Source organism: Leptosomus discolor, chromosome 3, assembly GCF_034619465.1.
Source record: "Leptosomus discolor isolate bLepDis1 chromosome 3, bLepDis1.hap2, whole genome shotgun sequence".
Classification (NCBI taxonomy): Eukaryota; Metazoa; Chordata; class Aves; order Leptosomiformes; family Leptosomidae; genus Leptosomus; species Leptosomus discolor.
The window spans coordinates 15,069,135-15,213,313 of NC_141393.1; the positions used below are offsets into that span (position 1 = coordinate 15,069,135).

The 144,179-nt window shown below is 43.2% G+C and overlaps 1 protein-coding gene across 4 annotated transcripts; it reads left to right on the forward strand.

Moving 5' to 3' along the window:
- The first annotated feature begins 19,025 nt into the window (after positions 1-19,025).
- Positions 19,026-110,719, forward strand: BCL11B (BCL11 transcription factor B). Of its 4 annotated transcripts, none has more exons than XM_086462269.1 (4): positions 19,026-19,083; positions 32,845-33,213; positions 61,083-61,298; positions 108,708-110,719. In XM_086462269.1, the coding sequence occupies exons 1-4, from the start codon at positions 19,026-19,028 to the stop codon at positions 110,717-110,719; spliced, it is 2,655 nt and encodes an 884-aa protein (XP_086318395.1). The 4 variants fall into 4 exon arrangements, with proteins under 4 accessions (XP_086318395.1, XP_086318396.1, XP_086318397.1 ...); XM_086462270.1 differs by having other exon boundaries at positions 32,848-33,213; XM_086462271.1 differs by lacking the exon at positions 61,083-61,298.
- The last annotated feature ends 33,460 nt before the right edge of the window (positions 110,720-144,179 follow it).

Consider the following 144,179-nt stretch of genomic DNA (forward strand, 5'->3'; position numbering starts at 1 on the left):
CTCCAGTTCTCAGGGCAAACAGATAACATGAGCCAAAAGATAATTTTCTCTAATTCTTAGCACTTCCAGGCAACACAACTTGCCAGTTCAGGTTCTGTTCAGCAGATGGCTGAATGCACACACCTGTGAGAGTGCATGTATATAGACCACTGCTCCATCAGTTATTATTGGACTGTATGAGGGTTATTTGGTTCTTTTACCCTCATCAGAGATACCACCTTTTCATCACTGTTATGGAAGACAGATACTTTGTCTCAGCAATGAGTAAAACCTCATTTTCCAAACTGAGTTCATTTTCTTGAAGGAGATTCAGCTTCCAAAAGGGAAAGCTCAGGAAATTCCTTAGCTAGTAAGTCCTGGAGGAGATCAGGGTGAAGGACTGAATGTCCTATAAAGGCTATTCCGAATGGGAGGGAGAAGGCTCTTACAGAAAGGCAAAAGAGATGGAAAATGTTCCCATAATTGCTGGCAAGGAAGATGCAGATTTTGCTTGGGCACATTTCTCTTTGAAAGCTGATCCTGTTTTGTAAGGGTAGACAAGGAAGAGTTGCCAAATTCACAGGACAACGAAGTTTGGAAAGCGCTGGCAAAATATGTGGAATTGGATTAAATTTGACAAAATGTCATATTGCTTTACGGCTCCTCAGGGTGTCCTGAACCATTTTTGCTCCACGTAGTGCAGATTTCCTGTAAAGCTTTGGCACCGCCGCCTCCGTCCCGAGCTGCTCGAAAATGTTGCTGTGGCCATGCTGAAGCAGTAGAGACCCCATCTCATGGGAATTTTCCCAAAGAATCAGTGCTGATCTCCCTCTGGTCTATGTGTAGAACCCCCCAAGGGAAAGTCCTGGTGTTGTAGGGAGCATGTGGGCACATGCATGGGCTCTGTGTTGTCTAGTGATACTTTGGCAAATCTCACTGGTTCCAGCCAGAGGACGGAGGGGGCAGTTCTAAGTGGATGTGAGAGTTTGGATCTGGAAGCGATCTAAAGCATAAATGTGCTTTCCAGGCCCTGACTAGCTGCTTCTGAGGTTGGCTGTGTGGGATGACGCTTGTGCACTTGCGTTGTAAGCCTACCCTGCGTCACTGCCTTGTCTTCCATTACTTTGATAATTTATAATCACAAAATGAAAAATCAGGACTGGAGAAAGATGTCCTGGTTCTGGCAGAGTGCTTCAGTCAGTGGGATAGTTTATAATTTTAAGCACATGCTTAATTACTTTGCTGGATCGGGGTGCAACTTTCTTGGTAGACACTGCAAGACTTTCACTTTCTGGGAAAGCTCTTGGAAGGTGGAAACAAAAACATTTCCTCTATAAATGTTTGTGGAAAATTAATAAAAATGTATGAGGATGCAACGAAAATTAATTTCCACTTCTTTTATGATGTTCGCCAAACAACTCAACACAGCAATAAGGACCTAAGCTTACATGAACAGTGGAATGAGCTCTGCAGCCTGTTAACCTGAGTGAGGAAACCTTGGAGTACAGACAAGTCCTGCCATTTGCACTTGTGTAAGTGTCTTTGTCAGACTGACCCATTGCCCAGAGGGCATCAGACTGAGCTAGCTGGGGGGGTATCTCCTGGAAACACCCCAGGGAAAGGCTAGTGCCACACCTGAGGCTGCTGTGCTGCTACCCAGATTACTTCAGTTTCCAGAGATCTTATGATGAGAGCTTTCATCAGCATTAGATTCATTGAGAGGAAATTACAGAAGAAAAAAAATAATCATAAAAGTACTGGAAAATCAGGTGCATACATGTAACCAGCCCCAGCATTGATCTAACGTAAATGGTAGCACTTATGAGGCAGATAATCCAGCTTCTCATTGATCTTGGCAATACTAGTAGGGGGCAATATTTACATTTGGCTGAATTGCTCTTGGGCAAATTTTCTCCACAGTATTAAATACAAAGAAGCCTTCCATTAACACCAGGAAAGCAGGGCTTTTCATTCATCTATTTTTTTCATCTATTTTTTAAAAAAATTACATGGCCTGGCTCTCTATTCTGTTGCTGATCTTATACTGGGATAGTTGCACTGAGTAAAGGAAAGCAGCAACTACATCAAAGGCTGCAGCAGAGAAGAGTTGGACCTTGAATATTTGCAGCAAACAGCAGAAAGAGTTTTCTCCTTTTTTAAGTACAAAAGAACAAGGAGTTATTTTCCTTCTTCTCCCAGCAAAACAGAGTAAAATCAATATTCTTCCCTGGGTCATTTCTCAAAGCTCCCTTCTTTCCCAAATACTCTCACCTTATACTATCTCCATTCTGGAGATATTCTGCTCCTTTGATGAAGGAAGGAGGGAAACAAGCTTTTTTTGGGGAGTAATTATTTGGATGTGTTTTAGAGTAAGACGAATGGCACTATGAAGTGCCTGTCTCTCTTCAAGTATGACAGAGTTCAAACCCTGCAAATGTGCGTGTGTACAAGTCCTGCTCATTGCATCTGGGCGGTCCCATCATGTCTGGCCAGTTTTATCCTGCTGTCTGGTAAAGATCTTTACCCCTTACTGTGTTCAAGCAGAGAATGCAAGAGCAAAGGAGGCGCAGTACCTGCATGTCCAACACCACCACTCTGGCAGAAGCTCAGGGTACTGTGATGGACGTTGCCTTGCTGGACACTTCCAGCTGCCTCCTGGGAACAGGACAGGGAGACAGAGTTGCAAGCCAGAAGAGTTTGTTGGCACCAGGAAGCCAGTGTCTGTGGCCTATCAGCACAAACAAAGAAATTGTCTTAATAGAGAGCCACACCTAGAAGTATTACAGTCCTCTCAGGGGATCCCACAGCATGCGGTACACGAACCCAGGTAGTGAACCCATAACAAGCAAGGAAGAGCAAGTTTATAGAGCAGCAGCTAGAAAGAGAACAAATAAGTAGCATGAAGGGAGAAAAAAAAAAAACAACATGTAGTAACAGAGTCTGTATGCAGAGCTGACCATGAGAGATAAAGATGAGAAAATGAAGGTAAAGATTTTTACTGTCTCACTGGGATTTAAAGGACAAGAAGCAAGTGAGATGCTGTTGCCAGGAATAATGCCTGAAACACTGGTATAGCTGATAAAGGTGTTTGATTAGAATCATGACCCTGTAGACAGAATGAGACTCTGGAGAAATATTGTATCTTCTACCTCACCCCAAGAAGCAGGAGCTGAGATAGACACCGCCTTGCAGAGCTGCAAAAACTATAGCTCTGGAGATGTTAAACACTCCCTAAATAGAGCCAAGATCATCTGTAGGACACTTGAGTCCCTCTTACAGAAAAGTATAAAAAGAGGAGATCTAGCCCTAGAGAAACACCTCCAGATAGCAAGGGAACAGCTAGCTACCCCAGTAAAAGGTCAAACCAATACAGCAAAGGAAGGCAGCGAGTGGGAGGGAACAGCCTACCAATAACACAGGCAGCAGAGGCCAGTGCAGGAGCTCTGTAGTGAAACAACATTAAAGGCTGAAAGAAAAATGCATGGCAAGGGCAAAGATGCAAGGGAGGTGAAGAAACAAAACATTTGCCTCAATCCTGCAACTCCCTAAGGAATTAAAAAGTGGAATGCCTTTCGGATACCCACAGCGTGGCTTCAGCAGAAGAAAGGACTTTGGAGGTCCACACACCCAGCAGCGCGTGGCCGCCAGCCTTCAGGACCCACATCTGCCCTTACATCAACAGCCAGATCAGAGCCAGCTCAGCCAGGAAGCTGCAGTGTCGTTGAAAGAAGCGATAAGCAGCAATTCTAACCCAGAGAAATGTGGCCACATCATGGTGATGTACAATAAAACCACCTTGAGGTCAATGGGCAATGCAGGCTGTTGATAATAAATACATGAAACAAGAGATGTTATTGCTCAGTTTATAACAGTTGACATTCAAGATCACCACCCAGGGCAGAGCACCGGGGCAGTGCATAGCCTTTTGCCGGTCACAGTACAAACCCTCGGTACCCTCTGCTTGTACAAAGAGACAGACAGTCTCTGTGGGCCACGTCCAGGATTCAAACAGGACTAAAGGGCATAGCTCTGTTCCCTGTGCCACGACAGAAAAGATAACATCGCCCAGAGACTCTGGCCCAGACACTGTCTGCATTGTGATCAGAGACCTGACTGTACATCCCTGTGCATCATGTATAAAGGGCAAAAGAGGAATGAAATATTCTACCCTGACCTGGTAGCATTGGGTATTCATTTTTGGACATGTCTGAATGCCTACACAAGGTACCAGACAGAGACAGATCAGGTCCAGAGCTTATATGTTCCTGTTTCTGAAGTGCATTATGTACTTTACAATAGATTTTAGGTTGCTAATTTATATAATCATCAAAAATTATTTCTTCAGCTTGTATTTTTAAGAGATGGCTAAATTTGTGGTTTGCCTACTGTGCCAAGAGCCTGGCACGTGGCCACGTGCTTTCACACATCTCCTTGCAGACTATGGGGTTGAATTCTAAAACCAGTGGTGCCATCCTACAGCTGAAGCAATTCCATCTACACGAGCGCAAGTGCAATCACAGTGGGACCAACTGCCTCTTTGTTTGGCATCAGGATGTATAAATATCTGACACTTCCTATGCAGTTATCTATATATTTAAAGTAACTGACATGCTAGAATTATCAATAAAAGAAAGGTAACTTACACAATAATCATTGCTTCCTGACAGCTGAAATTTCAGAGGAATCAGCTCAGCCCTTCTTTTAATGAAAATGAATAACAAAACCTTACCTATGTGAAGAACAGCTCAGATGACCTGTGTTAAAGACTGTGTAAGAATCACCGAGAAATAACAGGAGAGGAATAGGCAGAGATTTTAAGCTGGACATTCTCTCTAATAGATATAAGAGCACAGATGACCTAGCTTTAAACCACGGCCTTGTTGAACATCTGATTTTTTATTCCAATACATACCAGGTAAAGCATAAAGCATATATTTAAATGAGTATTTATTTTGTAAATACCATTTTTGAAGCACAACTTGAGATAAGACATCTGTGCAACAACGGTAGATAAAAATGCAGTATTTAATTATCTTTGAAAAGTTATGCTTCACAACATTCTTTGATGGGGAATTGCGGATTTTTTGTGCTGGCAAGGTACGAGCAAGATCCAAGAAGACAATCCTTTGCAGAAAGTGCTTACACAGCACAAATCAGTTTCTTGCACTGAGGACAGTCACTTCATTCTGCTCTAAGTAATATTTAAGCTAGAATCTAAGGGGGAAAAAAAAAGAAGTTTGTTAAGCTGAATGCTGGTGCTGATAGTGGCTGTTCCTAAGTGCACCTGCCTTTCATGAGTCCCAGTCTCATGCTCTGGCCAGCAGGATTTTGAAAGGTATATGTGTCCCTTAAAAATGTAATTAATACTTCAGTGGAGCCTTCAAAGGGCAGAAGTACCTGGTTGATATCTGTTTCAGTAGAAACAGAAAATTACTGGGCATCCTCTGTTTGAAGCAAAGTGGAGAAAATAGCTAAAGGAGAGCGAGGACAAAGGTAAATACAGTGAAACCACCAGGATGCAGGACAGCAGTGATAACTATACTAGAGCTCCGCAGTGATGTGGCAATTCCCTTAGCCTGTGGCAGGAATATCTCTCACTGATTAGAGCTAATTAGGGAGAACGAGGGTTGAGCCCTTTTATCCTCCTCAGTAAATCTGCCTTTGATGCAGACTGGTTATAGCAAAGATCTGATTCTAAACTGGGTTTTGAATGTCCTTCCTTCACTGGTCCATTTAAATAAATACAACAAGCTCTTGAGGTCTGTTATGCACAATAAATCTATTTTGGTTCCTGGTGACTGATTTCTTTGGCTCTGCAAACGAGGTGAGAACACCAGTTTTGTTTCTTTTCAGCACTGTAAAGGAAGTCTTGTGTAATTTCGTGAGTGCTGGAAAAAGTTTAGAAAAGAGGTAAGGAGGTGATTCGGATTCTGGATTTTGCATCTTTTATCCAGGGACCACAACTGATTTATTGGTGAGAAAGTTCAGAGATTTTGTGACCAGAAATTGGAAACAACCAGTATTGGGAAAAGGATTCAGTTTTCCCTCTTTGCACAGATCAGTTAGTGAAATCAGTCAGTTGGAAGCTGAAGCTGAACAAATTCAGGTTGGCAATAAGGCATGTTGGCTTTTTAATAGGGGAAGCAATACGTTATTAAAACAATTTATTTACTTAGGGTTGCTGCAGACTTGTCCTTAACTCAAGACAGTGTGGCTTTCTACAATTTAAAGGGGAGCTGTGGGTTTGGTTGCTCGAAAGCCTGTGTGAGGTTCTGTTGCCTGCATTCTGCAAGCAGCCTCTAGCCTTCAAACTGACTCGTACAAGTACTCAAGAGCAATGGGCAGATCTCTGAAAGTTCAAAGCTTTGAATTGCACAGGCCCCGGAGACATGCAATTTGAACACCAAATGTCCCAAATGGCCAAAAAATGAGCCTCCATGGGGAATACAAACATTTCACCATATTCATCAGAAAAATGGAGACCTCGAGCACAGAGGAATATGGCTATGGTGACATACTGTTACATCCAACAGGTACCCAGCAGGTATATGCTGCGTCAGGGAGGAGGAGACACTTCTGCACAGCACCGTGCAATGCAAGCAGCTGGAGAAGCCAAAGCCAGGTCAACGCTGGGATGCACTAAGCCATCCTTGGGCCTCCCATCTGCTTTCCTGCACCGAAGCTCACCCCCTGAACTCCACTAGGTGAGAGGAGCATAGATGAAGTTTGACCCCTCACATGATACATCAGGCTTTTACAGCAGCTTCGTTAGTGTGCTCTTAATTGCTGTGCCGCAGAAGATGGTTTCTGGTCAGCCAAAGCTCCCCAAATCTGCAGGTTTCTGCCTTGGTGGATGCTGGCCAGCTGGGGAATGCTTTCAGGGTTCACAGTCTCAAAAGCACACGAAGCCTGAGCTGATACAAAAGAGCAAGATGGTAACCACAGGCTCTCAGGATTCATGAGGTAAGCCTCAGCACTGTGCATGTGACTGAACAAGCATTTGCTGTTTTAGTTCCTTTTATTGTGTTTAGTAAAGTGTCCTTTTTTTCTCTGGAATACTGAGCCTTTTGGTTGGCACAGTTTAGGCTTTTTGGCACATTTAATTTATATTTTTTTCCCCTCTGCAGTTAGGAAAAGCTCTTTTTTTAACTGTGAACTTTTTTCACAAAAAAAAAAAAAGCCCAAATTTTAATAAAATCTGAAGGTGGCAGCAACGAAACAGTAGCAAGGCTATGGCTACAGCTTCTAGGGCAGATTTGTGTCATACAAGGAAGAGATCCCCAAGCCACTGCTAAGCTGAGTTTGTAAGGTCTCCTGGCTCTGCCATTTGGGTCTGGAAGGGTCTATGGCTGAGTTGGTAAGCCCTGCATCTCCAGCAGGACTGTCCAGCTCTGCGTTGGGAAGAGCAGTGCTTGCCCACCACTGGTGCCTGCAGGCAGACCTGCCTGCACAGAGCCCACAGGCATGCCCAGCCCTCCTCAGGGTGTTTGAATGCCCTTCTGCAAACATGAAGAGGGTGTGTATACAGAGGTGGGAGTATTTGCAGGTTTTGTCTGTGGACAGTTGATGCACACACAGGCTTTTAGGCACGATGGTTTTACTGTGTTCATATTTTAGATCCTTTACAATACCAGCAGAATGTATCATGCTGAAACTGTAAATCGATTTGCATGAGTTGGTCATCGCAGAACAATGTCCAGCCTGCAGCAAACAGGTATGTTGTACTTGGGTTCAGAGATAAGGTGTCTCTTGATTTGTCAGTGATAAGTATTATCACCAGTGCTGCTGGCCCGCAGCTGTGGTCCAGAGCACCCGACCTCCCCTCCTGCTAGTCCCATGGCTTCTCCTCTGACTTTCCCCACAGCCGAAGGGGAGTGTGGAGAAGTTCAGCAAAGTTCATCCACCACCACCAGGAACTGCCCAAGCGGTGTGGCAGTGATAGGGAGTGATAAAGTAACAGCTATCGCCGTGAGTGACCGGCATGGGGTTAACCACAGTGAAATCTATCCTGAAGACTGTGTCTGTGAGGTTTCACCCTGAAAAAGAGCACAAAACAGTTCAATATCCCAGCGAGCTGCAGCAGAGGACAGTAGGTCCAAATGCCTCATCAAGGCTGTTTGAGATTCCTTTCCAGTTTGCCTGATAAATCGCAGGCGTGGCACGAACAACAGCTTTGGTGGGGTCTTTGAGGGGGGAGAATATCCGTCAGCTGCCTACCTCTTGCGTCCTCAACCACAGCGAGACCAGAAGGCGCCCGGGTGTCCTGGCTGTGGTGCTGGCGCCTGACTTCCCCCAATTAGTTGTGTGATGGCCAGTGGGACAGGAGGCTGAGGGGGTGAGCGGGTCTTCCTGGACGGCACAGTAAGGGATGATTAGGCAGGGACTGGCAGTGTGCTCCTGCTGCTGCTACTGCTAACGTACGGTGCTTCACGGAGGGGATGCAGAGGCGTAGCAGGCAAGCAGCAGGAGAGTAGGATGCCACATGGCGAGGAGGAGGAAAAGAAAGAGGTGGAGGAGTAGGCAGAAGGGAGATTCAGTTTAACATGGCATGCCAGGCCTCCACTGCTGCTTCCCTCCCTCAGGCCTGCTCATCATGAATTTAATTTGCGCATGGGGTGAGGGGGATTTTGTTGGCATTGTTTTATTCTTATTTGATGTGCTCCTTTGCATGGCAAACGCCGGTAATGTGCTCATCGCTGTGCATATAGGCAAACGTGGCCTTAGGTGTACTTTAGTCCAAGGCCCTGATTCTACAAACTCATGAATAATCTAAAAAGTAAGAGGACTTAGTAATATACTTAAAATGACACCTGCTTTTGTCTTCATCTCTCTTTCCTTCCCCCTCCCAGTATACTTTTGCTTCTGTATAGCTAATTTCAGCTCAGTATCTCAGTTAAAATGTGAATACAGAAAGATAGAGATTTAAAAAAAAAATTCCCAATTTAGAGGCTGACCTCATCTACATATACTCAGTCAAATAAATAAAATCCACTTGTGCCCTGTCCCAGCTAAGATTCAATAGAAGACACCTTCTCTAGCAGGAAAGGCTTGGGAAGGGTCAGGCTTCGGATGGCAGTTGATACGCAACGGCATTGCCATTTGGAAAGATCTGTCTTAACCTGACTTAGAAGAATTTAGGTATGTACTTTGGTAGGTGATCGTTTGCTTTGGTTATAGGCATTAACTTGCTCTCTTAAAAAAATTATATTCAGGAACACATTACTGAATTTTTGAGTTATTTAGTGGAAGGCAGTGCAGTTACCCGTAATTCTGAAGGGGCATCAGAAAATTCACAAAAGGTAGAATGAGCATATATATATATATATATATATATATATATATACACACACACATGCATATATATGTTTAAAAAATAGATTTCAAAAAACATTCCTGGGCTTTGGTGTGGAGGCTCCGAGCAGCAGCAGACAGCTCCCTCTTTTCAGTAGCTGCAACATCATTACACAAAGATACAGAGACACAGGAGCCAGTATTCAAATGTAGCCCCTCAACTTTGTGACCACAAGTGGGTTCTATTTTGGTCCTTGCTTTTGAGGCTGCTTTTGATGAAGGGATCAGAGTTTTTCAGCTCCCTGCCATTACATGTTGCTGTTGACCTCTACCTGCTTCGAGCTTTTAGAACTTTGTTTCCATTTCCATTTCTTTAGTGTGAAGGCTGGGGATGGGAATCTGTATTTTTAAAACCGTGGTGCCAACTGCTGAGTGCTGTTGTACTGTGGCTGACTTTCACCTCCCTTGCATTTCCTCTTGTGTTTCTAGACTGGAATTGTCCAAAGTATCTGCTGGAGAATGGCCTCTGGACCCACATATCCTGGTGAACTGGGACATAAGCTGTTGCACGGCAAACCCCAGCTTGATCAAATTGGCAACAGACCCTCAAGAATTATTTAGGCACCTAACAACCACTGATGTCAGTAAGCAGTTAATCTGTGCATTACTTTTTCTGTGGCTTGATGTATCCCCTTCAAAATCAGTCTTTTCTAGACTGCCTTTTTCTTTACTCCCCTCTGAGCAGACAGTGGGTTTGGTTGTTGCTGCACTGCTGTTGAGTGATCTCCGGACAACATTTCCAGTGGGCTGTGATAAATCTTCAGTCCTCTCGCATTTCATGTTATCTTCAGGCCCCCGGGTCACAGCATGGGCCATGGGGAAGTCAGCAGGGGGGGCGAGACCCTGCAGTCAATGGGCATCTGCAGATTCAAGGGTGGGCAGGCACAGGCGCAAACCTTGAGTACCACCCACATATGACATTGGGGGAACTTACTCAAACCGACCCTCTTCTTGTACAGCTCAGTAGCCTAATACTGAGTAGTAACATGACATTTTAATATTGCTGCTGTTGAAGAAGAGAGGCAGAGGTGCTAGTGAGAGATGGATTTTTAGCAGTTAAGAGAACTGGCTTTTAGCCTTTGTTATCTTGCATTTTTGCTTCTGTCCCACAGCTTGCCTGGGTAACCTTTCAAGGTTATAGGAACACCTTTTATGCTTCCTTTTGCTCATTACTAGGAGAAATATCCTAACCGCTACCCACCTTTATGAATCACCTGGAGATTCAAGTGAGACATAAATGCAAAAATAGTATTATTGGTATTGTATTATTAGTTTTCCCAAGGAAATAACTGTTTTCCACAAAGTAGAGCTCATGATTTCTTGTTTATTGTGTAATAATAGTCTTGTCTTGTGATGGTAAGTAGATCACAGATACAGCTTTTCAGTGATGTACAGTACTCTTTCTTATCTTTAATTAAATGCTATTCCCTTGTATTGAAACATATTCTGTGACTACACATGTTTACAGTCTCTAAGTAACTTACCACCAAATACACTAATGAAAATCAGTGCCCTAAAGCGACTTGTGCCTTTTGTTCTGTACTATCCCACACCTCTCTCATTTTTTTACTTTTTTATTATTACTTCCAGTTTCCATTTTAAAAATTAAAGGGTTGAATTAAACATTTTCGTATGAATTTCCTCCAACCATCTCTGCTTTTGATCTAGGGACATGTACCTATCTAGCTCTCTGCCCTTCCCCAGAACAGTAACCCCTGGGGATACCATAGAGCATAGAGATGATACAATTTAATAAAGTCACAATAAAACATCCAAGGCCTTTCATACTTTTTCACTTTCTTTAACTCAATTTATTTTTCATTTCATGGACAGAGATTTAGTCCTGGTATTAGTTTATGATTTTGCTGAAAGAATTACAGAACACATACAAAAAGGAAATACTATTTTTATTATTTATTTTGTGCCATGTATACCATAGGAAAAAAAAAAAAAGAGTTGAAATCACTTCAGTACCGCTGTGTTTTTCATTACAAAGTTATTACATATAGAAATTACTCCAAATTATCTGAAATGAATGGAAATTATGAGGTTTAAATTCCCCAGGTTACTGCAAGCACAGCACTGGAAATTTATTTTGTCATCTTGCTGAACATAATTGCTACAACAAAATTTCTTCCATTTTACAACCGCAGCATAACTTATTTATACCAGTGTTGTTGTAATTTTACATCAATAAGTTGCATGGGAAGGAGTACACAGGTGGTAATTGAAAACAATAATTTGTAGTGGGGTCCAGGTGGAACAGTTGGCTCAGAAAAGACTTCATTTGCCGCTCCGTAAATGCCCAGCATCTCTGTGGTCTTTGACTAGGGTGCTACCAAACCTCTGGTCCACCCAGGGCCGAGGTGGCCTGATCATCCTCAATTACATTTCAAAGTGTCAGCGGAGGGGAGAGGAAAAACTGATCTGTCATCGTGGCACTGACCTGCAGCTCACGCGCAGAAGCAAAAGCGAGGTACCTGGGGAGAAGGCAAAATCAAAACTGGGAAAGTGGCAAGCACGATCCTGGAGTCGGGAGCAGCATCCTCAAAGGAACTGAGGCGGAAGGAAACACAGTCCAGGTCTGGGGCATGCACGTGTGTGTGCACACACGTGTGCTCTTGGTGTGTTACAGCCGACGCCAGCTGCTGCCCCTGGCTTTTCAGCTCAACCGTCTTCAGTGAGCGTGGCATCACATTGTCATTTGTTTGTCGAAGGGAATGCTGTTATTTGATCATTTTCAATTAAGATGTGAGTAGTTGCCTGAGACACGAGCAATGATGTTCACATTCATACTTTGCCCCACTCTTTATGAACAGGAATGTGTAATTTGGGTGCAATACACAAGCACTCCCAGGCCAGGCATCCGCACTTCTCCAATCCGTAATTGTCAACAGGAATAATGAAACTGCAGAGGCTGGTACTGAACCTAGAAACTGATGAATTTCCCTGTTTGAGTTCTGTTGCCCAAGTTAAAATAATAAAATTAAAAACAATAACAATGCTAATACGTTACTATGGATATACCCTATTCAAATAAAATAAAGTCGGAAGAACATAGAGGGATAAAGAGCAAGAATGACTGAGGTGCCGTGCTCTTCCGATGTTCAGATTTGGATTTTCGTGATTCACAAGAGACAGGCTGGCACGTTTCTGTCACGAGTTCAAGCTGAAGATTTCATTGCCTCATTCAGAGCTTAGAGGCCTTTATTATTTTAAACAATCCAAAGATTTAAAATCCTCTTAAAATCATTTGAGAAATGAAAGCGTACAAATTGTTTGGAACTTGCACTTGGAAGCAGAGGAGAGCTGAACGGATCCCAGATTTCAAGTTGTGTAAGTTCTGAGGAGCAGCTATGGAGGGAGGAGGGGTTCTTTGTCCCCTACACATGCAAACGGAGTTGCACATGAAATCTCCCACTCTCTCTGTTTCTCCAATAGTATGCATTTCCATAACAGAGCAACTTTTAAAAGTACCTCTTTAGACAAAAATACCCCTCAATTTCTAGGAGTTTTTAATGAATTTCTCTTTTTTTACAGCGAAACTAGTGCTGGTTCACAAAATTCGGCTTATTGCACCAAGCAATGGTGGCATTTGTTTTCCAAAGGCACAAACAATCCTTGGAGTGAAGTCATTAGGGAAGATGTGCCAGCTTTTTTTAAAAAAGCCTCCCCAGCAACAGCAGATTTTGCCCATCTTCCTTCAATTATTTATTTATTTTTTTTATTTTTTTAATAACAGTCCTAACCCAGGTGTTATGTGGATGCCCAAATGGCATTTGTAGTGGGACGGAGCATATATAGCAGATGGGATGCTTGACCATCATCTACTTTGGGTGCTTTATAAAGCAGGTTCCCCTCTGCCTTTGCCTGTTGGCGTGTGCGCACAGATGCAGGCGGTCCTTTGCGGGATGAGAGAATTATTATCTGACTTTTTGAGAGATCCTCAAGTTACAAATGTAGAGGCAGCTCTTGCTCTCACTGCAGTCTTTGAGGGTTCTGTGAGTGATTTCAATGAGAACACAACTGAATCTCTACTGTCAGAAAATCTGAAGCTTAAACAGACTGAATTCTGGCTTTAGGAATGCACCTTTTAAACTGAAGAAGGAAGACACGGATTAATCCTGTACTTTATCTGATTCAAAAAATAATAATCAGTGTTTTTCTTCTGCTCTGGCTTGCTGGTTCTGTGATTATTTTTTGGGGGGGAGGGGGTGAGGGAAAGGTATTGTTTTGAGTTTGTTTATTTTAATTGAAAAAAGGTGCGGAAGAAATATGGGTCCCAGCTTTTGAACTGGTATCTAATATGTTTAACGCTTGGAAAGAGTTGGGAAAATGAAGGACTCTGCAGGAAAAATACCCAAATGAACACACAATCCCCAAGCCCAAACCCCCTCCACAGAGCATTGACTGAGCAGGGGACTCCAGGGAAGGTTTAGAACATAAATGTTGAGAAAATCTCATTTTCTAAATTCACTCCTGGAAACAGCAGCAACTGGCAGCCACCAAAAATAAGGGGACACCAAATGTCTTGAAAACACAGCAAAATCTGTATCACTTTTGCCTCTTTCCAAAAAGTCTTGGGAATGGGTCAAGGGATAATATATTATCCTCTCAAGCCTTCATTTCACTGTACCCTCAAATATAGCAGTGCCATGGAAAAGAAAATCAAGTGAATAAATGTTGCGATTTATATATATTTGAATAGATAACAAGAACAATTTTAGTGTTTGCCATAAATGAAAAAACCCACCAAATCATTCCTGATTGAGGTTCTGAAGCTCTTTTTTATGGCTGCAAAGTGATTTGATACAAAAAAAATACACATTTTGAGTTATTATATCACCCAGAAATTTGATGCCACTTAACTATGTAATTTTCAGAAATGATATAAAACCACTGCAGAAAAATATTCAGGGAAGCCCAAAAGACCTCTTTTTATCTTTTTTTATGGGTCTAAAATGAGAACTCGCAGAGATCCTTGCACTGTATGCGAAGGCTGAACTGCCACCTCGGGAGCTTTATTAATATGTATGTAAATATGATCTGGTTAGATCCTGTGTTTCTGTGTCTTTTCACAAGGTGGAGCGGCTAAGCCGATCAGATCAACGCCCTGTGTTTATTTTTTTTTTTCTTCTCAAGCAGCAACATATAAAGATTCAAAGAGAATGAGGACAGCAGCCTCATTTATGTCAAGATTGTCTCAAACCTCCTTCCTTCCTTCCTTCCCTCTCTTCTCCCCCCCTCCCCCCAACTCCCAGATCCGTATCAAAAACAATTTACTTCTAACTTAGCATAAGCTTTCTCAGTAAAGACCAGGAAGAAACTAAAATCACATCACAGAGAATCTGCAGCTCCAATTTGTCTTCCACTGAAAAGTTATTTGAGCAAATGGGGAGAAAGTGGAAATGCATTCAAAATGTGTCCAAGTGGCACATCAAGCTTATCCTCTATGAGGATATTGGGACTTCCTCTTTACACTGAAGCCACTGTTATTTATGTATCTATATCCAAGCCAAATTCTAGCTAAAGACATTATATGATTTAAAAAAAAAAAAAAAAAAAAAAAAAAAAAGTAAGAGAAACCCAGAAGCTGAACATGTGTGTGCAGAGAGTTCTTGACTCAGCATGCCTTGTTGTATATAGGATAAAATGGAATATTTAACACCATATTAACTTGTTTTCCCCTATGATAAGGGCAGAGTTTCTAGGTGAGAACTCCCCCAAACCCTGGTATATTATGAAGACAGAAAATATTACTACCTTAATACAAGTTATTTTATGCAAGAGAGTGCTTTTTTCCCTCTAATTGAAAACAACGGAGTATAGCACCTTCAAAGCTGGTGAAAAGCTCGTTCTCTTCTTGCAGGTTACGCTCCTGCCTTGTCTGTTTTTTCCTTTTCTTTTGGGGATCTTTGGTGGTGGTGGTGTTTTGGGGGGCTTTCTTGCCGTGGTTGCTGCGGGGAGGACTGCAGGAGGATGGCGGGAGGCCGGCGCTGCGCCGCAGCCCCCAGGACGGCGGAGCGGGGTGGGGGGCACAGGCCCCGTTCCCGGCTGCGGCCGCGCAGCCCGGGACAAAGCGGGGCGATGCCGGGGGCCGCTGCCACCGGCCGGGGCAGCCCCCGGCGACCCCGGCCCCTCTTGCGGGGCTGCCGCCACCGGCTGCGGGGCGGGGGGGCCGGCGGAGAGAAGCAAGCGCGGGGCCAGCTGGAGATGGAGGCGGGTCGAGGGATAGGTCAAGGTTAGAAAGAGCCCGCTATTGATCTGGCTTTGAACGCGAGACAGGGAGAGCGGAGAGACTAAAGGGGGAGCTGTGAGACAAGGCATTAACAGCTTTCAGTGCTAATGATCACAAGTGCCAGACAGGGGAGGAAAGAGGAGACTGAGAAATCACTTTGGATTTTTTTTTTTTTTTTTTTTTTTTTTCCCTATTGGGATGTATTTTCGGAGGAGGAGGAGGAGGCAGGGCGGGGGCTCACCCCCCGCAGCCCTGCCCGCGGTCGGCGATGCGGTGCGGGCGGGAGGGGGCTCCGGCGGCCCCGCCGCCCCAGGGAGCCGGGGCGCCCGCCTGGTCAATCATTGCCGGCCCTTATCTCCTGCGCTCAGCGCCCACTGGAAGACACTGGTTAATCAACAGATGATGCCCAGTAACTTCCCGATAAGCTGCGCTCCGAAAGGGTGCAGCTTCCTGCAGCTCGCTGAGGAACGGCCGAGGCCGCAGCGAGCCGGACTTTGCACCCCTGAGGGTGGAAAGTGACACCCCCGCAGCCCCCCCCGGGACGGCGGCCGCAGCCCCGCGGAGCGGCCCCGGGGACGGGCCGCGCTTTGCAGGGCAGGACACAGCCTCCCAAAGCCGCCCGGCCTGGCCAGCCGGCAGGAGAGGAGGGATCACAGCGGGGTGAGGAGCGAGGGCAGCCCCCCTCCTTCCACGCTGACCCGCCCGGGCCCCCTTCCCCGCGGGTACGGAGGCCAGCGGAGGGGAGTCCCTCCCCTCCGCCACCCCGCGAGGGTGCCGCACCCCGACCCCCAGAGCCTCGGACGTCGCTGCAGCGCAGGGCCGGCCCCGGGGTCAGCCCCGGCGGCCGCGGCGCCCGCCCCTCCCTCCCCGGCCCGGCGGCGCGGAGTCCCTGCCATCACCACGCTCGTTTTTCTTTGCAGACCCCTGCAAAACAAACCCAAACACACACGGCGAAGAATCTAAACAGCTCAAGCGCCGTTAAATGTCTGTTACGTGTTTGCCGTGCGTTAATAGAGGCGGAAGGCTGAGCCGGGGCAGAGGAGGGCACTGCAAGGCTGGCCCGGCGCCCACCGCCCGGCCTGGGGGCTGGGGGGTGGGAGCCCAGCTGCCCCCGGCGTGCCGTCGGGCCGGGCTCCGGGGGGGCCGGGGGCTGGCAGCGCCGAAATGCGAGCTGTGAGCGGGCGGGCGGGTGTGGGGAAGAAGAGGCAGATTTGCTGGAGGAGGCGAGAGCGATGCTGTTTAGCCAAATTCTACTCAAAGCTGATTAAGGGCACCGAGATGAATTCTGGTCCCCCCCAAGGCTCTCAAGCGATTTAATACCAAACAATATTCATTTAACTTGGAAAGTAAATGACACGACTGCAGAGCGTGCTCCGGGTGGAGGCTGGGTTTCTTGGCTTTCTGCTCCATCTGCCTTCCCCAGCACACACCCCCCCACCCCCCCCCCCCCCCCCATTCCCCTCTCCCTGTCCAGACCCGGTGCTGAAAAGCTGTTTGCACCGAACAATTTCCTTGTCGGCGAGGAGGGGGGGGGGGGATAGAAAGAATGAAAATAATCGTGGGAGATGGGCTGGGAGAGCAGAAAAAGTTGGTTTCTAAGAATCTCCCAAGTTAGAAGCGCACGCAGTTGTGGGCATTTACCTGCGTGTGAAACAGTAGGACAAGTGCACTGAGATGCGGTCCCTGGGAACTCGGCGTCTCTCGATTCGCGTCTGAGACTTAATTCCTTCAAGGAAAAATCCTCTCTACCAGGATTTTAAGGGAAGGGGGGTAGGGGGGTGGGAGAAGAAGGTCTGAGCGTGTGTGCGTGTGCGGATCGGGTGTGCGCGCGTGTCCCGCTACCATCACACTTCGGGTAGGGAGAGAGGAGGGAGGGAGAAAAAAAAAATCCTCTCCCCAACCCACACAGATATTTGTGTTGTTGTAAAACTGTTCGAAAGAAATGCAGGGGGAACGTGCACGCCGCCGAGGAGCTGCGGCGGCGCCTGGAGGGAAGAGCAGCCCGAGCCCCCTCGGGAGCCGCCGCTCCCCGGCACGGACGGCGGGGAGCACGGCCCAGCGCCGAGCCCGGACGGCGGAGACCGGCCGCCGCAATGAGTAACGGCGAGGCGGCGGCACCGGCGGGCAGCGCGCCGCAGCCTCCCGAGCCCGCCGGCCGCGGAGCCCGGCGCGGCGCAGCGCGGCCCCCGGTAGCCGCCCCCGCTGTGGCCGGCGCCGGGCTCGGGGAAGTTTGGCCGTGCGGGAGGATGCGGATTTATTCCTCCCCCCCCCTCCGCCCCCTCCACCCCCACCACCAGCACCCCGGCTTTCCTTCGCTGCCGGCACCCGCGGACCCGCGCAAGCAGCGCTGCACAAAGCCCGGAGCGGCTCCCGAGCCCTGCATGTGCTTCAGTTTGTGTGTGTGAGCGTGTGTGTGCGTGTGTGTGTGTGTGTCTGCGCGGGGTGTGCGGTGTGTGCGAGTGGCGTTTCTTGTTCTCTTGCAGGGTACAATGTTAAAAAGCCACCGCTAGTCGCCCCCAGTGCTCCTACTCTCTGGGTCTTTTTGTCTCTAGTGCAGATTAAACGTCACGTCCGCACTTGAACTTGAATTTTATCCCATTGTACAGAGGCAGCCCCAGCCATAGAGAGACAGAGCGCTCCCAGAGAACCAGGACTCCGCCATCTTCACATTGCAATATATAATAGTAATAGCCAGCACCAGCCCAGCTGCACTGGGGGCTTCCTTCCTTCCAGTCCCAGTGCCAGGCGAGGGGGGAAGAGTGCAAAGTGGTGCAGGAGCACTGGCAATCCAAAAGCACCAGGGCAAAGCAGTGCCACTTGAACTGGGAAAGAGGAGACACAGTTTTGGCTACCCCTTTTCAAAAAAAATTCTATATATCTACCCAGCAAGGGTCAATCTCTGAGAAACATTTTTTTTTGGCAATTTTTGTGTGTGGGGGTAATCCCAATTCTAGTACTTTTTTTTTTTTGATATTCCTGCTTTTTTTTGCTTTTAAAAATTTTTTAATTTTTTTTTTTCTTTTTTACTCTCCTGGTGGAAAAGCGCACTTGCCAATTTGCCAAGCACTCTGGAAAGAGGGAAAGAGAAAAGTGTCACTGGCGGTGCATATCCTCCTAAGTTCAAGAAGAGATCTGGAAGTCCAAGTGGCAGAAGCAGTGGAGAAAAGACAGAGTGTATGAAAGAGAGAGAAAAAAAAGAGCGAGAAAGAGCTTTTCCTGATGATGATGATTTTTAATTGAGAGGGGATCCCATCCAGTGCAGCACAGCAGCAACAAAAAGGAGGCTTTTTCTTTTCCTTTTTAATTCTTTTTTTTTTTTTTTTTGAAAGAAGAAGAACTCGATAAAGAAGAAGAAGAAGAAAGAGGAAAAAAAAAAAAAAGAGGAGGATCGCCCCCCCAACACATCCCCCTAAACCAGTGCAGCTCTCCAGGCGATGCCAGTGTAAATGCCAGGGCAATGTCCCGTCGCAAGCAGGGAAACCCGCAGCACTTGTCACAAAGAGAGATTATCACACGTAAGTTTGAACTTGGAACCAGACCGAGCTGAAATCGAGGAGCAAAATTAGGGAAGGGGAGGAAGCGGTTGGGGGGGGGGGGGGGGGGGGGAGACTCCAGGAGCAACCAAAGCTGGTAAATGACTTCAGAGAGAGAGAGAGAGGAGAAGGGAATTAAAGAGGGGAGGGGGGTGTGTGGCTAGGGGGGATGGGCTGGGGGTGGAGGGGGGGAGAAGCCCGAAGTTTGCTGTGCGTTTTTGCAGCGGTGCGGAGGTGAGGCGGGCAGGCAGGCGGCGTGGAGCGGGGAAGGCGCTGGCGGCGGGGAGAGCGCGGCGCGGGGCGGCGCGGGGCTTCCCCGGGGAGCGGGTGCGGGGGGCGGCGGAGCGGGGCGCGCCGCTCCTGGCCGGGCCGGGCCGGGCCACCCCGCCGGGGCTCCGCCACTCGCCCTCGGCCCCGCTCCTCGTTCCTTGCTCCGGGGGCAGCGCGGAGCAGTGGGAAAAGTTGGCCGAGCTCCTCGCCTCGGCGTGACAGCCGGGCCAAGAGGGGGGGTGGGGGGGGGCGGATCAAGGTGGGCAGCGAGGGGGGGAGAAGCGGAGCGGACGGTGGTGGCGGGGGGCTTAACGGGAAGCACATGGAGGCGGTGGGCCGGACGGGGCAGCGACGGGCTGGCAGCGGCGGGCGCCGAGCCCCCCGGCGCGGGGACGCGGGGCAGGCAGATGGGCAGGCTGCGCCCTGCCCGCCCCAGGTGCATCGCCGGCGGGGGGAGAGAATTCTCCTCCAAAGCGGCGGGGGAAGCCGGGATCTGCTCGGTTGGGGCTAGAGGCAGGCCAGGGGCTGCAGAGGGGCCGGGGGCGGGCGGGGGTGTCTGTCGGTGGTGGGAGGCGCGGGGAGAGACGAGGCGGAGGACGAAGCTGGAGGGCACGAAATGCGGACCGGTCAGCGGGACCAGCTCGGGTGCCGGGCTGGAGCGGAGACTGCACTTTGCCGAAGCTCCCATTGTGAAATGAAAACACACACATACCCCCCGCCCCCCCCCACCCCCCCACCCCCCCAAAAAAGGAAGGGAAAGATAAAGCGGGGGGAGGGAAGGAGGTGCCCCCCCCCCGCATCCCCCCTCCTCCCCCTTCCCACCCCTAAAGCCCCGGGAGAGGGGCGAGCGCCTGCAGGCAGAGTGGGGGGCAGGTCCCCGCGCCGGGCGTCCCGCTCCGCCGCTCCCGTCCCCGCGGGGCTTGTGCCGCGGAGGGGGGCGGTTGAGCGGGGGGCGCCTCCGGGGGCGCGGGGTCCCCAGCGCTCCCCGCTGCTCCGCCGCCACCGGGGCACGGTGGGGGGTCAGGGGAGGTCCCCATTTTCCTTCTGTAGCATCGGACCCGTTTGGGCTGGCTGGTAGAAATGCTCGGCGCGCCGTGGCGAGGTTGTGAGGGGGGGGGCGGAGGCCGGGATGGGGCCCCGCACCCCGCCGAGAAGGCCGGCCGGACCCCCCCCCCCCCGCCCCCCACGAGTCCTCAAGTTGCTGTGCTGCGGGGGGCGGCGGCGCGGACGGAGCCAGCCTGGGGCTGAGCCTGAGCGGCGGCGGATCCGAATATTTATGTTGAGATTTTAAAGAATTTAAATAAATAAATAAAATATTCCCCCAGCTTCTCTCCCCTCCCCTGAAAGCCAAGAATAGGAGCCATCTGCCAGGAGCATTTGGTGCTTGCGAGCTCCTCTCTTTCTTTGTTACCGGTGATAAATTTCTATTTGTAAGATTTCCTTGGGAATCGAGATATAGATGTGTATATAATTCTTCCACCTACTGTGAGATTTTTTTCTTTTCGTAGCGGAGGATTGTGGGGGGACGGTTTGGGTCTCGAAATTTCAATTTCTTTCGCTCTTTTTTTTTTTTTTTTTTTTTTTTTTTTTTTTTTTTTGGTGTGCGCCTTTATTTTTTAACCCGTTCCTCCCCCCTCCGCCCCCCCCCCCCCCAGCCCATCAGCTGATGGAGCACAAATGAAGATGCATCTGGTATTCAGCTCTTTCTGGGGGGTTTGTTTTTAATTCACTGTTATTTTGGAGCCAGTTTTGCATCACCATAAAAGGTGGATTCCCCCCCTCCTCAACTCCCTCCCCTTCGTTAATTGCATTTTTGTTTTTAACCTTTCGGTTTGGAAAATGTGTTTCCCTTTCTGTTGATGCCTCTTAATCCCCCCCCCCCCCCCCCCTTTATTTTTTTAAGAAAAAGCATCAACAACTATCTAAATCGCCCTGTACAATTTCTCCCACTTCTTTTCTGTCTCACTTGCGAGAAGATGTGGGGTGTTGAAAAGGGGTGTGCGGAAAATCTGGTTTGTTGCGCACGTCTGAATTTGTTTAAAGGGGTGAAACATTTATTTTCTCGCTGCTGTTGCTGTTGGGGGGGGGGGGGGGGGAGGTGGGGTGGAGAAGAGCGCCAGGTAGGTTTGTTCTTCCAATTTGATCTCCTTTTCTGATCGCCTTACTTGAAAGTAAATAATGAGGCAGGAGAGCATTAAAAGGTGCCGAGGAGCTGCTTGTACAATGGGTTTAGCGGGGAGGCTGGGGAGGAATGGAGAGCAGAGCGGTACGCAGCTTCCCTCCCTCCCCTCTTGTATTTATCTATCTCTCCATCCTGAAGAAGCTGGCGGAGAAATCAAGCTGCGTACTGAACAGTGGCAGGAAAAAATGAAGGTATCGAGGGGAGGAGGGGGTGGAAGCCGGGGGGGGGGGGGGCTGGGACTGGGGTTGGGGCTGGGGGGAGCAGGAAGCTCAGACATTGCAGCGCACAGGCGCTGAGCCTCAGCTGCAGGCTTGCAGGAGGGAGGGTTCGCAATCCCCGCACTCCTAGGCAAGGTGTCATTCGTGGGGGAAAAGCAGGCAGGGAGACTGTCCTCTGTGAGGGGGAGTTCGGAAAGTAGCGGGCAACGGAATGAGAAACTAAAACACTTAGAACAAAATAAAACCAACCCTAAGCCAAGCCCCCAAAGCCGGGATGAATTGATACTGTTTGCAGAAATCTTGCATTTATGTAATGTTTAGCTTGGGCTTTTTTCCCCTCCTCTCTCTCCCTTTTTGGCATCTGTCAGGAGAGTTGCCTTTCAGGATGGATTGGAGGTCTGTGCCAGGCAAGGAAAGAGAGATTGGGAGAGAGATGGAGAGAGAGAGAAGGGGTTTCTGACACTGCTCAGCTGGAGTTTATTTGGTTTCATGCTCTTGGTGTTCAGAGAAACGTTTAGATCCCGAGTGTAAGACAAACAAACAAACACAAAAAGCAAAGAGGCTGCAACGTATCTGTGCTCCAGAGTTGCAGCGTCTCATTAGCACAGTGGTCTTTAAGACTGCAAAACGGAGTGGCCTGTTTGTCCTTGCCAGGCTCATCCAGGCAGGCTGGTAACCGATGCGTGTGCGGGACAAAAAGAAGGGAAACACATGTAGAGAAAAGAGCAGCTCTGGACCTGGCTTCAGTGGTGGTGGACAGAACAAACTTGGCAGCCGGGCTCACTTAAATGGGTGGACAAAGCAAAAGTGATTATGTAGAGAAGAGGAGGCTGAACTGCTGAGCAGCTCTGTGCAAAGAAACGTTATTTTGATTCAAATTGCTGATTTTCCAGTTTAAGTTGTTGGTGTTTGGTTTTTTTTTTTGTTTTTTTGTTTTTTTTTTTAGCTCGAGAAATCTGTTTTCAAACTAGCCCTGTGTTTTGCATTTGAAGGAAATGTGAAAGGCAAGAGCATGTGAAAAGCTCGCTGGTAGCATTTTGCAGAAGGCGGCAAAACAAGAACATTTCTGTAGAGCAGCAGCAAAGATTGGGAGGGGAAGACACTGTAAAATCATACAATTCCAGGTAGAGAACCAGGTTTTCCAAGGAGGGTCTTCAGTACCCGGTCAACAGGTTCCCTAGGAAGAGTAATAATTTCCTTTACCGCTTTGCATTTGTATGTAGTCATTAAAAATAGTAATAAAAAACCCCTACGATTTTTTGCATGTCAAAGTTTTGCAAATTGCTTCAAGGAGCTTCTCTTAAAATGCATTTAGATTTAGTGCAATTAATGTACTTTTCCTAACGAAAAAACCCACAGCAATGTAATCAACTCTAGTGCAAAGAAGATGTAAGCTGTGACTGAAGAATTAGAGAGGAAATTATTATTATTTTGGAGATGGCTGACTTTTTCATAATACCCGCATAGTTGTGCACAGAAAAGCTTAACGTGCTGGCCTTAAATAGGACAGGAAAAAAAAAAAAAAAAAAAAAAGGCTGTGTGCTGTCGACTTCTAGGTTGCCTTTCATTTGAATATATTTGTATTGGACTTACAAGGTAAAAAAAATACTGGCACATTTTCTTAGTTTCTGGTCTTTTACAGTATTTTTTTAAAAACTAGTGCAGAGGAACTAGATTGTGCATCTAGGTTGCTCCGTCCTTTTCGGTTGATGTGCTCAGTGGTTTAAATAGGTGTATACCGGGTGAGAAATCATTCTGCATGTTTTTGCTGGTCGGCAGATGCAGAGCATATTTTGTCAGGCTTATTTAAATACTGAGAAATAAAAGTCTTCAAGATTTTACAACCTGGCTGCCTTAATAGGAATGGTTGGAGCCCTTGTCTTGTGCAAAACGTGTGTTTCTCTGCCGAACAAAGGGTTGTCTTGTGTCATATTTGATAATAATTACGACTTAGAGGAGCATGCGCTCGTATAGAAGTAGTACAAATTATTGATAATCAGTTACCGACTTCAGTTGACACCTCTTCAGCGGCTTTTCCCGGAGCTGAGCTTGCTGCTAGCAAACCTCTTCGCTTAACAAACGCCTCGCACAAGATGTTCGCTTCTCTTCCACATTTCCTACCTGGATCGCTTTGCGCTCCGTGCTGTTTGTTGATGGAAAAGACTTTCCAAAATAAACTTCGTTGGCTTTTTTTCCTTGCCTCGGAAGCCTGACTGCTGCCCCCGGCTGCAAGTGCCGGGTACTGACGACTAGGGGGAGCTCGTAGCCCGTCTGATGGCGGGGCTGGCTGCGGCCCCGCCGGCGCTGCTGCGCGGGGTGCGCTGCCCCGGCCCCGCCGCCGCCGCCGTCGCCGCTCGGGCGGTTGGCGTTGCTGCGGAGCCTTGTCGGTGTAACGTTGTGGTATCGATTTCCGTGCGAGGGTCTCTGTTGCCCTAGTGGAGAAGGGGTGAGAGCGAGACACACAACTATTTTTAGCTGAATCGCGGCTGTTTAATTGACTCGGGAGGACAGGAGTTTCTAATTAACGTTAGTTTGTAACAGTGCCTTTTGTTGTCAATGTAAAACGTTTAAATTCTCGAATTGTTGTCAGATAGCGATCTGGGTAACGATACCTGTACATGATCAAATCTCTGCGCGTGGGGGGAAAAAAAACCCACGGAGATCCGTTTGTTTGTTCCAGGGGATGTAAAAACACGGAGAGAGGAAGCTAGAGTTCTAGGAGAAGGTGTGTACAGCAATAAAGCAGACATACATGTACATAATTTGGCATTAATTATATGTCAGAAAGTGACATGTACCCCTGCCGAGAGGATTTGATACGAGATAGTTTACCATACTTTGATCCTCAGGTCCTTATAGCAAAAAATCTGCAGTTTCTCCAAATGAAAAGAAACTTTTTTTTTTTTTTTTTTTTTTTTTTTTTAGAGAAATAAACACAAAATCATATCTGTCATGTAGAAGTTGCTGCTGAGCTCACAGGCTGCTCCTCTGGGCTTGTGCTGTTCTTTGCTGTAGCCAGCTTGCGTGTCGTGGTCGGACTTTAGTGGGACGCTTTCTTGCCCGAACATATAATTTCATGGCATACACACGGGAAGATTTGATCTGTGGACGTTTATTTCACCCAAGCTGAGAAATTCATCAGGTTATGGTATTGTTAACATAGCACAAACGTCTTCTTATTTTTAGGGTGCAATATGTGGATGGAGGTTATCCCATGACAGGAAAGCACGCTTTATTCTAACCTGAAAGAGAAGTAAATTAGGTCAGACAAAAGATCAGGGCTGTCATCAGCTGTACAAAAACCCTTCACTCTTGGGTAGAGAGGGCCAGCAATTTATCTGATGATTTCTCTACTTCATTTAATGTTTGAATTGAGCTAGTTGGAAGCATATAGACAGCAGCCAGCTCGTTTGACAGACCGGTAAGCTGAAGAGCACAGTGCCCAGGCCGCTGCTGATGCTAATGTTCCCCAGCCATGGGGAAAACCTTCCCTTCTTCCCTCCTGAAACCTCAGACTTTGCCAGCTGTGGCTTTCCTTCCATTCCACGACTGTTAACTTTTACCAAGAGAAACAACGATCCCCCTCTCCTCCTCCCCGTCGTCTCTGCCCACCCAGCGCACACACACTCACGCTCCCCTTCCTCCCGCTCCCCCTCTGCCTCACACCCGTCCCACTCCCCTAGGTCGAAGCCCAGTGGAAAAATCTCCCTATGGAGACCTGCTGCCCCAAAATAGCTCTCTGCCTCCTTACTGGAGTATTTCCTTTTTGGTTGCAGTTTGATTTCTCCAGGATTGCGTTGCAGTTGGGCGGTTGAATTTGGTCTCCCCTCGGTAGCCTCAGAGAAAGCATGCAGAAAAATAAACTGGGGCTGGGGGTTATGACTTGCTTTAAAGTTAGCGATACTGTGAAAGCGCTTGGTGAAGCATCAGCATTGGCTGTAGACAGATTTATATATATGTATCTTTTTAATGAGGGAGGGAAAAGGCAACAATAACTGTGTGCATTGATAAATGCATGATTCATTCAGATGCTCTTACTACAGCACCTTCCTCTTTTGTGTTTATTTACTTTCTTAAAATGTATCTGGGCAGGCTGCACACCGTTCCTCGGCACCCACGGTTGCAGCCTCAGAGGCAGTTGTGTGTTCAGCTCCTGAACATCAGTTACATTTGCTTGCTGTCTGCCCTCCCTCCCGAAAAGCTGTTGCTTGCTCGGTACTGTAGACCCTTGCTGGAGCTTTAAGTAGCAGCTGCTTTTTTTTTTTTTTTTTTTTTTTTTTTCCAAAGGATATATAAAAAATGCCTAAAGCAGGCTATTTGAAAACAAATTAAGGCAGAGGGATACACTTCATGCGTTGCAGGCACGCGCCAGTAGAAGGGGGTTAGAAGAATATCATCATTTTACTGGCAAAAGTGACACCAGATCGGGGATTTGATTAATGGTGCAGCATTCACAGGGACTTAGTGCTGTATTTTTGACATATGCAAGTCTTTTGTATAGTTGCCTCAGTGCAAGAATTTTTTTTTTTTTTTTTCCTGGAGCAGATGATAATTTGTATGTGTGCTGGATATGCCCAAGGTACTTTCCAAAGACTAAGCACTAGACAGCACAGTATAAAAAAGGAATCCAAAGTTAAGGGAAAGGAAAAAAACACACTGGTTTACTTAACTTTTTTATGACCCCTTTTACTAAGCCACTGGAAGAAGCCATAAATTCGCTGAATGTTATAATGAATATGCTTCAATGAAAGTAAAAAAAAGGCTTAAGAAGATTGTGTATGAGCAACAGTGTGCCATACACAAGTGAGAAACCCAGTCTCTTTTGAGCCTGATATTTAAGAACAGAACAGAGCTGTTGTGTGTTTAATACATGTGCAAAACTAATTACTTATTTTTGATCCTGTCTTTTAAATCCTTGGGTAAGAGTCTGTGCTTCCAATATCCTTTTCTACAGCAGCTAAAAGCCTGTACCCAAATACTGCTGTTTCTCCTTTTGTGGCACTGAGCGCTCCTTTCTCTCCTTGGTTGTTGTTTAGTTTTAAATAAAACAAATGTATTCACCGGGGAACAAAGAATGCTTTTATATCACATCATCACATCCCATTTTATCTGTGGAGATTTACAGCTTCTGCAGTCTATAGAGGAGCCTATGCATTTCTGCTCTTAAAAGCAGTAAATATTTTTTTATGAACATATAGTTTGCTTAAGAGGATACACGCCACTCCCTTCTTTAACACTGTACATAGTTTCTGATGAAATAACATCTGACAAGTGTTGGAGATTCGTGGGGATCCTTGGATATTCTTGGCTTTTGTTCTGTTTGGATCCAGTGTGGTTATTGTGTCGTTTTCCTTCCTCTTTTCCCTAAACCCTGACGCGATGCCCGGCTCTTTGTGGCGGTGCTTGGGCTGGCTCCCTCTCAGGTGTGTACAGAGGGTTAAACTGCTTGCCGAGAGATTCGAGCTACTTCTGCAGAAGGTGTCTGACAAACCCGCGTTGCAGAAGAGTCCTCTAACTCGCAACTGCTAAGGCGTTGGAGTGAAACTGGTGCTTTCCCCCCACCCTCCCTGCACCGCTGGGTCCTGATCCGCTCCGTCCTGGTCCCCTCGCTGTCGGTACCCAGCGGGGGCAGCTCGGTGGGCTGTGCCGGGGCAGTGGGCTCCATCCCGCCCGCTGCGGGCAGGTGTCGGCGCCCAGCCCGCCCCAGCCACCACCACTGCCCGTTGCGCCGTGCTGCCGTCCGGCACGCCGGGATGGTGGGCTGGCGGGCAGCGGCGGCTGACCGGACGGCGGCTGGCCAGGCAGCGGCTGACCGGACGGCGGCGGCTCGGCAGCCGCACCGGGGCCACGCACGGCGTTCGCCGCTGCTCCGGCCGCCTTTGTGCCCTTCGCACATGCCTGAGAGTCGCTCGGAAAGTGAGGCAGAGCTGCCCCAGCCTCTCTGTTTCTGGGGCTTCACCGTCAAGTTGCCTCTTTGGGCCAACTCAGCCTTGCACATTTATGTAAAAAAAAAAAACAGAAACCACTCTGAACAATTGTTTTTCAGTCCTCAAAAAAATTAAAAATTGATGGCAGATAAGCGGTGCCTGGTACCGCCGACTGTGATGCTGATGCAATATGTAGGCATAAGCTCAACTCTGCACCTTGCAGCTGCAGGGAGCTGCGGAGAGGCGCTGGAAACAGGTTATTGATAAACTTCGACGGTGAGGAGCCGCACTGCCTGCTTTGAGCAGCGTTAGTCTTTGTGCAGCAAGGATCCTGACACCGATCTCGGCGATAACCCAGCTAGAGAGCGTGTGATCTGAGCTATTTCCGTTAAGCATGTTGATGTTACAGTAAATGTGACATGTGGGTGTTGATTGAAGGGACATCATTTTCAGGCCTGCTTTGGGCCAACACCCTGAAGAGAGAGTCAGTTCTTTGTGCTTGCTCCCCAACTAGGCTGAGCTCTTTCTGGATCTGCCTTCTCGACGGCAGTGACCGTGTGTGGAGCATGGCGAGCTTGGCGCCCTGCGGCATGCTTCTGTGCGGCTTCCCGTGCCTGGGTGCTAGGAGCTGTGCCCCCATGGAGGACCCTGGGCAACCCTAGCTCATCTCAGAGACGGGTGGCCCCTGGGGTAGCCCATGCTTCGCCCCCCCCAGGTGGTCACAAGGGTGGGTGGTGGCTGTGGTGGAGTGCCAGAGTGGGCAGGGCACCCAGCAGCACCTCTGCGGTGAGGGCACTCGCAGCGCTCGCCTTAACCACCCCATTATCAATTTGTGCAGCAACCAGCTGTGGAGGGGAGGTTTTACAGGCAGTGCTTTGGCCTGGCACCAAACTGATCCCTCTTCCCCCTTTCTCTGCCTCCTTTTGATACTGCAGGATAGAAACAGAAGGAAGAGAATAGGTTGGCAACTTTTAGATCCCTCTTACCTTGGTTCTGCAGTGCAATAAAAAGTCAAGAAAGTAAATTGCTGCTGCCTGGACCCCAGCCTCACCCAAATTCTGTAAACAAGCATTCATGGTTCTGTCCTTCAAGGCCTTGGAAATGATTTTTAGTAACACAGTCTTTTTCACTATTAATGGGTATGATTTTGAGACATCTGACAGGCAGAAAGTAGTTAGCATGTGCATTCGCTTTAATACTGGGCATGAGTGTTGTTTGCATGGGGCACATATGCTTTCATGATGTCACCACGCTGAGGTAGGAGCGCTGGTGGTTTTGTGACAGTGCCTTTACGGAATTAAGGAGTTTGTCCACTGTATTTTGGTGTGGTAGGCAGCTGGCTTGGAGATGCTGCTTAGAGTCCAGCCAGCAAGTGTAATGCTTTTCAAAGTAAAGCAAATGATTTAGATTGTCCAGTTGCATTAATTTCATGAAGCCATCGGATAACAGCAGTGTCACTCATGTCCCCATAGATTGCCTGTCTGGAACTCGCTATGCTCCCTAGGCAGGCAATGCCAAGGTAGTTCTCTTCGGAGGAATCTCTGGGTGCAGGGAAAATGCTGGGCACACCTTAACACACCTGGAAGAACCAGGGCACGAGTCCTGGCTGGAAATAGCTCGTTTGCATTTTTTTCCTTTTCCCACGTAAGGGAGATGAAATGTTTTCCATTCTCCTTTTTTGAGTGGCTTGATTTCTCCTTCTTAAAAAAAATAAATTAATTTTAAATAAATACTTCTGAGGAAACACCCTCCTCCCCTCAAACCCAGCTACCAACAAACAGCAATAAAACCACAGAGTTAAATTCAAATAATTTGAAGCGACTCATTTGAAACCCACAGACACAAGTGGAGTCAGAACTTTAGATTGAGACTGGCCTAAATTGCCCCATTGGTATTAAAGGACTCCTTAAACAGCCTAAGATCTTGGCTGTTGTATTAACCAGGCATGACCTGATGCGTTATGGGCTGGACTTGCAAGCTTTTTTCCTCTTTTCCTTTGTGGGTTTTAAATCTCTCCTGTAATGTTACTTGAATGTAGGTTTTTAATGGCTTAATTGAGTTGTCAATAGGAAGCCTTTTCTTTTTTTTTTTTTATTCTGAGTAAAAAAAATAAAATGCAAATTGACATGGATAAAATGCATTTGAAGATCTATTTGGTATTTAGTTTTTCATTCTTTTATGTCTGTTTTCCACATCCTGAATAAGTGGATGTAACACAGCTTTTGCATTCTTGGGTGTACGACTGGTCTCATGCTTGACAATTTATTAAGCTCGAATCAGAAACAGAGTCAAGTAAAAAATCTTCTGATAATTTGAGACCAAATCACTGCTGGTCACAAGGGCTCGGCGTATCAGGAAAATGAAAAGCTGATTTTTGGTAATGTGACGAATGCCAAAATATGAAGGGATACCAGATGTTATTTTAAAAAAAGTGCCATTGCAGGGTCCTTGGAAAGAGAGAGTGAACGAGTGTAAGTGTACAGGCATATGTGGATTTTACTAATGTTCAAATGAAGTATAGAACTGAAAAGAAAGAATTCGCAACAGTTAGCTGTTCAAAACTCCCTCATGTTTCCACAGATGCCTGGTCAGGACCCTTATCAAATACAGCAGTTTTGCTACGTTTTCTGAAAAGCACAGATTAAACAGCAGGCAAAAAAAAAAAAAAAATCCTCACATCAAAAAGATAATAAAGTTGAGATCGGTGCTTTTTTTTTATTTGTTACATACATAAATGCCAAAATTCAGCCTCTGTAATTTAAGAGGCAGACTTTAATCTGAAGGCTTTACAGGAAGGTGAAACTAGTTAGGTGAAACTAGTAACAAGCATTTTCTCCCTCTCCCACCTTTTTTCCTTATGACCCTTCGTTCAGTTCCTGTTTTCATGTTGTCTTTTCCAGCTCTTTGTCCCATCTCCCACGTGTGTGTATCTGCGTGCATGTGTGTGCCTTTCTTTATGTTTTGGGTTTTTTTTTTAATATTTTGACACACTGTTCCTCCTTAATAGGAATTCTTCCTAGAAATAGAACGCACACCTCTAAAGGACCCTTTTCACAGTCCTTTTCTCTTGGCTCTAAAATGATGTATATGTAATTGGTAATTAAAGGTGCAAACTCTCTTCAAAATAAACAATATTGCTCAATGTTAGATCATTAAAGGGAACCACAGCACTAAATAATTACCTTTTGCATTGTGACACACTGTTTGCAGGCATCCGCTCCCTTCCCAGCAGTCCCTGTTCAGTGCGGGGTTACGGTTACATTTTCACTAAGGCAAGGAGGCATCTTTTCATGATATAAATTGGTGAATTAATTACGTAGTATTGTCTGTCTTCAGACTCCTTTTAAACTTAGATTAAGGGGAAAAAGATAATTAATGGTTTTCAGAACGAGTATTGTGCTGTGTATTTGGTAAGCTTGGGGTGAGTTAGGAAGCCGAAGCCTTCCTGTGCCCATCATCTGCACCAGCAGGATGGTCTGTGCTTGGGCAGTTCGCCGGGGTCTCTGTCCTTCTCCTGCTGCTGCTGCCACTGGTGCTGCTGCTGCTGCTCTCTCTCCGCTTTGCTGTTAGTGAGCTCTGGTGCAACTTGTAATACAGCGGGTAGATACACCAATCAATTGTTCTGGAAGGCAAAAATGGGGGTGATTCTTTTTCTAAATTGCCTTTTTCAAGGTTCAACCATTTTTGTTGCCAGGTAATACATTTCACCTTCTACCTCTTGTCCCTTTCCTATGTGGTGGGTTTTTTTTTTTTTTTCAATTTGCTAAAGAGTGGGACAAAACTCCTTTTGTTTTCGGCCCAGAGGAGAATCCAGATCTGGATTATAACATTTGCTTATCTCAGTCTTACTTCTTTGAGATATTTGTGTGAGTCGCTTTCCCCAGGAAATCCATAAGCAAACTGCTCGGGCTAATAGAGAACATTTTTTCTCCTATTCCTTTAATCCTGATTCGATTAGAGGTCTCACTCACTGATTTACATACTGTTAGTTCCTCTGTTTTGTTCAGCCCAAGTCCTGTAGTCCTTGCAGAGGCAAAACAGCCTTAGGCAAAGTCAGTGGAAATTTTGCCTGAGTAAAGACCAAAGTTTGTATGATTTGGCAGTTACACGGCAGAACAAGAGAAAACAAACCAAAAAACATTTTGCCCCAGAAATGGATCGTGATCCATAATTATTTTATGTATGTATTATTTTATGTAAAAATTATCTTCTAAATACCCATTAAAATGCACTGTGTTTTATTAATTGTGAAATGAGAAGTTACTTATTTCTTAGAAACTGATGCAGGTCACTCAGAAATGTTTTCTGAGTCTTTAGGGGTCATGGTATGAAATCCATTGGGTCTGTGGGTAAGATTTAACAAAAAAAGCTTTTATTAACTTGTATAGCAACTGCAGAGTTCTTTGACATCAGAAAAACAGAGTGGAAGATTTCAGGCTCAGCCAGTATTCCAACATGTTAAATAAATGCCTCATTCTCTTTCTCACTGTATACACTTTTGAAACCCCTTAACTTTTCATGAGACCGTATCCTGCTAACCTTATTACTCTTGCAAATAGTTTACTGTAATTTGTGCTAATGGGTGGTCATTTAACCTTGCCGGTATCTTTGCAATGAGACAAGGTGGTACTAATTTTGTATGCCACAGGGAGCCTGATCCTGCTTGTTTGGAGCACACGAGTTTCCCCCTCTGAAATAAGAGGAGAGGTTTGGGTGCATAAGCTTTGCTGGATGGGGCCTTGGCCAGATGGCTGGGAGACGCGGTGGGAATGAGAATGTGGGTTAAAAAGAGAGGAACTATTTCAGAAAGTGACTCGGGGCTCGAACGTTTGCAAAATGGCTCTTTGCTGATATCCTTGCGGCACTGGCAGCAGTGGGAAGGAGCTGTCAGGAAAGCTATGCCAGGTCAGCCTTTCCATTTTGTTTCAGGCAGCCTTGGTTGCAAAATATATTGAAATCATTCTGTGAGAGCGGAAAAGCTGAAAAATAAAAGAAAGATCTAATCAGGCTTGGCTTCTTGGGGGGGTATGTGGGGGGAGGCTGGGCCTCTCATAATGCATCCTTCAGAGTCTGTGAACATTCAAAGCAATCTCTTTCTCTTCTCCCCTCATCCCTTTCCTCCCTCTTTCTCCTTGTCCATGTAAAGCAGAGGCTGACCATGTGGAACCGGCACTCGCCGACGAGGATGAGAGCCTGGCAATAGCAGAGCCTGGCGGCATCAGCATCGCCGCAGGCGGGACAGACCCCGACTTGTTAACCTGTGGACAGTGTCAGATGAACTTCCCGCTGGGAGACATCTTGGTTTTTATAGAGCACAAGAGAAAACAGTGCAATGGCACTGGTGGTGCCTGCTATGAAAAGAGCATGGATAAGAGCAGCCCTCCCCCCTCCTCACGCGCCGAGCTCAGGAAAGTGTCAGAGCCAGTGGAAATCGGGATCCAAGTCACACCCGATGAAGAAGACCGTCTTCTCACGCCTACAAAAGGAATTTGCCCCAAGCAGGAGAACATTGCAGGTACAGCATGTTTTACACTCAATCAGCTGCCTAGGTAATCTTTTAACAAGAGCCCTCTAGAAAGTGCCATGAAACAGAGGCTTCAGTAACAGGTCTTTATAGGAGCCATCAGTCTGGAGGATCCTAACAGCTACACAGGGCTCAGCAGGGCTGTCCACCCCGTGTTTAATTCAGTGTAGCTATCTGTGCAGGGCCAGCTCCTCGAGAGAGGGGCTCTCAATCCCCTGGGAGAGCCAAGGGGCAGCCTGTACATGTAGGAAAAAGAAGAAAATTTGGGTCAGAAACCATTTCAGGAGTGCTCTTAAGCAGGTAGCAGTGGCAGAGGGATAGGGGACTTCAGTGAGATGCTCAGCTCAGCCCAGTTCAGATACCCTTTGTCACATGCAAAGCCATTGGTCATTAAGTCCTTGCTTGTTCCTTCTGCTGGGGTGTATGTCAGCTTCCTGGCCTGCATTACTGCCTGTGCTGCCTGTCTTGGTTCTGCAGATGGCTGGAGTTGGGTGGGTGACACCTCCATTCACATGCATGCCCCAAGCGGGGCTTTTCAATGAGGAGACAAGAGCACAGGCTGGCCTGGGTGAGCAAATTGCAGGCATTTCTTTTTCTAAAACTTTCATGCGTGGTGCAGTTAACATTTACTCAGCAGACCTCGCTGCTCAGAGGTGGGCAGGCAGGTGATGGTATCCACCTGGGCGAACTGCTGTGCAGTGGTTCCTGCAGAGCGCCTGGCATGGGGCCGCTTCCGTCGTACAGGGTGTTTCTCCTGTCTGCAGTGGTGTGTTCCTCTGCAGCAGTGAAAGGAAGGCTCTGCTCCCTGCTCGTGAGTGGGGGTTTTATGTTACACAGCAGGATCTCCCCTCAAATGGGCCTTTTTTGTTCAGATTGACTGTATCCCATACAGAAGACTAGTTGCAATTTGTCTTTGCTGCCACTACCCTGATTTCTGTAGGAATCGTCCTGTGGGATTAGATCTGACAGTCCAGGATCCTGCCTGTAGTAGAGATGTTCCCATGAGGGAATCCTCAGAAGACTTGTGGGAGGCTCTTGTCTTTACAATTGAAGCTTTTAGCATTAGAGGTCTCTGAGTCAGTCCTCAGCATCTCTGACAGGCTTGGTCATCATATAAATGAGGATGTGGGCTTTGAACTGCTGCAGTCTTCCGATCTCCAGGTGATCTGCCTCTTAGGAGAGGGCATATGCCACCCATTGACTACCTTGTTGTCTTCTAGGAATCTCTTTTGGGTGCAGTCACCATGTTAGCACGGGGCAGCTAGTATAGCTTTGGGGGCATTAGCAGTGGCAGCCTGTGCTGTAGCGTTGTAAGCAACCCTACTGTAAGACCTGACCCCGTCCTTTCCTCATCGTCTTTCAGCTTTCCCCATCCTTTTGCAGTTGGGAATGCATTTCTTGGCAAAGATGACTACCTCATGGTGTAGCAGCTTTGAGGGTGAGATTTCCTGCCCACTTAGTGGGAGCAGAAGAGAAATATTCAGGACCTTCTCCTCCAGTCTGCTGAAGGCCTCCTGAATGGTGCTGAGCACTCTCAACAGCTGTTGATCTCTGTGTGAGCTGATGGCACTCAGCCCCTTGCCGAGGGTGCCCAGTGCTTTGAAAGGTTGGTCTAGGAGACTATGCTGTAGTTGGAGTGCAGATCTCATCTCTTACTAATCTGTGCCCAAGTTCAGTCCATAGTGAAATACCTTGGTGGCTATACCCAGCACAGAGGGTGCTGTCTCATCCCAGCTTCTGGGGGTCAGCATCAATATAACTAACGCTTTTGCCATGCAGAAAACTTGCTGGGAGAGGAGGTGAAGGGGACGTTCGTATATGGAAAAGGCATAAAAAAAAATTTAAAAGCCAATCTGGAGCACCTAATCTCTTTCAGACTAAACTGAATATCAAATGAAAATATGTAGGAAAGATTTTGAATTGAGAAAAATAAAAGGGTTTATCATTTGATTGGCATTTTCTCAGTAGTGCACAGAGATAGGGACATCCACTAAACAGTGCAGTAATAATGCTTTCTCAATTAGGAGCCCAGCTCCGAGATAAAAAGGTGCAGTGTCCTTCCACATTTTTTTTAATAGCAGCGGATAGTTTTCAATAGTAGGATAAAAGCCTCACATTACAGCCATGGAGGGTAGCCATGAAAAACCCACAGAAGTCATTCACTGGAAAGGCTTTAGTGGGATATACCAAACCCCTTATTTATATTTCAATAGAAAGGCTTTCTGCATTAGCCAAGAAAATCAGAATCTGCATTTAACATTAAAGGTATTTCCCAGTGAGCGGCTGTAGAGCATTGTTGTTAGATTTGTTAAAAAAAGAGACTAAATACGATTTCATAAAAGGGAAACTTAATCTCTAAGGCAGCTTTCTCCCACCCCACCACCCCCTCCCTTTATTTTTTTTATTTTTTTGGTAATAATGCAACAGCCTACAGTATTTTTACTTTATATGTGACGAAAGATATTCTTAGCCTTTCTGTACTGCGACAGGAAGAATGAATTTCTTTATTCCACCAAGAAATATGTAAAATAATCCCTTAGAAGTATGGGGAGATATGTTTGTTCAAAGCATTTAAAATGTTATTTTAATCAAAGGCACAAAACACTCTACATGCTGTGTCAGCTAAAGGAGACCATTACATTTTAACAGCAAATCATGCTCTTTTTCCCCCTCCTAGCCAGGCCCCCCCCCACTTTGAAACTAACTTTTTTTTTATTAAATAAAAAGGCGAAAAAGATTAAAGAATAAAAAAACTTCAGTAGCTCAAATGTATAAAGTAATTTAATATGGTGGAAGCATTAATTATTTTAGCTTAATTGAATTCTGAGGACTGCAGTAGTTGCATTTTTGTAGACAAGCTCTGTTTATTATTTCTTTGTGTAGATTAACAGTAAAGGAAACATAGATAACTTTCAGTTATTTATTGTAAAATAAATGTGTCAATTCATGTGTAAAGCAAGCTGTTCAAAGATAATTGAGTCTTTATATTTGAAGAGGGAAACCAGAAATCACCCACTCGCCACTCCGGCTCCCTGAAATACGCTGCCACCACTGCTGCCCTCAAGTAGGTTTCAGCTCCTCTCCTTGATCTTGTGTAATTTTTGTAGACCTTCTTATTTGGTCAAAGTGATTTGTGCGGCCTTCTGCAGTGTGACTAAACTGCCAAATCTTACATCTTCCCATGGCCGAGTGTAGCGAGGGTACGTCAAGTGCTAGGCATGAGGATGTTGGGAGGCAGCACTGCGCTGAGCGTTTGCTCTGGAGCAAGGTGGTCCGGAGTCCTGAGGTCTTTCCTTCTTTCTTTTTGCCTTTCTTTCTTTCTTGATAACTCGGCTTGCTCTGGTCACTGAATGCCTCTTGACCACTTAACAGACCTTGTGCCACTTAGCAGGAGGCAGGTAGAGCTCAGGATTCTGCAAGAATTTGCATGCACACAATGCAGATCTCCAACTAAGATTTCTAGGTATCAGTAGAAACAAAGGCAACTTTATCTCAGCTCTTAAAGACCACCTGGTAATGAAGTCTGTCATCTTTCCCTGACTGGTAACTTGTAAATCCACGCTTTTCAAGGCTGTTTCACTTAGTTACCATTGTCTGTAAGGTCTTTGGTAGCATGTTAGCTGGCACTGGGAGGATGTGACTTGCTTAGGAGCAGTTTGTCCTGTAAAGTTCTTTTTTTTTTTTTTTTTTTTCCAAATTGGCTGACCTGTTTGAAAATCAGTTCTGCCTCTCATACAGAGGGTGTGATAGTATCGAACAGATGTACCAGATTGTCACACAGCATAACACGGCCAGGCCAATGAGTTGGCGAGGAGTTATCAGTCACTGCTTCTTTCACTTCACTGCTGGCAGGTATTTTGGAAAAAATTAGACCACTGTTGTATTTTATACCTCTTTTTATCTTTTATATTTATCAGATCTTGGGCATAACCGGGTGACCTGTCCTGTCTGAAGAAGGCCCTGGGGAGGTGGCTCATGCTGTCCTTTGACTGATGGTATCTCCTGTCCTCCTCAGGGCCCTGCTGGGCTCATGGGCCACCAGGCTGTTCTTCAGCATGACTCTCTGAAACGATTCAGATTAAAGAAAAAAAAACAGTCGGCTTGTTTTTAATGCTGGGTGGTTTCAGAGAACCCTGGCAGAGGAGGGAGCCTCAGTGGGGCAGGCACCACTTGGATGAGACCTTCTTCAGCTTCACTGGCTGGTGTGCATGCTCCAGACAGTGTACCCTTGTGGACAGAGAATCATACCAGCAGCAGAGGTTCATTAAGACAGCATAGTAAATTTCTGCAAAGACGGTGTTAGGAAAGGGGAGGAGGGTTGATTTGAATTCCTTGTTCATTCTGTCCTGGTCACCAATGCTGGGCTCTATACATTATGTAGTTGAACTAGATGTGCATTGTGAAAAAAGGCTCCCTGTCAGAGGCAGGATTTAACTGCAACCCCTGCTCCATGAATGTTCATTTCAGGCTTTTGAATGGTAAAACTGCCAGTGAGAGAAACTAAATAACTCGCATGTGCTGGAAGCCAGAGATAAACACCGCCGCAGGTTGCCATGAAATAGGCTATTTGATATATTTAGAATTGTTATTTTTCTCCAAATTAAGATTAGTTAAATCCATGTGTGTTGTGTGAGTGATTGTTAACTCAATGGCATGGATTATCCTTTTTTCAAATCATGACAGCTAATTATTATTGCTGTCTACCCTGAGACATTCACTTACAATGTACCATTATGGACCCGCGCACCCATATTAACTGTAGGACTCAGACAGCCATCATGATGCCTTCACACGTGAGGGGAGGAAAATGCGAGTGCCGGTGGTGGCAATGTCAGGCAGGTTGGGAAGATGTGTCCAGCACTGAGCTAGCAGGGGGCTTGGGGGCTATCCCCTTCCCGAGGCCACCGTGGCACCAGGTACTGCTGCCAGCACCTCCCTGGGGGCAGTGGGTCTTGGTCAAAGACAGGCCAGAAAAACACTATACAAAGAAGAAGAGGCTTCCAGAAGTGTGTGGTAACAGCACCTGAGAAACTTGGATTATACCTGCAATCCTTTTTGTGAGGCTTTTCCAGGCTTGTTTCTTCCCTTGTGTCTGCCAGGCTTTCCCTGAGTGCAGAGGAGTTACCTGGCCACCTCCTCCTCCTCCTCTGCTGCTTCACCAGGTATTTAGCAACGTGTTTTGCTAATTGGTGTTGCCGAGCAGTATGGGAGGGGACAGGACACATGGAAGGCATCAGCCTCCACTCTCCTGAGAGCTGGGTTAACGAGCAAGCCTCCTGTCCCCAGGGACCTCGGCTGAGGCCCTGACTTGGGTCAAGGGCAGAAAAACAAGCAAGGTGATCTCACCCGGCGCGGGGCATGGTGTGGGGAGCCTGGCTTTCCTCCGGGGACAGGGCACTCCCAGCCCCCGGGAGGGGCTAGTGGTGGCAGCTGCCCTTCTCTGGCTCGCTGGAGTTTCAGGCATGACGAAGGGCTGCTGAAACGTTGACGGCTTAAAGTTTTAAGGCTGCCAATAAGGCCAGATGGAGGCTCTCCAGCGGGTGTGATCCTCCCTTTAGGGGTTCCTTAGGGGGGGGCTGGTGTGGAGGGCACCCTGTGGTGGCTTGGCAGCCCCCCATCTTCACCGTGCAGTTGGAAGTGAGGGATGGTGCCAAGGCACAGGTAAACACTCCGCTAGTCCCAGCAAGAGTTAAAGGTGAGAAACCTGCCGATTATGAAACCCTTTCTTCCCCTTGCTTGAACTCCACCACACCCGTGTGGCTGGGCGCCAGCACCCTCTGCTCAGCCCCGGCCTGGCCCTCTCCCCACCACTGCCATCTCGGCTTGCCCCCAGCCGTGTCCTGACCGGGGTCCGGCCCTGCCAGGCACCGAGGCTTTCCCGGCGTCCCTGAGAGTCAAGTGTGAAATTAATTACACTGAGTTTAAAAAGCAGACTAAAAAAACCACTGAGGAATGTTATGCCCTCCATTCTCCCTGCCTGTTTTAGCTTTTTGGTTTTTTTCCCCTCACCATCCTGTTTTTCAAAGTTATTTTCTGCACCCTGTGTGCGGTGAGCTGGACTCCCACGAGGCCAGACTGCAGGTGCCAGTGCTGGAGGAGCGGCGGCGGGTCCGGCTCTCCCCACTCCACCCCAGTTTCACCTGGGGTAACTCCCCTGAAACCTGTGGTTCCATGCCAGATCGATCACGCCAGATCGATCGGGTGGCGCAAGCGGGGACCTGCCCCCAAATGCTTGGGGTGCCAAACTGCAAAACAGGAGCTTGCTGCTGTTATTTTCTCTCTCTCTAATCTCTCTTAGTTATCGTCATCTTCAGTTTTACATCTGACAATGCTAGGTAAAACCTTTTCGACAGAAGTGCCATTTTGCAGGCTGATGAGAGGGGATTTAAGAAGGTCATTCAGTACACGTGGCCAGAGTCTTCTTGCTTTGGGGCAGATCCGTATCGGGAGTCACTCTTTAAGAGCAAAACTTGCTTGTTTGCATTAGCTTGGCACTTCTGTTGCCCTCTTTTAATTCAGTGGAAGGGATCTGGACTTACTCAGAGGTAGAGTCCCATCAAAATGTCACACAACAAAGTGGGTGTTTGCCTTTATTTGGGCCCTCTTGTGAAATTACTTGGGCCATGTGTGGGTGACCAGAAACGATGTGTATATCTGTGATCATTATTAGCATGGAAAGACTGGTGGATTTTTTAGACAACACTAATGGTAAATGATGAAAAGGCACTGGTCAGCCAGTCGTTACTCATTTTTCTTCACAACTTTGCCAGCAGCTATTAGGAGCAAAGTAAAAGTGTAGTGCCCAACTGTCCTGTAGACTGCTTTCACATTTGTGTGGATGTGACTAATAGCAATAGCCTTGTGCTCAGTGGAGTATTGACTGCAAGAAGGGAGTTTGTGTGCATTCCCAGGTGAATTTTGCACTGGGATGTAGCTGAAGGAAAGCCGGTTGTGTGGAAGTACTATAAAACAGAAAAGCTCCCATATAGGTTGAAAAAGTTGCTGTTCCTCTCTGATTGTGAATAAACACATAAAGGCACAGAAATGGTTCCTTTGCTTCAGCAGGACTGAAGTGCTGCTGTAGCATGAGGCTGCCTCCCTTCATGTCTTTTCCATAGATTGTTTTTCTTTCTCAGCCCGTATTTGAACTGCGCTGCCTGTACACACAGTGACCAAATCGGCTGTGACATAAAGGTTGAACCTTTCTAGGGTTTTTTGGAGATTGGAACATTTTTCTATCATAACACTGAGAACAAAACCCCTGTGAAGTAATCATACTTTTTGTACAAGAAAGGCTTGGATTTCTATGTCATGTCACATAACTTCAAAGGGCATAGATTTGGGGCTGAGTTTCAGCGCTGGCTTCGGTGGCTGAGTGGGAAGATGGGAGCCCGGAGGGTGAGAAATAGAGGAGAGAGGCCAGGTATAGAAATAAAACCATGTTTCTCAGCGGACAACCCTGTAAGCCCCGAGAAACTGGGTAGCTTTTGGCTTGGGAGACGCGCGCGCTCAGTCCGATGAGAGCATCCTTTTCAGCATGGTTCCTTCTCCCTGTTCCCTCCCACCCACCAAATGATAATTGGTGGGCTGTGCATTAGAAATGTTATAAAAAAAAAAAAAAAAAAAGAAAAAGTGGGTGGGTGGGGTATCTAGGGATTTGGTGTCTAAGCTCAGGAGTTAAGCCGGAAATCCCAGAGATGTAGTGAAAACAAAACGGACTTTTCACTCGCGCTGTGGCATTCTGGCAGTGAGAACGCTTTCGTGAGCCAATGTTTTCATTGTAGGTTTTCTCGAGAGAAGTAGTGGAAACGAATCGTTAACCCCTTAACAGGAACGAATGTGGTTGCTGCAGTGGGGAGAGGAGAGCCGTCTTGGCTCCTAGTTGTCCTGTTGCAGAGCTTGGGGGTGTGTGCATGTTTGTGTGTAGTGGGGAAGGTGGGGTAGATACCGCTTGTAAGGAGTTTAATAATCTTAATGGCAGATGTGAAGTGGTTACTTAGCGGTTGTTGTTTTTTCCTCTTCACATGTATGCCTTTGCAGAAAGATTCGAGCGCGATCAGCACAAACCACTGTTAAGCCAACAGCTCTTAAACCCGTTCTTTCTTCTGGCATTAGGTAGCGTATTTCTTGAGAGAGAAAAAGGGGACACTGCTTACCGGTCCCTCGGCAGGGTCATAAAAGCTGCAGATGGAAAAGACCTACCAAGTAGCAGACCCCAGTTTTCTTGGAAAGTGGAAGTACAGGATGCATGTCTGTTGCAGGCATGTTACATATACAGCTCTAAATGTCCAGCAGCCTTGGACAGCGTTCAGCCTTACAGGAGTAAGCCCCTTCATTAAAAACAAGGGAGTTTAGGGAGGAAGGGAAGTGGGAGTGATTAATCTAATTTACCTTAATAGCCACTTTTGGTGAAGAGATTGTGTATCCCTGTCCTCCATGCTCTGATTAGGCTGAATTTCATTTCGATATTTTATTTCACCTTTTGATCGTGGCTGGCACTTACCATATTTCTCTCTCTACTCTCATTAGGGTATTTTATCTGCATGTATTCTTGCAAGCAGTATAGAGCATCAGCCCCCTTCTTTAGCTAAAGAGCATCTCATCTACCCTTTAGCACCTCGGAAGAGCAATTAAAATAATTATACACCTTCTTCTAGGTGCCCTAAATCTCTCTGGTCCAGCCCTTGCATGCAGGCTGTGGGACTCTCGGTGCTGTGCAGACTTTGGACGTAATTGCATAGCTGCTGCAAGGGGCTGTGTGTCTCTGCAGCTGACCTTGCTCAGCGCGTCTGGCCTCTGAATAGATGTTTGCCTTCTTTCTTCCCACTTTGACAGCTCCCCCCCTCCACACTCCAGCCCCTCACTCTGCCCCAGCCCACTCCTTGTCTGCTTACACAGACAAGCACCGCGGCTGCAAGGTATTTGTGGCAATGAGCAGAGGCTGGCTGAGGAGAGGGTCGATTCTCCCGCACACCCCTGTTTGAAAAGGAGGAAAATAAGAAAGAGATACTGCTGAACAAATGATGGTTCTACATGTTTTTTATACCACGCTGCTTTTGTAATGGTCATTTAAACAAGGTGGAGTGGTGGGGGAGGAGAGAACAAGAAGCGACTGCAGACAGGGATTAAACAGCCCTCTTCTTCTTTTAAGACTTTTATTATTTTCAGAGTCAAACCTGTAGCCAGCTAATATAACTGTAAAAGTCTCCTTTGAATTATTGGCGAGGTGCTGTGAAGTCTTCTATTATAGCTGATGTACTTGTGCGCAGGCAAAACCCAGATTTGAATTTAGCACCTACTTGTTTTATTTTCTTTATTAAACCAACTCCCGGTTCATTTTTTCCTTTCAATACCAGCTTTTCGTTTCCCGTTTTCTAGAGTGCCCTATTACTAGCTCATAAAAAGAGTTAGAAACTGAAGGGAAGTTTCCTGAGCAAGAAGGAATTTTTTTTTTTGGCTTTTTTTTTTTTCCCCTATGGCTTGGCCTGAAGCCAAGGTGTCTTTCAACAAGTAGAGAGCCATTCCAAGTTGAAATTTATAGAGCAGAGTCCAGGTTCAAGGGCTGAAGCCCGCCAACAGCTCCAGCCTCTTTGTTACTGATTAATTCTGCAAGCAGTTCAGCTGGTTTGCTCACTTCTGCCTGCTCTTCACAGCACTGCAGCGCTTCCGAGCCGGCTGCCGCTGCTTCCCCCTCCCCTGCTTTTCAGCAGCGCTTTCCCCCTTCACTATAGAGCAAGCCCCCGAAGTCATTTTAACCCCATGCAGTCCAAGCTGCACCACTTTGGCTGTACAGTAGAATTACAAAAAATCCTTTCCCTTCACTTCTTTTTTCCTTTTTTTCCTTCTTCTTTTTTTTTTTTTTTTTTTTTTTCCCTACAGCTAATTTTAAATGTCTGGAGCTTCCCATTTCACTTCATTGCTTCTTGGCATCGTTTGGAACCCAGGTTCCCAGGTTTTAATTAGTTTACTCAAACGCATGCAGCGGAGCAAAATAGTTTCTTTCAGCTTTACCTGCAAAGGATGTTTCCTGTCTCAGCGAGGGGGTTTCCCTTGCGGAGGGATTTGGAAGGCAGAAGTTTTCAAGTGGTCTCAATATGGGGCTCCACAAGAGTGAGTGTGGGAGGTGAGGGGGAGAAACAGCAGGGGGGGAAAAAAAGAAGGAGGAAAAAAATAAACAAAAAAAAAGATTTTGGGGAAGTACCTTGAAATGAGGATGGTCCCAATCCTGCACCAAACTGGATGTCAAATCATAACCTTATTGACGTCAATGGGGGTTTTGCCATTGGCGTTAGCGAAGGCAGGATTCCATCCTTAGCCTGCGCCGAGCTGTAGGTACGCCAACGGTCCTCTCGCAGTCAGCGGGATTACTGATGTGCAGAAAGTTAAGCATGTCTATAAGCGTTGGCAGGATTAAGATTGTGCTGGTATTTTCAGACCAAGTGAAATGCATGTGGGAGGTTTTTAAAGAAGAAAGTGCATGGGAGTTTTAAAAAAAGGAGAGTATAGCCGAGCCTGCCATTTTTAAGTGCCTTGGGGAAAAACCCGGGTTGCTATTAAAAATATCGAAGGACTAATGTGTTACTAATTGTGACACAATTAACTTCTTAGAAGTATTTGATTGTGAGTCCCAAGAAAATAAAAAGATGGGGATGAATAACTAGAAGTTCAGGCCTGTGTTTCAGTTTAAACGTTTCTTTTTTATTAACTAGAAATAAAAGCAAGCTGAGAGGTTCACTTTACCATACATCTTGGTTACTCTGCTCCTAGAAATCTACTTCTGAGTAGCTTATTTAAAGAATTAAAAAGGATGACAACAAAGAAAAGAAGCTCAAACTCAGTAGCTGTCCGAGAACCCTATATGTGGCTTTACCACAAATTCTTCTTTAAACATTTCTCCAGAGCTGTTACTCAGGAAATAAAAATGTGTGCTCTTTGTCTACAGCAGATTAAAAGTTTACCTTTAATGTGACAGCTTCTCAAATCTAGTGTCGGAAACATGCCTCTGTTTTATGGTATTATGAAACAGGTCTGGAGCAGAAACAATATATTTAACTAAGAGAGAACGAGATAGAATTTGTGGGTTTCTTTCTTTAATGGTTTATAACCAGAAAGCTTTTCTGTGTCTGCCTCTGAAACTTTTGTGCATACAAGTGGCCAGCACATGTAAACCACATTTTGAAATTTAACAGTTAACTTTAAAAAATCTTAAGTTCAGCAAAATGGAACTTTTTTTTTTAGTCTACGGACAGCTCTTTGTAATGATCTGGCAGAGGAATCTAAAGGGGTTTTTCTTCTCCAAGACATTCATAATTTCAGCAGCAGAAAACTGAAGCAAACCCGAGCTCTGAGAAGGCTCGCTCTCACATCTGCCTCTGCCTGTGTGCTGATTCCCTGGGGTCCCATTTATAACAATCTAACAAGATAGGATCTGCCTTTGAGTATCAGTAAATATGGCTAAAGATCACAAAACTGTACTCATAATTGTTCAAGACTAAAAGGCAGAATATAGTGTTTGATTAATGTTTATGGTACAGGGCCTTTTTTTTGGAAAGAAGTTAAAACAGTAACCCTCAAAACCCCTTAAAAAACCCCTGAGCCCCCACTCCAGCTCCCTCAGGCTCCACTGAAGGATGCTATCCTCATTGTGCAAAGTTCATCATTTAAGGTAACGCACTTTATTTTTGATTTTGAAGCTGATCGAGGATACCCGATCGGAGATGTTTCTTGAAAGGGATGCACAAGGTAGCTTTCTGTTAGCAGTGCTAGTACACAGGAGCAAAGCTGGCCACCAGAAGCACCCTTTCCTCAGGTCAGGGGGCTTTTAACGGTGCACTGTCTTGGACTGGCCTCATGCTTACTGTGTCTGCTCTGTGCGTGAGGAAAAACGCTCAATCCTTAATGCTCCCTATCTGACAATTAACATTCACTAGAAATATTTAAGCAGGGGGAGGTTATGGATGCAGCGGTGTCTGTCAGAGACCCCTAGCAAAGGCACCTGCTTGTTTTGGAAGGGCTGACGAGCTGGATTGATGAGGTCTCTTGGCACTGGAGCCTTGGGGCTGCTCAGGCTGGGGTTTGTACAGGGCGACTGACAGCTTGCAGCAGGCATTACCTAGGTGGGGTGGTGCACCGGCGACTGGGTTGTCCTCACGCCCTGGAAGCTTGGGAATTCCTGTTGTCTTTGCTGTTGGGAGGCTTCACTGCTGTCTGGAAAGGTTTATTCTTTTGAGTGATAGTGAGTGGACAGTATGATACAGATGGATCTGTTTCTCTTTCATTAGCTCTTCTAAGATGCTTCTTTAAATGTGTTCGCTTTGCTTTTCAGTTGGTGAATGTCAGTGTTTCAAATATCACTTTCAAATTAAAAGATTGTAAAAAATCAGATATTTGGAAAAGCCCAGGCCATGACTTTGTTAAAATGCTGATCTAGAAATGGCGAAGGTGAGTCTGGATGTGCACAAAGAGGAGAAGATGCGGGGAAGAGTCGGTGCTAGTTTACATTCAGGGCTGGTCCCTCTCGGAGGCTCCTGCCCGGGCAGAGCCCGGAGCAGTCCTGCGTGGAGAGCCAGCGGCAGGGGGAGAGCTGCGGCCGGCAAGTGCTGCTGGGTGCTGGCGAGGGTGTCCGGGGGATGTGCTGAGCAGGTGGCTGTGACTTTTGCAGTGAAAAACCCACGTTTTGGGGAGCAGGGTAAGGGTACAGAGAGAAAACATGGAAGGGCAGATGTGCATACGCTCAGCAGAGTTTGTTTCTTACCGAGGAAACTGTGGCCTTCGGGGCAGGACACTAACTGAGGTGTGCAGAGCACTCTGCTAGCAGAAACACCACCTTGGTGTGCCAGCATGGGAGAACCCTGGCACTTCTCAAATCATACTTGAATACTTCTGTTTCCCACCCTGCTGTTCCTACACTTCTCCCAGCCCTGGCTGTGTGATGGCAGTGCTGAGCAAATCCTAAACCCTGTCCCCTGTGACCCTTCTTTAGGGCAGGTCTGTGTGGTTTGATGGGTAAAGCACTGGAGACCATCAGCCCTGTCTTCAACCCTGCAATCCCACCTTTGTTCTCGGGAGTGGAGCAAGTCCAGGAATTTTTAGTGCTCGTTGCTGTCAGTTTTAACCCTCCCATCTCTTTGCCAGCGCCAGCTTTAACCGCCCACAGGAGATACGCAGATAGGCACTCTGATTTCTCAGATGAGGCAGAAAAGATGTGAATGGCTTGATTTTCCAAAGTGCCCGCTGTGTCCGGTGGGGGCTTGGGGCAGCCTGCCATGCTCAGCACCCCTCTGGATGAGGCCACAAGCGGTACCATCCAAAATGATGGCAGGGAGCAGGTGACAGCAGTGGGGCTACGGCTGGGGGAGACTGCCCTCTGATTCACTGCTCACAGCCCTATCCTTTTGTGTGTGCACAGATATTTTTGACCAAGCCCAAATCCCTCTGGATGTCCGTGCTGTTAGCATGTTTCCTACCTCCCCAAACTCCTTGGAAAAAAGGTTGGGTTAAACAAATGTGAAGTCATAGGCAGGGCACTGTGGAGGGCGGCACTCTCGATCGTCTCCTCTCGCAGCCCGTGCGCTGCCGGTGAGGATGGATGGAGGATGGGAGGCTTCGTGCCACTTCCCAGAGCCTCGGCAGCGTTGCCGCCGTGGGCACAGCGCCAGAAGATGGCTTCTGCCTCATAATTGAATAAGGATCTAAGGAAATTTCACTTGCGAGTGTGCAATAGGGCCCTTCCCCGCTTGGGGAGATGGGAGCCTGGGAGTCGGGTGACTCTGGTGAGATCATGTCCAAGTTTGGCTGGATCGGGACAAGGCTGGGTGTCCTTATCTCCACTGTGGGTGCCAGTCCCAAGAGGAACCAGGACTTCTCTGCACTGCATCCCTGCAACTGGGTGTTGAGGAAGAGGAGGAGGCAGGGGGAAAGGGGGGGGGGAGAAAAGATCTGTAACAAAATCATGCGACACCCACGTAAATATTGTTTGTATGAATTGGGTCCTTCATCTTTTGTTAGCAGCAGCTTGTTAATTAACAGCAGATTAGTGCTGCTTTCTTCTGACACATGAATATATTTTGGGCTAGAAAATACTTGTACTCAATAAAACTGTGTGACTGAACAATTCAGAAAGTACCAGCGGAGCGCCGTAATGGATTCCCTTTTCATCCCCTCCCCCCCACCTCCTCCTCCTCCTGCTCTAAATGCAAGCAGATTTCTGCAGTCTAGTGCAGAAGAGACATGTTAAACACAGCTAAATAAATCATGTTTACTCTTGGCGTTCTTGGTAGTGAAAAATCTGTTGGCTGTTTTTACTTCCTTATTTCTCAGCATTTGCTTCCTACCTGTTTTTGAGCCTGTGCCCAGAAATAGTAGTTTTGTCAAACGCGTAGATTATGCCAACCAGCAGTTCCCTCTGCCAAGGAAGCTGCTGGATCGCAAAACCCGGTGACTTCTTTCTTACAGTGACACTGAGATTCTCCCCCTTCCTCCCCCCCCATATTGGGATATAAAATATAAAATCTGGAGAAGGAGAAAATGTAACCAGATCCTGGCAGTTTAAGAGCCCAGATTAAGGAAAGTTGAACTTCTGTTCCAGAAGCCCTCCTTTAAGCTGTTTGTGGAGGTGAAAGCACTGGAGATAGTAATAATAGGAACCAGACATTTTCCCTTTCTCGTTAGCATTCCTTGTCCTCCCCCCGCCCCCCAAATGGGTGTGGGTTTTGTTTCAGCAGTTGGTTTTTTTTTTTTTTTTCTTTTTTTTTTTTTTTTTCCCCCCTGTGCTACAGTGAGCTTTACAGCTGGAAGAGAGAGGTAACCAAGCCTTTATTTTAACCAAGTCAGTGCACGAGCTCTGCTGTTGCAGGCAGTGGGTGAACTCTGGTTTTGGGACCAAATTCTGCTCCTGACCCTGTGCTCCTGGGTGGCCACGTAAATCTCCTGCTTGAGTGAGGGCTGCCGAAGGGGCTGAGCTCCCTTTGCAAGGCAGGGTGAGCACAGGCGTGACAAAGCTGTGCACAGCTATATGTGCGTATACATGTGTATCTGTGTATATATATATGTGGTACATCTGCTGTTGAGTGGACGGCAGCGTAGCCCAAAAGGTAACTACCTCTATTTTGATGCAATCCTAGGTATTAAGCAGCCCTCTTTGACCTCAGGTGACAACTTTTTAGCCTGGACCCATCCTCCTTGCTGCTGTTATCCTGCATGTCAGCGATCCCAGATGTGACTGTAACATGGATTATGAGCCTGCTGGACTCTCCCTGTTTGGTTTTAAAATTAGAAAAAAGATCCCTTTTCCCATCAGAGCTTTGCATGTATTTACTCTTTGATCACATTGGAAGGGCCTTATCCTGTCTCCAGAGGAGCTTTAGTTCTGCTTTCAGTGGTAACAGGGATCTGGCCCGTGCTGAATATTAGCATTTTAATGGCTTACTTAAAACCCCATTGCTGGTACACTCACAGGGCTCCCAGCTGGAGGAGAGTCCAGCTCTGGGGTTTTGCAAAGCGATGCTGCAGGCTGCAGTGCGTGCTGAAAGCGTGGAGCGGGGATGGCCCATTTGTCATAGATTATTAGTATTGTCAATAATAACATGTCTACAGAAGCCAAATTAATTCTTTATTTTACTAAGTCCAAGAAGTGCCAGATCAGTTTCAGAACAGGGGAAAAAATAAACAGAATCAAAGTTTGTATGTTATGATTCCTCAGAATTTCTGGTGGGAATACTCTGCGATAGAAATGATATTTCCATAGAGGCGAAGGCTGCCAGTTTGCTTAATTACATTAAATAGTGGTATAAACCTCGGCAGAACATAAACCTCTGTTACAGCCAGTCATTAGAATATTGAATCATAAGGAATAATGATACCAGTGCTAACGTGTTACAACAGTCTTTATTATATTAGTGATTGAAGTGTTGTTTAAAAAATAAGGTTTGTTGTAGCAGTTTAGGTGTGCATGCGTATTTTCTCTGATCACCTATTAAGAGACTGAAGACTGCATTTGAATTTATTACAGGGAAATAAAAGGCTTGCTTAGAGGAAGAACTACTAGATCGCTGTTTATGATTTTAGAATTTGAGTCTGCTTGTCCTTAAGGAAGGTTCATAATGCTTACTTCGGAAATGCCATCTACATCTAGAAAATTAGGGTTAAAAGGACTACTTTGTTGAAACTAATTACAGGCTAGTTCAATTTTTTAGTTGGTGACATTTTAGAGATTTTGCTTGTAATGCAAGAGGTTATAGAAAGATTTGGTTAGACTGTTGTGTACAGCAATAAGCTGCCGTTTGAGTATATTGACATTTTCATCAGAAACAAAACAAAAACCGACTAGCCTTTATTTTACTGGGGTGATAGGTATGAATTTAATATTGCTTCCTCATCCATGGATATTTGAAGGAGTTCTTTTACTTTGCCTTGGTTTATAGACTGTCTCTGTTCTCTTTTTTTTTTTTTTTTTTAATACGCTTTCCTGTGTAATCAACTTCAGCTTCTGTTTCAAGCAGAGCTGATAATAAAAAGCCTTTTTCTGACTTACATTATTACCTTATGTGGAAGGCTGCTATTCTGTACAAATAAATGGGTGAACTGGAGGGATTTGGTCCAGAAAAAATATACCTCAATGTTGTGTACGCAGAATGGTTCTTGCTTTCTTGTAGTTGGCTTTGCACTTAGTTTTGTGTCATACTGAAAAGACTAAGGGGTTGGTTTTGTGCTGTACTTGTGTTTTACTTCTCCTGCTGTAGGGTTCAGTTATCCTGTCTTAATCAACGCATGTGACTGGCCAAATTCTGCTTGGATTCAAGTCTTTTGGTGAAACTTTTCATTGTGCTATTTAGCAGCAGGATTGGGCGCAGATTTGCAACATGCTTCCTTGCGCAAATCAAATGTCGGTTTATTATTTCCCTTTTTTAACTTCCATTATAGTCCGAACTAGTTTCCTGGTTTATTTGTCTGCTTTCTTTCATTATTTAAGAGCTAGTTAATTTTCTAGCCTCTTTTCCATTCACAGAGCATTATTTACTGATGTCCAGTAAATTGAGGACTGAAGCCTTAGATCCTCAGTGTTCCCTGTGTTTGGTGGATTGTTTTACCATCTCCAGTTGATTGCTCTGCTCATTTAATTTGACAGATTCAGTTATCAAACTTGGGCCTGCTTCTACACACATAGCTGGATTTGTTTTCCCCTGAGAAACCCAAAATTCAAAGAGAATCTTTATTTTAAAAATCTCTGTTCCCCGACGATCGCTTGCCCTGCTGTTCCCCCCTGATCACTTGCCCTGCTTTGCTTAAGTTTGCTTGGTGTTAGTGAAACGCTCTGCTGAGTGTGAATGTGCACCACGCACAAGGGAAAAATTTGCAAATTATAAACGTGCACGTTAATGGGACCCCCCTGAACACTGATACTTTAAGTGTAATGTAGGCATTCACACTAGGCAGGTAGACTATTTTTCACATTGAAATTCAGCACTTATAAAGTGCCGACACTTGCATTGCTTTTGGCAAGGGGGGAGCCAAAAAACAGGAGCTGTGATTCTCTCCCAAAGCTAATTCTGTCTGTATATTAAGTTTGTCCGTCCGTGCTTTGCAGGGACATAGGCATTTCCATAGGCATTTTCTTCACATTTCCAGCCATGAAGGAGTTAATAGCTGCTGCTTAATATATTGCTGTTACAGTCTTTCTAGTTTCCAGGACATTTAACTAAATCAGGTGGATGTCATTAGCTGATTTTCACAGATGGGGAGACTGAGGCACAGAGGGGCAGAGTGACTTCATCTGCCTCTCTTTCCCCAAGTTCCCTCCTCTTCCAGGAATTGTTTTTGCTACCAAACAGCTGAAGAGCTGCTAAAGCCTCATCCTGCCTAATTTCACTAGTGATTTTTTTTTTTTTTTTTTTTTTTTTTTTAGTGTGGGATAGGGACAAGATTCAAAAATACTAGTGGAACACAAACTTTAGAGCAAGGAAGAGATACTTACCCAAGCAGCAAATACTGCCGTTCTCTTTTCCGGAGGTCGTATTCTGCCCGAAGAGATGTGTGCAGTGCAGCATCTGCTGGTGTGAGCAGGGCTCAGTCCTGAATGGCCAAGGCAGAGAAGTCCACAAGTTACTGCCTCCTGCCCATCTGAGGCTCTTCACTGGCCACTTCACTTCCTTCATTTTAGCCTCTTGACCATGTTCTTGTGGTCAAGCCCTCTGATTGTGTAGTGGTATTTCTCTCTGTTGCTGCCTGTATATATTATTTTGCCTTTTGGAAACAGCTTTTTCCGTCCACGAAGTTCCTTTATTAATTCCAGGGCCTTTTAAATTGCTGCGATCATCTGTTTGGGTGGTTATATGTTTCAATTGCATCAGGAATATTTGCTGGTGTGTAGAAATATTCACGATATAATCGGGACTAAAAAAAATTTAATCCCCACAAGGATTTTTACAGCCATTGAAACTCTCCAGGACTTAATTACAAGAGTTGGGGAACAAACTTAGGAAAATTGATGAACTGTTTATTGTCTACCCTTTATGCCTTTTGGAAAACAAACTCCACAAATCAGGGTGATTATTGTTTTTTGTTAGTTTATTGCTGTAGCTTCTGGACATTGCAGCTCAGATCAGGGCACCATTGTGTTAGGCACTCTGCACTCCCAGAGTAAGAGCTGGGCTCTGCTTGGAAGTGTTTCGGGGCTGAAAGACCAGACAGGCAGAGGGTGGGAAGGGGAAAGCTGAGCTCCGTGCTATAGCCCAGGTGGCTTGTGCCCTGGAGTGTGCGCCCCTGCCCCCTTCGCAGCCTAGAGCCCTGTCTGAAAGACCACCCTTCTGTGATGAGAAAACATCCTGGTTTCCTGTTATATATATATCTATCTATATATCTATATATATCTCACATCTGTTGATATGCTGTATTTACTTAAACCTTGTGATGTTTTAGGCCCATTCCTGCCCTTGTTTCCCCTGCTATTGCTCCTGGTTGCTCTCATAGCAGAGGGATACAGTCCTCCTGGGACAAAGCCTTGTGTTGGTGGGGTAGGCAGAGGGCATAGCAGAAGTAAGCGATGAATGCAGCCTTGGGGTAGGCAAGAGTCCTTTCTCTCATGTGTTTATTTGGGGTGAGCCAAGAAGTTTCAGTTTTTTCCTTAGCTTCATGTTCAAAGCACAGACGAGGGGCCAGGAGCAGGTTTGGATGAGCATCAGGTGGGAGGGGGAATGGGTGGTCCTGGAGGAGCCCCCTGGGGACCGGGCTCATAGGGATGCTGCTGATATGGCCGTGCAGCATCTGGATACCTGTGTGTGCCTCCCACCCTGTCCCCCGAGCGGGTCCAGCAAGAACCCAAACACACTTTTCCTAAAAGGCAGGTTTTGGCACTGTGTAAGCAATCTTGCAGGCATAGTGTGGGCTACTTCTGGGAATCCACATGGTCTTTTAGGTAAGTAAAAATCTCCACAGGTTGCCCTTGATGTCTGAGCCTCCAAAATGGCATACACAAATATGTGGACAACCTGAAATGTGGATTTTTACGCAGTGAGACGAGTTGCATGCTCAAAACAGGGTATTTAGATGTATTAGGATATTTATTAACCACACGGGGTGTTCCAAGCTCAGTTTATTTATCTTTGTAAAGTGCTTCCAGATCTTTGCGTGGAAGGCACTAGAGAAATGAAAGGCATATTATTATTATTATTGTTATTATTGTTGTTGTTGTTATTATTATTATTATTACAGCATCTAACTACTGACAGGCAACCCCAGCTGCATGCTCAATTCAAGCCACTTAAATTTAGGGGCTGATTTTTACAATATTGACTCTTTAACACTTTTTCCCATTGACTCCATATGCTGAAATGTGTGTTCACCTGCCCTGCTGAAGTATCATTATTCTCCAGAAATATGTAAATGGGGTGCTTTTAAAGAAAGGAGGAAAATGTGGCATAAATATTAAGTATTCACATTCATATGGTAGAACTCAACTGCCATTTAAGAAGGGCTTCAAAGCAACCAACTGTATGAGCTGGTGGTTGCTTCTCTGTCATTAAAAAAGAAAATGCATTGATTAAAATAAAGCCAAGGACAATCTCATAGACAAAGGATAACATTTACAGCGTTCAGGGGTCTGACACAAGCTACGAACAGCCCAGGAAATGGAAAGCTGAGTTTCACAGTCAAGCGTTTTCGTCAGTACGGTTGTGCACAGCCGCTGCCGCATGTGTGTTATGTAATATCACACTTCACCCGCCCACACACACCTAGAGACAACAGGCGTCTTCGAAAGGTCTTGGCATTATTCAGAGGAAAGACTCCCAGCAATACCCCTGCATGGTGTTTAACCTTATCTTTACTTACTTCTTAGGCGTTATTTTTTTGTTTGTTTGTTTGTTTTTTCCTTCCCTTCCCTTCCTTTCTCGTTTTTTTTTCCCCCCATTTCTTTCCTGTGGTACATCAATAGTGAGTATTTTTGTATTTCCAAAAATGGAGCAGATATAGGGGGAAAAAATCCCATTAACTCCATGATGTGTTTTCACGGCAGCTCTGAAGGTTCCAGTTGTAGCTGTTTTGTGCATTTTATAGCATTGTCCTTGTGCTGATCTTGTTATTGTAATTATATATTTTTTTAAAATAGAATTGAAATGTTACATTCCAAAGACAGCAGATAATTATTAAATGGTATCTAGCCTATGCTTTCTTTAGATTTTAAAATAGGAAATAATTAACCAGAGGTTTTAAAGATCTGCAGAAAAACCAAACAGGCCTGTGAAACCCCGGGATCTAATAGCAAAGAAGGTGAGTCGGTTTTCCAGCACCCTAAGAGTTTGAAGACATCCTTACTCTGGATTTTGAGTAACAGAAAGAGCTCAACCATATTTCATTCTGGTATAAGTAGCCTTAAAGTTAACTGTTTTTCCAAAAAAGACAAAAAAAAAAAAAAAAAGAAAAAAAAAGGATGTCGCTGGCTGCTAATTAGGTGAATTTTAACCACAAAGTCATTTTAGCAGCTAATATTGTTGTTATGTGCTTCAGTGTGAATCCATAGTAAAGCTATTAAACTGTGAGAGCCTGAACTTATCAGACATTTTGTAACGTGGCTGGATTTTTGTATCCTTTCTCAGAAACCTGTGGGGAGTGGAGGACCTTTCTGGCTCAGACACGGAAAATATATTTCTTACCAACTGATTACTAGGGTGGGCGGCTCAGACCTCCTTGCACCCTCCTTTTGCACTTTTTTTTTTTTTGCCTTTTTTTTCCCCTGGCAATAATATTTCTTCTTTCTGTTGCACTCCCTCCCTCCTCTCCCAGACAGCGGTCAAGCCCCACAGTGTACTCTTTAGCCAAGGAAGGGATTTAACAGCAGGGACTGGTCTCAGTTTTTTGGGATACTTTTGACTCCTGCCTGTTGTATATAATAAGTTGGAGGTTCTCAGCAGCCGGTAGGCTCTCAGCATCAGGCAGGCTCCTGCTTTTGAAAAGCAATAGCCCACAGCAGACAGTGGACTTCGCCATCGTTTTTCTATCGGTTTCTCACCCAGGATTCTTACTTTGTAATTGCTGGGTTGGGTTTCTCAGGGTTTGGATTCCCCCCGCCCCCCGTCTTACTGCATCGGTTGCTTTTATTCTCCTTTGCACTCTAAAACAAAGTGACTGATACAATATCCAAACTGATGAAAAAGAACGGGATTTTTTCCCCTTTATTTGCTCAGATTTGAATTGGGTTATCTGCCTATCTTGTTTATGAAATTTTGTGCTGTCTTTTCTGCACAGACTGTGACTCCCAAATCTTCCACAGCTCCATTTCCATATTCCTGCGTGCTTGTTCTTTGTTAATCACTTGGCAAGCGCTTATTTGAATATTAAAAATTTCTTTAATCATCAAAGGCAGGAGCACAGCTTCATGAATATTCATATTTTTTTCCTCCTCAGACTGGATTCTAGTTCATTACCCTGCAGTAAAGCCAAACAGTCATCAATCGCGCTCATTACAGCCGCTGGCGTTTTGATTGGCTGCCTGCTGCTGGTAGCCCGCGTCCCCCATCCTCCCGCTCTCCTCCATGAGCTGTCGTGTACCTGCCAACAACAACAATAAAAAAAATATCAACAATGCAAGACTAAATTTCTCCGGTTGAAAAACAACTTTGCAAACTTGTCAAACAGTCCTCGCCACTTTTTTTTTTTTTTTTTTTTTTTGGTTTTACACCAAAAAATTAAAAAAAAAATTAGAAGGGAGAAACTTGAGCTTTAGAGATGAATATTTGTCAAGAGAGTTGACGTAAGTTTCATTTGCATAATGACTTTGTACTTCTGCATTAATAAAATTTGCATATGAAGCCATGTTAATTACTCCTGATCATGCTTTTTGCATTCATGCATAGTAATTTTCTCCGACTTGTGAGAATTAATGTCTTGGCATGGGGGGAGGAAGGGGGGGGAGTTGGGGTACTGTCAAATTTCTGTGCCAGTGCCCCTCACTCACACTCTTTCTCCTTCTTGCTCACCACGTTGCTGATCTATGACTCATTTATGCATTATCATTCGAAATTCTTGGGAGAAAGAAATGTATCAATTCAAAGGGAATCCTTGTCTGACAAAAAAAAAAAATCCCTGAATAAAATATAACACAAAATCCCTTCCCTGCCCTCCTTCTTCTCTCCCCAGTGCAGCATTTCCATTCCCAGCTCAAGCAAAGTTTTAGTCTTAGCATTGTAAGTCGGTGTGGGGGAACTGCTCCAAAACCACTGTGTGTGTGCTGGGGGAAGAAGTAAAGGCTGGTGTGCAGGTGTGTCTGGCTGAGCACCGGACTCTGTGTGTGAGTGTGTATAATAGAGTGTCTGCCTATACCACCGAATCCTTTAGCCTTTCCTGGGGGATGTTGTGTATGTCCACCACTCACAGGGTGTGCATGCGTTGCTCTGCTAGTTACAGTTGGGAATGTTTGTGCCTCTGTGTCTCTGTACACATGTGTGCTTGTGTATGTTTGCTTCGTCAACCCTGTCAGTGCCTGTGTAAAGAGACATGGTGGAAAGATAATAATATCAGGTGGGAACGGTCTGTATGAGAGGGTGTAATACAGATGAGATAGTTTTGTTTTAGGAAAAGCTTGGAAAGATTAGTGGATAGATCTGTCTTTCACTTTTGGATGTGTCTGTTCAAGGCTGCTGCAATGGTACATGTAAAACCCATCTCAAAACATCTGCAGTACTCTCCCTGAACATGACGGGCACAGGGCAGGGAAGAGGCTGCAGCCTGCACTCTGAATTTGTAGCCGTATACTGTACGAACAGATGTCTTTCTTTTTATTGAAAGAGAGTTTTTTAATAATGGAACTGAGCTTTAACCAGCTATTGATTGATTTTCCGTCACCAGACAGGCACAGAGACACACACAGCAAAACTTTGTTCATACCCTGTCAAATGGCTTGCATGTCTGCCTGTGCACCTGCCTGTGCACAGACACACACGCAGGCACCCACCCAGGCAAGCACACAACACCCCCAGGGACACACCAGCTACACAGTTATGTGTGGCTCCATTTACACGTGACATGAGACATAAAGCAAGATCTGTTAAATTAATATCGGGTCCCCTGGTCTGAACCAAGCTGGGGTGGGACGTTGTGAAAGCTGCTTGTGGCTTCATCTTTGTGCTTTGCTCAGGGACTTTTCTGCAGATGTGCCAGAGGAGTGTGATGTTTTACATATACCATATCGTACAGCCAGTCATGCCTAGGCTCAGGGAGAGGGACAACAAAAGGATGCAATTTACGCCTTGATTGTGGCTTTTGTCATGTTCATCTAGGCTCTTATGCTCATTTCCATCTTCTGGGGTCATGTCCAATTTACCTGATTTTCTTCTTTGCAAGTTTAAAAATAGCAGAGAGCAAAAAAATTACTCTTAGTGGTGCCTGGGAGTCAACATAACCTGTGAGCTACTGCCGTGTACAGGCACTGAGTATATGGTGAGCCTGTTTAAAGCACGAGGACAAAATCCTCCTTTGCCATCAGCAATGCAGATCTTTTATTTACACGGTGACAGCCCCTGTGCATGTTTCACAGTCATGCTACGTGCAAAACTCCCCTTCACATCCATGCAGAATGAATGCAGAATATATAATTGAGATCTGCAGTGCAGGTGAGTGACTTCCCAGTGCTGACCCAAGAGGAAAATCGAGATTCACACATCGTGTCAGAGATGTCCAAGTAAACACAGAGCTGCATGCGTGTCCCTGCTAACCCGTAGGATCAGATTTTTGCCTCTAAGATTGCAGCGCAGTTCTTATGGTCTGCTTTCCCTTAGTGTCAGTTGTGGCTGTGCCCTTTGTGGCAGTCAGGGGTTTGCAGGAATGTTTTCTTTTTGAAACCTGTGTGCAACATGATGTAGTTGATCGGCTGTAGAATTCAAGAGGTTGGCTCCTCTCTCTCGCCTAATGCTGCGTGTGTTGAACAGAAAACTCTCAGCGCCACCTTAGGATACTTTCTATCTGTCTACCTGTATCTGTCCGTTCATTTTGTGTTTGTCCATCACCTGTAGCAGTTAAGTTGAAGAACAGTAGAGCCCCCATCTTCATTTTCAGCTTTAAATAGAATCATAGAATCATTAGGTTGGAAAAGTCCTCTAAGACCATCAAGTCCAACCATCAACCCAGTACCACCATGCCCACTAAACCATGTCCTGAAGTGCCACATCTACACATAGAGCCTTTATGGGGAAAAATCACACAGAAGAGGAGCTGGAGAGGTAAAGCATGGGCATGTTCCTAGCAAACACAAGCTGAGCAGTTCTGAGCACTACTGTTATTCCTTCTACAGCTATGAAAAGGTATCACGTACCTAGTGGTGGAGCTCTCCATTTCTCCATGCCTTTCCTCGAGGCTAATGGATACAATTTCCCTCTTTGTGATTTGCTGCTTGTTCTGATTCTATAAGACTGTCCTGATTTGTGACAAAGAAGAAAACCCTAGAGTGGTAGTGAAGAGGAGGAGGAATTGTAGGGGCAAACTCAGCTTCCTGTTCTGATAGCCCCACGATCTTTGTCTCTTAGTGCTGGACTCAGCGTTGGTGGTGAGACTCCCTAAGCATCTGCCAAAGTCTCTTGTTGTCCATTCCTTTTCTCCCTTACCACATCTTTCCTTTCTGACACTAGGTTAGCACTTTTTTAGGTTTCCTCATGTATACATGTGTATATACTCCTTCTGAGTGCACATTCAGTTCCATCCATTCACTGGCAACTGGTTCATATAGTCCTTCCCATAAATTTGTTAGGCACCTTGTTAAAGCAGATTGCTAGCGTGCCCCCAGTACCTCTGTTGGAAGGCTCTTACAGAATCTCTTTGCCCAGATGGTTAGAAACCTCCTATTTGAAACCTAATTTCCCTTTTCATGCTAGAGGAGATGTATTGGTTAAGAGCAGGGAGGGCCTCCCTCTACTCACTTGGTGAACTCATACATCTTGGATGCCTCAGGGCTGTGTAGATTGTGTCAAATTAATTGCCAATGGACAGGTGGGACCCACCAGGACTAGAGGAGAGGCTGTTGCTCTCAGGGGAGTGTTGCGTGCTAGGACCCATGCACCTCCACACTAAAACCCCATGCAGTTGTTGTTGATGGTGCACTTGGCAGACTTCATATAGTTCCTCTGTGTGATGGAGTCCTTCAAAGCCGTAGTATGGCACCACAATGTGCAGAGGGGAGGGTGACTGCAGGAACCTGTGCCCTTAGTCGTGGTGGGGCCACAGACAGGTCTAGGTGTAGCTAAGATGTAGCTGCCCTGTAGTCCTACTCTAAATCCCAATTTCAAGCTCACAACTTTCCCAGCAAGGACGAGTGCCCAGGCATCTCAACATAGCCTATGCTAGCCTAGTTATTTTTATAATACTAGGCATAAAAATTAAAATTGTTAAATCATTGGAGGGAATTGTTACTTTTTGCTTGTTCCATGAAAATCCAAACTTATTATTCATGTATGTTACAGTGACAGCAGACTGGTTCATACGCACATCCATGTCTGACATCAGTTTCCACATGCCTAGTGGAAACCTAGTCCTGCCCAAAATGCGATGTAGGTGTGATCTGGATAGTCGTTATCTTTACCTGCTTGTGTAGTACTTCCAGGGAGATCAAACAGTTATAAAAGCCAAGCAACTGAGCCCCCAAAATAAAAAATCTTTCCTCATCCCACAAGCCACAGAGATGGCTTCTATTTAAAACCAGTCCTCACAAAAGAGCACAAATTTTATCCTTGATGCTTGAAGCTCAAGTATTTACACAGGGAATTTAGACTCTTCACTTGTGGTTTTGGCAAAAGCTTCACACAAATGTTTTGCACTGGTGGTCTCTTAGCCATTTAAGATAAACGACAAAATCAAATGCAGTCCTTGCAGACTGGAGCGCTGGATGCTCTGCCAAGGATGAAGTATCCCAGTTTGCCTCATGTGTAGCTGTCAGATCAACATGCAGGCCTAGTTTCTGAATCAGGACTCTAGAGGTGGAGAGGCTTCCCTGGAAAACTTGCTTTTTTAGGGTTGGAGGGAGTGTGGATAAGTATTTCTCCTTGCTGCCACAGTGTAGGCTCCTTCAGAAAATGTTTTTTGTAGGTTTGGAGGGAACACAGACAAATATTTCTCCTTGCTGCCGTGGTGTTTGCATGTATCTGCAAGGCACACAGGCATACAAAGCCAGACTCGCCGCCATTAAAAAAAGAGAGCATTTGCCAGAAGATACCCCACAATTAACACACGTATTTCCTGATCTAAATACAGGGGGAAACTGTGGTTTCTGATCTACCACTGTGCGGTATCTGTTGGCAAATGCCAGCTTTTTAATGGCGACCACTCCACCGCATACCTTCATTTAGAACCTGCCCTTGATTAGTAGCTACCCTTTATTTAATAATTAAGTGGTAGGCATAGTTTTAAATGAGGGGGGTGGGATTATTGGTGGATGTAAAGTGGCGCCGTTTGCTTAACTTCCCTTTAAACTCTGCTAATTTGTGCCAGCCAAAAATACGACTCCTACCTGATTCTGCATGTGTGTGTATGTGTATGTTTGTGCATATCTGTATTTGTGCAGGTGTATATCGATATTTAAGACTAGTATCTTAGTTTTTCAAAGCCGCAGAGCTCAGTTTGGACTAGTGCCAGGAGGAGTGAGTGTTTCCAGTGGAGCAGGAGAAAACTCTTAAATACAGCTTTTAAATGGCAGGTGATTCCTAGAGGGGTTAAAAATAAATAATATGGTTGGAGGTTACAGTATCATCATTTAGCTACCAGGAAAAAGGTTGCTCCCTTCTTTGCAGACTCGATAGGGAAGCAGCCTGCATAATCGGGGCATACAAAATGCACAACTGGCTGCAGCTCAAGTGGGAAGGCAGTACAGTGGCTGCCAATGCTTCCTTCTGGGAGCGCGGCTCCTGGCACCTCGCTGAAGCCATTTGAGCTCTAAGTCACTGCACTTTGTCCACGCTGGTGTGTGGAGCCCGCTTCGGCAGCGGCTCGGTGGAAAGCCTGCCCAGTTTTGTGTCGGCTCAATGCATTAACACAGCCGTAAAACAATAATCCCCCTTTTGATTCGGTCCCTGAGCAAGTGCTGGTGGCAATGTCCGCTGCCTCCAGCTCTGCTCCATGCCAGGGCTGGCCGTCCCCCCTGACTTCGCCCCTCTCTGTGCCACTCACAGGCCCCCAGCCTGGGTTTGCGGGGCCCCCAGGTCTCTTCTTGCTCTTCCCCCGCCCAGTATGAGCCCACCAGCCTCAGCCGGGCCTAGAGAGGGGTTCAGACCAAGCGTGTCGTGCGTTAGGCAGCCAGCCCCCGCCTCGCCTGTTTCCCCTGATGATGCCTCCTCTGTCCCTTCAAACTTAGATCCGACTGACAGTTTTTTCTATTGTTTTTTCTCCAGGGCCGTCCAGGCCTGCAAACCTGCCGGGGGCTCCCATAGCTGCCTCCTCCCACCCTCACACATCCGTGATCACGTCACCTCTCCGCGCACTGGCCTCCCTCCCGCCCTGCCTTAGCCTGCCCTGCTGTGGTGCACGTGCAGTCTCAGTTGGCGGGACTCAGACTGAGATTCAGACTGAGACGTCAGGCACATTTGGATGTCATTGTCAGTTGTCAGGTAATAGAAACATTTTTTTTTGTCGCTATCTGAAGGTCAGTAGTGCTGCCAAGTGATGTCGTCTTTGCTGTGGGAGAGCTGCCTTCGCTGGGTCGTGTGGGGAAGGCAGAGAAAATGCCCTAAACTACCCTCCTCCCCTTCCTCCTTCCCCTTCCACTCTGGCGGAGGATGGGGAGCGGGAAAGGGTGTGTAACTCCCTCCATCTCCCCATCCCTACCCTCTTGCCTGCCCACCTTCAGCTGTCGCCAGTGGCCGCTGCCAGGCCGTTTATGCCACGTTGTGAACAAATGTCTGAGACTCCTCACAGAATGTGATACCCCAGTATCAAGATTTCATCTCTCTGGGCTGTTTATTTTAAGCTTAATTGGATAACATTTAACATCTGAGTTGTTTTTTTTTCCCTCCTTTTTTTTCCCTCCCTCCCCAATTATTCATATTAAAGGCTCTCTTCCACGTCCATGTGCACGCAGGATGTATGTGCTCCATGCTGTTTTCTCCCTTGCTTTGAGAAAATGCTGCTTGGTAACTTGCCACACATCCCTTGTCTCTGCCCCGTCAGCTTTTCTTTTCCTTTATTCCTTTTTGGATGCCTGACTTTTGTCACCATGAGGAGGGGAAAGTGATGGGGAAATGAGGGCGTACTGAGCTAGCCAAAGAGGACACGGACATATTGTTGCCAGACCCCATCATTTCAGACCTAGTGATCTCTTTGAAATCAGTGGGTGTTTCTCAGTGTGGCTCAGTTGCAAGATTGGGTCTATGGTGAACTGCGGGCTGGAGAGGTGAAGATGGGGAGGGCTTAAAAGAAAATACAGCTGTGGCAAAATCCACAAGTGTTTATGGAGTCTCACTGCGGTGGGCCAAACCCTGCAGCCCTCGTTCATGCTAATGTGTGTGGAGTTTCAATGGGGAGTTCCAAGAACGATGCTGGATAAGTAATGTGTGAGGACCAGAGGATTTAGAGAGACAGCAATGGCTGTTAGGAGTAAAGCCTCTGGGAAATGGCTCCTCATGTACCCCTGAAGCTGGCAAAACTTTGCTGTGCTCAACTTTTTCCTTCCACAAGCAGTGGTGCGCTGTATCTCATGAGAATGTCCCTGTACATCTCTCATTGTATGTCCCTGTATATCTCTCATTGTTGTAATAAAGCGAGACAAAAAGTTTTGCAAGAAATTTAAATTTACATCTTGGAAACCCTTGGTCTTGAAAGATAAGATATTCTCGGGATGATCCTGAGAGCCCTCTGCAGGGTCCTGTTTCAACCCTCAGTGAAGCTCGGTGTGCACGAGGAAGGCTCTTGTGCTGCTTGGGAGAGGCTCAGCCTGCACCCAGTTGCTTGCACCAGGGCACAGGCACTGGTCTTGCAGCGACGTGCTGCGTGGTGCGGTGCACTGTCAGATTTCCTACCTGAGCTGCCGTATGCATTGGGGGAGGGATGCTGTTTTAGTCAGGCTCTGCTTCATCAGCCTTAGCAGATTGACCAGCTCACCTGAGATGGGTGTAGAGGTGGGCTCTTCCGAATGGTGAGTGCTGGATCAGAAAGTTGGATAGCTCCCCTGCCTCCCCCCTTCTCTCCTCCCTGTAACCAGTAAACCAAACTGGAGCTGATCTATTTTACTGTTCTCTGTCTTCACTGGTGCAGTATGCATGCAGGTGCCTTTGGGAAGCAGGTAATTGTAACAGTGAACTGGATGCCCTGCTTCCCTGTGGCTTCTGATGCCAGCAGCTAGTGGGGAGGGAAGTAAGTGCAACTAAAAATAGAAAAAGAAGGAAGGAATAACTTATTAAAGAACGTGGGAAGGTGAGGCTTTTGTAGTTTGCGTACTTTGAGTTCTCACTTTGGAGTTGTGCGCTGAGTTTTAAGAATTGCCTGTTTGCTGGGAGAGCCGTGCCAGCTCTGTGGAGAGAAAGACCTGTTATCATGGCTTCCTGTAATTACTGCTGCAGTCTGCAGCACTTAGAGAATAGGTTATATCAAAGTGCATGCTACATGTTTATGACAGTAGTTGGTCAAGTTCTGCTTGAAAGAAACATTTTCTTCCCTTGAAAAAAGAGATTATGTCTACTTAACCCTTTCTTAGCTCTTGTAGTATTCACTGTGTAGGAGCCTGGACATGATTTAAACCCTGTGGCAAGGGTTACAGGATCTTTCTAGCCCCCAAAATGTTTTGTGGAAATGAAAGAAAAGTGAATTCTTTGTGTTGACTAATAATCTAGTGATGATCCTTGCATTGTGCCCTCTTTTTTAATATAGGTATTTGCAACAGTCGCTTCCTCCAGCTTTAGAGCTCTGCTTGTCTCTCCGACTTGATTAGCCTTTTATTCTGTCAGCCCTGTTCTTGCTTCTGACGAATTGTTTCCTTCTTTGAACAAAAGCCATCAACAGTTCCCGCCTCTCCTCCTCCTTCATCATTTCTTACCTTTCCTGTTTTTCAGCATTCATTTAATTCAGGACTTGGAGTTTTTCCATGTAGCTCTCAAGCAGCCTGTGACTCTGAAGGCTTGAAGTTGCAGGTACTCCCAAATCTCTGCTGGGCACTCACAAATTGGGCCCTCAAGAGTTCCTGCAGTTTTGTGCTGGAGAATCTAAACTTCTGGCTGCCAGTGGGATTTGGGGTATGTGCATGTAAAAGCTGCATTTGGAAGTCTCCGACCTAGATAAGACCGATCTTTGGGAACGCTGAGTGGCATTCAGTCATGCACAGGGGAAATCGTGCTGCCTCATCCAGGGCTGTTTGCGATCTGTAGAAAATGTGCTGCTGATGGTAGTTTCAATCACAGTAAATGGCGCTGGGAAGGCTGCTTGGGTGTCCACTGTGTCACTCGGCCAATGCTGGTCATGGTCCCCTCTGTCTTTGTTCAGTTCTTTGTGTTCAGGGCACCACAGGATGAGGAATTTGCAAGTAAAGGTCTGTTTTCCATGTGACTTTAAAAAGTATCTACCACTGGAACAATCTCTCTCTCAGTCTCTTTATTTATTTATTTTTTTTGCCTCAGAGGCTTCTGTCTGTTGCATTGGCTTCTCCCGTTTAAATGTTTTTAGTGCCTATTTAATTAGAAGTTGGAATAGAGTCATGAAATTCACAGGGTTGTGTAGCTTGGATCTGAAATATACATGGGCAAAGCATTCATTTTGCTTTACCCCTTGCCAGATTAGGGTGCTTTTTTGAGCCTGCTTTTTATTTCATTTCAATGAATTGCAACTGCTCAGAGTAACTGTAAAACACACACAGGTTTTTTTGCATAACAGAGACATGCAAATGATTGTTGAGAGACGTAATTATGTAAAGAAAAGTATATGCCCGTATGCAGGCACACATACACTGCATTGCTTTTTGTGGGGCTATTTTTTCACAATACATCTTCATAAGGCTCTTTTTATGGTGCTGATTTATTAATATTGTACATTAAGGCTTAAATTGTCAAAGCTGCCTAAGAGATTTGGATGCCCATTTCCCATTAAAGTTAACGAGAAATGAGCTTTGAAAATCTCAGTGCAGAAGTGCATGGCACTTTACAGTGTGCTCTCCAAAGAAGAAAGTCCCTGCCCTGAAGATCCTACAGTGCAAAAGCCCCAGAAATGGAATTATAATCGGCATAAGACAAAGGGAATTGTAACAGCACAGATAATTTATCCCCCTATGCCTGCATTCAGATAAATACTTGATCCAAAATCTTTGGACCTGGGCCCATGAGTGAGGGTTTTATATACCTCTGTAGAGATAATTAAGTCTGTCCAATACACATGTATTCAGCTGACCAGTGAAACTGCTTCCTTCCCACATGTAGGCTGATGGAAGGAGGTGGAAAGCAATTACAATACTTCGTTGCATATATAAAAATAGCAAGTGGGCAAGGACAGCAGTGATTAATGGACAGGCTGTGAAGTTTAAGGTCTAAAACAGAGGAAGGCATGGGGCCATAGCTCAGAAGAGAGGAACAAGCTCCTATTATTTCAAGGAATCAGCTGTATTAGTCATTAGGACATTCTGAAAATCACACAGTCATCTTGTAAAGCTAATATCAGTTTATTTGGCTACTGAAATTATATTTATTGTGTCATTTAACCAGTCTGGTGTTTTTTTGGCAAAGGTTAAGGTAACAGTAAAGATAAAAGTACCTGTAAGTAAATAATAGGTTTTAAAAGAATACTTTTCCCTCCTGCAATTATATCACCGTATTTGTTTTGTGTTGGTTTTATAACTGGAGTTAGCCAATAAGATGAGATAGATTAGACCACCCTGCAGTAAAAAGCTCGATGCAATTCATACAGTCTGTTTAGAAAGCAGTATTATTTGAAAAACTTTTATGTTAATGATATGGTATGCACTCGGCACATTTCTTACTAGAACAAGAAGGAAGCTTTTGATCACTCCAGATCGGGTTTTATTAACACAGGAGGATCAATGGAAAACAAAATAGTAATCAGAGTGGAGAATGCAAACTCATCCAGCAAAAACCTCCTAACTCATCAAGTCCCAGGACAATGGCTACTCTTCATTTTTTGTTGAGTGGAATCCGAAAAAAAAAAAAAAAAAAGGCCACTAAATCTTGATTTCTGATCAGCACTGGGTCCTTTTTTGAGAGGAGGAAGAGAAATTGGTTATATGTGTCTGAGGGCAGACAAAGACCTGTAGTTTCCCCAAGAGGCTTTGTAAATGTATCTTTTCCTTTTGCTGCATAAAGAAGAGGTTTGCATAAGTACTGGCTAACATTCAGGAGAGATGTCCCTATTAGTCATGGTTACATGTATTTATTTTAGTGAAATATTTAATGCATGCTATAGTAGAATTGACTTTGTGGACAGTACTTACAGAGTGCAGGGATGTGTGAGAGATGTATATACTAAAAACGGTAATGCATCAGTCTGAGTGTATGCATCCATCTTTTCATCTATCTATCAATCTATGTGTTCATCCGTCTATCCAAGTATTAAAATCATATGTGACCTGTCTGTCTATGCAGCTCTCTGTCTCACCAGATATTAAAATCAGATCCAAACTCAAAATAGATGGATCTAATCACAAACTGATTTTTTGATTGAATGGCATGTTTGTCAAGAGGCAGCGAAGAGACCTTAAGACTGCAAAGAGGCGACTAAAATTAGGGTGCTGCATGGGGCAGTGGCGCTGGCAATTTTAACATGGTTGAGGCTTTGTTCTAGACAGACGCTCGATCACTATAACTTTGTAAGTCCTAATTATGTCAAGTTAAGAACCAGCAGGAGCAATAGTGATATTTAAAGGTGCTTTAAAGGGGATGCCTACCATTTCCAGACATCCCAGGAAAAAAGAAAAGCCCTTAATTGCAATATTAACATGTGGAACTGAATCTGGTAGTCTTGGGACAAAAGGTTTCGAGGCAACATTGCCTGCAGTAAAGACAATGGCTCCAACATTGAGAGAATTAACTCAATCGCATACCACTATGCTGAGCCCGAGAGTCTGAACTCTTCAAACGCTCCAAATGGAGAGCTAAATCAAAGAATCCTGTTTCAAATCCATCCAAGATGTTGCTGTTTTTCTCCTCTGACAGGAGAAGCATTTGGAAGTGCAGTTTCTTTCTTTTTTTATAGCTGTCTTAAAAAGGAGTTTGGATGTTTAGCACAGCTGGTGCTCATTACATTATGCACTATCAATAAAATAGCATGTGTAATTAATTTTTAATGCAGTGCTGTATGCAGCGCTTTAAAGCAGTTACTGTATGGGGAGAGCCGACACCGGTCACTGACATCAGAAATATTGAAATAGAGGGCTAGATTTTGCATTTTTAAAGGATGTATGTGCTGGTGGGGGAAGGGTAATTCCTAGCCAGCAATTCTCTGGCCACAATCAAATTTAAAATATAGGAACAAGATGGATGAAGGTGATTTTATAGTTTGCTTATTGGAATGAACGAATTTATTTCCTTTTAAAGTTTGCTGAGCGATGGCTGGGTTAGGAGTAGGTGACTTCAGAGTATGGGTAAGTACCAGGGGACCGCACAGCAACTGATCCGTCTTTGTTAAAACATGAACAGGCTTTGGTGGTATCAGGTGAGATGAGGCAAAAGGGGAGGTTATGGGAAAGCAAGGGAAGGACATTTCTGTTCTATCTCATTGAGCAGGTTTTTTTTTTTTTTTACAGGGCTACTTTCTTGTGCCTTGTTGTTCCCATTTGTAATAACCCCCATTTTTTCCCCTTGATTCATTAAATATTTGGGAGTATCAGTAATTTAGAATGGAAGAGGGTAGCTTGGTTACAAAGAGGCATCACTGATGGCAAGGTGCCTGCTGCCCTGACAGAAGACCCAAACAAATCACGGAGTCTTCTTTTTTCTTGGCGTTTGTGCAGTACTTTCCAGAAGACACCAGCATAAATAAAGACTGCTTTAATGGGGCGCAACAGGCAAGGTTTGGTCACCACTGTAGCTTTTGGCAGCCTTTATGTCCAGAAACACCTCGGTTGTCTGAAGGAGGAACAGACATATTTTTGAAGTTGTAGCATGGTGTGTGTTTGTATTCAGGAAAGGGACAGGAATGGCTTTCGTGTTTCTGCAGCAGGGTGACCACCAGTGATGGTTTGTAGGATAGGACCAGCCGCTCCCTGCTGCCACCTCTTTTCCATCCTTTTCAGGGAGTTAAATGCCTCTTGGTGAACACTTTCTAAAAAGAGAAGAAATGAACTGCAGGAAGGGAAGGAAGGAAGCAATCACCTACAAAGCAACAAAATTAGGGGTAGTGTTTGTCAGGTGCCTTGCCTTTTGGTTGGGCAATGCACCAGCTTCTGAGAGCTGATTTTTTGTTTTTATATACACATGCACGAAGCATAAATGTTTGTAATTATTTTTTTCTTTCTCTCAGTAGATTGCCATTCATTTGTACATAGCATATGCTAAAGAGTTCACTTGTAGAGCCTCACCTGGCATATTCAGGATGGAGTTTTCTCCTGCCCCTTCAGCAGTAGCTTTTTGTCATCACTTTTCTTCTCGCTTTCTGTCAGATATGTGCGGGTGTGTTTGTGTGTCTGAGCCAGAAAGTGAATTGGGCTGTTCAGTTTTGAGAAGAGAGATAAATCTCTTGTGCGCAAATATAACGCTCAGCCTCAAAGGAAGTAGGGCGAGCCGTGGTATATGGTGTAGGTAGTTGTGATGAGAACTGCTTTTTAATTCACAAGCCAGACTGTGAAAGGTGAAGGCAACAGTGAGGCGCTGTACATTTTGTAGTGATTTTTTTTTTTTTTTTTTGTGTGGGGAGGAATTCGATCATGTATTCCTGGTGTGGTTCAGGTTTAGGCCAGAGAACTGCAAAAAAATTGCCCCATGTCCCTCCAGAGCTGCCTAATTCAGAGGACCTGTGTTCTTTTTCCTTTTCTGAGTGCTTCATAAAAATGGATGAAATGAAGAGTTGGGTGCTCGGATGGGACGCTTTATGTTCAGAAAGGGATTTGAGTCAGAGAAGCCATGCTGACACACCTTGCGTGTGCCCCACTGGGCTCCTGTGTGCTGCATGTTGGTCCTTCTTTCTGCTGAGCGGTAAACAGCTGAGCAACTGTTAGCAACATACGTTTTTATGCTGTTTGCTTTCTTTTGGACAGGCTTTTCCAAGCACTTTTGCCGTACGTACAGAAATCTGGTAGGCTAGAGGATGGTATGTGTCTTTGCTATCTTTATTTCCCTCTTGTTTTTGTCTCAATCAAACCATTTCTATGGGTCACTGTTCTAGCTAACACAACCTGCCATAGCACAAGCTGGGAAAGCCAGGTTCAATGAGTCAGTAAAACGTGCATTTGGAAGGAAACAGGCAAACATCCCACATAGCGACAGCTTACATTTTTTATGAATTCAGCTGTAAGAGTCAGAGGTCCTGGGACTTCTGGAATGAGGTTAATGCAGGCACTGAGCAAGGCAGTGGGGAGACACAGGCGCTGGAATCACGCCATGAAACGGTGCTTTCTAAATTATTGTTTTTGCTATTAACATAAAAAATCTCTTGTTAGAGAGAGGCCAGTTTGCACAACATACCTGCAGCTTTTATGCTTGTTTAAACATCATTTGGCTATCTGGAGCCAACCGTAAATGTATTATTTTCAGTACTTCCCCTGGCAATGTGAAGGGAGCATCCTATCCCTTCTGTGTGTTACGACTGTCTCCTTACATGTCCTGTATTGACCTAGATTACTCTGTGTGAGACCCAGATCTAAACCTGATCCTTACGTCTCTTCCACGGATGCGTGACAAGCGTGGTGCTTCCAGGGTGTGCAGTACCATGCCAGGAGTCCCCTGAGAGATGGGTTAGAGACTGCCTAGGGATGCTTAGCTGAGCATCTTTCTATGAGGTGTTTTCTGACTTCAGTGGCGTTGTACTGTTATGCCAGCTGTGAACACAGTCTGTGGAATTCAGGGATGTACAGAGATTCAAGTAAGAATCAGAGTATAGTTGGGAAATACATACCATTTAAAACTGCCCATGGTGATCAGGGTGAAACCCAACAATTCATGGAACCTTGTAAGACCTCAGCATAGCACCAGAGCCCTTTGCCTGCAGGGAAACTATTTTTTTTTATTTGTATCTTCCAGTAGAGATTTGAGTTATTTTCTCCACTCCTCTGGTTGAACAGGGAGAGAGTAAGTTCATTTATTATGGCACAGACAGGCTTATAATGTGAAATCTGTGCAAAAATTGTCTGAGTTTTTATGGATTGATAATCCAAATCCTTTATAAAAATGTGTGAACTGTTGATTAAATTTCGAGTAGGATCATTGTGGTTTTGCCTACAGTGAGAACAAGATTACTGAGTAACTTTACCTTTCTGCAAAACTTTATAAAATATAAAAATGATTAAAAAAGGCATTCTCTATTATTTCTCGTTTCTCCTTGAACTGAACAACACCGCTGCTGTAAATTTGAGGTAGAATCTTTAAAACTCTGTTGCCTATTGAAGCTAAACACTTTACTATAATTATCAATAGATACATGGAGTAGTTGTAAAATAATCCTGTGAAATTGCTGTAAACTCCCTCCTAATTTCCTTCGTGCTTTCTCTGCACGTTTTCCACGAGGAGCGGTGTGAAAGCTGCAGTGGTGCTAGCCTCTGCCTCCCACCACCACTGTCAACGTTCATTAGTGCAGTTGAGCACACTCATAAACGTCTGAGCTCTTCTAGCCAGGAAATCTTCCCTTCTGCTCTCCTCTTTTTGAGGAAAAAAACAATGGTCAGGGTTTGAGGTGGGCACTTGAGGTGTAATTTTAGTTCGGTGGCTTAGTATCATCCAGAGCTGTCAGGGAGAGTAAGAGTGTGTGGGAGACAGTACCGTCACTGCCTTAGATAATTTGCTCCTTGCCCTTGCCTGCTAAGTTTGCCAGGCCGTGTCTTGTGATTATAAGATGAGATTTCTTAAATTTGTTTTCTTCTTAATAGGTAAAGATGAGTGAATGCTGTTTCTCACTTACTCCTCACTCTTTCTTCACGGATGTCTATGCTCTCAGAGGCTGGCTGGGACTGCCAGGGAGGTATTACCTAGGGGATTTCATTGCCCCAGGGTTACATTTGCCCCTCGCCATGGCAGCATGGGGCTGTATGGCATACAGCTTCCTCCCAGCAAGTCCCAGTGGGTCACCATCACGCTTGCTGGGCTGTCTGACGGGAGCAGTCTTCTCTGTCTGTGGCCACTCCGGCTATGGAGCTTCTCTTCATCCACACCTTTCCCTTCCTCTGCTCTGCCCCAAACATTCATACTATTTTTTCTTTATAATATATTATTTCAACTTTGCCATCAGGTAGGTCCTTCATTGCTGTCACTGCTAGTGGTCCCTGCAGTAATAATTACAGCATTTTTTTTCTAAAAATCAAGTTCCAAAGTGAAATTGCTGGGTTTTAACTTCGCATTTTTTTCAAATGGAAATGACTGCTGAAAGTAAACACAGCTTGCAACGTACAGACTTATTGGGCCAGCATGAATTTCCTTAATAAGCAGGGGTATGCGTGTGTGCACGCGGGCGCGTGTGGTTTTTTCCCCCCTTAAACCTTGGAATAAGAGTGCTGTCTCTTTAAATCCTAACTCAAACTTTACTGGCGATTTTACAGAGCCTGGTTTCATTTATAGTGGAGCCAGACTTGCTGTGTGAGAGCCGTCCGCATGCTGGAATTAGTCTTAAGCTCGCTTCTGTGGCGTTGCCAAATTCCATGTTTGTGTTTTATTTAGAATTCTTTTCACGGCCAGTCGAATCTGTTCAGGCACACATAGGCAGTGTTGCGCCCCATGGAGAAAATAAGCAAGTTTGCGTTTTCTTTGGCATAGGCCATGGCCACAAAAGACTGCGGTCTAAAAAAACATTTTTTAAAAGCTATTTTAACCCATAACAGATGTATAAAGTAGGCACACGCATGCCAGCTTCCTTAGTTTTAATTAAAAAATAATTACAGCTTTAATGGGATGCTAGTGACAAATTTGGATGAATGGTGGGTGACATTATCTCAAGGCTTGCTTCAACTTATAAATTAGTGCATTTCTCTTGGCCGGTGGTACAGATGAAATTAAACGAAGGAGCAGATTAATATTTCTTAAAGTTACATTGAACCAAATGAAAAATGAAATAAAATGAAAAATCAAGGCCCCTTCCTCCCTCTCTTGCTCAGATTCCTGTTTGCATGAGATCACAGAAGATGGAGGAAAGGTTATTTTCCTTGGCTGATAAATGATCTGGCCAACAATAAACTGGGTTTAGGTTTGCAAGGTACCTGTCCCTTTTGTAATTTCACATCGGTAGCCACATCGCCAAATTGTGGTGATTGATGTCAGCAGGCGCTTCTATTTATAACCACATCTAACTAGCTAACAGAGTACCTCCGAGCCAGGAAATCTTAAATATAAAACCGTCCCTACATGCTGCATGTTGCAATGGCTCTCTCCGTACCTCGGCTAACTGGCTGCCTTTTGGGCTGCCATGCCAGCCGTGATTCTTCACATCTTTAGGCTATTTTAAATTTGGGGCTTTTAAGGCTCACCAGAATGGGGCTAGATGCACAGGCCTGCACAAGTAACAACAGTTTATATTTATGAAGAAGTAAACAAAGGAGTAATAAACATGTAATGAGCTAACCCCAGATGGTATCTCTGCTGTTATTACAGTCAGGTGTATGTGGAGCTGGGGAAGGGAGAGGGAAGGATCAGCATGGGAGGCTCTGGAAGAGCAAAAGAGAAGGAGAGGTCTAATGGGTTCACTTCAAAAAGTGTCTTCCTGCTTCCCACACAAGCCTCCATCCCACCCGTGGACACCCTAAGTAGGTACTGAGAGAAGAGGCGATAAATCAGCACAGTTTTTCAGGGCGTGCAGCAGAACCACATTTCCTCTAGACCTGCTCGTCCCACCCTGGCACTTTCCAGCAGCAAAGGCAGCCCTGCATGGGCTGGGGCTTTCTGGATGGGTGCAGATAATTGGCTTCATGATCCGTGGCAAAGGCAGACGAAAATCTTTTTGTGTGTGGATGGACAAACCCCTCTTGCCGTTCCCAGACGTATTCTTTCATGAAACTTGTAATCTCCTTAACATTTAGCTCTCCTTATTAAAAAAACACTGAAATGCTGCTAATACATGTAATCTAGATGGTCAGAGCTCTTCTTCACTTAGGCATTGACAGTTTTCTGTCACAAATGTGTTACATTTTTTCCTCATTAAAAAACAAAAGCAATTTTTGGGAAAAGCAATTGAAGGAAATAGAGTATCAGGTGTTTGGTGGATAGCCGTGCACCTTCCCCTAGACCAGTTCAAGTTTGTCTTGTGATCTACAGATGTTCTGCTACTAATTTCCACACAAACGTGGCAGTGTCCCCCACCTTGCTTGCTGAAAGCTGTCTGCTATGTTAAGCTGAGGAAACCCAGCAAGAGGAAGCTGCTCTGCTTGGTTCGAGTAGCCTCAAGAATTTGAGCTCCTCAAGGTGATCTGCGTGATCCCTCGGTGAGAGCAGTGTGTCTCTCCTTGGTGTGCAGGTTGTTCGTTGCCTGAAGCTGAACCAAGCCAGATTCTCCAAAGATACGTGTCTTAGGCTTTGTTTAACTGCAGCAGGAGAGAGAGATATTTTCCTTTGTCGATTGAATGAGGATTTCTGTGGTAACATTTCCCTGAGCTTGAATTCCTCATGAGTGAAAATGAAGTTCTAGCATTGAAAACATGAGTCACGCAGTGCAGATGAGAGTCATTTTTGCATTCCTGGAATTTTTGGAAGGGAAACATTACATTCACGCTAATCCTTTCAATTATACCTTATTGCTAAAATAATCTATGAGGCATACTGCAGTCGAGCTCTCTGCTATTTGGTTACAGTTGAGGCTTTGAAAATAGCACCTGAAAGCTTTTAGACTCCTGTGTGTCAGTATCTTAATTTTCTTTTTATGTTGCTGTACAGAGGATGGTCTGGTATCTTTTTTATTTGCTCCTTAGGATTTTTTTTGTTTAATAAATAAGGCTAATTTGATTTGTTCTGATCTGTCTCAAGTATCTAATTGCTGCTGTAGAGAATGATTAATGTCCAGTTGAAAGGATTCCACATCTATAAATGAGAATTGAAAGCAGATGTTAGTTTGATGAACGTGTGCTGCCCATTCCTTGTCTGTGCTGGCTCAGAGAGCAGGCTGCTGAGATATCGCTATCTATCAAAAGAGAGATGTTAGATGCCAAATACAGTTTGGAGTCACACACCTATCATGAGCTGAGTGAACAGTTAACAAATAATGTATCCCAGGTATTTTTTTTCTCTGCTTGTGAAATATCTGTACATGAGACAGTGTTATCCTCAAATTGTCAGAATTACTTGACAAGCTCCAGTTCAGGAGAATGCACTGTGAATTGATTACAACCAGGACTTTGTCTCTCAGTTTTAACTTAGGGAGTAGTGTTAATATGTTGTCCGAGGGCAGTTAAGTTCAGTTTCCGGTGCTATTGCATGCGCAGTGCTGATTCTGAAGTTAATTCAATGCATTAAAAAAAAAAAAAAAAGAAGTTGATACTGTTCTCTTTTTTATTTGTGGACTCAGGTAGGTGCTCGAGCATTTCTGGCAAGCCAGGCTAAATGCTTTTCAGAGTTTGCTTGCTTGAGTTCATGCAGATCTGTGGAGATCAGACAGTAAAAGGAGCTAAAGACTGAATTACCTGGGCACAAGATCAGGTTTTGTACTGTCCAGCCAACGTCAACGTACATCTACACACAATAAGAGCAAGAGCTTTTTAGATAAAAGCAGGTACAAACAGGGTCTTTTCTCATAGGCTCTCCAGTTTAGTAATGCATAATGCTTTACAGTCCTTTCACTAGCGGTGCTCCCTTGGCTGTTGGAGTATACCTTCTCAGCCAGTATGTAACAGCACGTTAGCAGCCAGTGCATGTCAGAGTGGAGGATGAGAGATTTTGGCCAAGGGCATACATTTCTGATAATGGCAGTAGGATTGGCAGTGTTTCCAAAAAACAGAGCACTTGCTTTTTAAAGCCTGTTTTAAAAATCTTTCTTGTACTTTTAAAATATTCACCAGTGTTCCTGTGAACAAATGAGAAAAATTAGTTAGCTTGACAGATTTAGTCACTTAGATATTTTTTTTGTGAAATAGCCTTTGCATTTTTATTTTTTGTTAGATCGCTATCCAGGTAATATCTATAACTAGAATACTATTTCTCAGATGGACAGATGGAGATACAGAGACCGAGACAAATCTTCCTTGCTGTCTATAAATCAGGCTGACTTGGGATGTGTGTGTGGCAGAAGACAGAGGGAAAGAGAGAGAGGAGGGGAGATGGAGGATAAAAGGGACAGAGAAAGGAGTTGGAGTCATGGAGAAAGATAGGTACTGGCATCCCAGAGCTCCAGGTACATCAGCTTCTGTACTGTAATCGTGCCAAAATTACACCAAAGAAGAGTACTTCCAGCGGGACCTTCCTTTCCCCTGATACCTGAATAGGACTCTCCAACCAGAGGAGACACTGGTTTTACATTTAGCTGTCTTTTCCATTTGGGATGTAACTATAATGATGTTAATTTCAAATACAATTATTTCTTAAAATCTTTGGATTTTATTTCATAGACTGTACTGAAGTGAGCAGTGAGACTTTTCCATTTCAAGTAACTACACTGTATTAGGGTAAAACCTGACCTTTTTGATTGTTTCTGATGATTTTTGCTGACCTGTATCTACCTGACTGTGGTATAATGTCAACAGTTCCCAACTGATATACCTCACAAAGTGACCGGAAATCTGAAAGTGGACCAAACCAAAACAAATGATAGCTCTCTCCCTGTGAGGTCGTACTTTCAAGTTATTAAAACCCAAAACTCTGCTTTTTGTCTTCCTTTACTTCTTTTTCTTTCTCCACCCTCTTCTTAGCTTTCTTTTCTTATAGGGAAGAAATGTAGTTGATGCAAATATGACTATCCTAAATTAAGCTGATGAGATACTCATGTGGCTGATAACATTACTGCTTGGTCTGTAGTGCACGGTAAACTTCATTTCTGTGGAGGAGAGCCAGGACGGAAGTCAAGAGATGGGGCACAGCTGACAGTGCAGTCAGCAAAATATGTTGCAGATTCTCTTGGTGTAGTCTCCTGACTGGTTGTTCCTACATCCTTATGTGGGGTAGGAGAAAACATTCTTGAGAAAATGTGTAAAGATAGCTATCCTTTGTAACATGGTGGCTTTCCTCATTGCAATGAACTCAGCCTGCCGAATGAGCTGTGAATGTGTAATTTTTTGCAGGACAGGGCTTGTCCACAGTATTTTATTGTTGCTGGAAGTGGTCATTTGAGCAAGTACACATGTGCTGTGAGTCAGTATTGGTTTGCTCTGGCTGCTTCTTAGCAGGTTTTCCAATGAATAAAGGTGTGCCTGGCCCTGAGCAAATTGTGGAACTCCCTCATGTTGGCAGCAGGAGGGTGTAAAGCGGTTGGGATCTTCACGCGGAGCACATAGCTCAACACACATCAGAAGCTCAGCATCAGGAATCTCGTGTTTGCTCTGTACAGGCAGATACTCTGTTGGCCTTACACAACTGAGGGCATGGCTGTAAGTCTTAATCATCTGTTTAAAATCAGAGCAGAACACCGCACAGGGAGTGTTCCTTGGAAAAGGCAGCTTTAGGAGACCAACAACAAGCTCTCTTTACAGGTGGGAGGAAATAAAGCATCCCTGTCTAGGGGTCCTTAATGATGTCAGTGAAAGGATCCTGTCTCTGGCTAAAAAAGGAAAGTCCAAGCTGAAGAATATTTTGAGTGGATTTGAGAATTTGCTGTATACTTTTATTGCTATTCAGTGAAAAGTATTGGTAAGGGAAGGAGATTCTCATGTTGCATGTCCTGTTCTCTATAGTTCGGGAAATTTAAATCCAAGCCTCTGTTGAATTTTCCCCGTGACATTGGAAAAGTCCCTTAATTTCTCCATGGAAAGTCTCCCACCAATTCAGCAAGGAATTGCAACTCTTTGGTCTCTGATGGGAGTATTATGAGGACAGGTGGAAGGTTCTGAGGTGCTCAAACACTAAAATAATAAAAAGCTACCAAAGTGTATAAAATGAGTGAGAATAATTTAGGCTAATTTTTGAGGAATTGCTCATCCTGGGTTTTTTTATTGGATGTGATGGAAATGAATCTGAGGGCCATTGAGGGTGATTGATATTTGTCCAACTGTTACTGTGTTTAAAATACTCACGAGTGTATAACAGGTACTGCTGTTACTCCTTTCTGTGAAAACAGTGGATCAAATTGTGCTTTCAAGTACAGCAGCTCAAGACCATTGCAAATTAAGCCATTGGAAATCAATGGGGTTGCACATTTGTAACTGAGATCAGAATTTGGCTTGGCCTTATGTGGTGTTCTGTGCATTAATTCTTGCATTTAAACCTGGAAGAAATGGCTTTTTTATTACAGCAGTGCTTGAAGAGACCCCAGGAAAGTAAGGTGTAAATATTAGAGGCTGCCAACAGCTAGTGGCACTTTCGGCCTAATAAACTGGAAGTAAATAACTTGGTGATTAGCTGGAATTGGCAGGCCACTTAAACACAGCACTGACTGGCTACATGGTTTTCCCTGTTCACACCTTAATACTATATAACAGCACAGATAGATGCCTGGAAGATATATGAACCTCAGCCGAACTTGTTCTGAATCTACCTTGACACTTCTATTTGTGAATAATCTTAATAACAACAATATGTACTTAGCTAGAACCTTTCATCCCAAGGAGCCCAGAGCAGTTCTGATTTGAAGAGTGAGCAAACAATAAGCAACAAAATTCGAGTCATTACAGTAAGGATAGTTTTGCAGCTCAAATGCCAAACTGGGAAACTGGTGGAGGTTAGCGTTTCTTGCTGCTGCTCCCAGCACACAGTCCCTCTGTGAAGCTGGCCAACTCCCTTTCCCTCCAGTGTGTCTCTGTACTTGGGACGTGTGAAGCTTAATTGCAGGCAAACAGATATGTGGATAAAGCAAGCGGTGCAAGAACTTAAACAGGATTACTGTGAATAGACATGTACATCCAGAGAAATTCAACCCTTGGAGATCCACTCTAGGAAGAAATACGATCAAATAGTGAGGGAACAAATGAACTCTTTCAGGGCAGGACATAGACAAAGTCCATGGGAGTTATCAGAAAAATCAATTGCTATTGATTCGGTGAGCATTAGATCAGACTTCTTGCTCCCTGACTGCCATTATGTTGTATTTCAGGAGACAACAGGGCATTTTGGCAAGGATACTAAGAGAAGTTTTGGTACAGCCAACTCATTTTTGCCATTGCCATGCTCCTGTCTCGCTTCTCTCACTTCTTATTTCTGTGTACTGTAAGTATCAAGAGAAGATTCTGGTTCAGTTGTCATTTGTTGCCTTTCTGAATCACTATTTAAGGTCTAATATACAGGCTTGCTTTAACATTTTGTTGTTCCTCTGGATGACTTTACTTTGCAGCAATGAGGTTCCTGCTGCAAGAAGGATTTCCCCTCTCCTGTGCAATAAAAATGACCAGACTGGGTTGGCATTGTGTTCCCAAAGAGAAAAGTATATAAAATACGCAAACAGTGCCAGGCACCCCGACAGAATTAATACTTCACAGTATTGTGTCATTCCTGCAGCCTCTGTTTTTCAGTTACCCATCCCTCTTAGTCATTTCATTAGTCATTATTTTTGGCAATGGGTTTAGTGGTCTGGTTGGATTGGAAAGCACCAGGGTACAGTGTCCAGGTTTGTTACTTATGAATAATGGCCATCATGTTGACATGGAGATTCCTAAGAATTTAAGCTGTGTAGGGGTCAGAGTGTAGTGTTTCTTGACTCCTCTGCTCTCTGAAGAGTAGTCTTTTGCTGGTTTAGAAATGGAGCGGTAATCCTTAAAAATGCTGCAACTTGTCTGAGATTGTGTAGCATAGTTCACCTTTGTGGTTTCTTCTAATCAGCTCTCACAGGTAAGTATGACCATTTTACAGGCAGGAAAAAAAAAAAGGGCTTGGGCACAGACTTGATTAGTAAGTTCCCAGCCTTTAGAAATCTGGTCTGGTCACGTCGCTACATGAACAATAGGCGTAAAATGAATGTACAGTTGAAAGTGATTTGCTTTGGGTTTGGATTAGGCCCATAATCCAGGTCAGCAGTTATCAAATTATCTTGCAGAAGATAAGAATATTTTGGCCCAAGGTAGTCAGAACTGAAACGCATGACAAAAGCACATCTAAAATTTTTACTTAGGAGGGTTAAAACTTATGCATGAAGATACTGGAGCATTTCTGATCAAATCATGGGATCTGCTTGGCTTTTAACTTTTTCTGTAACTAAGAACACACAAAATAAATTAAAAAAAAATAAAGAGGAGACCTGAAATATTTAAATACAACTAATTTTATTTTGTTGAGATTAAGTACTTGATACATGGAGCCCACTAGGAAAGCGAACCAGGGTTGGCTCTACAGTGTGAATCTCTGGGGTTTGAAGAGGCCAAGAATCCAGAATGGCTGCTTTATGTGGGATTTCTTAATTTCTTCAACCTCTTGGGTGAAAGTCAGAGCTGTGTGAAGGTAGGTGTGCGTGGTATTTTGCAAGCAGACATGAGCTTGTTCTACCTATGCTTCAAGCCAACTGGACACAAGCCAGCCCTGCACCGGAAGCCGCACAGCTGTGTGAGTGAGGATGTTGAGCCTCAGCGCCGTCTCTCTGCAGGGCTTGTTAGCTTGCGTTTGGGGTTGTACTAACCACAGCTACATGTCTTCTGCATTGGTGCTGGTTTGTGTCTGGCCAGGTTGGAGTGCAGGCAGGGTTAGCCTTTGTCAGCCTTCCAGATACCATGTAGACATACCCTTCCTCACCCTAGGTAGCAGTTTCTCAGGCACTTAATTTTCGTTGAAGTCAGCATGAGCAAACGTTAGTCATCTTGAGTAGCGGTTGCCAAAGGAGGTCCTTTGTGTAACGCATAGGTTTAGCAATCTGAGCATTGACTTTGCATTACTAATGTTTGGTCTGCTTTCTCCCAGGCCTTTCCACTCTCTTGGTCACTGTCAATCCCCTTTCCTGCTAGCTGCTCCAGCCCATAATTGCATCTGACTGGTGCGATACAGTTGTCAGGCCTGGAGAAGTCTGTAGACTTTATCGCTACCCTCCCTCAGGCGATGCAGTTTGCTACCAGCCCTGAGAGGCTGGTTTGGAAGCTCTTGAAATTGCTGAGACCTCGATAGTGAGTTATGGTGATATTGTGCTTTCTCTTCACCTTGAAGAAGGGAGTGGCAATTCAGCCATAAGAGAACGAGTGACTTTGCTCCCTAGGGAGTATAATAAAGATTTCACCCTAGAGGGTACAAACCATACTTCACAGAGCAAAACAAAAAAAGTAAAAAAGAAGTTGGCATTGGCTCCTGTTTCCAAGTTGTCTGAGCTTTGATTGGTTTCGGTAATTCAAGGAATTGTAGAAGTACATTTTACATTTCCTTTTATTGTCTGTTACTAATGCACTAGTGTTCTTTCCTATGTGGCTTCTAGCTGAGGAAACTTGAACTTCATAGTGATATAAAAGCTTGAAATTGCCCAGAAAAAATAAACTTCCTTCACTTTTTCAGGTGCTAGCACTGGTGTTCTGAAAAAACCCCCACATGATCTAGGTGTGAAACCGTGGTCTCTGCAACCCACTAGAAACTTCATGGTGACTTCTGTTGGGTTTCTCGTATGGATTTGCATCCTAAGAATTGAGAAGAATAACAAATGTTCACTTTGCATCAATTATTAAAGTTTCAAATTTTGTGTTTTTCTTTCTACTGGAATGAAACACAGACTTAAAGGTTTCTGAGAAATGGAATTTTGTTTTCATATTTTTAGGCAGGACCATGATATTTTTGTTCAAACCCAATGGCATCTGAGTCAATATCAATGTGGTTTCACCATCTTATCTTTCTCCCAGATCATTTGCAGTCTGACAAATGGAGTTGAATATGGCTCTCATGACTACTAGGGCAGGTCCCTGACCACTAGGCAACTCTCTTTCTCTTGCACAGTCTTTCTGATGAAACTTCACTGAAACTCAGCTCTTAGCACAAGCTATCTTACCTGTCAAGAATCTTTGGTAAAAGTGTTCTGAGCACCTCTAGTCCACGGTTTTCAAACTTGTTTTAACTTTAGCCATGTAAGTCAAATCTGTAAGATAGGATCTGTGGTGTCCTGTGAAAGGGAATGGGCTTTATACATTGACTGCATTGCTTGGCTGGTAGTTATTCTCCAAGAGCTTTTTTAATGTAATAGACATAAGAAAAGCCTTCCAATTGTCTCTTCCATGTCCTGTGTATCCCAGCTAGATTTCAAACAGGATCTGAAAATCCAGACATGGGTCACTCAGCTCTGGGGTGTTATGGATGATCTCTTAGACCTGGGAGGAAAGCAGTGGGAACATACCTTGTAGAGTGGATGTGCTTCACAGCTGGGGAGATGTAACCTAATTTGTCAGCTATCACAAAACACTCATTTCATTTCCATTGCTACAGTTTTGGCTAGAAGTGTTCAAGCCCTGCAGGGTTCAGTTCACAAGGTTGTATGTGAACTGAACCCTGCTCTGAGGTTGAGGAAGGGTGGGTGGAAAATCAAACCTATCAGGTTTGCTTAGACGGAAGAATCCAAGAAATTCACACCTTTGGAACTCCTCATCCTCTTCCTCTACTTACACGTGCACTGAACCCTTTAGTACTCTTTACTCAGGAATTCGTAGTGACCCTGGAATATTTTTTATCTGTTTGTGTTTCTGGCTTTCTCTGCTGAGTCACCCAAAGTGCTATACAGTGCATTCCTCTCCTTTGGGGCTCTAGGTGCTGCCACTAATTAGCTCTTGCATTGTTATAATATTCGATATGTATTCAGGATCTTCCCCACACTGTAGGTTACCTTGTTGCAGATTTGATCTTCTCTTGGTAATTTGTGTGTGGAATCTGTCTCTCTACCCAAGATCATGAGAAGTGTGGTTTATAATTTGTAGAAAATATGATTGGGCTACAGTTCTGCTCATGCTACTGAGAACAAACAGCCGTGTAATATTGTGGCTCATTAAGGCTAATTGTAGCAGGATCCACATCCAAAAAAAAAAACCCAACCCAAAATCTAGTAGGCAAAATTATATTTCTGTTCCACAGCCTTGATGTGGCACATGCAAGGACTTGGTGGCATTTTTAATTCCCAGTTGTGTCCCTGTCAGTGTTCCCTTCTTGAACATTTATGTTAATCCTAACTCCATTTTGGTGTGTTGGCCATATTCTGTCCTTGCTTACACCCAGTTGATTACCAGGAATTAAATACTTGTAGTGGCAAAACGTATTAAAGATGAGATAATAAAAGAACAGGATTTTGTGTATGCTCCCTATTACCTTAATGAGTATATATGTTTTTACTTTGGCTATAGAGACGTTTTAATGTGGCTTCTCAACTTGGCACAAAGTAACTCCCTTTCTTGCTACTTCTCATAGGTGTCCCACGAAGGAATAATCCAAGCCCATAGGTGATTTAGCTGTATGGTCCACCTCATTTTTCTCACAGTGACAGTATCATTTCTCCGTTTAAGTGCAATACAGAACATGTGGCTTTGAACATGTGGACTTTGGTGGAAGACAAACAGATTTCCTCTCCCCTTGATGCTAGAAATAACAATAGTACTCAACAGTCAAAATATTTCAGTCTCTCATTTTAACTGTATTTGAGTGTGACTGTTTTTCATGTCCTGTTATCATTGCAGGAAAGAATTCCCCATCCTTGATAGCTTTTTTTGGTGCTCTTTGCAAACATGAGAGTGAAGAAGTAAGGGGGAGCTCTTCCACAACAAATATCACTGCATACTCTGGGACCTTTTGGAAACCTTTTTTTTTTTTTTTTAAATTTAACTTCCAACAGTCCTTATTACTAGGATATTCTTTCTTACAAAGGGATGTTAAATAATTAAGCCTGTGAAAGGGGCAACATCAACAAATGCTGGAATGTATTTAAATAATGAAGAACATCTTTAATTTGTACATGTAAAATAATTGTGGGCCGATGGCAGGTTAAGCATTCATATTTATTAAAATGTATTTGCCTCTTATTTAGAGGAAGAAGGTTGTCGTATCCTATACTCTCCCTCAGCCTGAGCCACTTCAAGGCTTCCTTCTCTTCAGTCAAAAAGAATCAATTATGCATTGCAGTTGCTTTCCCCCAAAATACTTTGATTGTCTCATTTTGTTTTAGCTGAGAGCACTCAAGTTATTCCTCTTTATACAAGAGGGAAGAGGGGTGTAGAAATTACCCAGTCTGTAACCAAATAACCTGGCCTTTAGTGCAGATTCCTAGTGATTCAGAATATTGACAGCAATCAGGAGGCTCAGGCTGTTGAAACTTCCCCTCTAATTGAACTGGGAAAGGTAAACCAGTTTCAGTGCTCCGCATGCTGTAATTGCAATAATTTAATTTAGCTATTTAACCTGTAATTCAGTGGTATTTATTAAAGAGCATAGGAGAAAATGAGGCCATTAGGAGCCAGAGATGAATACATTGAAATGAAAATGAACACTTCTAACTGCTAGTTGACCTTCGTTTTGTAGCAGTTTTTATTAGGCTGGTCACGGTAATTACTGGGACGTGAATCATGGAGAAAAGTGAATAATTTTGTAATGAACATTTTTATTCATTATCTCACATTTTCAGGAACTGGAAAAGTATCACGTAAAAGTATTTCCAGTGTTCTCCTTTTGTTTGTTTTTCGACAAATAATGGTTTGTGGACAATAGCCTGGTGCAAAGCATCACTCCACTGTGAGAATTCGTGTCACACTGAATTGATGGGCCCGTGGTGATCCACATGCAGTGTGCAGGGCTCGGGGCGCACTCAGGGAGACCGAGCAGTTTGTAAATCAAGCAGGAATCATAATAGTAGATGTAGGACATGCTGGTCATCTGTGTTAAAACTTAGGAGGGCACATTTTGTGACAAAAGCTGAGGTATTAAAATTTTCCAGTGACTTGTGCTGGGCTCTCTGGACTCAAGTCCTTTCACCCTGGCTCCTGCCAAGGGGCAGTTTGTTTGGGAATATGTCTTCCTGACCATCAGGGGGCTGTATTGGGGAGCGAAGTCAGCATCTGTAGAGGTTTCCAAATGGTTTTTGTAAAGCAGGAATGAGGCCTCCCCCAACACCACTGTGTAAGCAGTAGAGTGTCGTCCGTTCCTCTCCTCCTTCAGCTCACACGGGCATTTCCAACGCCAGCCTAGGCTCTGGAGCACGTGAACTGCCTCCCCCAGGGTTTGCTCCAGAGGAGAAAGGGTGGAGGGAGAGCAGGAGTGGGTGGATTTGTGTCTCTGTCTCTTGCATGGCTGCTCTGGGACTGCCATCTCACTGGGGAGCAGGGGAGGGGATCAGCACCCTGCGAGGAGGTGGGAGCCCACGTGCCGTCCTGCACTGGTGCCTGCGTGCCGTGTAGCACAGTCTGCCGGGCGTCCTGCCACCGCAACCCTTCCAGCCATGCTGTTTCATTAAATCTGCTCCTTTGCTACAGCAAATTGTTCAGAGTTAGTGTCTCGGCAAGGAGGAGAACGGGCAGCGTTTTGGCAGTTGCGCTGTGATTGATATTCTGTTCGCTGCTCTTGAACACTCTGATCGTTCTTTTTACCACTCTGTTTTCTTACTAGTGTTATTAAACCAGCCAGACTCTACAGGGACCTGGCCTCCTGCACTCCTGTAGTTCACAAGATCTGGAGGGGTTTTTCTTTTGGTTTTGTAGTCCTTTTTTTTTTTTTTTAAATATAAATATTTTTTTCAGTATTTTTGTCTTTGTTAATTACTGCCCAATACAATGAGACGTAAGTTCAGTGAGAGCAGTGCAGTGAGGAGGGTTACTCCCCAAATCCCTGCAGCATATCTGCAATATCCACGGCCACAGTAATTCTAACATGGATGAAGCGGGTGAATTTATTGATTGTAATTTTCCACCCTGAAGAGGATGCTAATAGTTCCAGGCTTGAAACTGCATGCTGGAGATGATCTTTGCTAGGCGTTCTTTTCTCTACTTAAAAGTGGCCAATAAACCTACACTAAGCAGCAGTCATGAAAAACTCCAGCTGCACTAACCTCTTAATTTCCCAAAGTGTGTGTTTTCTTACTTGAAGCCCTTTGATTTTCAGCCTGACTTTGAAAAGGAACATAGGTCTCGTTTAGCTTTAAAGTGTCCCAGTAATGCACATTCCCAAGATAGTTTTCCTAATTTCTTTCACTGTCTTCACTTTGAGGCACATCTCAGTCTCTGTGGCAGATCTCTCACTGGGACTGACATCAGCTTGGTATTCAAATGGCTGAGGCTATATTCTGTGGGTTTAAGGTGATAAAAAACAAATGGAGTTGTAAGTGGTAAGGTGTGCATATTTTCAACATTCACCTGGGGTCAGAAATTGGACGTAACTTAAAAACTGAGATGGAAAATTGTGATTATGGAGGGGCAGCAAGGAGCTGGGCTGAAGAAAGGGAATGTGATATTTTCCAGTTGACTGATTTTCCTTCCATGTCCCCTCATCTGCAAGCTGCCTCTTACAACGCAGTCTAGAATCCCAGCCTGGTAAGGACGCCTCTGTTTGCACCAATTTTCTCTACCTGATACTGGTTTAACCTCTACCTCACCAAAGAGTCTAACCTGAATGCTTGCTGGGGATTGGAAGACACTTATTCCCCTTTGGAATTTGGCAGTGTGATCTCAGGATGGCTTGCCAAGTCTTTTGTGGGGGGTTTAGTTACCTATGACTAGTTTTCTTTAGAATACTGCCACAGTCTTCTGGGCCCCTGTTGCTAAATGGAGCTGTACAAATGCATGTCTGACCACCCCCATTCGGTGATCAGCCAGAAAACTTAATCTTGGGTCAACATGCTAGGGTCGAGTTTTATTACTAATAGTTTTCATCTGCTGTAGCTAGTTAACAATTACAGATGATATGTGAATGCTGACTCAGTATTGCCAGGATACTCAAGGATTTGAGAAGGCTTAATACAGCTCAGAGTTTAAAAACAATTAGCAGATTCTGGGCTGTGTTTCTTTTAAAGGCACTTATTTGCCTTCTTTATTCAAATGGATAGAACTGAATGTCCATACTGTAGACATCTCGTTGCAATGAAAGAGTTAAAAATCCTTGCTGTACGTTTTTCTACATCTACATCAAAGATAGTGGTGAGAATTACAGACATAGCTGAGCTGTACAAATAGATATACGTTCAACATATTCCTTTTATATTCGAAATGTATTTTATACACATATATGTATCCACACGCATGTGTGGGTAGGCAATAAGCAATTTTACCATTAAATTTTTGTTTGGAAACAAATGCCAACCAGCGATAATGGTATATTTTTTTTCTAGCACAGGATCTTTTTAAGCCATGGACTCTGCCACTGGGGACTGTACTATGAGATAATTGACCTCCACGTGAGTTATGTGTCCTGAGTCTAAAGCAAGGGCGCACGTGGTGGCATCAAAATCAATTATCTCACAACCCATCCCCCAGTGGAAAGGGCTACTGCAGTTAGAATAGACCCATGAAGAAGATTTAGGTATTTTAAAATGTTTTCACTGACTTAATTCTTGTAAATAATGTTATTGCATTATGCAAAGAAACAGAATAATGGTAGTGCATTAAACTGTGCTAAATATACCTACCAAGGGACTCTGTATGAGTACTCACTAGCTGGGGATGAAATCTCATTGGGGTATCACTGATGGAGTATCACCAAGGTGCTATTAACTGGGCTTCCTCCATTGCTGCCATGCAGGTGACTGTCAAGTAGATGCATCTTCATTTCCTCTGTCATGGTCATCCTTTTGCATGTTTCAGGAACAGCAGGAGTAATGGACAGAACTGCTAAGCTCTGAGGACAAAATTCTACCTCTGCCAACCCTTGCAAACCCTTGCCAGGGTAAAACTATTTGGAGAGAGCAAAGGTATTTAACTCAGGGATGGCGTCTCCAGTCAGAGCCTGATCACCCAAATGATTATAGCTAAACTATCATGTACTGGAACTTTGAAACTCTTCAATTGCCCAGTTGCTTGGTTACAGGATCATTTTTCATCTATTTTGGTAGAAGGGTGAGAGGTGGGGGAACTGGAGGGAAGGGAGGAGAAGATTACACGTGCTGTTGAAAATGCAATGAGCACATTCGATCATATCTAATTCCTATTTATATTACTGTGGACATCCCTACTGCCCAGCTGCCCTCTCAAAGACACAGAGCTATGGGGTTTTTTGATGCATGAATGAAGACTGGGAAGAGGGCCAGCATGCTGTTCGTAGGCTTCTTCATCATTTATTACCTTCTAGTTTTAATTGTTTTCCTGCTTCTCTCAAGATATTTATCTAGGAGGAATTGTACTATGCAATGCAGACACGCGAGGTGGCAACTGAAGATTGCTTGTTAGCTCAGTACAGTAGATGGATCTTAATAAAATAGAGAAGATTATTTATATTAATAGAAGAGGCCTATTTGTAAACCTTTTACTACTTAAGTGCATAAGTTTGACTCCTGTTTGTCCATTATAAAGGTGTGGGTTATATCATAATCACCACATAACTGCACTGTCTGTGTCCTTATAGTAATGAAAATCAGATCTCCCTGTATGCCACTCGGTTGCACCCTATTGAGTCTGCAGGGCTGCATTTATCTCTGGTAGATTTATAATAGGGCAAAATTTGGTCTGCTTAGTTTCTGACGAGTACTTCAGCAGTGGAAAAATTAAACAGGAGCCACCAAAAGAGAGCTTGAAGATAGGAGGTAAAACAAAAGGGAAGCTGGCAAAGGAGGGAAGGTTATTAGTGAGGAAAAGATAGGAATGGAGTCTGTGTATCATAGAGTGTGATTTGAAGGGAGGAATTCAGATCTCTAGTTCCCTGTAGCTTCAGTGGAGCATCCTGGTCCTTTTCTGTGGGCAGCTTTCGGATGTCACCCTCACTGCCATTTGGATTCCCTCATCAAAGCCCGGTGGCTTTGTCGCAGGCAGTACCTCTGGTACCTTTTGTGGTCCCTATGCTGCTTCCCAGCCCTGCCTTGTCCTGCTGAAATTGTTCATGCCACAGCCACAGCCTTTCCTCCTTGCAGAGCTGGCAATGTCTGTGAGGGTGGCAGCGCATGTCTGAGGTGCAGGGGAACTTGGTCTGCATTCGGTTGACCTCTAGCTCCAAAACCTGGCACAGTCATATTGGTGTGTCCAGGGGAGGGAGAACTGGCAGTGTGGAGCCATGTGAAATATGGCTCCAGCCTTCCCTGGGCGGTGCTTCATGTTTTCTGAGCACCCCACACTGTGCAGATGCGACAAATCGCTCCAAATCTCCGAGGAAGGTCAGGCCCATAGGCTGAAGCAGGAGTGACCACTTTGATTTAAGTCCTCTTTGATTTGAAGAATAAAAAGATGCAAGGCCCTTTTCATGCTTTGATGGCTAGAGAATTAGGGGAGCTTTCATGCCTCTGTCCTATTTTAGTCTTCAGGAAGGCAAGGTTTATGCATTTCTCCAGCTTCTTTTTTTCAAACCCAAGAGTGCAGTTGAGAACAATTATGTGTGCATTGGGGCTTGGAAGAATTGAAGGCCACTAAATGTGGGGGATCTTCCTAGGTGGATGAAATGGCGTTAGAAACAGGCCCTGAAAAATTTGTTATTTCTCCCAGCAGTCCAATGACCTTGAGTGTTTATGTCACCTGTGGATAGAGCTGCTTATTTTGTCATCATGAAAGTCCATGTTATTCACTGAAGCAATCAGGACTTCTCTGTTTGTTTGGTACCTAGCATTCACTGTTAATTAATTGGGAGAGTATTTGCTGACTTTTATGGGTCTGCTGAGCAGAGTCCATGTTGCCAAGTTCAGTAGACAAAGCATATACACCAGATTTATCCATTCCTCATCCATCTTGACAAAGGGATAAATATTGACTCAAGTGTTCAATCTTGTTTCCCTCCCATCCCCCATCCAGCAAAACCCAAAGAACATGTTTTATGGATAGAGCCAGATGACCAAGCTTAGATAAAAATACCTTGTACTTGTAAATATAAAATGTAATCAGTTAGTCTGAGTAACAGGTCATCTTGCCTGAGACAGCACACACCATTAGGTCTAAAAAGATGATGGTATGTAATTTATAAATATACATCATATGTATTTCCTAATGAGTTAGGAAAAAACCTTTTACCATAATATATTTTTAATTGCATAATGAATGTTAAAGTATGTGAATCAGCTTGATTTAAAAATACAAAAGAACTGAAGTACCCTAATAATAAATCCATAGGTAGGTGTTGGGAAAGAGATGCACTTCGCGTGACTGATGAGATATTAACAGTTTTGACCTGATCTCTCGGTGACTGATATTGATAACACTCATTTCTAGAGCGCACTGAGGCTCCCATACGGCACAGCTTCTGTTGAGGCTGGAGGGGGTGTGTGCAGCTCACGCTGAATCCGGTGTTGGAGCAACCCGATACATTTTTGTGAATCACGGCCGTAAATTTAGAAAGCAGAAAATGCCTGTTTCATAATGCTGCCCTGACTCTGGCAATGCAACGTTATTTTTGTTGCGTACTCTCAAGTGCTCCTCCTCATCTGAGACACCGCTGGCTTGGGGCTTCTCTTAAGGCTTTGCAGGCCTGAGAGTTAGGAAACATTTTCCTGATAATCGTCCTACACTGTCACTGGCCCAATTCAATCCCATTACTTCTTGTTATACCCCAGTGGGATCCCCCAAACAATTCCTTGGCATCCTCACTATCTGTCCCCTGTCAGACACTCCTGGATGCTTATCTGGAGCCTCCCGCCAAACTCTGGCTATAAGTCAGCCTGATTGCTGTCTGCTCTGTGCACGTCCAGGGCCCTTTTTGCCGCTTTGCATTCCATATCCCTCAATTGTATTTTTTTGTAAATCTGGCGTGCCATTATGTGTTGGTTGGAAAATAACTTCTCCATAGAGTTAAGCATCTGCCTGAGATTGATAAAGGCAAAACAGTCCAGACTGAAGGCTGTCAATTAATCCCTCCGTCACCCAGATCCATCTGCTGGTCTCAGGGGTCATAGAGGAGGGAAAGCTCTTGATCACTGCTTGATCCAGGGACAATGACACCGAGCTGTGGAAAACACCCTTACTTCTCAATTTGTACACTTCAGTCAGGCTTTGTTATGCACATGGGCCAAATTCAGTCCTCAGTTTCACAATCCCAGGGTGTTGTTGAAGTCAGAATCTGATCCACAGCAAGACTAAATGGGAAATATTTTGCCGCAGAACAATGACCCAAGACTGTGTATAATTCTGTGCACCTTGCTAATTGGAGGGTGTTGTCAAATTGGAGGTAATTCAGAGAACAACAAAAGTGATTAAAGTGTTGGCAGGATCATTTCATAGGGAAAGATGAAAAGAACTAAAAATACATGAGCAAGTTAAATAAGGAGCAGGTAGAGGGAATACGATTTAAGTAACAAGGAACACTGGGGTGATTCAGAAGTGTGACACCCCCTCCAGGCCCCATTTCCAGAACATTTGGAGTGAGGTTATGAAGTCCATGAAACCAATGGGACTCCAGTATTAGCCTGATGCTATGCAACGGGTGCATTTTCAGAATGAGAGCTACAGCCCTGAATAATAAGTAAACTGAACTACGTGTGAAATGAGTATTAGGAAAAACTTCCAGACCATGACTGATTTTCAGGTTGTAAGGTGTTCTTAAGAGGTGGGAAAATGCCAAGTTTCAGCAAAATACTTACAAACCCATCTCCTAGCATTTGATGAACACATCACCTTTGAGGCATTTAAACCTAGATTAGATGTTAAACCTAGACTAGGAACAGAACAAGAAACTGTTCAGTCGATTCGAAATAAAGAGCAAACACTAAAGAAAGGCTGGTTTGGGAAGGAGCAGCCATATCGGACTTGTGCCCAATCCTGAAGTTTTCCATCTGCTCTTAGAAGTCAGTCTCCCATTGAGTCGGTAAAGATGTGGCTGAAGTAAGAACTGTGTAAAAGCAGAGTGTGATTTTGCTGTCTGTGTCACTAGGGAGTATTTTGTGATGGTCTGCTGCCCTGACAGACTCAGATTGCGTTTAACAGTGCAAGTGTCCCTTTAAATGCCCTGTGAATCAGGCAGCAGACCTAAAGCTGGTGTAGTTTTTCACTCACATCGAATGGAGGTGTGGAACTCATTGTCGCAGGACATTGCAGGGGCTAAAAGTAGCAAATGGGTTCAGAAAAGGACTAGGCAAGATCAGGAAGATTTGGTGGGTGGTTAATAAAAATGCTAATCCAGTCTGGATCAACCCCTGGCACTGAAAGAGTCTAAAACATTGATTCTAGGAGCTGGGAGGTCTGGATAGGGTCTAGTTGTGAACTTTTTTCTACCTTGATTCACTTGCTATTTCCCTAAGCTTCTGCTAGTGGCCATAGTTGAAAACAGGATCCTGCCTGCGGGCATGACCCAGGGGTTTTATGTTCTTATATGAGGAAGAGCAGTAGTGTCTGGCTGATGAGATCTCATTGATTTCACTCTGTCCTGAAAGAGACCTCAAGGTTCCAGCCCAGGATGCCATCATGTCACTTACAGGCTTCCTGCGTGAAGCAATCAGCATTTGGGTCTGGCCTGAACACCCTTTTCCGCTAGTTTAACTAAAAGGTTTTTTCAGACAGATAATCCAGAATACTTCAGAGTACAGATTGTTTTAACTGACTGCCACCCCAGTTTAGCTGACTTGTTTTAACATACCTATATAAATTTACAGTGAGAAATTTCCTGATATAACCAGTTTTAAGCTGACAGAAATAGAGGCTACACTGGGGTTTGCACTGGTTAAAGTGAGTCCTTTTGATTAAACTGGTGCCAAATTCTGTGTGGACAAATCCTCATATTGTAACAGACCCACACATCCTCCCTTTCCTCTGACAATCATATCAGGCTGGTGAGTCCTATGGACCCAATCTAATAGAAATGGAATTTTTACCATGCAAATCTTATTACCTAAAGTGCCAATGAAACTAATGGGATTTTGGATAGTAAAAAATACTCTGTATGTGATACATAGTTTGGAATATAAATTCATTGGAGGGGGGGAAATGCAAGTAAAATGAGCTGTTATTGCATGTGGTCCTTTGTGACTTTGTAGGACCTGTTCCTCCCAACACCCTTCAGCTCCCCCTTGATTTCAGTGGGACTGAAGTGGTGTTTAGCACCGTGCTGAAAACACTGAGCTCCTTGCAGAATTTCATTTTCAAAATACACAATGAAGAGTCTGTTTGGTTTACAATTCTTTTGAGGGAGGGGAACTGAAGTAAAAAAAATATTCCAAACATGCCACTTCAAGGACAGTCATCTAGAGGAATATATATTTTTCTAAAGGGAAACATTTTTGCTGTGGAGGTTAGCTGAATATGTCAAGAACCCAGGGAGCATTTGGACATGTTTTGACAATCCCTGGGTTAAAAAAAAAAAGTCTGAATCTATTTAGATAACATTTTAATTGACACACCCCCCAATATACACACATGTATGTATGGTGTATGTTATATATATGCTAGTGTCCTCAGGCTGCTAACCTGTGTGACAACTCTCAGGCTGAGGACAGTGTTAGCAGATAGATCCAAAGTTAATAACTGAAGTGCTGCAAACACCACAACCTTTAAAAATGTCTCCCATAGTTCCCATACGTTGTGATAACACAGCACAATTTGTCATTACGTGGGCAGGATTCCTACCTATTTTCTGGGAGTTTAGTTTGTGTGTATGTTCAGGCCTAGAATATTTTAAAGTAAAATCTTTTTTCATAACCTACAGTGTTGTGCCATTGTGATGGTGATGCTGACTACTTGGTGGCATGTTTTAATCCCAACTGGCAACAAAGCACCACACAACGACTTGCTTACTTCCCTCTGGTGGGCTGGGGGAGAGGATCGTAAGGGCAAAAGTAAGAAAACTATTGGAAGGGCAAAAAGTAAGACAACTCGTGGGTTGGGATAAGAATATCTTAATAATTGGATGATGATTATTATTATTATTATTATTATTATTATTATTAACAACAACAACAACATCAGTAATAAATAATTGTAATGAAAAGGAAAATAACAAAAAATGAGAGAAATAAAACCCAAGAAGAAATGAATTATGCAAATGAAAAACAATTGCTCGCCACCAACTGGCCGATGCCCAGCCAGTCTCCAAGGAGCAACCCCCTGGCCAACTTTCCCCCTAGTTTTATTGCTGAGCAGACATCCTATGGTATGGAATAACCCTTTGGTCTGTCAGGGTCAGCTGTCCTGGCTGTGTCCCCTCCCAAATTCTTGTGCACCCTCAGCCTTCTTGCTGGCAGGGCAGCATGAGAAGCTGAAAAGTCCTTGACTTACTGTAAGCGCTGCTCAGCAACAACTAAAATGCCAGTGTGTTACCACATTATTCTCATCCTAAATCCAAAACACAGCACTATACCAGCTACTAGGAAGAAAATTAACTCCATCCCAGCCAACATCAGGATACTTGGTTTCCTGTCACCTTGGAAGCAAAGATGCAATAAGCGATACCTTTATTTTTTTATTTATTTTAATGAAAGACAGAGAAAAGGCACTTTAGAAAAGTGGAGGAAAGAGGAGGAGGTCAGATAAAAACAACTGCAGTCTGATGTTCGTTTTTGTGGCGTTGATAGTTATTATTCCCAAAGAAAATAATGTCCTTTTTTATTTGCTTTTAACATTTCGCCCTTGGCATCTGTTCCATCCATTGTGGACTAACCTAGACTCTGTTCTCTGACGATGGGTTAAAGCGAGCACTTACTGAAAAGCATTCTCTACTTAATTACTTTTCCTTCTTCTGGAAGCTATTTTTTTTTTATAGTCACATGTTAATTGTGTATTAGTAGGCCTTTCTGATTACTTGAAAACATAATGAAACCTTTGTAAACAACAGGGAGAAAGAGGGAGAGGGAGGGAGGGAGGGAGCGGGAAGCAGGGAGAAAGAGAGGTGTGAAGTGGGGGCTGGACCAGTGGGGGGGAGGTCGAATTTTGAAAGGCAGAAATAATGCCAGTGGAAATTTCTGGTTTTTTGAATGACAACTTCCCTCGCACAAATTAATCAACTTACTTAACGAGAAATGAGATGCATGGAGATGCAAATTGCTGTCGATCTCCAAAAGCAGGGTGGCAAAGGCAGCAAGTTGGAATGGCGTGGAGGGGGGCTGAGCCGCAGCTGTCCACTAACAAGTCAGTCCTATTTGTAAAGGGCACAGAGCTGAATAACGGTTTTGTTATTGCCTTTCTCTCTCTCTCAGCCGTAGGTAGAAATGCTGCATTTGTTTCCTGTGACTATTTCAGTGAGATAGATGCCCTCCTCTTTCATCCTGCCTGCCCGTTTGATTCCCACAGTGGAGCCCTGTGTTCCCTGTGTACCCCAGCCTCTCCCTGATGGGGCGGAAAATTTGGATGCACGAGGAACAAGGGCTCAGGTGCAGGGTCTCAAACATGCAAGGTAATACCAGGAATTATTAAGTTATCTGCATACCCCTCAGAAGGGCAAGAAAAAGATTTTTTTTTAAAAAAAAAGAAAAGAAACAGTACTTAGGACCCAATTCAGTGATGCTCGGAGCCCAGTCAGTGCAGATCAGATTCAGTGAATCAGCTGAATCAGGCCCTCTTCTTGGAGTTGTTTTTTTCTTTTCCTGGAAAGCTGCTCCTTAAACACAATTCACATTGGTTGTTTTTAAAAGGACTATATGCTCTGTTTGCAGCGCTGGATTTTGAACGGGCAGAGCCTCCCCCTGCTCCAGTCCTGTGCTCCCACCCCCTTCTGTTGCTGCTTTAAAGAGCTGTGCTTATAGGGATTTTGCAGCTCTCCGTGTGTTATTAGAAAACGTGTGGCTGGGACGGTTAAAATGGGAGTGCTACTGTATGCAAGAGCAATGTTCACTGTAAGCAATCCAAGGAAATCCTGCCAAGGCAGTATATGAACAGCAGCCAAACAAAACACAGGCGCCTTTCCAGTGAAAACCAGCACACTTCTGCAAATAGAGGAAAAATTGACTTTCTGATTTGGAGTGTTTCTACAACTAAGAAGAATTACTACAGTGATTGTTCTAAAAATATTTTTCAGCAGCACATTCTCAAAGGGGTTGGGATGCTTAGCATTGTTTAATTATGCTTCTCTTAGGTGATCAATCTGGATTGTATAGAAATAAAACAGGAAGTTTTTAGGATCTTCTTTTAAGCCAACATTGGCATTATTTTCTGCAGTGTTATAGTGACATAAACCACCACCTATTTAAGGAGCAAAAATTGTATTTTTATCTTTGCACTTCAGGAAGTATGATTGGAGACTCATCTTCCGCAACTTCGTGGTCATAGATTGCAATTTAACTGCTTAATCTAGAGCAACACCTAAGATCCCTGCTTCTGTAGCTGAGGGGTTTTATTTTTCGTCTGAAGTATTTTATACCTTCCTTCTTCCCTTGTTCCCTCCTTGCTCCCCCCCTATTTAGCCTTTTAAAGCTTTTGCTTGTTTTGCTGCTTTGTTCACCTAGTCTGGGATTTTCCTTTACAGGACTTTTGAGTTCTGTAGGAACCCTTTAGTGTAAGATGTGTCTGCAGACATTCTGGCATTCAAAAAATTTCCATAATGATGGAATTTGAATGGGATTCCACAAATTTATTTATTGCCAAGAATAAATACGTTATTAAAAAAATTATTTTGCTAGTCTCAGCTACAATTTTTTCAGAGAATTCTTAATAACAGAGTCTAAGAATGCGGTCAGTTTATCTAAAGTGAGCTAAAGAAAAAGGATAGATCTATGGAGAATTATTATTATTATTATTATTATCATCCTTCTTTTACTTCCAAAACCCAACATAACATCAGCATTAAAATAAGCAACAGAATTGTCAAGGATTAATTTCAGTTTATGTATTTCTTCTATTCCAACTGTTTTTCTTTTAACTAAAGATACAAAAGATACTTTGCTAGATATGTCTCCATTTATTCCTCAAAAATATTTACAGCTGAGTTCTTTAGGCTTATAGCTGCTGTGAACTCAGTTCTCTTCTTTTAACTACACCACCACAACCAGATTTATCCCTACATTGAAGACAGTGTCTTGAGACTAACAAATCCCAATGTGGAAGAAGACCCTCATCCAGAGCCCATTGAAGCTAGTGGAAAGATTCATATTGACTTTGGTGGGCTTTGTGTTGGGATATTAAACATTCATTTCCTCTTCTTCTTTTGAATGTAACTACTCAGTTTCAGGGTGAGATACTCTACTTTAAACAAATCTTGAAAAAAAGTTGCCCTAATTTACTAAATTAACTTGTGCCGTGTTTACCATTCAGCCAGAACTTCCAGTAGGGTGAAACTGTTGTATAAGCTTCTCGCAAGATATGATTGTGTTTTTGAAGGTCTAGTTGGAATAGCTGGGGAAGTGCAGACCTCTTCCCCCTTTCTCCTTTGTGCATAGTGCTGTATTCATAGCCAGTCTTAGAGGGAGCAAATCGTTTATATATACCTACACACACGCACATATATAAAAATAAAAGAAAGCTTGAAAATGTAAGCATTTCTGCCTTGAATGTGAGGGATATCATCTTCTGTGTTCAAATTAGGACATGGAAGCTGTGGTATATGCCGTGTCAAGGCACAGCAGCACAGTTCTGTATCTTTAAATGTTGATGCATAACAGTGAAACCAGGTGAGATCTGGCCCCAGGTGCTGGCTGCTGCATGCATTGCTGAACAATTTTTAAAGGATGCAGATTGGGTGGTTGGAGGATGAAAAAGTAGGTCTTTTTATAAATAGATTTTTTTGGTGAAATATGTTGTAGGTTTAACACAACGATTTAAAAAATGGTCAACTTAAGCTTTGTACATTCCTCTAATAGCACCTCAGTACAATCTAGTCCTGACCTGGCTCCCTCTGATGTGCAGTACCAGTTGTCATGGAGCCTCAATTATGCCAGACCGGGGGAAGATTTTGTTGAGACCGTGAAACTCATTTCACCGGTGACTGTACATGAATGCTGAATTAAGGGTCCTTCACAGAATTACTCTGAAGGGAAAGCTTGGATGCTGAAGAGGTGCTCCAAGGACTTCTGCTTTCCCTGTCTGCATGTCAAGAGCCTACATGGCTTGAAAAACAGCTCCACAGCAAAGTTTTTTCCTTCATTCCGTTCAGTGTGAATGCAGTTTTGAATCATTTTACCTTCAAGTCCATAGGTTCAAATTCTGTGGTCACCAGAGATGAGGCATCAAGGTAAATTTGCAGATAATTTGGATAGTGGCCCATGCTGAAGGTGTGTGGCTTCTAAACCTAATTAGAGGTGTAGTTTGTTGCAGGCAAATATTATTGATACACAAGGAAGGTTTTATTTGGACATCTGTAGGTTGGCAGCTGTGCCAGCCATGTCTGTTCTTCTAAGTAATGGAAGCCACACAGCTGGGAATAGCAGTGTTTTGGTGACAAGTGTTGAGAATATTAGTTGAACTGCACTGTGAAAATATTTTCATTATTTTTATTATTACTGTTCTGCAAGTGGATTTGAGATATGTGCCTGCCTACGTCTTGTGTGCGCGAGCAGATGAGGTAGAGAGGGAGGGCCGCGACGTTTTTTCTTTTTTTTCCAATCGCACCTCCTTAGCATTTTGTACATATCAGCATTCTAGCCGAGCAATTTGCTAATTGCACTGGAAGACTCACTTTAAATTCAGGAATACTGAAACTTTGAAACTGTAACATTTTGACTGGCGAGAATGACCAGTCTTCTTTTCTCTTTCGCAGTGAGCTAGTTGAAGGAAGCTGGCATTGTCGCAGAGTGAAAGCTCTGCAGAAGTGCCGCAGGTTTTTCATATGGAAATGTGAAATAATGGGGTGATTAAATAGAGCTGTATATTAAAGTACATCTGACATTAGAATTAGCATAATGTGCTCTAGCCCTAGGCTGAGTACTTTATTTGCCATCTGCGTCGGACCAAAATCCCCTGGGGAAGCGCTAAAATATTCTGAATAAACTCAGCCCGAGTTCTTATTGAGAGTAAAATACCATTTGTGGCACGTCGTATTGATTCGTCTTAATTGCGGTGCAGAAAAGAACATTCAGTTGCTGATGACTTTTGTACTCTGTGACAAGTCGGCTGGAGTTATTCTAACACTGCAGTTGGTTAACCTGAACAGACTGCTGTGCTCAGAGAAGGAGAAAACCTTATCTTCAGTAGCATAAACTACAGTATCATCTCCTGGCTTTACTCCTTTTTATCTCAATGCAGCATCCTGCCTTTTTTTTTTTTTTTTTTTTTTTGTTGTTGTTGTTGTTTAAATATTATTCCCTGAAAACAGCAAACAACGAACTGAAGGGGAAATGTGGCTTCATTGAATCAGTCCAAGAAAATTCACATTCTTACCTAGTTATTCTCCCCATTCTCCCTCCCCACACTTCCACCCCCACATCTTCTTAAAAAAAATCCAGAAACATCTGACCAGCTTTCATCTAAGGGAGTGAAAATCAGTGGAACTTGTCCTTGAGGATCCATCTCTGGAACCATTAGTTCAAGAGATTTATTATGTATATTCTGTAAAAAGCTGTGGCTTCTCCTGTGCATAAGCCCACAGTCTTAGTCGGTTGTAATGGTTTGATTTTTGTCAACTCTTCACTCAAATAGGTTGCTGAATACCTTTGAAAAAGTGCTTATAACATGCATAAAAGATAAATATTTCATCTGAAGGAAAATACTTTGATGCTCCATGCAATTCTGTAACATTCATAAGGTCCAGTTTTTACCCTATAATTGCCTATCATTATACACAATTTACATATTCAAACATTCTCTACAAACCTTAGTCTAGCATGTTTTTATTACGAATTCAGATCAAGGGAATAACCTTTAACTTCAGAGACAAATGAGACAAATTTACAAGTGCATGTCTGCTGTTTTCTTGTGTTTTATAAATCCCTGCAGACCCGAACACTTTTGCTATAACGCCACTCAGAACAATATACATATATTACTACTTGTTTGTAGTGCTTCGGTAATGAGTCCCCTTTGTATTAGATAACCTATATAATTCAGCATCTAGGCCCTCCATAACGTCAATTATCTCCTCATAGCTAAATGTACATTCCATTAAAACAAGATTTACGGCCTTTATAATACTTCTTAGGATTGAATGTGGAGATTTTGTGGATTTAAAGAACCAGAGATGGGAGTTAGCATTTGTTAAAGAAGCAATGAATTAAAACAAAAATGCTATTTCATTTACTAACTATGAATAGGCACCTAATACCCTTAAGAAATAGTTGTAGTAAAACAGACTGAAGTGCTCCTGGGGAAAAAAACAGGAAGATTTGTTTTCACCCTTTGGCTTTTTTTATGTTTCTTAATTTACTTTTTATTTTTCCATTATATGACATGGACAATTTCCTTTATGTATCCTCCTTTAAGTTCCTATTCAGATTACTGAGAATTCTTGCTTGTAAGGTGAGAAAATGGCACCTTAGAAAAGTCAGGGGAAAAAAAATATCCCAGTACTTGCCACTTTTCAAACAAAACTACATCTAGGAAACCGATTTAAAGGGAAGCTGCTGGCATATTTGATATGTTGTAGAAAAGACTGACATTATTTCAAATGCATTTGAATACCTTATGCAAAGCAAAGGCCTAAAAGTGTCCTTGAGCAGTACAAGGGTTTTTCACGAATGCTGTAAATGGGATCCTATATATTAAACCACCAGCCATGGGTAGTCCTATGCTCTTTTCATCTCACGAGTGGGTACATTTCACGCCTGTATTACATTCCCCATTTTCACTGACAGTTTTCGCTATGCAGCAGGTTTGTATAGCATCCTTTCAGTCTGCTAGCTGATGTCTTAGGTTCAGAGGAACTAACTAAAAGACACAAGGCTGTTTAGATGCTAAAGGTGGAGTCAACTGAAACTGTTGTATCACAAAGGGCTAATTTAAAAGTTAACTCATTCACTATTGATCTTTTAATATTGATTTTCCTGTTTGCTCCTTACTTTTCACACTTCTCCCTTTCTCTGCTTTATAAATTGCCTTTGTATTTTAGAATTTAACACCAATTAGAAGAAGCATTCAGAGATGACAAACATGTTTTTTAGCTTCCATTTTAATAGTGCTCCTGGGTCAAAATGCCTGTGTCGTGAGTTCCAATTTTTGCTATGCATTTTTCTTTCTCTTTCTGCACTAAGTAAAAGCACTTACACTTCTGTAGGCTGAACATTAACTTCCAGTAAGCCACAAGCTCTTCTAAGGAATGAGAAATTGGACATCCAAAAGGAAGTTGCCCAAAATGACTATTGACATTTTATACCTAAAAATATAATATTGCCATTTTGTAATGCACTAGAAATTAAACTGAGCTGTGCATTTGGCTCATTTATATGAATCTGGCAGTACAGATCCGAGGTATGATTAAGTCTCACAGAAAATGGAACTATTGAACACAAGCTGCATCTTCAGCCAAAGATCGCCTGTGTCCATTAAGAAGCAGGAAGCATCTGTTTGTGTTACGTATGGCTGTAGTCTGTCTGCAGTCTCCTTCTTTTTTTTAAGTATAAATGCCAGAAAGGACATATAAAATGCTTCTGGGGAAAGTTTAATGGAAAAAAAAAATCACAACTTGGTATGTTCTTATAAGCCTTGTTAAGATCCTTGTTTGTGATAACCTGGTATAGCTTATCTGGAAAAATTCGAAGTCTGCAATGATGGTCATCAGTCACCCTGTTACCCTGAATTCATAGCAGGGTAATTCAAATCAGAGTTTGGCTAAGAGTATGATTTTAAGGTATCAGGTTGGTATCTCTAAGTCTTTCAAGGACTCATGCTCTTTGTTCTTGGAATTATGAAAGGATTGGCTGTGGACAGATAGTCTGACTTCTCGACTATGTGACTGGTAATTCATCTGTTTGGTTTTCAGCTCATATGAAAATATTTTATTTGACAAAAAAGATATTTATTATTACAACAATGGTAAAGAGACAATTTGCAGTCCTGCCTAATAGCAAAGGAACACCACTGACAAGCACAAATGGCTTCAAAAATTAAAATAGGCTCTCAAAAGTGGGGCAGCATTTAATCCACCAAAGACAGAGTTTGGCAGTTGGCTTTAGCATAGAAAGAATTAATAGTACATTAATAATACTAGTGTAATATTAATATATTTTAATACTGGTGTCAACCAGTGCTATTGTAGATCTTTTTCAACAGGTAGAAAATGCTCTCGAGAATATTCGCATTGCTAATTAAAATCAGTGCTGGGAATTAGAGGGTCTTATGGGGTTTGTAGGTTCTTTTGGCATAAAGCTTCTTGCATAATCTCTGTAGAGAACTTGCAGTCTCACTAGTCAAGGTAGAAATAGGATGGGAAAAGCTGTAGAACACACAGGCAGTGTGTGGGAGAAGTATATTGCATGAAGGCATGATTTTTCCTCTGTTTGAAGATGGCACTGGAGGAGATAGGCTATTCAAGATGTAAGGCGGAAAAAGAGAACAGGGCCTAGTGCAGGAGGAAACAGAATTCTATTACTGAGAAGTAACACTTCTCGGTTACTTCCCCTTCTTTCTTCAGAGCCCCTTATTTTTCCATTCACCTTTTAAAAATATTTCATTTTTGTTTCCCTGTCAAATTCTTTCCTTTCACCAACCTCATCCTGAGATTCTCCATTTCCAGATGATGACAGGCACTGTGGCCCCCATGCTTGGGCTCTTGCACCTAAACCTTCATCTCCTCTTCTTGACGGAGACGCACTTCAGGTCGACTGAGCTTTACAAGAGAGAGTGGCTGTTTATCTCAGTGGAGAATTGGAGGTTCTTAGGTTGTGAGACTGCAGGCATCTTGCTAAGTCATAAAGCACCAACTTTAGTTGCCAGTTGATGCTTACTTTATGAATTGTTGGTGATAGTTCCCATCATCCTCTGCAGGATGTGCTGCAAGAGTCTCTTGATCCCTTTCTTTAGACAAGGCAGTGTAGGGATGGATGCACTGAGTTAGCTCTGGGGATGGATAGAGGAGTTGTGCTTCTTTTACGTCTTCAGCTCGTGTTGCCATCAAAACTAAAATTTAGAGAGTATAAAGAGAAATGGTTCCTTTGCGTTTAAAACTAGTGACTGGCATTGGACTGTTGGTGGTGATCCTCACCTAGGCTTGGACCCTACTTCAGACTTTCTGTCTTTTTCGTTGGGACTGTCAGTGTCTCAGAAATGGAGGTAGCAGCACTTCCAAACACTCCAGGGAGCGCAGGGAGGGTAAAACTCTTGATATTGGGTGTTTATTTAGTCATGAACATATGTAAGTAAATGTTCTTGCTAACTTTAGCTCTGCAGAGAAGGACCTGGGAGTTTTGGTGGATAATGGGATGACCATGAGCGAGCATTGTGCCCTTGTGGCTAAGAAGGCCAACAGTGTCCTGGGGTGCATTAGCACCCAGCAGGTCGAGGGAGGACATCCTCCCTGTCTACTCTGCCCTGGTAAGGCCACACCTGGAGTACTGTGTCCAGTTCTGCCCCCCCAGGTCAAGAAGGACAAGGAGCTACTGGAGAGAGTCCAGCAGAGGGCTGCGAAGATGATTAGGGGGCTGGAGCATCTCTCCTACGAGGAAAGGCTGAGACACCTGGGGCTCTTTAGCCTGGAGAAGAAAAGACTGAGAGGGGATCTTATAAACACTTATAAATATCTAAAGGGCAGGTGTCAAGAGGATGGGGCCAGGCTCTTCTCAGTGGTGCCCAGTGACAGGACAAGGGGCAATGGGCACAAACTGGAGCACAGGAAGTTCTGCTTGAACATGAGGAGGAACTTCTTCACTCTGAGGGTGGCAGAGCACAAGAACAGGCTGCCCAGGGAGGTTGTGGAGTCTTCTGCTCTGGAGATACTAAAAACATGTCTGGACGCATTCCTGTGTGACCTGCTGTAGGCTAACCTGCTTTGGCCGGGGGCTTGGACCAGATGATCTCCAGAGGTCCCTTCCAACCCCTACCATTCTATGATTCAGCAACTTGGATAATTTGGAGTGGTAATATGACTTATAAAACCTCTTCAGCACAAATACCTATATTAGGGATATTTTTGCATAGCAAATCAAGCATTGAGTATGAACCGTTACAGTTCACACTGCAGATCCACACTGCAGACACCTGGAAAGTGTTTGGCTCTTGTCTAGGTGACCTGTCAAACCACGTATAACCATATATTTTCTTCACTATGAAACACTAAATCTTTCCAGAATTTAATGCCCTTCTCTTTAATGTCAGCTCGTCTTATAAGGAGACTTGTTAAACTAGTGTTCTCAATTATGGCATTTTAATTTAATAATAATTCAATTAGGGGTGTGTTTTTTATGGAGCATCCATGCTACCTTTATTGGTATTATTAGAGTAACCATCATAATAACAAGGAGTAATTATTTAAATGCTCATTAAAAATCGAGTGGTGGAGAAGAGAGTAACATTGGTGGAAAGATTGCAGGAACTTGATACGTGTCTGCTCCTGAGTGCTACAATAAAAGGTGTCCTTTCTTTAAAGCTTGCAAGTTTCTACTTTTCCTGAGCTTCTAAAGGTGCAGTAAAGCAACATTAAAATTCCTTAACATTTTTATTGCTGCTGTTGTAACTTTGTAAAGGGAACCAGAAACTTTATCTGGAAAGTATTGCTAGAGGTGAAGAATGGCAGTGGTTATGTGGACCTGACTGCAAGTCCTCACTGCAGTCCTGGCAGGGGTTACGGGTGGGTTGATTAAAAAGTGGGGGAGTTCGTTCACTGTTACAACTAATGGAATTATACAGGCATGCTGAGGGGAGGATTTGTAAGGCACTGGATGTCACTGTAGCCCAGCAGAAAATAATGAATTCTCAACAGTTCTTATCTCACACTGATTATTGTTTGATGGTATCCAGAATAACTGAGGATATTTGGAGGGAAATTTATCTCCAGGGCAAAGGCACTCAGCATTCAGGGTATGTAAAAAGTCATGTACCAACTGGGCAAGGAAGATCTGCCTATCACTAAATGATACAAGTCAGACTGCAGAGGACAGATAAGTCAGGGGATTCAGGCTACCTGGGATGAATGTCCACAGACTCAAGGCTACTCTTGTTCTGGGCTGGGCAGACTGACCTGTCTTTTCTCACTGTCCCCTGTAAGGGCAGAATTTGGGAGGCAGGGTCTGAATTTAGCTTTGTTTTGTGCTGTTCATGAAAGAGAAAAAAGCTCATTATTGCTTTGACATTTTGAACGGAACATAATCTGTCATGCAGTAATGGAAGGAACAGATTTTAATATTTCTGGAAAAGACCATCTTTTGTCATAATATACAGAAAAGGCAAAAGTGTTCAGTAAGTTCATAGTTTATAATTACCTGCTTAGGGAGAAGATACTAGAGAGATTTTTAATCTACTAGATAAAAACATAACAAGATCTAATGGTTGGCACTTGAACTCTGCAATTCAAATCAGAGAGAGGGTTTTTTAGCACTGAAAATAGTTAACCATTGCCACAGAGTACTCCAATAGATAGTAAATTCTGTCTTACTTGGCATTTCCAAATGAAGTTGTGAGAAGAGGGCGCTAAAAGACATGAAGTGGTTCAACTGCAGATCGCTGGGCTGGATGATATCCGTGTGTGAGGTGCAGACTAAATTGTTTCCTATGTTTTTCATGTACATGTAGGTAGGACAAAACATTATGAACTTAAATTGCAGGAAGAAAGATTTAGATTAGGCACTTGGGGAACCTTCATGATGGTAAAGAAGGAGTGAGGTGGACTTTGGGAAGGTTGTAGACCCTCCATCCAGGTGGCCTTTGAAATGGGAGAACAAAGCATCTGCCATAGATATGAATGGATGTATAGATATGGACATCCTTTGGGTCAGGAATTGGATAAAGGCAACCTTAAGGCTTGTCATAGTCCTCTCCTTCTTTAATTTTATGGTCCTTCCTAGCCTTTGAATCAGTATTTCTAAACCTATACGCCTGTTTCTCAGTAGGATCCAGCCCTACAAACCTGTCTCATGTCTGAGCTCCAGTGGCAGTATTTGTTTGGATTTAGTGCAACTTTGAAGCTGCTGTTGACTGCACAGGGTTTGTGGCCTGGATGTCTCATCTCAGTATGTATACCGTATCTACCAACTAATGTAAAGATAAAAAATTGTACTTGAGCCATCAGCTCTGAAAACCATGCCTAGTCACAGACTATATGGTTGAATCCATGTGCAATTCATTGAACAGTATTAATGAAGTCTTGGCTTGTGCTTAACTCTAAGCACATGAATAATTTCATCACTATCCAACAGAGCACTTCAGCCTATGCTTAAGTTTCACTGATGTTGATTACTCACATGCTCAAAGTCAAGCATATGTTAAAGTGATAAAGACTGCGTATGGCAAAGCCTATATAGCTAGTTGTCATAAAGTGGGTATTAGGCAGCCTTCAGTGCAGGTGGCGAGGGATTAAGATAGCCATGTATCAAAAATAGACTTATAACAAAGAGTTTTATAGTCTAGGTGCACTACATTATTAAATATAAAGATCATTCTTGAGCAATATGTGGCTGTTTCTGGGCACGTTTAAAATATTTAGCAAGTTTTTGAATACAAAAATGTTCGGACTGGATCTTCAAAGACTTTTTGACATTGTTCTGTTCTTAAAAGTGAGGATCTACACTGCTCAGGGCAACTTCTAGGCAAGATAACCATGAAGTGATAATATGGAAATGAACATTTAATTTTATTTATTTATTTTTTATTTTTTAAACTGGGAGTCTGGGGAGAGCCTTTGAGGGTTTTGAAAGTTAAAAGATATATATAAACAGGCACACACAGATGAATACTTGTGAAGCAGTCAGGAATTGGTAGTCAGGCAGCCTGCAGTCAATTTTGCCGTTGTGTTGGGGTCTCCTGAAGAAGAGTGTTGAGGAGCACAACAGCTAAACAAAACAAAAAGGAAGAGGAGACTGTTTTATGACTGCTAGCTTGTAAATCTTAGATCACTAATAGCACTAATTTGCTCTGTTTGAAAGAAAACTAAAAAAGAGGAGGATATACTTTCCTCACTTGCATTTCACGGAGTTGAAGTTTTGGAGAACAAAACAAAACAAAACATCTCAGTTCCATGTAACATGTAGTAGCAAGCATCCAGCCAGCTGCCATTTTGAGGGTAATTTTTTTAATCAGCCATTTCAGTTTTGGATTGGCCTTGATTCTCAGCTTGCTCAGGAATTTTCTCCTTACATATGTGCCTTTGCTGAAGTAAACGTGTTGCTGTTTGTCATCCTCGTTGTCTAATACACAGCTGCTTTCTTCCTCCTGTCAGCTCTTGAGCTAAGCAAGGAGAACGCATGCATACACACACACACACTCACACACTTTATTTTTTTAAAGAAGAAAATGCCACAACAAAAAAGAATGCATGCTGTGACTTTAAAATGAAAGAATTGAACAGCTGTGGGTAATAAATCGATTAATTAGAGTGGATAAAATGAAGGTGAAGGGTGCAGAGCACTCTTTAATTTGAAGATATATGACCTTGTAAGATGCTGCACTTCATTTGCTATTAGATCACACTTGAGAAGGGGCTTTATTAAAATCTATTCTAGGGTGAGCTGAGGTAAAACATATTGTTAAAAAAAGCTTTTGACAGAGTATGTTATATACTTTACTCTGCTTCAGTGATTTCTGTCACTTTTTATACTACACATGTTTCTGTGCAAGAAAGTTAAAGGTCTAGACATTTTCATCATATTTCTTTAAGAATCAGAAATTTAAATATTTGAAGTAATAATGGGAGCATTTATTGTTGCTTTGGCTGCAGAGCTGACATAAAACTCCCTAACTGCCTCAGTGCTGAGTAGATTTTTAAGGGATAATGTATCAGTTCCTTTCTGTGTTTGTATGTGACGTTCATTAATGTCAATAGCAGTTGCAGGCACTTTTTCCAAGCTGAGTATAGTTCCCAAACTTGTGTTTTTTCCAATAGCAGTTGTTAATCAAAGCAACTGGGTGAACCGTACAATCCAGTGTGCAGGGCTGGGGCCCAGGGGCCTTGTCAGCCAGGCAGAAATGTGGGCCGTGTTGTGTAGGTTTTTTTTTGGCTGTGGAGAGCTGGCTTCTCCGAAATTGGGGTCTTAAGCTGCTATCCACAGCAGTAGCCTTACTAAATCAATAGGAGCGTGAGGAGCTGCACACATTTATCACCTACATTTGTAAATAAGTCTCAATCTGATAGATGCTTTTTCCTTTACGCTTTTATGGATGTTCATTGGGTGATAAGATTAGATAGACTGACAGGCTGATAGGTAGGCAGATAATCTTCTAGCCTCCTTGTCTAAGGTTTTGTAGGTTTTGTTAGCAGCAGCTGTTCCTGCAACAGCCAGAAGAGGGGAATTCAGTCATCAGCAATCCTGCTTCGCCTTGTGTGCCCGAGTTTAATTTTTTTTTTCTTTTTTTTTTTTTTTGACTGCTGTGAGTCATTCCTCTTCACAAAGGTAGTTTCGATAATACGGTTCTATTCACCTTATAAACTCTTTCATTTTCAAGCTCAAGCAACAGGCTTTTGTGAATTGCAGTCCCCCCATCTAGAAAGGGATTGTGTAGTTCAGCTTCGGATCTGTGCTCCTGTGGAGGGGCTGGGACTGAGCTTCGTTCGAGTTGTTATGCAGATGCGGGTCAGGCGGGAAGCTTGGTTCAGGCTTTGAACTTTCAGGAAGTTTAGTGCCTTTAGGTGTAGTGGGGCCACTGCTAGCCGAAATATGTGCTTTCATAACCAAACAAACAAGCAAGAAATTAATTTTAGATTTTCCAAAATGGGTAGTTGTTTTTCAGGAAACCTCCCCCTCGTTTGAAAAAAAACCAAGAACAAAACAAATCCTGGATCATGATTTTTCAAGTTGACACATATTTATGAATTTATCAGAGTCTTGCAGAAGCATTGAAAAAAGGAGGCGGGGGGGGGGGGGGGGCGGGGGGGAAGTGGGGAAGTGCTTTTTGAAGATAGCACATAGTTTATATTGTGCCCAGGACTGGAATTTTCTAGCTAGCAAAATTATGACTGTAGTGCAGACTTGTCCACACCTGTCCTTTATGTAAAGCTGAATCAAGGTTAAAGGAATGCTTTCCACCTTTATGCAGTCGTTCAAATAAGCTAGAAAGGCAAACAGAACAATGTTTTTGGCTCCGGTGAGCGTTTCTGCATTGGAGGGCAGGCTCAGGCTCAGAAATTCTTGGGACCCAGTTCAAGCACGGCCTGACATTTGTTACTGTTAATTGCAACTGCTCTGTCGGCTTTGATTACCGGATGTTTCATTTGAGTGGCTTCTTGGTGTTTTGGCAAAAAGAACATCAAAGTGGTTTATGCAAGGGTACGTTTTCCAAGCTCCTGTTGACTTGAATAGAACTTGTGCAGTTAAATACCTACATAGTATTTTAAAAATGGAAGTGCTGGCATGACTGAAGCGTGTATAAATTAAATTCAGCAAGATCTCAGGGGGCTGCTGCATGAAGTATACAAAAATATAAAATGGAACAGTGAAAATGATACTGAAGCTCCTTGCAGGTGCCTTGTAAAACCTACCACACTGCATTTTCCTTGGTTTTTGTCTGTAGTCATAAATCCCTTGAAACAAATTCCTTTTTCTGGAATAGACACATGAAAGGATTTGGATCTTTATGCGTCATAAAGGAAGGTTTTATTTGCAAGTTAGAGGATATAAACGTATATAGCACCAATGCGTATGTGTGATATTTGTCATACATGTTAAGTGAATAAGTGTGGTGAGTAAATGTGCTGTTCAACAATTTATATCAGTCAATACATTGCAATTAAGTCCTTCTTTCAGAAATGCCAAGGAGGAAATGTGTTAGCAAAATAAAGCGCATGCCAACTGTATTTAAATGTTCTCCGCTGTATTATTTTTTGAGTGTTCTTTCTGTTTTTCTTTTATAGGTAAAGATGAGCCTTCAAGCTATATTTGCACAACATGCAAGCAGCCTTTTAATAGCGCTTGGTTCTTGCTTCAACATGCCCAGAACACACATGGATTCCGCATCTACCTGGAAACAAGCCCTTCAAACAGTTCCCTTACTCCACGCATCACCATCCCTCCTCCTCTGGGACCGGAGACTGTTGCACAGTCCCCGCTGATGAATTTCCTTGGAGACAACAACCCTTTCAATCTTTTACGGATGACAGGACCCATCTTGCGCGAACACCCTGGCTTTGGTGAGGGTCGGCTTCCAAACACACCTCCGCTGTTCAGCCCACCACCTCGTCATCATCTGGATCCACATCGCCTTAGTGCCGAAGAAATGGGGTTAGTTGCCCAGCATCCCAGTGCCTTTGACAGAGTTATGCGTTTAAACCCCATGGCAATTGAGTCCCCAGCGATGGATTTCTCCAGAAGGCTTCGAGAGCTGGCAGGAAACAGTTCCACCCCTCCGCCAGTCTCACCCAGTCGCACCAACCCTATGCATCGCCTGTTGAATCCCTTCCAGCCAAGTCCTAAATCACCTTTTTTGAGCACCCCGCCACTGCCCCCCATGCCCCCTAGCAGCACTACGCCTCCCCAGCCTCAGGCCAAGAGCAAGTCCTGTGAATTTTGTGGGAAAACGTTCAAGTTTCAGAGTAACCTTATCGTGCACCGGCGCAGTCACACAGGAGAAAAGCCCTACAAGTGTCAGCTCTGTGACCATGCTTGCTCCCAGGCCAGCAAGCTAAAACGCCACATGAAAACGCATATGCATAAAGCCGGCTCCATGACGGGCAGGTCAGACGATGGACTGTCCACCACTAGTTCCCCCGAGCCAGGCACAAGCGAGCTCACTGGAGAGGGACTGAAATCCAGTGAGGCAGATTTCAGGAACGAGAGCGATCCTTCCCTGGGCCATGACAATGAAGAAGAGGAAGAGGAGGAGGAGGAGGAAGAGGAGCTTGAAAATGAAAGCCGGCCAGAGTCGAGCTTCAGTATGGACTCGGAGCTGAGTCGTAACCGAGAAAACGGCTCCAAGTCGCTGCCGGATGAGAAATCCCTCGTCCTGGGAAAAGTCATCGAGAACGTAAGTCTAGGTGCCATCCAGCAATATAACGACATGCTAGCTGAGAAACAGAAGAGGAGTAGCTTCATGAAAAGGTCTTCTGACCAGCGAGACTTGTGTCCTCGAGACCTCTGTCAGAGAGATCCAGGCGATGAAGACTCAGTGGTAGGAGAGCTGGACCGCACTGAGGAGGGGACAGTCAATGGAAGAAACTTTGGCCCAGGTGAACCCTTCCCAAACTTGTTCCCCCGCAAGCCGACACCTATCACGAGCCCCAGTTTAAACAATTCCTCTAAAAGAATAAAAGTAGAGAAAGATTTGGACTTGCCACCAGCAACAATAATACCTTCCGAAAACGTTTACTCCCAGTGGCTGGTAGGGTACGCAGCATCGCGGCACTTCATGAAGGATCCGTTCCTTGGATTCACAGACTCCCGACAATCCCCCTTCGCGACCTCTTCCGAGCACTCGTCGGAGAACGGGAGCCTGCGTTTCTCCACCCCACCGGGGGACATGCTGGACGGGGGGCTCTCAGGGCGCAGCGGCACGGCGAGCGGAGGCAGCACCCCCCACATCAGTGGTCCCGGCCCTGGGCGACCCAGTTCGAAGGAAGGGCGCAGGAGCGATACATGTGAGTACTGTGGCAAGGTCTTTAAGAACTGCAGCAATTTGACGGTGCACCGTCGGAGCCACACTGGAGAGCGGCCTTACAAATGCGAGCTCTGCAACTATGCATGTGCCCAGAGCAGTAAGCTGACGCGCCATATGAAAACGCATGGCCAGATAGGGAAGGAGGTCTACCGCTGCGACATTTGCCAGATGCCCTTCAGTGTTTACAGCACCCTGGAGAAACACATGAAAAAGTGGCATGGAGAACATTTGCTGACAAATGACGTCAAAATTGAGCAGGCAGAAAGAAGCTAAGGCCCCCCCACCCCCCCTCGCCCCACCCCCGCTAGGTTAAATTTCAGGGGTCTAGGTAACATTTTATTTGTACAGTTTAACTATTGCCAACTGAGAAAAGATGACCTAACTTGCCTCCGTAAACATAACTTAGCATAACTATGGTAGGTGCCAGACTTTGGCACTTAAATATAACCTGTGTCTACAAAGTTCTATTAAACCCGAGGGTTGATTAAGGCAGTAAAAATTGTGGAGCCTTTTAACTGTGCAATAATTTCTGTATTTATTGGGTTTTTGTAATTTTTTGGCATGTGCAGGTACTTTTTTTTATTCTTTCTGTTTAAATTTCTTTTAAAATTTTGTTGGGTATCCCTTTTTAATTTTACCCAGTCGTAGCCTGAGATTACTTGCATTGTAGGTGAGAAACATATCTTTTAAAATTATAATTTTTGGGCCGCTGCTTTGTTGAAATTTAAGCTAAGCGTGTGTAATTTCTTGTAAAGAAGCCAGCATTTGAACAGAAAAGAAATCTTTCTCTTCCCCCCCGCCCCTTTCTGTTTTTTTTCCTTTCCTTTTCTTAGATAACCTTGAAGATTAGGGAAAACAAAATTCTACAGCGGATAACAATCTTTAAAATTAGCACTTTCTTTTGGAATTGGATCAAATATGTAGCACTGACAATGTCGCTGACGATAGAGGCCTTTTCTAGATGGGTTTCATCACTAAAGTTATGGCAGCAAAAAAGACATAGGTGCAGAAGGCAGCTACATTCAAAAGCCAGAAAAATCTTAATTGTGCATTACTGTTGGATAGTTTCTTCTTGTCGGTAAAAGCTGTGGCAATGTAACGGTGCCATCTTGTCACTTTTTGGTGTGTCTTTCTCTCCCTCTTTCCCTCCTGCAACTCCTCACAGAGACAATAAAAGTGTATCTTGAGTATTGTAATAGTCTTTTCAAACCTGGGAGGAGCCAAATGCCATCTTTTTTCTTTTTAAACTGCAAAATCATAAATTTAGGTTCAGGACATCTACTTTAGACCAGATTTGCTGTAGTTAAAATAATTACTAGAGGAAGGGAAAGTGTGAACTTCTCAATGAAAAACCTCAACTCATAGGCCTTTGGTTTATGAATAGAAATATTAGAACCATCTTATATAGTGTACAATGGTGTTACTATAAGGAAGGGAAAAACACATTCTAGTTGATTTACCTGTCTTGGCAAGATTCTGCTCCTACTGAAGTCAGTAAGGGTTTTCCCCCTGACTTAGTTAGGAACAGAATGGAATTGTATTCAGATAAAAACATTATGACAGAAAAAAGTAAAGAAAAGGAAAAATACACCTGCTCTGCTTTCAATTTCCAAATTTTTTAAAGCCTTTTATGACTAATATTAGCAAACAGTGGACATTTATGGATAGAGATTTTAATTATGTTGACCCGCACTTTAAAGCTTTTATTTGTGGTTAAGCGAAAAAAGGCTTCTCAACAAGAAATTACATCATATTCTTCTACTTGGCCCAAAGGTGGGTTAAACTGTAAGGGAACAGCTGAGATTAAGTGTCAGTGTTGCTAAGCATGGCATTCACAATACTGGCACTATAAAGAAAAATAAATAAAAATAATTTATTGGACAGTTTTTCTACTGCCATTCAATTTGATGTGAGTGCCTTGAAAACTGATCTTCCTATTTGAGTCTCTTGAGACCAATGCAAAACGTTTTTGTGAAATGAAAAGACTTTTAAAAAAAAAAAGTAAAACAAGAAAAGTACATTCTTTAGAAAAAAAGAGCCACATTTACTTAAAAAAAAAATTACTGGTTGAAGATAGTGGACATGAAAATGCCATAAAACCCAATCAAATGAAGATGTATACCCAGCACAACTTCGGACATCCATTAGCTGAATTATTCTCAGCCTTTTTTTTTTTTCAGGACAACGCTGCTTAGGAAATGGAATGGAAATGATTTACTGCTGAATTAAAACTCAAATGACACAAATTACAAGTTGCTATCATTGAATGAGACAAAACAATTCAGGAACAACGGCTAATTTTTTTTAAAAGTTAAATTTAGTGCACTCTGTCTTAAAATACGTTTACAGTATTGAATACATACAAGGGTAAAAAAGAAATTGTGTGTATGTGTGTTTGAGCAATCTTTTTTTTTTCAAAGTTTGCTTAATAGGTTATTAAAAAAAATGCCATAATGGCCATGTGTATATTGTTTTCTTTTGGTGACGGGGTTTTAGTATATATTATATATATTAAAATTTCTTGATTACTGTAAAAGTGGACCAGTATTTGTAATAATGGAGAATGCCTGGGCATTTTACAAAACCAGAAAGAAAAAAAAAAACTTTTCTTTTTTCCTTGAAAATGTTGCAGTAAAATTTAAATGGTGGGTCTATAAATTTGTTCTTGTCACTGTAACTGTAAAGTCTTGAGTTTTAGTAAATTTTTTTCTGCCTTGGGTGTTGAATTTTTATTTCAAAAAATGTATAGAATCTTGTATTTGGGGATTAAAAGGTGATTGCTACACCATGTAGAAAAGGTATGTAGAAAAAAGTGCTTAATATTGTTATTGCTTTGCAGAAAAAAAAATCACGTTTCTGACCTGTACCTATTTTTCTCTTTTTTTCTCCCCTTCCCCCCTTCCCTTCCCCTTCTGGAATGGATATTGATATTGGTTGATTCATATGATGTAGGCACTTGCTGTATTTTTACTGAAGCTTGTAATTTTTTAACTGTACGCTTGTCCTTTTAAAGGGATTTAATGTACCTTTTTGTTAGTGAATTTGGAAATAAAAATAAAAACAAACAAACAGGCTGCCATAATATATTTTTTTAATTTGGCAGGATAAAATATTGCAAAAATAAAAAAAAATTTGTATGTGAAGTCCTTATTGTACAGGAAAAAAGGGGGTTGTTAGACGACCTTTGAGTAAAAGAAACAAGACAAAATAATTAAGTGCTTTTTTATTTTTTATTTTTTTTGTTGTTGTTGTTGTTCACAAATAATTTTAGTTGTATATATATTTTTTTTTTTTTTGTCAGAAATGGCCTACAAAAAAGTGCTGTTCCCACAGGGCTCTAAATAACTTCAAAGTTGCCTGGACCCCTTGCATCAAGGTTTTACCAGGTATGGTTGAACCAGGCTGGATGGTTATTGCCTATTCGTGTGAAATCAAATTCTGTTTCCGTAAAGGTGTCTGGGGTGACATCCCACAGCTTCCCCGCAGATTTGAGAGAGAGAGAGATTTTTTTCCCCCTTCTGAACAAGAAGATGTCCAACACATCTTCCCTCTCCTGGCCACTCCCCACTCACTGCTCCCTGCACCCTGCCACCACCCTCTGGAAGAAAGTCATTTTGTTGCAAAAAAAGGGAGAGCTGTTGTATCCACTTTGACTTAAAATGGTAAAATGGTCTGCTGTTGGTACAGTTGTAACCGGGTTGAAGTAAAATTGGTCCAGGCACAGCCCTCCTCTTCCCTGTCAGAACAGGACCTACCCCATGTACAGGTCTTGCCAGTCCATGTTATTAGCTGCTTTGCTGCTGTTCACTCCTAATTGTACATTCCATAAATTTCTGAATGTTTGAGGGACTGGGATGAAATCCTGTGCCTTTTGATTTCTGTCTTCTTTGCTGTTCTTTCTCTCTCTCTCTCTCTCTCTCACGCTCTCTCCCTTTCGGGTCGAGGGGAAGACAGGTGGCAGAAGAGGCACAGATGCTCTAGTGAAGGGGAGAAGGAGAAAATGCTCACCGCTTTTGCAGGAAATGACAGTAAAACTTAAAAACAACAACAAAAAAAAATTGCCATGCCAAATTCTTCTGCTGCTGTCATCGGTGCAGAACTGCTGGAGCAATTGGAGAGGCATGGGTGTGACAGCAGGGACAATTTGGTCCAGCTACGTAACAGATAGATATTATGTCTTCCTGGCTTGAACAACATATGCTTAAGACTTCTGAACAAATTCTGGATCTCAATTAAACTGATATAAATCAGGATATATTCATCACTCTTACTCCTGGATTACTCCAGCATAGCTGAGGCTGGAATGTGGTCCCTTAAAGGCACATTTTCACTTTTTGGTGAAAATTCAGATCTCTGGGTTTGTATAAATCCAGAGTCATGTCACAGAAGTCAGCAGAATCCCTTGGACACGCATCAGTGTAACGAAGATCGGAAGTTAACCGCATGTTTTCAGTCCACAACTCGTTGATTTAAGAAAAAATTTCACCTTTCATTTTAGTGTAAGTTGCTTAGGAGCTCTGGTATCCCTGTTGTTTTTAATTATCCAGGATAGCTAACACCAGCAGTTGTCTAATTCTGTGACTTAGGTCACTGAAACTAACAATAAGTCACCCAAAAGCACAAGGGTTGTGTTTCTGCAGACTGTAGTGATAATGAAATGGCACTCCTTTTCTTCTTGCTTAGAAGAACTGTAGTTTACTAGGCCACAAGCACAATATAACGTAGATGTAAAATAGCTAGAATGCTGCCATAGTTCTTTTCATAATTTAAATAGTTTTTTATTATTATTTTAAGGTTGAATTTATTACTTTCATTGTGTCTAGTCCTGCTGCCTTTCAAGTTCAGAGCAAAACTCCAATCTACTCCCTTGGCAACAGGACAGGTCTGAGAACCTGGTTTTAGAAAGAAAAATACTGATTTTTAAGGAAAGGGTCAAAAAATCAGCATTTCATCCCAGTCCTATGTAAAAGACAGTCCAAGGTTTTGTTTATCACAGGCAAACTCATTTTTATGGTGCTCTTTGTATTTTAGAACTGCAAAGCAAAGTAACGTTGATTTAAGTTGTTTGCATTTGTACCGGCAAGGCAAAATATTTTTATTACCTTTTTCTATTACTTATTGTATGAGCTTTTGTTGTTTACTTGGAGGTTTTGTCTTTTACTACAAGTTTGGAACTATTTATTATTGCTTGGTATTTGTGCTCTGTTTAAAAAACGAGAGCACTTTTTTTTTTATTATGGATAAAATGTTGAGATGGCTGGAGGTCATTTCAATATGGCTTAGTGAAATATTTATTGTTCCTTTTATTCTCTGTACAAGATTTTTGGCCTCTTTTTTTCCCTTATTGTCACAATGTTGAGTTCAGCATGTGTCTACCATTTCATTTGTACGCTCGTTCAAAACAACGTTTGTTCCAGTTTCAAGTTATAAAAATAAATTGGACATTTGACTTGATCTCCAAATCTTGTCTTTCCTGTTTTTTTTGAAATTGTGGGATGGGAAGGGGAAAAAAGAAGCGAGTGAGGAGTTGAAGCTTCAGTACGGATGATAGTGCTCGTGCCGTATTTTCTGTCAGTTCTCGTGGGAGTCAATCAGGAGCAAATTTTTGTTTGGGGAGGACACGTGAGCACCTGCGTGATGCTAAGCAGATGCTAGAGTCCTGCTTGCATCCCTTGGACTTAAATATAATGTAAAGTATTTCCTGAGTAGGGGTCTTGAGAGAAACTGGTAGAATAATTCTTGAAACAGTCAAATTATGTTATGTTTGGGGCAATCAGCACAGTTTTCTTGCTCTTGTGTTTCTTTCCATCCCAATAGACTTAGCTGTGAGCTATATGTACCTACATTTGTTAGTGTGTTTTGCTTCTTGGGTGCCAACGCAAATAGGGAGGACACTACCAATTTAACCAGCAGCTGAATTTGGGCCACAGACTGTGTATTATTATATGAGAAGGACAGAAATGTAACTGCAGCTAAACATCTGCTCCTCCTCTTCGTCTAGGGACAAAGGCATGCGCAGTTAAATGCAGAATTTTGCACAATTTGCAGTTTGAGGATAAGAGCTGACAGCTACAGGCAGTTCACTGTCCTGATACTCTCTATCAAGCCAACCTGTTAGCAAATGGATGGAAATCTTAAATGAAAGAATTGTTATTCAAACCATTATTGGAAAGCTCAGGAAAGATTTGGAGTTTCGAAGACCAGATTCTGATTTCCTGGAGGCCCTGGTCCAACAGACCATGTAACAGGCTTGTGATTCAAAGCAGGTGGGTAATTGAAATTCATTTCAAAAGAACTGCTCCTGGACTTTAAAGTATTTGGCTCAACTCAGAAGTCAGGAGGGGAAGCTAAGTGGTTTGTGCTACAGAAGAGCTCCTACAGATGGTCCCTTCCTGATCTCAGGCTCCCTGAATCTACAATCTAAATTTAGGTATGTGTGTGAGTGCTTTGCTGGATCAAGGCTTCAGAGCGATATAAAAGTTACAGGCTTTGAAAAGTTGCACTCATGAAAATCCAGTGAAAGTGAAATCGGAACCCAACGCTGACAATTGTATTGGGCAATAGTTCACGCTGTAATTCCCAAAATGCCAAGTTTATTTTGAATGCCTTCTACAGGGAGCTGCAAAGGCTGTTAGATTTTACTTCTAAATTTTGTATAGTTTGCATTTGAATGGGGTGTTTTTGACACCCCATAAACATGAATTCACTTTAGTGGAGCTTTACACTGCTGTGTCATTTTGTCAGCTTTAAAGGCGTTGCAGGCCTTGCAGATGTTGATGTGATGTTTGAAGATTTAGCGGCAGCAGCCGCTGCTGTGCATCCTGGCCTGTGGCCAGGAGGACTTGGAGGCGTGAAGAGACTTTCTGTCCACTGCCTCTGCTAGGGGAGGTATCTGCCCAGCAAGGAGAAGCATGGACCTCCTGGATGTAGTAATGCCTTCACTCATCACTATTGCATCTGCTAGAGCTTGTCTGTCAGAGCCCTCATTACTCACACATATTGGCATGAGGGAAAAAGTGGGATTAGGCCCTTTTGACAGAGGAAATGTGATAAATCACACAAACAAGGCTGCAAACAACTAAATCCAAATTAGTCTTTTTGCAGCATCCTCAGGCTGGATACTCTTGTTTCACAGATGCTTGTGTAACCCAATAAGAAATAATCAGAAAAGGAAAAAGGTTTAGAAAAATCTTCATGAAATCCAAATGAAATCAATGGAGTTCAAATGCTGGTATGAAAGGAGAGGTACTTTAAGTCAGCATTGCAATTGTATAATGAAGAAACATGTTATAAAGGTGATTTAATTTCTCAAGGGCCTTATTCCTCACACTGTTTCTACACCGTATTGCTTCTTTGGATTCAATAGATTTACTCCTGATTTACATACGTATTCCATGGGATTGAATCTGGCTTAGTGGCTTTACATTAAAAAAAAATTTTACGTAAATGATAAGAACATGTAACAGAATAGCAGTGGCCATTGAACTCTAGCTCCATAACTGAGTTTTTTCTGCCAGAAAGTGAAGTCAAAGAGTTACATTTACCCTATCAAAGGAGAGAAAGATATCATGTGATTTGTACGTCCAATTAAAACAGCTTGAAAACTGAGCACTCAAAATGAAAGGCCTGTGAACAGACCAATAATTATACACCAAAATCATTCAGGAAATAATTCTGAATAATGAATATATTTGAGAAAATTGTGATCTATTTGCAGACAACTTGTAAGCAAAAGGGAAGCACCATTCGCCTAATAGTTGATTTGCTCTGAATTATTCTCTAGCTCAGCTAAACACTGACCTTTAGCAACTCAATGACAACATGCATTTCACTGTGTGACAGATGACAGGCTATTCTCTAGGATCACACATGTCAGAGATGGAAGAGACCTATTCACTCCTTTTGCCCATCCACTATCAATGCAAGATTATTTCTTTCAGTACATTTCCTAAACAGGATGTTACACAGAACCAAATATATGCAGAATCACATATAATTCTATACCTACCCATTGAAAAATATTTGGCTGTTAAGAAAAGAATCTTCATCCGGTTTTGTCACTGTTTGTTTCCTCATGGGTTTAATCACAGGATATAACAATGTGGTACTACGTTTACTGAGAGCGGACACATGTTTAAGAGCTTGACTGGACTGTAATTTGAGGGTGAGGCTAGTTCAAAAAGATGTTCTAATTCTTCTATTTCACATACTAACGAGGAGGCCATTGCATTATACAGACAATGTACTGATTTACAGATTTCTTTTTCTGCACAAAAGTTAGACGTAGGTTTCCTTTAATGTGTGTATTCTATTCATTTCTTATTCTGTCAGGATACCTGTGAAATACCTCCTGTGCAAGAGAACTGCCAGTGCTGATTATGGTAGAAGTCATAGATATCGTCAGAGAATATCAAAGCTAAGGAAAACAAACATGTTTTAATGATTCCTATAAACTGACTAGGAATTACAATAATGCAAAAAATACACATTGCTCTTAAAAAATGTTTTAAGCATAAAGAATGGATGACCAACGACTAACAAGTTATATGTGTGTGAGTGCAAAAACTATGTATACATCTCTGTACATAACTTAGATTCAAATTTCAAGTGTACTTCCAGAAAGCTAGAGTATACTATTGATTTCAATTCAATTTCTTCTAATTAACACACAAGTGTAATAGACGTTATTTTAGTCCATAGCACTGTATCCTTAAGATTGCCGGTTATTTTAGCAAAGTTGATTTGAAATGGATATTGCAGTGATAAATGAAGACCCCTTGCTTCCCCTCTAGAAATCACAACTGGAGTAGCCATTGCATGTGTGCAATGTCCATATAACATCCTATTTTACACTATTAAAATCCCTAAGATACTGTTTTTTACTAGAAACCGATAGATCATAAAGCAAAGTTCTGTGACTAGCCAGACTAATCAGACTAATCTGGGGCATGTGAAGTTTCCACAGTACCAAAGTACTACTACGAGGTATGTTTATAACTCTTTTTCTCACTGAATTTATCATTTTATATGAAAAGATGGATATAACTACCTGTGTGTTTAGGGCACGTAGGGCTTCACTCGTCATGGTGCATGGGTCTTCCCAGTGGTGTGAGGTGTGGACAGACAACTGAAACTAAGGTAAATTACAAAAGCTGAGCAGACATGGAATTGCTCCAGAACAAACTCTCATCATTTAACTCTCCATGATTTGACGTTGAGAAGAATTTTTGGAGTGAAGAAGGAGGCCAAAGGAGTAAAATCTTCATATGTTATATTCCCAATGCGAACCATCAGCAAAAACAGGGAAAATTGATTCTGTTAGCAATAGTAGTTTCTATTCAGGATGTGGCTGCAGGAATCTAATCAGAAATCAGGTAATTATCACAGAATACTTTGAATTCTTAACAATGATGTAACATAATGCAGCTTCACTGAGAAAAGCACCATTCCTGCAAAATAGCCCCAAATGACTGACAGGACGAAATGATACAATTACGGAATTAGAAAAGGAGAGGGAAGGAGATGGCAAACAAGGGAAAAAATAATGCTTCACATGCTAATAATGTTCAGATGAAAGCAATGTGTTGGAGGATCATTGATGAATCAAGCCTGTTAGACATTTCAAAATACGTAAGTGAAATGGGAGTGTAAATCCCATTTTAGAGGTAACTTGAGTTCTAAGACCCACTGATTTTTAACAAGCTGTGCATTTCCAAGTGACTTTTGAACATAAGGCAGTGGTCCAAAGTTATTTTAGAAAAAAATCTTATCATGGATAGTATTCTGCTCTTTTTCCAATGGCTTAAATTATTACTTTTAATGGTCAAATATTTTTTAACATAAAGCAATTGGAATACCAGACTCATCCTGTTTCAGTTGGTGGCTTAGCCTCATGTTTACTAAAGAGAGATGTAACCCCTAAGTCCCCATACCTCACATCTAGAAACCCATCACTGTACAAACAGCACAAATTCAGGGTAAAGAGCGCATGGCTGGGAGAGTGGTCTAACCATTTCACTAGGTATGAAAGACTGCAGAGTAATTTCCAGATCAATACGACTCATAAGTGTTCCAGTAGTCCTATGGAGAAACTCTCGGAATGACACCCTGGTGGAAACCACTCTACCTGCAGGAGGTTCAAATTTAGATCCGTAATTTGGCTCATTGCAAAGCCTCTTGAAGTAATAGTATGAAATCATAGCTATTTAAAATGCCCAAACTACCAGCAACTAACAACATTAACTTTCTCATTGAGGAAAACACATTTTGAGTCAAAAGTCACTTCTCTCTATGAAAAATGTTCACTGATGAAAATCTGTTATGTATGCGCTACTTTTGAAGTTTGACATGTGAAGTACTAGCTGTTTACTCCTCTGCCATGGTTTCTCATTTTTATAAAATAGTTGCAGGATAGCTCTCATGAGTGCTCTTCATCCACTCCTGTGAAAAATCAGGTAGATTAATCAGTTCTCCGCTGACAGATCAAGCTAGTCTGAGAAGAGGAGAGGACCTCAGCAGTACAATTTCAGTTGGCACATCTTGTTCTGCAATGGATGTTTGACCATGGCTGAAGAATGTCTTGTCCATTCATGACGCTACGATACTCCATACTCCACAGCAGATCTATGCAGAACAGGGGTAATGACCAATGGAGATAGGGATATAGAATCACAGAATGATTAGGTGGGAATAGAACTCTAAGATCATCTAGGCCAACCGTTGACCTAATACAACTGTGCCCACTAAACTATGTCTACAAGATGGATGTGGGTGGTGGGTTTGACGCTGGCTGGATGCCAGGTGCCCACCAAAGCTGCTCTATCACTCCCTGTCCTCAGCTGGACAGAGGAGAGAAAAATATAACAACAGGCTTGTGGGTCAAGATAAGGACAGGGAGATCACTCAGCATTTACTGTCACGGGCAAAACAGACTCGGGAAAAAAATATAATTTATTACCAATCAACTCAAGAGAAGAGTAATGAGAAATAAAACCAAATCTTAAAACACCTTCCCCCCCACCCCTCCCTTCTTTCCCAGGATTAACGTTGTTCCCAATTTCTCTCCCCCTTCCCCCTGAGTGGCGCAGGGGGATGGGGAATGGGGGTTGGGGTCAGTTCATCACACTGTTTCTGCTACTCCTTCCTCCTCAGGGAAGGACTCCTCACACATTTCCCCTGCTCCAATGTGGGGTCCCTTCTCGTGGGAGACAGTCCTCCATGACTTCTCCAGCGTGAGTCCTTCCCACAGGCTACAGTTCTTCCTGAACTGCTCCAGCGTGGGTTTCCTTCATGGTGTGCAGTCCTTCAGGAACAGACTGCTCCAGCGTGGGTCCCCCACAGGGTCTCTAGCAGCAAATCTGCTCCAGCGTGGGCTTCTCTCTCTCCATGAGTCCACAGGTCCTGCCAGGAGCCTGCTCTGGTGCAGGCTTCCCATGGGTTCACAGCTTCCTTCAGGCATCCACCTATGCTGGTGTGGGGCCCTCCACAGGGTGTAGGCAGTCATCTGCTCCACCGCCCATGGGCTGCAGGGGGACAGCCTGCCTCACCATGGTCTACACCACAGGCCGCAGGGGAATCTCTGCTCTAGTGCCTGGAGCACCTCCTCCCCTGCCTTCTTCACTGACCTTGGTGTCTGCAGAAATGTTTCTCTCACATATTCTCACTCCTCTCTCCCTAATGTGTTTAGTAATGCATAAGGGAAGTGCATTTTCTAATTCTACGTTGTGGTGGAGCAAACCAAAATGGGACATTGCCTGGTGTAAATCAACATTACTGTGTTCTGCCAAGGCAGTTAGGCTTGCTTGCTTATCACCTCAGATATTTTCAAATTTTTGCTATCCACCCCAGCTTGGTAAATGTTTTTAATATCTGATATATTTTTCAAAAAGACTAAGATATTCTTCAGATTTTTTAAAGCAAGGAGCATTTTAAACCAAATTCCCTTGATTTCTTTGTGATTCTGGAAGTCAGTCCTCAAAGACAGTAGTAAGAAGCAGTATCTCTCAGTGAATTAAGTAGACTGTGTGTCAGTAGGAACTTCTGTGACGCATGTAAATGATCAGGCAGCAGAATTAAGTAGCTTTTTTGTCATTTCAGTCTGACGTAATCTCTCAAGCAATTTTTCCCAGAAGTATGTGCTTGTCTTGATATGCAGAAACTCTGGCCACAGAGTTCACATGATTTTTTATACTCAGAGACTGTTTCATTTGTTAGCTATTATTCAGAAATGATATCATGTTACCACTTTAATCTTGGTGATGAGTGATTCCTCAATGTAAAACCAGTATGTTTCTCTTCACCGTGCTGTTTTCCCACACATGTGGTTTTGGTCATTCTTCCTCTGGCCAGACGAGACTGGACGTTGACTTCTCCCTAGACTGTTAATGTGAACTAATTTGTACAGGTAATTATGCCTCAAGGAAAGTTTCTTTGTTCCTGTGAAACACTCCTGGCCCAGAGGACTGGTGATCTTCTTCTGCAGTTCTCCCACACAATAGCTGCTTAAGCAAAATAGGAGCTTAAGTAAAAATGAATTCAGATCCTCTGAGTGCAAAGGACACTAGAACAACTTGCATACCAACACAAGTAAAGTGTTGTTTGGCTTGCCTCCGTGTCTACCAGCCACACATCATATTGCAGTTTGTTTGAATTCCTACATGCTCCTGATTTTCTCTTCAGAGTACCTTTTCTGTTCAGGAAGAGAAAGAAACATACAGCCTGAGGGGAACAAAGCCATCATGGAGGAGCCACTCTCAAAAGGAGCAGGTTTTAAGGGGTCAGTACTGAGAGCAGTTCTGTGCAAAGCTTTATTAAAACATCAGGTATTGGGCTGGAGCCAACTCTTACTATATTTGCACACCAAACCAAGTTGGGAGAGATCAAAAATGTGTTGAAGGTTGGTGGCGGTGTTCAAATCATTGTAATATCTCACTAATTTCACTAAACAGCCATTGGTCAGAAAAAAAAAAGGGTATGAAGGATCACAAGTGACAGCAAGACAACATGCTGTTGCAAAAAAAAAGGCAGATACCACCATGGGATGTATTAACAAGAGAGTAGCCTACAAATGACATGATATACTCAGTCCACTCTGGCCAGGATTTGTGAGAACTTTGGACATCCAGTTGTGGGTTCAGTACTTACAATTCAAGAAAAATTTAGGCCAGTTGAAGGGTTGTCCTGAAGGGAGCAAAGCAAATGTTCAGAAGCCTACAGCGTATGTTTGATGAGGAAAAATTGAAATAATTGGGATTGTTTATCCAAAAAAGAGCAGAAGAAAGAGCCGAAGTGAAGGAAGAAGATAACTCTTCTCAAGTAGGGAAAAATGCATTGTAAAGATGTTCTCCCTGTCCACAGTTTCATATGCCTCTGCAGTACCTGGAAGAAGAAACATATCCACTGCATCTTCACAAGAAATATCACCTTATGCAACTCTCAAATCCTTTCCTTGGCAAACCTTTTCTTTCCTCACAAATCAGTGGTCATGGCTCCCTTGATTGGCATCTTAAAAGAGTAAAGATTTTTTAAAATATTTAGTAAACAAGGGAGTTCAAGGGCAACACTTGCCTTCACCCAGGATTTACCAAACATAAGTAGAGACCTGTGGACCAGATTCAGACCTGGTGTAAGCTAGTGCAACATAACCTTTGAAAGAGTTCCTCCTTCTTCCACCAGACCCGAATTTAGCCCTTAATTTAACTCAGATAAAAATGCAAATTAGCCTAATTAAACATACAGTTCAAGCAATCAAGATACTGGTTTTATACTATATTGATCTATTTTAAAATATCAACGTAGGACAGTTAAACGCAAAGGGGGCAATTAATGTCTTTCCCTGGAAAGGTGTGAAAGGTACCTGTCAGGCTTCATTAAGTGTATTTATTCTTTCCTTTCAAATTGTCTCTCATTTGAGCAGACCACTCTTCTGGGTTAATGGTGACAGAAGACAACAGTGCTTCTGTAATCATCCTACACAGCAAATGCAGCCTATTAGTGAAAGATGGGGAGTCCTGAAAATTAAATACTTTATTGTTGATGCCTCTGAGATATCCAATATGCCTATAACTGTTTCAGAAAAGCAACACTGGATCTTGCTACCTCCGGCTTTGTGAAAGACTTAATATCTTTGGGCAGCATATATGAACAGCAAGAGAAAAAATTATTATAGTGGCTTTATGAATGGGGGTCTGAAGCACAGTTTATTTGTCCAAGGTCATACAAAAAACTCTGTGAAGTAGCCATATGTTTTGTGCAGATTTCCTACGTCCAACTCTGGTGGGTTTTGATCTTGTTCCTCAGTCCTAAAGGAACATCCATCCTGTGGTAGATGTGTTGTTGTGGCAAATGACATCTGAAGATGTAAGACAAGATACAAACTTCATGTAAGTTCATACAAGCTTCACTCAAAGCTTGTCCAGGTCAGTGAAAAATCATCCACTGGTTTCAGTGGGTCAGCTAGAAACTGCAAGGGCCTACGCTGTCTCTGCTTTCATGGGAGCACAGCACGACTGTGTTGGAAGACCGAGGATCAGCCTGACCTTAGCCAACCAATGCACCTGCCCATCACTGCGAGAGCCTGACCCTGGGGAGATTTTTCCTACTGGGCTTCCTGCAGTGGAAGGGATGGGTCTAGATGACAAAAGAAGGGAGAAGAGGCAATGGGCAAGGAGGAGGGTCTTAGTGTATTTCCTGGCGAAACCTGTGCTGTGTGTTTTGTGTACTTCTGTGAGTTCCTCTGGAGTGAGTACTGCAGGGCTGTGATCACAGCTGTACAGTTTGCAAATAACCAACAAATGTGAACAGCCATAAGTCTCTGAGTTGTGACCTTTGGTGGCGGAATAGATTTCCCTTGTGATGCTGAGATTCTTTGACAGCTGAGCCTGACTCCAAGTTTACATGTTTTGTCAGGCCAGCATCTCTCAGGGTTTGTGGTTAGGGTGGCCTTGGTGACAGTCACTGTTTTCAGTTCAGGCCATGAAAGAGATGCTGGGCCGCAGCAGCAATTCTTCGGATATTTCTCCAGCTGAAAATCTGCACATGTCTGAGCCTGACATTTTCTTCTCTGTAGGTTTTAATGTTATATGGATTTTTAAGAAGTATAATTTATGCCAGTGCCATTTAATGATGCACCTTTAGCCAAAGATAAAACACTACCCACGTTGCTTCTGATTTAGCCTTTTTGGCCCGGTTGCTGCAGATCATTTTAGCAAGGGAAAGGTTGTCTGCAGCATGAATCCCCCAACCAGTGAAACTACTTTGTCTTAATTACCTCAGGACGAGAGAGTGCCCCTGAAGCAATCATCTTTGTTTGTTAACACACCCTATCTGCTGCACTACTCCCCATAAATAAAACATGACCAAGATTACAATGTCATGTTCCCGTGGACTCCAGACCCTGGTAACTGCTCAAGTAGAATGCACAAAAACATCCCACAGCAACCCAGTGCATATCGGAGGGCATATAGAAGGGATGTTTCTCATTCCTAAGCAACCACATGCATACTGGCTTCTAATATTAAACACGACGTTTGCTCAAATGCTAACACAACATATAAGACATACACTTTCTCGCCTTTGTCTTGGGTAAACAGCAGATCCCAGGCCAGATCTGTAGCTGCTAAAAACCAGCAGAAGCTCCAGATCTGGACCAAGTGTTTACCCTCTGCGGATTACCTAATTGGAGCCCATAACCACAGTGTTGGCAATTACCATGGCGTTTGCAGGATAGGGTTGTAGGTGACGTTAAAGAAGATTTAAGGATTTACAAGCATTTTGTCTTGGTTTTCCTTTGTTTTTCTCTCTAAATCTTTGTCCATTAGTGCTCTGCCAGTGTTGCTGTGCTCCCTAGGCGGGATAGCACTTGATTGCTTAGGCTAGGACAAATGAATACTATAAACAAATAGACTGGCCTCTTAAACTTCTGGGAGAGGGAGGTAACAGGTAGCTGTGAAATATTTTCCCAGGCTTTGATTCTCAGAGGCAAAAATGGAGGGTAGTCACTCCTGCACTGAATAGTGTCTTTCTCTGTGGTTGATCTCACTAAAATTAAAGGGCACTGTAGGGTTAAAGATGGTTTACTAGGGGGTAAGAGAAGGGCAGTTCAAAATCACCTCCTTTGAGAATAATTTAGGTTTAGAGTAAGGGGTGGAATGCAGTTGCCCAAGTAGCTCAGAAATGCGCTCCTGCTCATTAAGAGGAAGACACATTTTGCTGCCATCCTTAAGGGGCTCTGGCTTTTGGTGCAGTGGCAGCCTGGACCAGTGGAAAGACAGTAGGGAAGAAGGGCTGGTGTGAGATCTGGCACCTTCTGCCTGTTCTGCTGGGCTGCTCCAAAGTCATGTGGCTCCAAAAGAGTGGAGGAGAGCTCTTCTGCCCTTCTGCTTGTACAGGCCACTTCTGTCACAGAAATGCTGTTAGGCCTGCATTGCATATCTATATGTGTGTCAGGCCCAAATAAGTTAATTTTAATGTACTCTCAACTCTCCCCTGCCTTCTTTTTCTTAAAGAAACAATGTTTTCTGTTCTTCTCCATTCTGTCCTTAAAAAAACCCTCATTAACCCTGATATCAAACTCCCTTCCATTGGTCCACAGATCAGCTGCAAAGATCATTTATGGTGTTTGCTTTTTCAAGTGGTTCAGTGTGGTTCTTATTCAGAGAAGGTCTACAGGGAAAATCCAAGATATGGAGAGAGGACAATTAAGAAAAAGTCTCTTCAGACTGTGAAAGAGATATCTGAGGTCTGTAAAATTGCATGGGTAGATAGGGATGGATGAAATGAAGCTGGTTGGGGAAGGTCAGAAGTGTTTTTTCATCCCGTGTCCAGGTAAGCTGCAGAAATCTTTGCTGTATGTTTCTAAAGGTTTGCATGCCTTAAAGGGGAGGCTTCGCAAGCTCACAGAAGATAAACCTTCTGAAGATTCCTCAATACACAGAAACCGTCTCTGGCCTAGGAAGTTGCTGAGCCACAAAAGGCTGGAGACTGGAAGACTATTTACAGAAATCTTGTACATGTTGCCTTTATCTTAGATGATTTTTATGCACCCGTATTTAGGCACTGTTGGAGAAAGAAGATGCAGACCTTTGCTTTGATCCCACACATTGCTGCTATGGTCATACTCAGGGGCTGACAGTCAAATTGGTATGGCTAGTGTTATAGACTGGTGTACGCCCTTCAAGATACCTTTCTAAAATTTTCTGAAGCAATCTTCAAAGGTCCTAGTAGTTGGGGCCATCTCATATATTTGCAACTGTGATGCTATATTTGTTCATTCAGAATATCTCTGTTTCTGTGGCCCATATTATAAAAAAAAAATGTTTCTCTATGTCCAGTCAGCTGTCAGCATCTCTGCTCAGCGAATCAGTTGTGCCAACTGCCCTGGTGTTTTTTGTGAGAAAGACAAACATTTGCAAGGGGAACCAACAGCTTTTTTTATACAGCACACCAAACAGTCATCAGAAAGGGCACACTGCTGTCTGACAGGCTGTTGCATGGATTATCAAAGGCAACTGCCTGCCAGTGCCTTGACCTACTGTACGCTTTGGTCAGGCCACGCATTTCATTCATTTGTGATTTCAGAGGTTCTTTTTGAAGGCGAAAACTCTTTTCTCAGCTAGTTGCTCTAAACGCAGGACTCTAAGTCTCTGTAGAATACTCCAGTCCTTTTAATGATTTGTGCCCTGTCACTTACAGAGTTCTGTCTTTTTCCCAGCACTGCAATAAAATGATATTTCCCTCTCTTGTGCTTTCTTCCTACTACGGTACTTTCAAGTTTTGTTTTGTTTGTTCAATGTTGTCTTGATAAATTCAATATTGTTCTTCCTAGTTTCCTCTCTCATCTTTGTCTTTGTATTGTTGTCCTGATTTACAAAAATCTGCTTTATTTCTTGAGCTTAAATCTCTATATCTGCCTTCTTATCTCTTGCAGTTGCCTTGTTTCCTCAGATACATCCTTGGCTTTTATCTGGCATCTCGCAGCCTCTCTTGGCAACTTTCTGCTAAGTGTCTTCTATTTCTTTATTTGTAGCACCATTATTCAGGCAGGCTTTACTCAGAGATTCGCTGGCTTTCATCAACCAGGATGGCAAACTGAAAGTTATGTAAGCACTGAATTTTTTTATTTAAAAGCTATCATGTTAAAATGTGTAAAAAAGAAGGGGGTGAAAAAGAAGGCTGGCCAAAGCAACAGAATAATGGCTAGTCAAAGTTTACTGCAAGAAGAATCTTCTGGACAACAGCTTTGGTTTGTAGGGAAATACAGCAGGGGGGTGGGGGGAAGAGCAAATTCCATATTGCATCAAATCAGTGCGGCTCTAAACCTCCCCAGCTGACAGTTTGGCCCTGACTGTTAATTCATTTCTCTTGCTCAGAGACCTATTATCTGCAGAATATTTCAGTCATTTTGCAGCTGGGGAGAGAAACCTGTTGGGGCAGATTTATGTGTCCATAAGGATATTGTGAACCTGCCTGTGCCCAGGTGTGCGGTGCTAAGGGTGGAGCTTCTCGGCTGCTTCCCACTCCCACGGGCAGTGTGTGGGCAGTATCTTGGAGGGACGGCCGAGCTGTCACAGGGAGGGCTATAGGCTGCTGCTGGGAGAGTCTGGTGGTAGATAGCACTTTCTGCCCGAGGAGGAGGCAGGAGAGGGAGGGAGTGCCGCCGGGGCTGTCTCTGAGCTGCTCAGCCTCCCAGGGTTGCTCCTGGGCTGCCTCACCCCTCATCACCTACTACTGTCCCAGGGCTGCGCTTGGAGGCATGATCTGAGCCACAATTTGTTGATGAAAGGGTCTCATAAGGCAGAAAGTCTGAGTTACTGACCTCTGAGTCCTGTTAATTAAAGGTTGGTAATCCAGGAAGGAGGAGGACCTGAAAAATCACGTTTTGTCCCCGTGTAAATGCTGGTTATTGGAGGCCACTGTTTTCACATGCTGACACTGGGGGAGACTCCAGACACACTGCCAGAGACAGCAGACAGTAACTGGTCTTGTAAATCTGAACTGCCAGTTTTTTCGACAATGAACAAAAATGTAATTGTTTAACCAAATATATGTGTCATAACTTGGTGACCTCAGTGAATACGCTTTAATTAAGTCCTTTTGTTGCTTTTCACCCCTTTCCCCCCAAGCAATTCCAAGTTTTTGAAAACAGCCAAACAAAGTCTGCTGTGATTATTATGTATCTGACAGAACTGTGAATGACCCACAACTATAAAAACACAATATACCAGCTCCTGTCCTTGGCTTTTAGGCAGGAATAGCTGTAGCCATTACTGGAGTAATGAGAACTTCTCAACTCTCAGTGTGATGTGCTGCAGTTATCGCCTTGGGCAAAGCTGCGTATGAGCTGCTCAGCTGCTCTGAGCCTGCACCCTTCCCCTGAAATCAGGGGAGCCAAGCTGATGCATATCAGTTTAGGATTTGGCCCAAAGACATTTGCTTTTGTCTTGGGAAAGGGACAGTCTGCAACTGTATCATTCATGTTGGAAACCTGGCCTAAAGGCACGAAACACAGGAGATTATATGAGCTGCAGGTGGGATGGAGCTATGGAAGCCCTTCAAACGGGTTTGAAGAAAAGGTTCAGAAAGCCTGGGTGATGTGCAAGATGCAAAATAGGGGTTAGACCAAAAGAAGCAAGGAGAGAACAAGGAATGCATGGGAATGAAATCCAGGCCAGGGAAAAAGGAAGGCAGTGAGAAAGAGCAAGGCTTTGTGGGAGGTGAGGGTCAGCAGAGTGGTTAGGTGGGTTTCAGTGCTGGGTACCTGAGCGGGAAGTGGGAGAAGGGGGAAAGATTAGGAAATTGGAAGTACTCGTTTTCCAGTACCAGAAGGCACCAGAAGGTACCAGCAAGGCAGGAAGTGGTATGATCTGAGGCAAAGGGCTATGACTGGGGCTGGTGAAGTGTGTTTGAATTTTCATTGTAGAACCAGGTGGACAAAGGTAATTATTTTGCTTTTGCAGGCCTATGGAGAATTTTCTAAACTCAAAAGAGGATCACAGAGAGGCAGACCGTTGAAAATAGCTAAGTGGATGATCTCATTCCATTATTTTTAACTCCATATACCATTGATAATTAATTTATCTGACACCATATTGATTTTCTGTCTCTTGTTTTATTGTCAGTGTTTTGTTTGCAGTATATAACTGGTTAAGTTACAATTAACCCTTATTGCCCTGTCCAAAGATATCCATGCAAGTTTAGAAGCACAACATGAGTATGGTACCTTGAAATGACGCTTGCAATGTACAGTAAAATGCTCATGCCGGTACTAATGAAAAAAATAATGAGACGGGTGCTTTCATGGGTGAAGGTAGAGCTAGAACTGACGCTAGACTGAGCCCTGTTCAGGGAGCATAGTAGATATCTCATCATGAAATTATTCGTGTTTCATCCATATCTAGGACAAAAGATCTGTACAAAACATTCTTCTGTAGATTTTTACCTAACTGATTAGCATTTCTAAAGGAATACTTGTGTTCAAGCCAAATCAGGATATTTTGCACCTCTTGAAAGAACTTCCCTTCTGATAACACTAAAAACCTTGGTATGCATGTACTAAACATGTGATTCTCTTGTTTTTTTCTTGGTGGCCTGACATTGTTTTCATTGTCTTAAGTGTAAGCTTTCTTGGTTCTAGAACAATTAACTCTGTTTTGAATCTTCAGGACAGCTAATACTCGTATTTACACACACACACAAATTCTCCATTTTCTTTGACTTAAGTTTTCAGTCCTACACTGCGAACTTCAGCCACAAGGAACACAGTTCCTCTGCATAATTTGCAACAGAATAACCAAAATGCTAAACCCAACAAGTAGCAATGCCCTCCTGTGTGCCTTGGCTTCTACGCTGTCAGTTCTACATGGCAGAATGGCTTTGCTTTGCCATCAAAATGCACAGGTTCAACAGGACACAGTCCCAGAGAAGTACCTCCCAGCCATGCTGAGAGTGCTTACAGTCCCCTTCTCCTCCCAGCTGTTCATTCTCCTGCAACTGAGATACCCGGACCCTCCAAAATATTTAATCCATCTGCAATTTCCCTGATGACTGCCCAAAACCATCCTTCCTGGCTGCCAACAGCTCTCAATGCATCCTGGACAAGCTGACTAAACATCCTCCTGCCTCTCATGATATATGCCAGCAATCATGACCACACGGTGTTGTCACATCTTGCAATTGCTCCTCCTGGATTTTACATAACATTATGGTCTGGAGGGGGCTGAGTCCTTAGGTTCATTTTTACTCGTAAGCAGGTCTGTGGTTAGCGTTGGCATGATTTGTGTTCATGCTGGCATGAGGAAACTGGCATAAGAGCACAGCCATCTGGTAGGATATAGGCCTCTAGCTCTGAACCCCCAGCCTTTGCACGCATGGGAGTTCAGTCTTAAACTAGTCATCAAAGCCCTCTCCTGAAGTTAAATGATGTGAACATTTGTTGCAGAGGTTGCTTTGGGTGTTGAATAAAGCTACACTACCTATACTTTCTCTTGTTGTCATGGTTCATAGTATGAGGATCATTAAGCTTAGTAATTTCTGATCGGAAATGAGCCCAAACCACAACTCCTTACTTGAATTCTCTAGGGGACACCTGAGATTTATCCACTGAAGTTTGTAGAAAGCTACATAAATGGCATTCTGGTGGTGGACACCGATAGTTTTGATCTTTCGGCTCAAGACAGCATTCTTCCATTTGGGTAAAGGCTGTCCGTGAAGGACACACAGGCTTAGGGAAGCTCTCCATCAATTAAAACAAAAGCCTAAGAAACTAAGGACCATCACAAGCCTCACAGTCTTCCACTCCAAGTGTGAGACATGCTTTGTGACCTTGCTTTATCCATTATGCAGCAACATGTGCAGACAAAACCAGAAAAAAAAAATCCCTAGGAAAACAAGAGGCCTGGCGCCACATACTCCTCCTCCATGGGGAGATGATGAGAGAACAAAGAACATGTGATGGATGTGAGACACATCACATAATGTGATGTCCTCAGACACTCAGATGAGCAAGTAGCCAAGTTTCTACAGGACAGAAAGACACCTGAATTTCTGCAATGGATTTTAATGGAAAGTGAAGACACTGGGGTGAGTGTTTCGGTGCTACAGTGCTCTTCTTGCAGTGAATGTTCACGGATCATCAAATTTAGTGGTTAGTATAGACATGTTTTCTTCTGGACATTTCATGGCATTCCTGACTTTATTAAAATCATGTGTTGTACTGCTGTGCTTTTTTTTTTTTTAATTTTATTCTTCCTTGTATGTAGAATGTCCTAGTTTGACTGCTGGTCCGGTGGCTATTTTCCAGGAAAACTGTTTTGTAACAGCTGGCGCACGTTCTTTGACTTTAGCTCATAGACTATCAGAGTTGAAAGTCTGCCTGTAATCATGTAATGGAGGCAGTGCATGTTTTTAACTTACATAGTGAGACTGAAGCTACGACAGCAAATATCACTTTCCTTACAAAGAAAGGTACAGATAGGCAGAAAGAAAAAAATAATTGTGACCGAAGGAAGAAATTCTTCAGTTCTGCTCTCACATTGAGTGACTAAAGTCTATAGGTGCATATTTTTGGTACCTGCTGTGACTACTTGCCTGTGGGAAATAATTTTCACACAGAAAGATTAATAATAACCAATTCCAATACTTCCCAAAATCAGGAGACCTTTTCAGTGGGGAAAACAAATTTCTTAGTTGCTTTTTAGAAGTGAGCTTTGAGCAGAATCCTAGAAATCATACAGGGAGAACTGAAATGATAAAGAGTTTTTGGAATTTGCTGCCCATAACTGTATCAGACATATCATATCCAACCTTCAGCCATTGTAGTATTGTAGGTACTGTTGAATGTGATGCTTTTTACATGCTCTGATAGCCTTTGTGATTTTTCAGGGTGTAAAGGAGAGAGTGTTTCACTGGGCAAGAGATGCTTGTGACATATTCAGGGGAAAACAATTAATGGATTTCTTTTCCCTCTGACTGTTGCCTCAGTTGGTGGGTTTTGGGGAGGCGTATATTGGGAAGGCCTGACAAGGTTATTGGTTAGCCCAGGAGCCGCCTGTCTCCTTCACTTCCTCAGCTGAACCCTCTTACACGATTTACATTGTTCTAAAAGGACAGGCCAACAATTCAGGACATTTGCAGCAGCTTCCTTGCTTGTCTTTCTGAATTTGAGTTGAGGCAGGGCAAATTCTGGCCTCTGAAGGCTGAGCCTGGCTCTAGTTGCCCTTCCATTGCAAGCTGCCCTTGCTGCCAGGGGCTGAGAATCAGAGGTACCGTTCACCCATGGCAATGCACTGCTGGGCAGGCATACCATGCATATCCAAATTGCTCACTGTGTTTGCTTGTACTGGGGTCCTCAGCCCCTCAGTTTTGTTCTCTTTTGTTTCATCCTTCCCCGCAGAAGACAGTTGGCTTTCTGAGCGACATCTCCAACCGGATACCTGCTGAACAGAGACATGCCGTTCTAGCATAGATCCAGTCTGCCTAAGTGTAAAGATCTGGAAAGCAGGTTCTAAGGCACATAATTAAAAAGGAAGTTGAAAATTATTTAAACATGAGTCTTATCAGAAGAAAGCTGTAATCTGAATATGTGCTTTAGCTCACTGCAAATATTTAGTGACTGTAGACACATGAAATGAATCCATTGGCTTGGCTTCCTCTTGGAGGTGGGTGCCTTGATATGGTGTGTGAGCTGCACACTGATTTGACACATAGGAGGACATAACCCTACTGAGCTGCAAAAAAATGGGATAACATAAGCAGTGGGATAGTTGTCCGCCTTCTTGCAGTCAGCATAGTTGGATTCATTATCAGTTGGGCTTATTATGTCAGGTTTAATGCTTTGCTAACTGCGGTTGAGTGGAGTGTGGTTGGCTTAGCACACTGGCAGAGTGTTCATGTTTGCCCACAATACAACATATAGACATGCAATGTGATTGTTCCTATGCTGAGTGGAGGCTGGTCTCAACAGAAAAACTGATTCAGAATATTGGAATTTTCTTCTGCAGATAATAAGAGATGGAAGAGTCAGATTTTGGGTCACAATGTACAAAAACATTATGGGAAAAACAACATGCATCATTCCTGCAGATAAAAACAAAGTAAACAATGAAACAAAGGCCCACAGAAGCCAAAGGAGCTGCTAGGAAAAAATGTGAAACCCACTTTAAAGAGAAAAAAAAGCAATAAGTCAGCTCAGCACTAACAGGTAATGCAGAAGGTGACAAGTAACATGTCTCTTCAGAACCCCAGACAATGCCATCCCTTTTACAGCTGTTGTCATTTCATTTGAAGGACTTTAGTAGCTTCATCTTTACTTCACTCATGGGAAGAAAGAAGAAGAGGCAGCACTGAGAAGTTATACTTCCCTGAAAGGAAGTGTTAAGGGTTACTAGGTAAGCTAAAAAAGGTGAACTAAAAGTGAAGTGATGTCCTTGGTGTTTGATGTTCAAGCACAAAAAGAGAGAGAGCGAAAGCAGTGCATAGTTCAGGTTTTAGTCCTTCCTACATATAGAGTGTCCTCTCTCATGAGGCATTTCTTGAAAGCAGAGTTTTTGAAGATATCAAACATAAATGTATCACATAAGCAGCCTATCAATACACAGTATCGCTTCTTGGGAAGCCACCTTTCCTAATGTGCTTTTTACCGTACTTAAAATAGCAACATTAAATGTGGTTATCAGAATTTTCATATACACTTAGAATTCTCATCAATCATATAACTTAACACCATTTCACACAAGTTCTTTCTTTTATAGTTTTGTGAGCTTCCAACTTGCTTGGAGAATTAAGGTGTTTTCTTCTGGGTTTAAGAGAGTTACTTTTTTCATGCCAGTATTGTACAAAGTCTTGTGTTTACCTTGCAGGCATCTTGATGTTGGTGCCAATGCAATTTATTCTTATGATGATAAGAGACTGGCTTGTACTTGGTTCTTCTGTTAGCAGTGTGTTTTGAAAGTCTGTTCTGATGTTTGCTGGTTGTTTGTCTGCTAAGTTCCTTTCCACATCCTGCTGACTGAGTCTCAGTACCAACTTCATGTTAATGTCCTGAGTTGTAATAAGTGCATATCTGTGATATTTGTGAATAATATGCCCAGCCACTGCTGTGTTACATGATTGAAGCTTTATCTGATGAACACACGTATCTTCCTCACAAATATATTCTTTCTCCTGGGATTATATTTGATCCCAACAGGGTCCCCTGATGGTAGTTTTGAGATGTCGCTAGTTCATCAGCTATTGTATGCTTTGAGCTCTGGAAGTCTCAATTTTTGTCTTACTTATCCCTTCACTGTTGGGTCTAATAAAGCTCTAACAGCACAGGGACTATTGGCATGCATCTAGATATCAACCTAGTAAAGTGTTGTGCGGGGGAGATCCTCTCCCTTTATGTTTTTTCTCATTGAGGTTTTCTGTAATAAGATGGAAATTTTTTCCTTTCTCTACTTGACCAGCTTTCACATTTCCTGGTAAATTGCTCAAACTCATTGAGAACAAACTGGAGTCTATTGTCTGAAATTACACAGTGTGGGATAGCATTCGTGATGAAATACTTTACTGCTTTATTTGGGATGGTCACTGTGGTAGTGTCTGAGAGTTTGCCTCATTTCCAGGAGGAGGGTTTTATATTAAACAGTTTAGCACGAGAGTATCCCTTGTTTTGACCGATCACTTTTTCTCAAGTTGCTGCTCTCTGCAGTGCCCTGGCCAGACTCCAAGTCAGGGAATAATTTTCTGCTATAAAAATTGCTCTTGAAGTTACAGTCAAGTCCTGAAGACTCTTGAATTTAATTTGTCAGGTTAAGGAAATGTCAGCTTAAGATAATGAGGAGAAAGCCTGAGATATTTATTCCTTTCTTCTCTCTTTCTAAATTTTGAGGAAATAGAACTTCAGTTTTTATTAAAAATCTGCAAAGCGTTTTGGAATGTTGAATGTGTTTCTCCTATTTTTTGATATATCCTCTGTTTCAGGTAGCTGTTGGGGTGTGTATCTCACAAATCAATCTGTGCTTCTATCGTGAAAAAAGATGTTATGTTATTGAACTCTTACATCATCCTGTAAATCACGTTTTCCAGTGTAATGAGTTATCAATTTAAAATAGCTTTGTGTGTTTGGTTGTTTGTTTAATAGACATTTTAATGAAAAGTTCAATTTTTTAAAAAGAGTATTCATCAAAAGGAGAAAATTCTCACTTCTCATTTCCTCAGTTTTCACCAACTGAACTGAGATTTTGTTTCCATGCAAATCCTTTCAAAACAAGATTTTATCAGTTTTCTTATTGCATAACTAAAACTACCCAGTCATCTCCAATATTTGAGGAAAAGGTTTGCAAAATGTCTGCAATGAAGAAGGAAGGTATGATTTATGATCAAAATTTGGCTTGTATTTGAGCAAAGATGCCTGTTTATCAAGACTGTATGGAATCCCAAGTCACTGGAAAATACCCAAACAAACAAATGCACATTGGCAGTTTCCTGAGAATGAAAAAGGAAGTAGGAAATTTAAGTACGTATTGTACTGTATGGAACAAAATAGTTAAAGGTTGACATGTTATTTTTTGGAACGAGAAAAATGGAATTAGTGACAAGTCCCTTTGAGATCCTTTGGGATGGAAGATGGCACATAGTGGCAGGATGCACAGTATTTGCTGTATTATTATAATCTTTCTAATTGTTCAGAGAAATAAAATGTACTTTGCTTGCCATCCTGTCCCTCAAATTTCCATCCCCTCTTAGAATATGCATTTGAACAGTATAAAATGATGTTTTGGCAAGCCCTGTTGAAGATAATTACACAGACACTTTATTTAGGTCAAAGCAACTGGGACTACAGTTTCTTCTTCCAAGTTCCTAGAGATTGTTATTTTTGCGGAGGGGTCATCTGCATAACTTAGAAATGAAGAGGCCCTTGCATTGTATATGAGGCACAATTTTTTTTTTTCCCCATTTGCCTTTGATCTGCACAGAATGAGGAAAATCTCCAGTTTGAATTTCAGAATTATACTGATTCTGAGTTTGGAGAAACAGAGTGTGCTGGGAAGCAAAGAGAGAGCTGGTTGAGCTTCTGTAATGCTTTCTATATGAAAGGAAGGAAGTACCTTAATAGCATGTTGCAACAAGTGTGGTGTGTGTGTGTATGCACGCGTGTGTATAAGTGCACGCATGCTCATGCCTCCAACTCTGTGGTTGGAGTTGGCACAGAGAGCCCAAGTAATAAATAAAGCTCTGACGGGTTGTGTTAATCATTGCTACTCTTGGAAAACCACTTTCGTAGGCTTTAGTTTGTAAATCTCATGCATTACTCAGATGTTTAGCGCTCTCCTTCTGGGGAAACATTTTGTAAACCACATGTGTCATTCCTCTTCTGTAAACACAGGAGGAGAACCTAATTTTGGGGTTCTCCAGATTTACAAGGTAAATTTGCAAATTTGCAAAAGCCTGTCCCAGGCTATGCACTGAAAGTTGCAATTACTGATGCACCCTAAACAGAACATGAGGTTTATTTTAAAATAAAATTGCCAGAAAGCTATGAACCTTGTGTGATGTGTAAGCGCAGACAAAGCTATGGCAATTCACCCATCATCCAGCTCAGTGGTGTTCCGGAAGAGGTGAATTCGGCTCATACTTCTTTCATGTTAAAGTAACAGCCTAAGAGTGATGGGATATCATATATGTTGATAGTTTCCAAATAAGTTAAGAACTATGATCTCTTCATGGTTTTCCACTATTTGTGGAAAAGTATCTGATGTGTTCCACCTAAAATTATTAAATAACAGGACATTGTGGGCATAACTCCTTTAGTCCCTGACGTTACAGAAGATAATTTCCCTATGTTTTTATATAGGCCCTATAGAATATCTATATATTTATTCATATCTGTAAAAGCATAACCATGTATTTATGTGTATATTACTATATCTGTAATTGTAAAAAAAAAAAAGGTATTTACATGTTAGTTTAGGATATTTCTTTATAAATATAATAAAATGTCAGAAAAGCTCTTGTTGTCTTCAGAGTGCAAGTGGAATACAGGGTTTTTTTGTATTGTCACAGAACTCCAAAAAACCCTTCTGTAAAACTGCAGCTGTGTGGTGCTCTTTGGCTGATAGCCTGGGCAGTGGAGGGATGGCATCAGGCTCTTGCCGTTACTTACCAAATCATTCTGTCCTTGGCTTAGTGCTGGGAGAATATTCTCCTTCAGTTATTCTAGATATTTTATATATATATGTATATTTTTTTGAAATGAATGGAAGCTTTTCTTAATCAGAAGCAGTAGAAATTTAGCATATAATTAAGTAAGGATACTGTAGGGTGCTTTTTTTGAAAATACATGTCATAGGGATGCTGAGTTCCATAACGTCTTATGTTACTTTTTCTCCACAATGGTTTTCCATTCTTATATTTTCTACCTTATGATAGGTGTAGAAGCAGAGGGACCATCTAAGACCAAACAGAAAAGAAGAAAAGGAAAAAACTTTGCTAAGATGATGCAACTTTGTACAGTCCTTTATTTACTCAATCAGAGGACTATATGGCTGTCCTTTGAAGTGGAATCATCTAATTAGGAGATGGTACAAGTATTCAGCCGAAGTGCTACAGCTAAATTCTGTAATTGCCACATGGAGCATCAACTGTGTCTTCTTGTATGCTGTCTGCTCCTATAAGATTGCATCAGTATGATCTATTGTGATGTCAGTATTACTTCTCATTTTCAATGGGAACTCCAGTGAGACTCTGCAACCTTGTCAGACTCCTGAGTAACTTGGTGTTGAGTTGGTTACAATAGGATCAATTATTATAAAGGAAAATTATTAAAAGTTTTGTCTGCCAAAATTCACTTTTGACTAGCATTCATTAAGTAGCTTTGATTGGAGTATCTCATTGTTCAGAGAGACTGTGTTTTAAGACGGCAAATGAAATTCAATGGTGGTAACTTCAAGATAGTTATGTGGAGGGAGGAACCCTCCCTAAAATCCTTGTCTGTTCATGTCAAATATCTATGGACAGGATGGTATAGGTACACAGAGTTGTTGAAATAATTTTGGAGACTTGTTCAAAAGGATCAGCTCAAGAAAGGCAAAGGGAACATAGGAATGATTAGGTAAAGAATAAAGGGAAAAATTGAAAGCATCCTTATACTATTATGTATGTTCATGACATATCTGTATCTTAAATACTGAATGCAGTTATGGTTATCCTATCTCAAAAGAGACAAAGGCCACCTGAAAGTGGGATAGTGTGAAGTGTTTTACCAGATGCAGGAATGCCTTCCATACACTGTGGACTGGAAAGAATTGGACTTTTTAGCTTGGAAAAGAACTTATGAGGGGATATGACAGAAGTCTATAATATAATTAATATGCAGAGAATGTGGTTAGGGAAGGATTAGGCTGTATTTTTCACAATCCAGTGAAATTATTAGGTTAAAAACAAATAAAACCTTCTTCTTTTTTTGTGCAGTGCATAATCAAAACGGAGAATAGGATATAGTGGACGTGAAAATGAGTCAAAAAAAGAGTTAGACATATTCAATGAAGTCCAACGGTGGTTGTTAAACCATATGTTTCAGAAGTAAACTCTGCTTCACAGGGTCTTTAAAACTGATTGAGGGAAGCTTGGCAGGTAAACTGGAGACAAGGTCCAGCCTGAAGCTCTCTGTGCTGCTTCCCCATCACTGGGCATAGGCTGGGCAGATTGCTGTCTGATCTTATGTGTTCAGTGCTTTGAAATCTTGTCTTAGATTAGATTAATTTTATTTTTATTAGCTTTTCTCAGTGACCTTGAGATCTTTTGTGTGCTGCTTTTCCCACCCTCTTAGGTCCAGTCAAACAAATCTGGTAGACGGTCCCTTTTCTAATGGGCTTGAGTACAAAAACAAGCTGTGGGAGAGACTGCAGGAGCCTGGAGAAGTGACTTGCTCTAAGTGTTACTCAGGAATAACTTTATCTATCTGTGACGAATTCTTGACCTTGTTAAAATCAATGGCATAACTACCTTTGGCTCCAACAGAGTTAGCTTTTCACCCTTTGTAATGAAAATTCTGTAGACATTAGTTAGTGTACTGTATTCTGAATTATGATATATATTAGAATAGGCTAGTCCAGGCTAGAAAAGTAATTAAAGAGTGCTCTTTCCAATTAATGGAAGCCTATTTACCTTACCTTCAGAAACTCTGAACTGCTTCCATCACTGTGCGTGATACTTATCACAGGCTGCCTTGGCGATTATCCAGTAAGAAGCTGCAACTCTGAACTCACAGAGAGCTCTGAGAACCCAGGAGAGGCAAGAGACAGCCCTTAAGAGACAGCATGCATCTAGCAAAAACAGTTTTAAATTTGTTCATCCGTTTCTTCAGGTATATAGATTCCTGCCCTGCATGTTAGCGCTCCAAGTTTCACTCTGTCTAAATTTTCTACCTGCATGAGTTAACTTCAGCATGGAAAACCCCTGGGGAATACAGCAGTGCCTGTGAAAGGGGGACCTGGATATTCTTGATTATGAGATGTGTATCTCAAATAGAATAGGAATGATTTTAATCCAGATTATGACATTTGTATTCTTTTCAAGTCAGTCTGCATAAGAGAAAACTTATTAACATCTCAGATCTACGGTAGAAAAATTATTTTCCATATAAAGATAAAAATCTTCAAGTTAATTTTAAACGTTACATATTTGTTGGTTTTTTTTTTTCTTGGTTTGTTTTTTCTTTATAAGATTTCTCTTGTCCCAGTGCATTTCATGAATAATAATCTTAAGTCTTCAAAATAACAATAGCACTTGGATTTTCTTCCACATTAACTGGACTACATTTTTTGAACACATGCTAGAGATTTGGAGCCACATCCTTGTGAAAACCGAATCAAAGGAGCTTTGCTGATTTACACAGTCTGAAGATTTTTCTCTGTGTTCTGGGCTTTGCCGCTAGCCCCAGATTTCATGCTACAAGAAACCATGAGAGTTTCCATCATCACTGTATAACTGGCCCTATGCTTCCAAAAGCTAGGAGAAGGAAAAATACAAACGGTCTGGAGAATATTAAAACTAGAAATTGGTTTAAATTTAGTAGTAAAAAGTGCAAAGTACTTCACTTAGGAAACAATAACAAGAATTTCTGCTAGAAAAAGGAGACACGTTTAGACAGAATACAAATGTCTGCATTTCAAACATTTCAGACTAATACACAGAGACGTGCCTAAGCCATTGGTAATAACGTGGCTGTGAAAAAGGCAAATGAAATCCCAGGTAGGACATACCTAGCAGAAATAGCAAAATGTTAATGATACTACATATGGCATGGAAAGGATCTCCTCTGAAATAGGGTGTACAATACAATTCTGTTCACTCTTATTGAGTAAAGATTAATTTAAGTGAGGGAAAAACGTATACGTGAATCTAGTGGGAAGAAGACAGGGAAGCAACCTGTCTCAGGAAAAAAGATGGAAAAACTTGACAAGAGAAGCTAGTGTCCTGCCTCAGCCCTCCTGCCTGAAAGCATTACTTCTAGCTTCACGAGCAAAAATGGTATAAAGGTCACTGAGACCACCATTCTGTGGTCAATGGTTGAGAGCCACAGGTAGACTCTAAAAACAATCGCTTCTTATGTCCTTTGAGATATCACAGCTTGCTTTCTCACAGATGAATTTTAATATAACCGTCAGTCTTCTTTAGGTAGGAAAAGTAGCATACAGTATGCAACACTGAAACTATTTCCTATCCGCTCTCCATATGGATACCGTCAGAGTAATCTGCTTCACATAAAAATGTTCTTAGTGGGAGCATAACAGCATCCGCGTGAGGATTGAACAGGGGATTAATTCTCCCTAAGTGTAGGTGCCTAAGGTGTTTCACATAGAAGCCTAGTCATATCCAGAGGGCAATCAGATCTTAGGTGGGTTGAAATACCCTTGGGAGATGTCTCTCTCTTGACTAGGCAGTGTGATTTGGCACTCGGGTTTGGTGCCTCAGACAGTGTCTCTGTAACATCTCATAGGTGAATCCCTCCTCTTCGTGCAGAATTGCCGGTGTGCTGCAAATTCTCACCTCAATGTGAATTGGCTTCAAGATGAAGATGAAGTCAGCATCAAAGAACAAAATCACTGATTGCTTTGTCACTGATTTGAAGGCAAGAGGATTTGGTTTAAATTAACATTCCTATCCAGAATATGGCTCCTTAAAATGTATACTTTGCCATCAATCCCTTCCTCTCAGGGCAAGAAGATGGTAGTTAACTCGTTCTAAGTTTCTTTACTGGTCGTTTCTACATGATTAATTCAAGCCTCTGAGGAAGAATTACTTCCAGGTTGACTTTTCCACTGGTTGGAATCTCTCCTGTCAGGATTATGAAGCTGTCTCCCACACAATTTAAAAATCTCTTTGATGTAGCCTGTATCTTGCTCTAGCTGCACAGTAAATATCTGGGAAATTAAACTCTCCAATGGGGAGGGTATCCTGTGGTTACAAGTATCTTGAGAGTTGGTCCAAGAATTATTATTCTTGCTTTCCTTCAGCCTTGGTGATCTATAGCGTTTACCTCCTGTAGATTCCCCTTTGATTTTCATTCCTTTTGTCTTTATCCAAGAATTTCACTACCCTATTTTCCATTTTCATATTGTCGTCTGCTGGCATTGGAGATGTTTTTCACATACAAACTCATCCCTCCTCTGTCTCTTCCCGTTGTAGCTCTTCTATATAAATTGAACCTGTCCGTACTGATATTCTGGTTATGAGAATCATTTTACAAGGTTTCACTTGCACTCATACTTTCCATTATTTAGTGATACTTCTAGTTCTTCCTGCTTGTTTCCCATACAGAATTTCCATTCATATAAAGCCACTTCATGACTTTAGTACTTTTATTATTCATCTTCTATTTCAGAGCCTCAACTTCTGTTTTATTTTGTGTGTTAAAAGCACACACTTGACTCTTTGCATTAAGTAAAAGCTTCTCCTTTCAGCTTATTTTAAAGCCCACATAACAAGCCAATTTTGTACCTCAGAAGTTGTCATTCTCTCTGTTTTAGTGGAGACCATCTAAGCAAAGAAGCCATCTCTCATCACAGAAGATAGCCGAATGCTCTTTGATTCTAAAATATTTTTCTCTGTGCTGTGGGAGAATATAGTGATCTGTGTCTCATATCTGTCTTCGCTTTTCTTCGCCAATGCATTGTATTGGAAGGCTCTACGAAAAAAATCACCTGGGTTGATTTCAGTTTCGTTTCTTTCCCTGTTCCTTTTCCTTGATCTCTGAGGAGGTCTTTCATCTTCCCTAAACAAAATTATAGCTGTTCCTTAAGTCAGAGATTGCTTATCAGAAAAAAACCTTTCTTCTAGATAAATAAATAGAACAAAACTAGATGAATATGAAACAAATGCTTCACATTGCTGCAGTTGTCAGTATGTTAATGTCCAAGCTCTGCAGTATTACTGTGGAAATACTGTGGTATTACTGTGGAAACAGTGATGTGGGTTACTAAAAGAAAGATGATCTACTGTCAAATGGCTGCCAAAAGAAGAGGGGTCAATTTCTTTATTAGCCTTCCTATTAAAAAGAACAGCAGAAAATGGAAAGTTCAATCTGATTCACACTGCTGCAGATCTTGAAGGCTGAGCTGAAGGCATCATAACAAAATTGCAGCCCCAGTGCTCCGGCAGACGTTCCTGGACTGTGCAGGATCACTGAAGGGATAAGCAGAAATGTTATTTGTATTTTAACAGATAAATGTCAGTTAGCTGTTTTCCGGTTTTA

Bases quoted from the DNA above. Each gene is read 5' to 3' on its own strand.
- BCL11B (XM_086462269.1), top strand. From the start codon at position 19,026: ATGTCCCGTCGCAAGCAGGGAAACCCGCAGCACTTGTCACAAAGAGAG. The intron at 19,084-32,844 runs GTAAGTTTGAAC...GTCCATGTAAAG, and splicing joins ACAAAGAGAGATTATCACAC to CAGAGGCTGACCATGTGGAA. The intron at 61,299-108,707 runs GTAATAGAAACA...TTTCTTTTATAG, and splicing joins ATGTCATTGTCAGTTGTCAG to GTAAAGATGAGCCTTCAAGC.